The sequence below is a fragment of the Petromyzon marinus genome, chromosome 71, assembly GCF_048934315.1.
Source record: "Petromyzon marinus isolate PM22_M1 ecotype Great Lakes invasive population chromosome 71, UKy_Petmar_22M1.pri1.0, whole genome shotgun sequence".
In the NCBI taxonomy this organism is placed as follows: domain Eukaryota; kingdom Metazoa; phylum Chordata; class Hyperoartia; order Petromyzontiformes; family Petromyzontidae; genus Petromyzon; species Petromyzon marinus.
In genome coordinates this window covers 4,799,429-4,907,604 of record NC_133737.1, presented here as the reverse complement: position 1 = coordinate 4,907,604, position 108,176 = coordinate 4,799,429, and the positions used below count along the sequence as shown (strand labels likewise).

The window sequence follows — 108,176 nt, the reverse complement described above, 5'->3', positions numbered from 1 at the left end:
ACTCTCCCCCACTCTCTCCCCCACTCTCCCCCACTCTCCCCCCCCCCTCCCCCCCCCCCCCCCCCACTCTCTCCCCACTCTCCCCCCCTCTCCCCCCCCCTCTCTCCCCCCCCCTCTCCCCCCCTCCCCCCCCCCACTCTCCCCCTCCCCCCCCCCACTCTTCCCCCACACTCTCCCCCCCCCACTCTCTCCCCCCACTCTCCCCTCCCTCACTCCCCCCTCTCTCTGCACTCTCCCCCCACTCTCCCCCCCCACTCTCCCCCCACACTCTCCCCACTCTCTCCCCCCACTCTCCCCTCTCTCTGCACTCTCCCCCCACTCTCTCCCACTCTCCCCCCTCTCTCCCCCCTCCTCCCCACTCTCCACTCCCCCCGACTCCCCCACTCTCCACTCCCTCACTCCCCCCTCTCTCTGCACTCTCCCCCCACTCTCCCCCCACACTCTCCCCCCACACTCTCCCCTCCCTCACTCCCCCCTCTCTCCCCCCACTCTCCCCACTCTCCACTCCCCCCACTCTCCACTCCCTCACTCCCCCCTCTCTCTGCACTCTCCCCCCACTCTCCCCCCACACTCTCTCCCCCCACTCTCCCCTCCCTCACTCCCCCCTCTCTCCCCACTCTCCCCCCACTCTCCCCACTCTCCACTCCCCCCCACTCTCCACTCCCTCACTCCCCCCTCTCTCTGCACTCTCCCCCCACTCTCCCCCCCACACTCTCCCCCCACTCTCCCCCCACACTCTCCCCCACTCTCTCCCCCCACACTCTCCCCCCACTCTCTCCCCCCACTCTCTCCCCCCACTCTCCCCCCACTCTCCCCCCACACTCTCCCCCCACTCTCCCCCCCCACACTCTCCCCCCACTCCCCCCTCCCTCTCTCCCCCCATCTCTCTGCACTCTCCCCCCACTCTCTCTCCCCACTCTCTCCCCCCACTCCCCCCACTCTCCACTCCCCCCACACTCTCCCCCCACACTCTCCCCCCACTCTCCACTCCCCCCACACTCTCCCCCCACTCTCCCCACTCTCCCCCCACTCTCTCCCCCCACTCCCCCCTCCCTCTCTCCCCCCATCTCACTGCACTCTCCCTTCACCTCACACGACCCCAGCCTCTACAAACCACGCCCACCAACAACCCTGCCACGCCTCCCTTACCCTCAAGCCACGCCTCCCGCTACCGTGACAACGCCCCGCCCCCCACACACCACCAACCACGCCCACAATCTCAACCAAGCCCCCTTACCCTCAAGCCACGCCTCCCGCTACCGTGACAACGCCCCGCCCCCCCCACACCACCAACCACGCCCACAATCTCAACCAAGCCCCCCTTACCCTCAAGCCACGCCTCCCGCTACCGTGACAACGCCCCGCCCCCCCCACACCACCAACCACGCCCACAATCTCAACCAAGCCCCCCTTACCCTCAAGCCACGCCTCCCGCTACCGTGACAACGCCCCGCCCCCCCACACCCCCAACCACGCCCACAATCTCAACCAAGCCCCCTTACCCCTCAAGCCACGCCCCCCCCCACTACCAACCACGCCACCAATCTCAACCAAGCCCCCTAACCCTCAAGCCACGCCCCCCCACTACCAACCACGCCCACAAACTTAACCACGCCCACAAACTTAACCACGCCCCCCCCTCACACGCTCAATAAACCACCACCACCAGTTTTATTTAGTTATTTTCCTCATTGTTTCTTTTCGGTAAAGTCATGTAGAATGTAAATAAAAAAATAAAATTCCCCACCGGTGAGAATTCATTACGTTTTAATTCACCCCAAGAGAAACGAGACGATGAATCCCTGCAGTCACGAAAGCTCTAAATCGAAATTTATTTTAGATGATTTTTTTTTCCATCTTTATTTATTTTTGTGCCATTCGGCCCTTGAATGTGGGCGCGACCTCAACCTCGAAAACAAAAGCACGATCTTCTTTGGTTCTTTCGGTAAAGTCACCACCACCACCACCACGTAGAGTGAGAAAAAAATAATGAATTGATCAAATAAAATAACACGACAATAATATTCTCACCGTGACTTTACCGAAAGAACCAAAGAAGATGAATCATTGCATGGAATAGGTTTTTCACCCCCTTTTTAACTGGCAACGCAAAATGCTGACACCTTTATTCAAGGCTTCGTGTTTTGCAATAACCACCACACCAGCAGTCAAAATGCAAACAAAAAAGACACAACTCTGATAATAATATTAATAATATTACTCTGATAATAATATTACTCTGATAATAATATTACTCTGATGATAATATTAATAATATTACTCTGATAATAATATTACTCTGATAATAATATTACTCTGATGATAATATTAATAATATTACTCTGATAATAATATTGGCACTGTCCTTGAATTTGATTGGTCCACACCCGAGACAGCTGGTGTGGACCAATCAAATTCAAGGACAGTGCCAATATTATTATCAGAGTAATATTATTAATATTATTATCAGAGTTGTCTCTTTTTTGTTTGCATTTTGACTGCTGGTGTTGTGGTTATTGCAAACACGATGCCTTGAATAAAGGTGTCAGTTTTGTGTTTGCCAGTTAAAAGGGTTAAAAACCTATTCCTATATCTTGTTACTGGCAAAGGAGGTCTCATAATGTAAATGCTCACCCCGAGCACCTCAATACTCTGATAGTGGCGCTGTTGTTTGAGTTGTGTGACGCCTTTTGGTGTCATCTGGTCCAACACCAGTGAAGAGACTAAAGGGGCTCTAAGAAAAGCCGTCTCTGGTGTGGATCAATCAAATTCAAGGACAGTGCCAATATTATTATCATCAGAGTAATATCATTAATATTATTATCATCAGAGTAATATTATTAATATTATTATCATCAGAGTAGTAATATTATTATCATCAGAGTAATATTATTAATATTATTATCATCAGAGTAATATTATTAATATTATTATCATCAGAGTAATATTATTAATAGTATTATCATCAGAGTAGTAATATTATTATTATCAGAGTAATATTATTAATATTATCATCAGAGTTGTCTTTTTTGTGTTTGCATTTTGACTGCTGGTGTTGTGGTCATTGCAAAACACGAAGCCTTGAATAAAGGTGTCAGTTTTTGTGTTGCCAGTTAAAAGGGTTAAAAACCTATTCCTATATCTTGTTACTGACAAAGGAGGTCTCATAATGTTAATGTTCACCCCAAGCACCTCAATAACTCTGATAGTGGCGCTGTTGTTTGAGTTGTGTGACGCCTTTTGGTGTCATCTGGTCCAACACCAGTGGAGAGACTTGAAGGGGCTCTAAGAAAAGCCGTCTCTGGTGTGGACCAATCAAATTCAAGGACAGTGCCAATATTATTATCATCAGAGTAATATTATTAATATTATTATCATCAGAGTAATATTATTAATATTATTATCATCAGAGTAATATTATTAATAGTATTATCATCAGAGTAGTAATATTATTATCATCAGAGTAATATTATTAATATTATCATCAGAGTAATATTATTAATAGTATTATCATCAGAGTAGTAATATTATTATCATCAGAGTAATATTATTAATATTATCATCAGAGTAATATTATTAATATTATCATCAGAGTTGTCTTTTTTTGTTTGCATTTTGACTGCTGGTGTTGTGGTTATTGCAAACACGATGCCTTGAATAAAGGTGTCAGTTTTTGTGTTGCCAGTTAAAAGGGTTAAAAACCTATTTCTATATCTTGTTACTGGCAAAGGTCTCATAATGTTAATGCTCACCCCGAGCCCTCAATAACTCTGACGGTGCGCTGTTTTTGAGTTGTGTGACGCCTTTTGGCGTCTTCTGGTCCAACACCAGTGGAGAGACTAAAGGGCCTCTAAGAAAAGCCGTCTCTGGTGTGGACCAATCAAATTCAAGGACAGTGCCGATATTATTATCATCAGAGCTGTCTGTTTATGTTTGCATTTGGACTGCTTGTGTTGTGGTTATTGCAAAACACGATGCCTTGAATAAAGGTGTCAGTTTTTTATAGCCAGTTAAAAGGGTTAAAAACCTATTCCTATATCTTGTTACTGGCAAAGGAGGTCTCATAATGTTAATGCTCACCCCGAGCACCTCAATACTCTGATAGTGGCGCTGTTGTTTGAGTTGTGTGACGCCTTTTGGTGTCATCTGGTCCAACACCAGTGGAGACTAAAGGGCTCTAAGAAAAGCCGTCTCTGGTGTGGACCAATCAAATTCAAGGACAGTGCCAATATTATTATCATCAGAGTAATATTATTAATATTATTATCATCAGAGTAATATTATTAATAGTATTATCATCAGAGTAGTAATATTATTATCATCAGAGTAATATTATTAATATTATCATCAGAGTAATATTATTAATATTATCATCAGAGTTGTCTTTTTTTGTTTGCATTTTGACTGCTGGTGTTGTGGTCATTGCAAAACACGAAGCCTTGAATAAAGGTGTCAGTTTTTGTGTTGCCAGTTAAGGGTTAAAACCTATTCCTATATCTTGTTACTGACAAAGGAAGTCTCATGATGTTAATGCTCACCCCGAGCACCTCAATAACTCTGATGGTGGCGCTGTTTTTGAGTTGTGTGACGCCTTTTGGCGTCTTCTGGTCCAACACCAGTGGAGAGACTAAAGGGCCTCTAAGAAAAGCTGTCTCGGGTGTGGACCAATCAAATTCAAGGACAGTGCCAATATTATTATCATCAGAGTAATATTATTAATATTATTATCATCAGAGTAATATTATTAATATTATTATCATCAGAGTAATATTATTAATAGTATTATCATCAGAGTAGTAATATTATTATCATCAGAGTAATATTATTAATATTATCATCAGAGTAATATTATTAATATTATCATCAGAGTTGTCTTTTTTGTGTGCATTTTGACTGCCTGTGTTGTGGTTATTGCAAACACGAAGCCTTGTATAAAGGTGTCAGTTTTTGTGTTGCCAGTTAAAAAAGGGTTAAAAACCTCTTCCTATATCTTGTTTCTGGCAAAGGAGGTCTCATAATGAATCATTGCAGTCACCGAAAGCTTTAAATCGAAAAACCCATCTTAAAGCGACGACGTGTTGACCGTGCCAGGGAAAAACCCCAGAGAATCCGTGACGGGGAAAAATAAATAAACACGGCAAAATATTTCGTGGGGGGAAAAAATAAAAGCAGATATCGGGATGCAAAGTCAAACAACAACAACTTTGATTTAAAGCTTTGGTGACTTGCATAAAGTCACCGCCACGTAGAAGGGAAACAATAATATTATAAATATTATTATTTTATTGTTTCCCCTATCGTAGAAGGGAAACAATACAATTATAAATAATATTATTTTATTGTTTCCCCTATCGTAGAAGGTAAACAATATTATTATAAATAATATTATTATTTTATTGTTATAAATAATATTATTTTATTGTTTCCCCTATCGTAGAAGGGAAACAATAAAATTATAAATAATAATATTATTTTATTGTTTCCCTATCGTAGAAGGGAAACAATAAAATTATAAATAATAATATTATTTTATTGTTTCCCCTATCGTAGAAGGGAAACAATACATTTATAAATAATATTATTTTATTGTTTCCCTATCGTAGAAGGGAAACAATACAATTATAAATAATATTATTTTATTGTTTCCCCTATCGTAGAAGGGAAACAATAATATTATAAATAATATTATTATTTTATTGTTTCCCCTATCGTAGAAGGGAAACAATAAAATTATAAATAATAATATTATTTTATTGTTTCCCCTATCGTAGAAGGGAAACAATAAAATTATAAATAATATTATTATTTTATTGTTTCCCCTACCGTAGAAGGGAAACAATAAAATTATAAATAATATCATAATTTTATTGTTTCCCCTATCGTAGAAGGGAAACAATAATATTATAAATAATATTATTATTGTATTGCTTCCCCTATCGTAGAAGGGAAACAATAAAATTATAAATAATATTATTATTTTATTGTTTCCCCTATCGTAGAAGGGAAACAATAAAATTATAAATAATATTATTATTTTATTGTTTCCCCTATCGTGGAAGGGAAACAATAAAATTATAAATAATAATATTATTTTATTGTTTCCCCTATCGTAGAAGGGAAACAATACAATTATAAATAATATTATTATTTTATTGTTTCCCCTATCGTAGAAGGGAAACAATAATATTATAAATAATAATATTATTATTTTATTGTTTCCCCTATCGTAGAAGGGAAACAATAAAATTATAAATAATAATATTATTTTATTGTTTCCCCTATCGTAGAAGGGAAACAATAAAATTATAAATAATATTATTATTTTATTGTTTCCCCTATCGTAGAAGGGAAACAATAATATTATAAATAATATTATTATTTTATTGTTTCCCCTATCGTAGAAGCTAAACAATAAAATTATAAATAATATTATTATTTTATTGTTTCCCCTATCGTAGAAGGGAAACAATAAAATTATAAATAATATTATTATTTTATTGTTTCCCTATCGTAGAAGCTAAACAATAAAATTATAAATAATAATATTATTTTATTGTTTCCCCTATCGTAGAAGGGAAACAATAATATAAATAATATTATTATTTTATTGCTTCCCCTATCGTAGAAGGGAAACAATAAAATTATAAATAATATTATTATTTTATTGTTTCCCCTATCGTAGAAGGGAAACAATAAAATTATAAATAATATTATTATTTTATTGTTTCCCCTATCGTAGAAGGGAAACAATAATATTATAAATAATAATATTATTTTATTGTTTCCCCTATCGTAGTAGGGAAACAATAACATTATAAATAATATTATTATTTTATTGTTTCCCCTATCGTAGAAGGGAAACAATAAAATTATAAATAATATTATTATTTTATTGTTTCCCCTATCGTAGAAGGGAAACAATATTATAAATAATAATATTATTTTATTGTTTCCCCTATCGTAGAAGGGAAACAATAAAAATATAAATAATAATATTATTTTATTGTTTCCCCTATCGTAGAAGGGAAACAATAATATTATAAATAATAATATTATTTTATTGTTTCCCCTATCGTAGAAGGGAAACAATAATATTATAAATAATATTATTATTTTATTGTTTCCCTATCGTAGAAGGGAAACAATAATATTATAAATAATATTATTATTTTATTGTTTCCCTATCGTAGAAGGGAAACAATAATATTATAAATAATATTATTATTTTATTGTTTCCCTATCGTAGAAGGGAAACAATAAAATTATAAATAATAATATTATTTTATTGTTTCCCCTATCGTAGAAGCTAAACAATAAAATTATAAATAATATTATTATTTTATTGTTTCCCCTATCGTAGAAGGGAAACAATAATATTATAAATAATAATATTATTTTATTGTTTCCCCTATCGTAGAAGGGAAACAATAAAATTATAAATAATAATATTATTTTATTGTTTCCCTATCTACGTGGTGGTGACTTTACCCAAAGAACCAAGAATAATAATTTTATTGTTTTATATTTTTATTATTTTATTGTTTCCCTATCTACGTGGTGGAGACTTTGCCCAAAGAACCAAGAATAATAATTTTATTGTTTTATATTTTTATTATTTTATTGTTTCCCTATCTACGTGGTGGTGACTTTACCCAAAGAACCAAGAATAATAATTTTATTGTTTTATATTTTTATTATTTTATTGTTTCCCTATCTACATGGTGGTGACTTTACCCAAAGAACCAAGAATAATAATTTTATTGTTTTATATTTTTATTATTTTATTGTTTCCCTTCCACGTGGTGGTGACTTTACCCAAAGAACCAAGAATAATAATTTTATTGTTTTATATTTTTATTATTTTATTGTTTCCCTTCTACGTGGTGGTGACTTTACCCAAAGAACCAAGAATAATATTTTTATTGTTTTACAATAATTTTATTGTTTTATATTTTTATTATTTTATTGTTTCCCTATCTACGTGGTGGTGACTTTACCCCAAAGAACCAAGAATATTTTCAGTTTATTTTCAGTAAAAAAATTTATTGAAACAATAAAATAATATTTTTATTATATTAAACAATAAAATAATATTTTTATTATATTAAACAATAAAATAATATTTTTATTATATTAAACAATAAAATAATATTTTTATTATATTAAACAATAAAATAATATTTTTATTATATTAAACAATAAAATAATATTTTTTATTATATTAAACAATAAAATAATATTTTTATTATATTAAACAATAAAATAATATTTTTAATCACCAAAACAATAAAGCCGCAATTGTAACGTAACAGTGATCATTGCGACAACCTTGACAACCACTACAACAACCACAACAACAACCACCATCACAACCACTACAACAACAACCACCACCATCACAACCACCACTACAACCATCACAACCACAACAACCACCACTACAACCACTACAACCACCATCACAACCACCACTACAACCACAACAACCACCATCACAACCACCACTACAATCACAACAACCACTACCATCACAACCATCACTACCACTACAACAACAACCACCACCATCACAACCACCACTACAACCATCACAACCACTATCACAACCACTACAACAACCACAACAACAACCATCACCATCACAACCACTACAACAACAACCATCACAACCACTACAACCACTACAACAACAACAACCATCACAACCACCATCACTACCACTACAACAACCACAACAACCACCATCACAACCACTACAACCACTACAACCACTACAACAACAACCATCACTACCACCATCACTACCACCACTACCACTACAACCATCACAACCTTGACAACCACTACAACAACCACAACAACCACCACCATCACAACCACCACTACAACCATCACAACCATCACAACCACTACAACAACAACAACAACCATCACAACCACTACAACAACAACCACCACCATCACAACCACCACTACAACCATCACAACCACAACAACCACCATCACAACCACAACAACCACCATCACAACCACCACTACCACTACAACAACAACCACTACCATCACAACCACCATCACAACAACAACCACCATCACAACCACCACAACAACCACCACAACAACCACTACCATCACTACAACCACCACTACCATCACAACCACTACCATCACAAGAACCAACACTACAAACACCACCACTACCATCACAACCACCACCACTACCATCACGACCACCACCACTACAACCACAACAACCAATACTACAACAACCACCATCACAACCACCACTACCAGCACTACCATCACAACCACCATCACTACAACCACAACAACCACCATCACTACAACCACCACTACCAGCACTACCATCACAACCACCATCACTACAACAACCACAACAACCACCACCACTACAACCACCACCACTACAGCCACCACTACCACCACCACTACCATCACAACCACCACTACCATCACAACAACCACCACTACCATCACAACCACCACCACTACAACCACCACCATTACAACAACCAACACTACAAACACCACCACTACCATCACAACCACTACAGCCACCACTACCACAACAACCACCACTACCATCACCACCCCCACCACCACTACTACCATCACTACCACCACCACTACAGCCACCACTACAACCACCACTACCACAACAACCACCACTACCACAACCACTACCATCACAACCACTACAGCCACCACTACCACAACAACTACCACCACCACTACCACAACAACCACCACTACCATCACAACCACCACTACCACAACAACCACCACTACCATCACAACCACCATCACAACCACTACCACAACAACCACCACTACCATCACAACCACCACAACAACCACCACTACCATCACAACAACCACTACCATCACAACCACCACCACTACCATCACAACCACCACCACTACCATCACAACCACCACCACTACCACCACCACTACCACAACAACCACCACTACCATCACAGCCACCACCACTACAACCACCACTACCACAACAACCACCACTACCACCACCACTACCATCACAACCACCACCACTACCATCACAACCACCACCACTACCACCACCACTACCACAACAACCACCACTACCATCACAGCCACCACCACTACAGCCACCACTACCACAACAACTACCACCACCACTACCACAACAACCACCACTACCATCACAACCACCACTACCACAACAACCACCACTACCATCACAACCACCATCACAACCACTACCACAACAACCACCACTACCATCACAACCACCACAACAACCACCACTACCATCACAACAACCACTACCATCACAACCACCACCACTACCATCACAACCACCACTACTACAACCACCACTACCATCACAACTACCACCACCACTACCACAACAACCACCACTACCATCACAACCACCACCACTACCATCACAACCACCACTACCATCACAACCACCACCACTACCACAACAACCACCACTACTACCACAACAACCACCACTACCATCACAACCACCACCACTACCATCACAACCACCACTACCATCACAACCACCACCACTACCACAACAACCACCACTACTACCACAACAACCACCACTACCACAACAACCACCACTACCATCACAACCACCACCACTACCACCACAACCACCACCACTACCATCACAACCACCACCACTACCACAACAACCACCACCACTACCATCACAACCACCACCACTACCATCACAGCCACCACCACTACCACCACAACCACCACCACTACCACCACCACTACCATCACAGCCACCACCACTACCACCACTACCGCAACCACTACAACCACCACCAATTTTTGATTTAAAGCGTTCGTGACTGCAGTAATTCATAATCTTAGCTCTTTGGGTAAAGTCACCACGTTGAAGGGAAACAATAAAATAATAAAATATAAAACAATTTTATTTACCTCACGCAACTTATAATCTTAGCTCTTTCGGTAAAGTCACCACGTTGAAGGGAAACAATAAAATAATAAAATATAAAACAATTTTATTTACCTCACGCAACTTATAATCTTAGCTCTTTCGGTAAAGTCACCACGTTGAAGGGAAACAATAAAATAATAAAATATAAAACAATTTTATTTACCTCACGCAACTTATAATCTTAGTTCTTTCGGTAAAGTCACCACGTTGAAGGGAAACAATAAAATAATAAAATATAAAACAATTTTATTTACCTCACGCAACTTATAATCTTAGCTCTTTCGGTAAAGTCACCACGTTGAAGGGAAACAATAAAATAATAAAATATAAAACAATTTTATTTACCTCACGCAACTTATATTCTTAGCTCTTTCGGTAAAGTCACCACGTTGAAGGGAAACAATAAAATAATAAAATATAAAACAATTTTATTTACCTCACGCAACTTATAATCTTAGCTCTTTCGGTACAGTCACCACGTTGAAGGGAAACAATAAAATAATAAAATATAAAACAATTTTATTTACCTCACGCAACTTATATTCTTAGCTCTTTCGGTAAAGTCACCACGTTGAAGGGAAACAATAAAATAATAAAATATAAAACAATTTTATTTACCTCACGCAACTTATAATCTTAGCTCTTTCGGTAAAGTCACGTTGAAGGGAAACAATAAAATAATAAAATATAAAACAATTTTATTTACCTCACACAACTTATATTCTTAGTTTTTTCGGTAAAGTCACCACGTTGAAGGGAAACAATAAAATAATAAAATATAAAACAATTTTATTTACCTCACGCAACTTATAATCTTAGCTCTTTGGGTAAAGTCACCACGTTGAAGGGAAACAATAAAATATAAAACAATTTTATTTACCTCACGCAACTTATAATCTTAGCTCTTTCGGTAAAGTCACCACGTTGAAGGGAAACAATAAAATAATAAAATATAAAACAATTTTATTTACCTCACGCAACTTATATTCTTAGCTCTTTCGGTAAAGTCACCACGTTGAAGGGAAACAATAAAATAATCAAATATAAAACAATTTTATTTACCTCACGCAACTTATAATCTTAGCTCTTTCGGTAAAGTCACCACGTTGAAGGGAAACAATAAAATAATAAAATATAAAACAATTTTATTTACCTCACGCAACTTATAATCTTAGCTCTTTCGGTAAAGTCACCACGTTGAAGGGAAACAATAAAATAATAAAATATAAAACAATTTTATTTACCTCACGCAACTTATATTCTTTAGCTCTTTCGGTAAAGTCACCACGTTGAAGGGAAACAATAAAATAATAAAATATAAAACAATTTTATTTACCTCACGCAACTTATAATCTTAGCACTTTCGGTAAAGTCACGTTGAAGGGAAACAATAAAATAATAAAATATAAAACAATTTTATTTACCTCACACAACTTATATTCTTAGTTTTTTCGGTAAAGTCACCACGTTGAAGGGAAACAATAAAATAATAAAATATAAAACAATTTTATTTACCTCACGCAACTTATAATCTTAGCTCTTTGGGTAAAGTCACCACGTTGAAGGGAAACAATAAAATAATAAAATATTAAACAATTTTATTTACCTCACGCAACTTATATTCTTAGCTCTTTCGGTAAAGTCACCACGTTGAAGGGAAACAATAAAATAATAAAATATAAAACAATTTTATTTACCTCACGCAACTTATAATCTTAGCTCTTTCGGTAAAGTCACGTTGAAGGGAAACAATAAAATAATAAAGTAAACATATAAAACAATAAAAATTATCACGACGTTTCGACCATAACACAAACGGTCGTCATCCACCACCAATTTTCCCGCCAAAATCAAGGAATCCCCTCACAAACTCGTGCGACGTCATCCATTCACTTCACCTCCACTTCATCACAAGGCGGGTTTGACGTCATGTCTCCCTTCAATCATACGACGTTAACGCGAAAGGTATGACGTCACACTACCCTCGCGTGTCCCAATTCAAATCACGACGGAATGACGTCATCGCGTAAAGTTCCCGGGCTGCGTTCCAATCTCACGGGGTGACGTCATCGCACCCTCCCGCGTTTCTCCAAACGGGGGTGATGTCATCACGCACACATTTCTCTCCTGCCTCGGGGTGACGTCATCGCACCCCGCCCGCGTTCTCCAAGCGGGGTGACGTCGTCACGCACACGTTTCTTCCAGACTCCGGGTGACGTCATCGCACCCGCCCGCGTCCTCCAAGCGGGGTGACGTCATCACGCACACGCTTCTTCCAGCCTCGGGGCGACGTCATCGCGTCGCCCGCTTTCTCCGAGCGGGGGTGACGTCATCACGCAACTCTTTTCTCAAGGCGCGCGGTGACGTCATCACGCAACACGCTCTCTAGCATTGGGTCGACGTCATCACGCAACACCTCTCCGGGCGAGGTGACGTCACCACGCAAAAAGAAAATCTCTCGTGACGTCTTCGCGCGCGCGCGCATGGGTCCAACCTCACCCCTCCCCTAGGTTGACTCGGCCAGAAAAAATGCATACTAAGTAAATACAGAATAAATAATCACAGAATAAATATATAATAAATAAATGCATTACTAATACATAAATAAATACATAAATAAATACAGAATAAATAAATACAGAATAAATAAAAAAATGAATACGTAATAAATAAATACAGAATAAGTAAGTTATTAAAAAAGACCAGATAAATAAATACAGAATAAATAAGTTATTAAAAAAAGTCCTGATAAATAAATACAGAATAAATAAACACGTAATAAATACATACTTTATAAATAAATGCGTAATAAATACATAACAAATATACGGGTAATAAATACATAATACATAAATACATACAAAATAATACATAAATACATATAATAAATAACTATGCATTGATTGAATTTTTTTTAAATGAATGTCTTTTAAAATACACATAAAGAACAGAAACACATTGATAATACGTAAATTGCTTGTTGATAAATAGAAATAAATAAAAATAAATAAAATGTAATACATTGAAAAAATAAATAACCCTGACGCCTCGCTCGCCCGACGTTTAAATCGACGATCCAAACACAGAGGAGATAGGAGATCATCGTTAACTCTCGGTGATCTGGTGATGGTGGTGGTGATGGTGGTGGTGATGGTGGTGATGATAGTGGTGATGGTGATGGTGGTCATGGTGGTGATGGTGGTGGTGGTGATGGTGGTGGTGATGATGGTGGTGATGGTGATGGTGGTGATGGTGGTGATGGTCGTGGTGGTGATGATGGTGATGGTGGTGATGGTGGTTATGGTGGTGGTGGTGATGATGGTGGTGGTGGTGATGGTGGTGATGGTGGTGATGATGGTGGTTATGGTGATGGTGGTGATGATAGTGGTGATGGTGATGATAGTGGTGATGGTGATGATGGTGGTGATGGTGGTGGTGATGGTGGTGAGTGTGAGTGTGTGTCACTGTCAGTCAGTCGACCCGTGGCACCTGGGTCTGCCCCGTGACCTCCTGCCAGCGGGCGTTCGACACTTCACGTGGCCTCACGGTGCACATAGCCTGGCACAAGCGTCGTGGTGACGTCACCGCCACTTGGTGGCGAATGCCGGTTGTTGTTGTTGTTGTCACTCTGTGTGTGTGTCACTGTGTGTGTGTGTCACTGTGTGTGTCACTGTGTGTGTGTCACTGTGTGTGTCACTGTGTGTGTGTCACTGTGTGTGTGTCACTGTGTGTGTCACTGTGTGTGTGTCACTGTGTGTGTCACTGTGTGTGTGTCACTGTGTGTGTGTCACTGTGTGTGTGTGTCACTGTGTGTGTGTGTCACTGTGTGTGTGTCACTGTGTGTGTCACTGTGTGTGTGTCACTGTGTGTGTGTGTCACTGTGTGTGTCACTGTGTGTGTGTCACTGTGTGTGTGTGTCACTGTGTGTCACACTGTGTGTGTCACACTGTGTGTGTGTGTGTCACTGTGTGTGTCACTGTGTGTGTGTCACTGTGTGTGTCTCTGTGTCTGTGTGTGTCACTGTGTGTGTGTCACTGTGTGTGTCTCTGTGTCTGTGTGTGTCACTGTGTGTGTGTCACTGTGTGTGTCTCTGTGTGTGTCACTGTGTGTGTGTAACTGTGTCTCACTGTGTGTGTCACTGTGTGTGTGTAACTGTGTCTCACTGTGTGTGTGTGTGTCACTGTCTCACTGTGTGTGTGTAACTGAAAGGGGAGCGATGGTGTAGTAGCGGTTAGCGCTACGCTGCGCTATGAACCTGGCGTCACACCACGTGACGTTAATCTGAACCGGTACCCGGGCCTCCCCTAGGTCGACTCAGCCTCAAATGAGTACCTGGTGCGGTGTGTAAACATTGCCACTGGGGAGACAAAGGCGGTCGGGCGTGGTGCTGGCCACCCACCCCCTCGTGTACCGTTCCGGCCTTCATAGGTGCTCGCTAACAGCACTTGCCCCTACAGTCTGTTAAGGCTATATGGGGGATCTTTATCTTTGTGGGTCAGAGTCGTGAGAATCGCTTGTGACGATTACTTAACCGATTCCAGTGCGTTCGCTTACAAGACAAAATCGATTCATAGCCATTTGGATCGATTCCCCTTAGCCCAGCAAATTGAAATGGGAAGGAATTCGTCGATTCCAGCGTTGATTCTTACCTTTCCGATTCCTCCGCTGACGCGCGCGATTATTCACGGAATCGATTCCGTGAGTGATGTCATCTCATAAATTAGTATACACTTAACATCTCATTACCATATACTTAACATGTCATTAACATCTCATTCGGCGCGCACGCGTGCGATCAACAGACTCCACGCGTGATCATCATTAGCATTTAATTGGCATGTACTTAGCATGTAATTAGCATGTTACCGTCAAACGTGATACACATTAAAATGTCGAGTTGGTGAGCGATTTGGTGAGTGGCTGAGCGAGTTGATGAGTGAGTTGGTGAGCTGGTGAGTGGGTGTGCGAGTGGGTGAGCGAGTTGGTGAGTGAATGGGTGAGTGGCTGAGCGAGTTGGTGAGTGAGTTGGTGAGCTGGTGAGTGGGTGTGCGAGTGGGTTAGTTGGTTGGTGAGCGAGTGGGTGAGCGAGTTGGTGAGAAAGTTTAGTTGGTTGGTAAGCGAGTGGGTGAGTTGGTGAGCGAGTGGGTGAGCGATTTGGTGAGTGGCTGAGCGAGTTGATGAGTTGGTGAGCAAGTTGGTGCGTGGGTGAGTGAATGGCTGAGTTGGTTGGTGAGCCAGTGGGTGAGTGGGTGAGCGAATTGGTGAGCGAGTTGGTGAGAAAGTTGTTGAGTTGGTTGGTGAGCGAGTGGGCGAGTTGGTTGGCGAGCGAGTGGGTGAGCGAGTGGGCGAGTGGATGAGTTGGTGAGTGGGTGGGTGAGCGATTTGGTGAGTGGCTGAGCGAGTTGTTGAGTTGGTGAGCTGGTGAGTGGGTTAGTTGGTTGGTGAGCCAGTGGGTGAGTGGGTGAGCGAGTGGGTGAGCGAGTGGGTGAGCAGGTTGGTGAGCGAGTGGATGAGTTGGTTGGTGAGCAAGTGGGTGGGTTGGTGAGCGAGTGGGTGAGTTGGTGAGCGAGTTGGCGAGTTGGTGAATGGCTGAGCGAGTTGGTGAGCGAGTTGGTGAATGGCTGAGCGAGTTGGTGAGCAAGTTGGTGAGTGGCTGAGCGAGTTGGTGAGCGAGTTGGTGAGTGGCTGAGCGAGTGAGTGGATGAGCGAGTTGGTGAGCGAGTTGGTGAGTGGCTGAGCGAGTTGGTGAGTGGCTAAGCGAGTTGGCGAGTGGCTGAGCGAGTTGGCGAGTGGCTGAGCGAGTTGGCGAATGGCTGAGCGAGTTGGTGAGCGAGTTGGTGAGCGAGTTGGTGAGTGGCTGAGCGAGTTGGTGAGCGGGTTGGTGAACGAGTTGGTGAGCGAGTTGGTGAGTGGCTGAGCGAGTTGGTGAGCGAGTTGGTGAGTGGCTGAGCGAGTTGGTGAGCGAGTTGGTGAGTGGCTGAGCGAGTGAGTGGATGAGCGAGTTGGTGAGCGAGTTGGTGAGTGGCTGAGCGAGTTGGTGAGTGGCTGAGCGAGTTGGTGAATGGCTAAGCGAGTTGGCGAGTGGCTGAGCGAGTTGGTGAGCGAGTTGGTGAGCGAGTTGGTGAGCGAGTTGGTGAGTGGCTGAGCGAGTTGGTGAGCGAGTTGGTGAACGAGTTGGTGAGCGAGTTGGTGAGTGGCTGAGCGAGTTGGTGAGCGAGTTGGTGAGTGGCTGAGCGAGTTGGTGAGTGGCTGAGCGAGTTGGTGAATGGCTAAGCGAGTTGGCGAGTGGCGGAGCGAGTTGGTGAGCGAGTTGGTGAGCGAGTTGGTGAGTGGCTGAGCGAGTTGGTGAGCGAGTTGGTGAACGAGTTGGTGAGCGGCTGAGCGAGTTGGTGAGCGAGTTGGTGAACGAGTTGGTGAGCGAGTTGGTGAGTGGCTGAGCGAGTTGGTGAGCGAGTTGGTGAGTGGCTGAGCGAGTGAGTGGATGAGCGAGTTGGTGAGCGAGTTGGTGAGCGGCTGAGCGAGTTGGTGAGCGAGTTGGTGAGTGGTGGTACTGTAAACGGACCAGCTTCTCTGTACAACACTGGCCTAAAATGCACCACACTCACCACTCACTCACCACACTCGCTCACCGCTCACCACTCGCTCACCCTGCTTGTCTGTATGACACAGTGAGTAGGCAGGTGAGTGAGTGAGTAGGTGAGTGGGTGAGTGAGTGAGTAGGTGAGTGAGTGGGTGAGTGAGTGGGTGAGTAGGTGAGTGAGTAGGTGAGTAAGTAGGTGAGTAAGTAGGTGAGTGAGGTGTTTGTGATCGCGAAGGAATAGCCGGTTTTTCTGTATCACACCGGTGTAGTGAGTGAGTAGGTGAGTGAGTGATTGAGTAGGTGAGTGAGTAGGCGAGTGAGTGAGTGAGTAGGTGAGTGAGTGAGTAGGTGAGTGGGTGAGGTGTTTGCGATCGCGAGGGTAAAGCCGGCTTTTCTGTATCACACCGGTGTAGTGAGTGAGGGGGTGAGCGAGTGAGTGAGTGTGTGTGAGTGGGTGTCAGTGAGTGTGAGTGAGTGACACAGTGAGTGTGAGTGTGTAAAGTGCTTTAAGAGTGTTTCAGATGGCATTTGACCGGCTTTTCTGTATCACACCGGAGTAGTGGGTGGGTGGGTGAGTGGGTGAGTGAGTGGGTGGGTGAGTGGGTGAGTGGGTGAGTGAGTGAGTGGGTGAGTGAGTGGGTGGGTGAGTGAGTGGGTGGGTTGGTGAGTGAGTGGGTGAGTGAGTAGGTGAATGAGTGGGTGAGTGGGTGGGTGGGTGAGTGAGTGGGTGGGTTGGTGAGTGAGTGGGTGAGTGAGTAGGTGAATGAGTGGGTGAGTGGGTGGGTGGGTGAGTGAGTGGGTGAGGTGTTTGCAATCGCGAAGGAATAGCCGGTTTTTCTGTATCACACCGGAGTAGTGAGTGAGTGAGTGAGTTGGTGAGTGAGTGGGTGAGTGGGTGAGTGAGTTGGTGAGTGAGTGGGTGAGTGGGTGGGTGGGTGAGTGGGTGGGTGAGATCTAAACTTTCTATACCGTACATCTCTCCGTGTCTCCGAGAATCTCCCCGTGTCTCCCCCCCATGTCCCCGTGTCTCCCCCCGTGTCTCCCCCCGTGTCTCCCCCCGTGTCTCTCCGTGTCTCTCCGTGTCTCTCCCCGTGTCTCCGAGAATCTCTCCGTGTCTCTCCGTGTGTCTCCGTGTCTCTCCGTGTCTCTCCCCGTGTCTCCGAGAATCTCTCCGTGTCTCCCCCCGTGTCTCTCCGTGTCTCTCCGTGTCTCTCCGTGTCTCTCCGTGTCTCTCCGTGTCTCTCCGTGTCTCTCCCTGTGTCTCCGAGAATCTCTCCGTGTCTCTCCGTGTGTCTCCGTGTCTCCCCCCGTGTCTCTCCGTGTCTCTCCGTGTCTCTCCGTGTCTCTCCCCGTGTCTCCGAGAATCTCTCCGTGTCTCCCCCCGTGTCTCTCCGTGTCTCTCCGTGTCTCTCCGTGTCTCTCCGTGTCTCTCCGTGTCTCTCCCTGTGTCTCCGAGAATCTCTCCGTGTCTCTCCGTGTGTCTCCGTGTCTCCCCCCGTGTCTCTCCGTGTCTCTCCGTGTCTCTCCGTGTCTCCCCCCGTGTCTCTCCCCGTGTCTCTCCCCGTGTCTCCGAGAATCTCTCCGTGTCTCCCTGCGTGTCGTCTTCCAGCGTCTCCCCCGTGTCTCCCACTGTCCCCGTGTCTCTCTCTGTGTGTCTCTCCCCGTGTCTCTCCCGTGTCTCCCACTGTCCCCGTGTCTCCCCATGTCCCCGTGTCTCACCCCGTGTCTCTCTCTCCCCGTGTGTCTCCCCCGTGTCTCTCTCCCCATGTCCCCGTGTCTCCCCGTGGTGTCTCTCCCCTGTGTCTCTCTCTCCCCCCGTGTCTCTCCCCGTGTCTCTCCCCATGTCCCCGTGTCTCTCTCCCCGTGTCTCTCTCCCCGTGTCTCTCTCTCCCCGTGTGTCTCTCTCTCCCCGTGTGTCTCTCTCCCCGTGTCTCTCTCCCCATGTCTCTCTCCCCGTGTCTCTCTCCCCGTGTCTCTCTATCCCCGTGTGTCTCTCACCCCGTGTGTCTCTCTCTCCCCGTGTCTCTCTCCCCGTGTGTCTCTCTCTCCCCATGTCTCTCTCCCCGTGTCTCTCCCCATGTCCCCGTGTCTCTCTCCCCGTGTCTCTCTCTCCCCGTGTCTCTCTATCCCCGTGTCTCTCTCTCCCCGTGTCTCTCTCCCCGTGTCTCTCTCTCTCCCCGTGTGTCTCTCTCCCCGTGTGTCTCTCTCTCCCCGTGTCTCTCTCCCCGTGTGTCTCTCTCTCCCCGTGTCTCTCTCTCTCCCCATGTCTCTCTCCCCGTGTCTCTCTCTCCCCGTGTCTCTCTCTCCCCATGTCTCTCCCCATGTCCCCATGTGTCTCTCCCCGTGTGTCTCTCTCCCCGTGTGTCTCTCTCCCCGTGTCTCTCTCCCCGTGTCTCTCTCCCCGTGTCTCTCTCCCCGTGTCTCTCTCCCCGTGTCTCTCTCTCCCCGTGTGTCTCTCTCTCCCCGTGTGTCTCTCTCCCCGTGTCTCTCTCCCCGTGTCTCTCTCTCCCCGTGTCTCTCTCTCCCCGTGTCTCTCTCCCCGTGTCTCTCTCCGTGTGTCTCTCTCCCCGTGTCTCTCCCCATGTCCCCGTGTCTCTCTCCCCGTGTCTCTCTCCCCGTGTCTCTCTCTCCCCGTGTCTCTCTCCCCGTGTCTCTCTCCCCGTGTCTCTCTCCCCGTGTCTCTCTCCCCGTGTCTCTCTCTCCCCGTGTCTCTCTCTCCCCGTGTCTCTCTCTCCCCGTGTCTCTCTCCGTGTGTCTCTCTCCGTGTGTCTCAGAATTTCAGCTTCTTGGGTTGCTCCCAGGGGAATTCCGGGCGTCCGAAATGTCCATAGCAGGCAGTGCTCTGATAGATAGGTCGCTTCAGATCCAAATCCCTGAACCACCACACACACAGTGACACAGTGACACACACAGTGACACACTGACACACTGACACAGTGACACACTGACACACTGACACAGTGACACACTGACACAGTGACACACTGACACACACACACAGTGACACACTGACACACTGACACAGTGACACACACACACACTGACACAGTGACACACACACACACTGACACAGTGACACACACACACACTGACACAGTGACACACACACACACTGACACAGTGACACACACACACACTGACACAGTGACACACTGACACACACTGACACAGTGACACACTGACACACACTGACACAGTGACACACTGACACACACACACAGTGACACACTGACACACACACACAGTGACACACTGACACACACACACAGTGACACACACACACACACACAGTGACACACACACACACAGTGACACACACACACACACAGTGACACACACACACACACAGTGACACACACACACACAGTGACACACACACACACACAGTGACACACACACAGTGACACACACACAGTGACACACACACAGTGACACACACAGTGACACACACACAGCGACACACACACACACACAGCGACACACACACACACACAGCGACACACACACACACACAGCGACACACACACACACACAGCGACACACACACACAGCGACACACACACACAGCGACACACACACACACACAGTGACACACACACACACACACAGTGACACACACAGTGACACACACACACACACAGTGACACACACACACACAGTGACACACACACAGTGACACACACACAGTGACACACACACAGTGACACACACACAGTGACACACACAGTGACACACACACACAGTGACACACACACACACACAGTGACACACACACAGTGACACACACACACAGTGACACACACAGTGACACACACACACAGTGACACACACAGTGACACACACACACACACACAGTGACACACACACACACACAGTGACACACACACACACACAGTGACACACACACACACACACACCGACACACACACACACACCGACACACACACACACACCGACACACACACACAGTGACACACACACACACAGTGACACACACACACACAGTGACACACACACACACAGTGACACACACAGTGACACACACAGTGACACACACACAGTGACACACACAGTGACACACACAGTGACACACACACAGTGACACACACAGTGACACACACAGTGACACACACACACAGTGACACACACACACAGTGACACACACACACAGTGACACACACACAGTGACACACACACACAGTGACACACACACACAGTGACACACACACACACAGTGACACACACACACACAGTGACACACACAGTGACACACACAGTGACACACACAGTGACACACACAGTGACACACACACAGTGACACACACACAGTGACACACACACAGTGACACACACACACACAGTGACACACACACAGTGACACACACACAGTGACACACACAGTGACACACACACAGTGACACACACACACAGTGACACACACAGTGACACACACACACAGTGACACACACAGTGACACACACACACAGTGACACACACAGTGACACACACACAGTGACACACACAGTGACACACACACAGTGACACACACACACAGTGACACACACACACAGTGACACACACAGTGACACACACACAGTGACACACACAGTGACACACACACACACAGTGACACACACACACACAGTGACACACACAGTGACACACACACAGTGACACACACACAGTGACACACACAGTGACACACACACAGTGACACACACACAGTGACACACACACACAGTGACACACACACAGTGACACACACACACAGTGACACACACAGTGACACACACACACAGTGACACACACAGTGACACACACACAGTGACACACACACAGTGACACACACAGTGACACACACACACACAGTGACACACACACACAGTGACACACACACACAGTGACACACACAGTGACACACACACAGTGACACACACAGTGACACACACACACACAGTGACACACACACACACAGTGACACACACAGTGACACACACACAGTGACACACACACAGTGACACACACAGTGACACACACACAGTGACACACACACAGTGACACACACACAGTGACACACACACAGTGACACACACAATGACACACACAGTGACACACACAGTGACACACACACACAGTGACACACACAGCGACACACACACAGTGACACACACACAGTGACACACACACAGTGACACACACACAGTGACACACACACACAGTGACACACACAGTGACACACACAGTGACACACACACAGTGACACACACAGTGACACACACACAGTGACACACACAGTGACACACACACACAGTGACACACACAGTGACACACACACACACACAGTGACACACACACACACACAGTGACACACACACAGTGACACACACACACAGTGACACACACACACAGTGACACACACACAGTGACACACACACAGTGACACACACACAGACACACACACACAGTGACACACACACAGTGACACACACACACAGTGACACACACACACAGTGACACACACAGTGACACACACAGTGACACACACACAGTGACACACACAGTGACACACACAGTGACACACACACACAGTGACACACACACACAGTGACACACACAGTGACACACACACACACACAGTGACACACACACACACAGTGACACACACACAGTGACACACACACAGTGACACACACACACAGTGACACACACACACAGTGACACACACACACAGTGACACACACACAGTGACACACAGTGACACACACACAGTGACACACACACACAGTGACACACACACAGTGACACACAGTGACACACACAGTGACACACACACACAGTGACACACACAGTGACACACACAGTGACACACACACACAGTGACACACAGTGACACACACAGTGACACACACACACAGTGACACACACAGTGACACACACAGTGACACACACAGTGACACACACACACAGTGACACACACAGTGACACACACACACAGTGACACACACACAGTGACACACACAGTGACACACACAGTGACACACACACAGTGACACACACACAGTGACACACACACACAGTGACACACACAGTGACACACACACTGACACACACACACAGTGACACACACACACAGTGACACACACACACAGTGACACACACAGTGACACACACACACAGTGACACACACAGTGACACACACACACAGTGACACACAGTGACACACACAGTGACACACACACACACAGTGACACACACACAGTGACACACACAGTGACACACACACAGTGACACACACAGTGACACACACACAGTGACACACACACAGTGACACACACACAGTGACACACACACAGTGACACACACACAGTGACACACACACAGTGATACACACACAGTGACACACACACAGTGATACACACAGTGACACACACACACAGTGACACACAGTGACACACACACACAGTGACACACAGTGACACACACAGTGACACACACAGTGACACACACAGTGACACACACACAGTGACACACACACAGTGACACACACAGTGACACACACACAGTGACACACACACAGTGACACACACACAGTGATACACACAGTGACACACACAGTGACACACACAGTGACACACACAGTGACACACACACAGTGACACACACACAGTGACACACACACAGTGACACACACAGTGACACACACACAGTGACACACACAGTGACACACACACAGTGACACACACACAGTGACACACACAGTGACACACACAGTGACACACACACAGTGACACACACACAGTGACACACACAGTGACACACACAGTGACACACACAGTGACACACAGTGACACACACAGTGACACACACACAGTGACACACACACAGTGACACACAGTGACACACACAGTGACACACACACAGTGACACACACACAGTGACACACACACACAGTGACACACACACACAGTGACACACACAGTGACACACACACACACAGTGACACACACAGTGACACACACAGTGACACACACAGTGACACACAGTGACACACAGTGACACACACACAGTGACACACACAGTGACACACACAGTGACACACACAGTGACACACACAGTGACACACAGTGACACACAGTGACACACACAGTGACACACAGTGACACACACAGTGACACACACAGTGACACACACACAGTGACACACACACAGTGACACACACACACACACACAGTGACACACACACACAGTGACACACACAGTGACACACACACACAGTGACACACACAGTGACACACACACACAGTGACACACACAGTGACACACACACAGTGACACACACACAGTGACACACACACACAGTGACACACACAGTGACACACACACACAGTGACACACACACAGTGACACACACAGTGACACACACAGTGACACACACACAGTGACACACACAGTGACACACACACAGTGACACACACACACAGTGACACACACACACACAGTGACACACACACACAGTGACACACACAGTGACACACACACAGTGACACACACACACACAGTGACACACACAGTGACACACACACAGTGACACACACAGTGACACACACACAGTGACACACACAGTGACACACACAGTGACACACACAGTGACACACACACAGTGACACACACAGTGACACACACAGTGACACACACACAGTGACACACACACACACACAGTGACACACACAGTGACACACACACACAGTGACACACACAGTGACACACACACACACAGTGACACACACAGTGACACACACACAGTGACACACAGTGACACACACAGTGACACACACAGTGACACACAGTGACACACACAGTGACACACACAGTGACACACACACAGTGACACACACACACAGTGACACACACACACAGTGACACACACACACAGTGACACACACACACTGACACACACAGTGACACACACAGTGACACACACACACAGTGACACACACAGTGACACACACACACTGACACACACACACTGACACACACAGTGACACACACAGTGACACACACACAGTGACACACACACACAGTGACACACACACAGTGACACACACACAGTGACACACACACAGTGACACACACACACAGTGACACACACACACAGTGACACACAGTGACACACACACACAGTGACACACACACACAGTGACACACACACACACACAGTGACACACACACACACAGTGACACAGACACACACACAGTGACACACACAGTGACACACACACACAGTGACACACACACACAGTGACACACACAGTGACACACACACAGTGACACACACACTGTGACACACACACTGACACACACAGTGACACACACAGTGACACAGTGACACACACAGTGACACACACAGTGACACACACAGTGACACACACAGTGACACACACACACACACAGTGACACACACAGTGACACACACAGTGACACACACACACAGTGACACACACAGTGACACACACACACACACAGTGACACACACAGTGACACACACAGTGACACACACACAGTGACACACACACAGTGACACACACAGTGACACACACACAGTGACACACACACAGTGACACACACAGTGACACACACAGTGACACACACACAGTGACACACACACAGTGACACACACAGTGACACACACACAGTGACACACACACAGTGACACACACACAGTGACACACAGTGACACACACACACTGACACACACACAGTGACACACACAGTGACACACACACACAGTGACACACACAGTGACACACACAGTGACACACACACAGTGACACACACACAGTGACACACACAGTGACACACACAGTGACACACACACTGACACACACAGTGACACACACACACACTGACACACACACACTGACACACACACAGTGACACACACAGTGACACACACAGTGACACACACAGTGACACACACAGTGACACACACAGTGACACACACACAGTGACACACACACAGTGACACACACACAGTGACACACACAGTGACACACACAGTGACACACACAGTGACACACACACACAGTGACACACACAGTGACACACACACACACACAGTGACACACACAGTGACACACACACACAGTGACACACACAGTGACACACACAGTGACACACACACACAGTGACACACACACACAGTGACACACACAGTGACACACACACAGTGACACACACAGTGACACACACACAGTGACACACACAGTGACACACACACAGTGACACACAGTGACACACACACAGTGACACACACACAGTGACACACACAGTGACACACACACACAGTGACACACACAGTGACACACACACAGTGACACACACACACAGTGACACACACACAGTGACACACACACACAGTGACACACACAGTGACACACACAGTGACACACACAGTGACACACACAGTGACACACACACACAGTGACACACACACACAGTGACACATACACACACAGTGACACACACAGTGACACACACAGTGACACACACACACAGTGACACACACACAGTGACACACACAGTGACACACACAGTGTCCTCATCATCTGTGACACACACACAGTGACACACACACACAGTGACACACACACAGTGACACACACAGTGACACACACACAGTGACACACACACACAGTGACACACACAGTGACACACACAGTGACACACACAGTGACACACACACAGTGACACACACACACAGTGACACACACAGTGACACACAGTGACACACACACAGTGACACACACACAGTGACACACACACAGTGACACACACACACAGTGACACACACACAGTGACACACACACACAGTGACACACACACACACAGTGTCCTCATCATCTGTGACACACACACAGTGACACACACACAGTGACACACACACAGTGACACACACACAGTGACACACACACAGTGACACACACACACAGTGACACACACACACAGTGACACACACACAGTGACACACACACAGTGACACACACACAGTGACACACACAGTGACACACACAGTGACACACACACAGTGACACACACACAGTGACACACACACAGTGACACACACAGTGACACACACACAGTGACACACACAGTGACACACACACAGTGACACACACAGTGACACACACACAGTGACACACACACACAGTGACACACACAGTGACACACACAGTGACACACAGTGACACACACACAGTGACACACACACACAGTGACACACACAGTGACACACACACAGTGACACACACAGTGACACACACAGTGACACACACAGTGACACACACAGTGACACACACACAGTGACACACACAGTGACACACACACACAGTGACACACACACACACACTGACACACACAGTGACACACACACACAGTGACACACACACACACACTGACACACACAGTGACACACACAGTGACACACACAGTGACACACACACAGTGACACACACACAGTGACACACACAGTGACACACACACACAGTGACACACACACACACACTGACACACACAGTGACACACACACAGTGACACACACAGTGACACACACACAGAGACACACAGTGACACACACACAGTGACACACACAGTGACACACACACAGTGACACACACAGTGACACACACAGTGACACACACACAGACACACACACAGTGACACACACAGTGACACACACAGTGACACACACACAGTGACACACCTGACAATAACACAGTGACACACACAGTGACACACACAGTGACACACACACACAGTGACACACACAGTGACACACACAGTGACACACACAGTGACACACACAGTGACACACACACAGTGACACACCTGACAATAACACCAGGTCGGAGGTCAAAGTTAGCGTTGACGATTTGGAGCAGTTCCCGCTCAGAGCGCTGAGACGTCCCGTAGTGGAAGATTGAGATGGAGAGCGGATGGCTCACTCCGATAGCATACGCCACCTGTGAACCACAGGTAACCACACTAACTAGTTAACTAACTAGTTAACTAACTAGTAAACTAGCTAACTAGTAAACTAGCTAACTAGTAAACTAGCTAGTAAACTAGTAAACTAGCTATCACACCAGCTAGTAAACTAGTTAGTAAGCGGGTGGCTCACTCCGATAGCATACGCCACCTGTGAACCACAGGTAACCACACTAACTAGTTAACTAACTAGTTAACTAGTTAACTAACTAGTAAACTAGTAAACTAGCTAGCTAGTAAACTAGTTAGTAAGCGGGTGGCTCACTCCGATAGCATACGCCACCTGTGAACCAGAGGTAACCACACTAACTAGTTAACTAACTAGTTAACTAACTAGTTAACTAGTAAACTAGCTAGTAAACTAGTAAACTAGCTAGTAAACTAGTAAACTAGCTAGCTAGTAAACTAGTTAGTAAGCGGGTGGCTCACTCCGATAGCATACGCCACCTGTGAACCAGAGGTAACCACACTAACTAGTAAACTAACTAGTTAACTAGCTAGTTAACTAGTAAACTAGCTAGTAAACTAGTAAACTAGTTAGTAAGCGGGTGGCTCACTCCGATAGCATACGCCACCTGTGAACCAGAGGTAACCACACTAACTAGTTAACTAACTAGTTAACTAGCTAGTAAACTAGTAAACTAGCTAGTAAACTAGCTAGTAAACTAGCTAGTAAACTAGCTAGCTAGTAAACTAGTAAACTAGCTAGCTAGTAAACTAGCTAGCTAGTAAACTAGTTAGTAAGCGGGTGGCTCACTCCGATAGCATACGCCACCTGTGAACCAGAGGTAACCACACCAACTAGTAAACTAACTAGTTAACTAGTTAACTAACTAGTAAACTAGTAAACTAACTAGTAAACTAGTAAACTAGCTAGCTAGTAAACTAGCTAGTAAACTAGTTAGTAAGCGGGTGGCTCACTCCGATAGCATACGCCACCTGTGAACCAGAGGTAACCACACTAACTAGTAAACTAACTAGTTAACTAGCTAGTTAACTAGTAAACTAGCTAGTAAACTAGTAAACTAGCTAGCTAGTAAACTAGTTAGTAAGCGGGTGGCTCACTCCGATAGCATACGCCACCTGTGAACCACAGGTAACCACACTAACTAGTTAACTAACTAGTAAACTAGCTAGTAAACTAGTAAACTAGCTATCACACCAGCTAGTAAACTAGCTAGTAAGCGGGTGGCTCACTCCGATCGCATACGCCACCTGTGAACCAGAGGTAACCACACTAACTAGTTAACTAACTAGTAAACTAGCTAGTTAACTAACTAGTTAACTAGTAAACTAGCTAGCTAGTAAACTAGTTAGTAAGCGGGTGGCTCACTCCGATAGCATACGCCACCTGTGAACCAGAGGTAACCACACCAACTAGTTAACTAACTAGTTAACTAGCTAGTAAACTAGTAAACTAGCTAGCTAGTAAACTAGTAAACTAGCTAGCTAGTAAACTAGTTAACTAACTAGTAAACTAGTAAACTAGCTATCACACCAGCTAGTAAACTAGTTAGTAAGCGGGTGGCTCACTCCGATAGCATACGCCACCTGTGAACCAGAGGTAACCACACTAACTAGTTAACTAACTAGTTAACTAGTTAACTAACTAGTAAACTAGTAAACTAGCTAGCTAGTAAACTAGTTAGTAAACTAGCTAGCTAGTAAACTAGTTAGTAAGCGGGTGGCTCACTCCGATCGCATACGCCACCTGTGAACCAGAGGTAACCACACTAACTAGTTAACTAACTAGTTAACTAGCTAGTTAACTAGTAAACTAGCTAGTAAACTAGTAAACTAGCTATCACACCAGCTAGTAAACTAGTTAGTAAGCGGGTGGCTCACTCCGATCGCATACGCCACCTGTGAACCAGAGGTAACCACACTAACTAGTAAACTAACTAGTAAACTAACTAGTAAACTAGCTAGTAAACTAACTAGCTAGTTTACTAGCTAGCTAGTAAACTAGCTAGCTAGTAAACTAGTTAGTAAGCGGGTGGCTCACTCCGATAGCATACGCCACCTGTGAACCAGAGGTAACCACACCAACTAGTAAACTAACTAGTAAACTAGCTAGTAAACTAGTAAACTAGCTAGTAAACTAGTAAACTAGCTAGTAAACTAGTAAACTAGCTAGTAAACTAGCTAGCTAGTAAACTAGTTAGTAAGCGGGTGGCTCACTCCGATCGCATACGCCACCTGTGAACCAGAGGTAACCACACCAACTAGTAAACTAACTAGTTAACTAGTTAACTAACTAGTAAACTAGTAAACTAACTAGTAAACTAGTAAACTAGCTAGCTAGTAAACTAGTTAGTAAGCGGGTGGCTCACTCCGATCGCATACGCCACCTGTGAACCAGAGGTAACCACACTAACTAGTTAACTAGTAAACTAACTAGTAAACTAACTAGTTAACTAACTAGTTAACTAACTAGTTAACTAGCTAGTAAACTAGTAAACTAGTTAGTAAGCGGGTGGCTCACTCCAATCGCATACGCCACCTGTGAACCAGAGGTAACCACATCAACTAGTAAACTAACTAGTTAACTAACTAGTTAACTAACTAGTTAACTAGCTAGTAAACTAGTAAACTAGTTAGTAAGCGGGTGGCTCACTCCGATAGCATACGCCACCTGTGAACCAGAGGTAACCACACTAGCTAGTAAACTAACTAGTTAACTAGTAAACTAACTAGTAAACTAACTAGTAAACTAGCTACCACACCAGCTAGTAAACTAGCTAGTAAACTAGTAAACTAGTTAGTAAGCGGGTGGCTCACTCCGATCGCATACGCCACCTGTGAGCCAGAGGTAACCACACTAACTAGTTAACTAACTACCACACTAACTAGTTAACTAGCTAGTAAACTAGCTAGTAAACTAGCTACCAGACTAGCTAGTAAACTAGCTACCAGACTAGCTAGTAAACTAGTAAACTAGCTAGTTTACTAGCCAGCTAGTAAATTAGCTAGCTAGTAAACTAGCTAGAAAACTAGCTAGTAAACTAGCTAGAAAACTAGCTAGCTAGCTAGTTTACTAGCTAGTAAACTAGCTACCACACTAGTAAACTAGCTAGTAAACTAGCTACCACACTAGTAAACTAGCTAGTAAACTAGCTAGTAAACTAGTAAACTAGCTACCACACCAGCTAGTAAACTAGCTAGCTAGTAAACTAGTTAGTAAGCGGGTGGCTCACTCCAATCGCATACGCCACCTGTGAGCCAGAGGTAACCACACTAACTAGTAAACTAACTAGTTAACTAACTAGTTAACTAACTAGTTAACTAGTAAACTAACTAGTAAACTAACTAGTAAACTAACTACCACACTAACTAGTAAACTAGCTAGTAAACTAGCTAGTAAACTAACTACCACACTAGCTACCACACCAACTACCACACTAACCACCACACTAACCACCACACTAACCACCACACTAACCACCACACTAACCACCACACTAACCACCACACTAACCACCACACTAACCACCACACTAGCTACCACACTAGCTACCACACTAGCTACCACACTAACCACCACACTAACCACCACACTAACCACCACACTAACCACCACACTAACCACCACACTAACCACCATACTAACCACCACACTAACCACCACACTAACCACCACACTAACCACCACACTAGCTACCACACTAGCTACCACACTAGCTACCACACTAACCACCACACTAACCACCACACTAACCACCACACTAACCACCACACTAACCACCACACTAGCTACCACACTAGCTACCACACTAACTACCACACTAACTACCACACTAGCTAGTACACTAACTACCACACTAACCACCACACTAACCACCACACTAGCTACCACACTAACTACCACACTAACTACCACACTAACTACCACACTAGCTACCACACTAGCTACCACACTAGCTACCACACTAACCACCACACTAACCACCACACTAGCTACCACACTAGCTATCACACTAGCTACCACACTAACTAGTACACTAGCTAGTACACTAGCTAGTACACTAACTACCACACTAGCTAGTACACTAGCTAGTACACTAACTACCACACTAACTACCACACTAACTACCACACTAGCTAGTACACTAACTACCACACTAACTACCACACTAACTACCACACTAACTACCACACAAACTACCACACAAACTACCACACAAACTACCACACAAACTACCACACTAACTACCACACTAGCCACCACACTAGCTACCACACTAACTACCACACTAACTACCACACTAGCTACCACACTAGCTACCACACTAACTACCACACTAGCTACCACACTAGCTACCACACTAACTACCACACTAACTACCACACTAACTACCACACTAACTACCACACTAACTACCACACTAGCCACCACACTAGCCACCACACTAGCCACCACACTAACTACCACACTAACTACCACACTAGCTAGTACACTAACTACCACACTAACTACCACACTAACTACCACACTAGCTAGTACACTAACTACCACACTAACTACCACACTAGCTACCACACTAACTACCACACTAACTACCACACTAACTACCACACTAGCTAGTACACTAGCTAGTACACTAACTACCACACTAACTACCACACTAACTACCACACTAGCTAGTACACTAGCTACCACACTAACTACCACACTAGCCACCACACTAGCCAGTACACTAACTACCACACTAGCTACCACACTAACTACCACACTAACTACCACACTAACTACCACACTAGCCACCACACTAGCTAGTACACTAACTACCACACTAGCTACCACACTAACTACCACACTAACTACCACACTAACTACCACACTAACTACCACACTAACTACCACACTAGCTAGTACACTAGCTAGTACACTAACTACCACACTAACTACCACACTAACCACCACACTAACCACCACACTAACCACCACACTAACCACCACACTAACCACCACACTAACCACCACACTAACCACCACACTAACCACCACACTAACCACCACACTAACCACCACACTAACCACCACACTAACCACCACACTAACCACCACACTAACCACCACACTAACCACCACACTAACTACCACACTAACTACCACACTAGCTAGTACACTAGCTAGTACACTAGCTAGTACACTAGCTAGTACACTAGCTAGTACACTAACTACCACACTAACCACCACACTAACCACCACACTAGCCACCACACTAACCACCACACTAACTACCACACTAACTACCACACTAACTACCACACTAGCTAGTACACTAGCTAGTACACTAGCTAGTACACTAGCTAGTACACTAACTACCACACTAACTACCACACTAACCACCACACTAACCACCACACTAACCACCACACTAACTACCACACTAACTACCACACTAACCACCACACTAACTACCACACTAACCACCACACTAACCACCACACTAACCACCACACTAACCACCACACTAACCACCACACTAACTAGAACATTAACTACCACACTAACTACCACACTAACTAGTACACTAGCTAGTACACTAACTACCACACTAACTACCACACTAACTACCACACTAGCTAGTACACTAGCTACCACACTAGCTACCACACTAGCCACCACACTAGCTAGTACACTAACTACCACACTAGCTACCACACTAACTACCACACTAGCCACCACACTAACTACCACACTAGCTACCACACTAACTACCACACTAACTACCACACTAACTACCACACTAACTACCACACTAACTACCACACTAGCTAGTACACTAGCTAGTACACTAACTACCACACTAACCACCACACTAACCACCACACTAACCACCACACTAACCACCACACTAACCACCACACTAACCACCACACTAACCACCACACTAACTACCACACTAACTACCACACTAGCTAGTACACTAGCTAGTACACTAACCACCACACTAACCACCACACTAACCACCACACTAGCTACCACACTAACTACCACACTAGCTAGTACACTAACTACCACACTAACCACCACACTAACCACCACACTAACTACCACACTAGCTACCACACTAGCTACCACACTAGCTACCACACTAACTACCACACTAACCACCACACTAACCACCACACTAGCTACCACACTAGCTACCACACTAGCTACCACACTAACTAGTACACTAGCTAGTACACTAGCTAGTACACTAACTAGTACACTAGCTAGTACACTAACTACCACACTAACTACCACACTAGCTACCACACTAGCTACCACACTAACTACCACACAAACTACCACACAAACTACCACACAAACTACCACACTAACTACCACACTAGCCACCACACTAGCCACCACACTAACTACCACACTAACTACCACACTAGCCACCACACTAGCTAGTACACTAACTACCACACTAACTACCACACTAACTACCACACTAACTACCACACTAACTACCACACTAACTACCACACTAACTACCACACTAACTACCACACTAACTACCACACTAACTACCACACTAACTACCACACTAACTACCACACTAACTACCACACTAACTACCACACTAACTACCACACTAGCCACCACACTAGCCACCACACTAGCCACCACACTAACTACCACACTAACTACCACACTAGCTAGTACACTAACTACCACACTAACTACCACACTAACTACCACACTAGCTAGTACACTAACTACCACACTAACTACCACACTAGCTACCACACTAACTACCACACTAACTACCACACTAACTACCACACTAGCTAGTACACTAGCTAGTACACTAACTACCACACTAACTACCACACTAACTACCACACTAGCTAGTACACTAGCTACCACACTAACTACCACACTAACTACCACACTAACTACCACACTAACTACCACACTAGCTAGTACACTAGCTAGTACACTAACTACCACACTAACTACCACACTAACCACCACACTAACCACCACACTAACCACCACACTAACCACCACACTAACCACCACACTAACCACCACACTAACCACCACACTAACCACCACACTAACCACCACACTAACCACCACACTAACCACCACACTAACCACCACACTAACCACCACACTAACCACCACACTAACCACCACACTAACCACCACACTAGCTAGTACACTAGCTAGTACACTAGCTAGTACACTAACTACCACACTAACTACCACACTAACCACCACACTAACCACCACACTAACCACCACACTAACCACCACACTAACTACCACACTAACTACCACACTAACTAGAACATTAACTACCACACTAACTACCACACTAACTAGTACACTAGCTAGTACACTAACTACCACACTAACTACCACACTAGCTAGTACACTAGCTACCACACTAACTACCACACTAGCCACCACACTAGCCAGTACACTAACTACCACACTAGCTACCACACTAACTACCACACTAGCCACCACACTAGCTAGTACACTAACTACCACACTAGCTACCACACTAACTACCACACTAACTACCACACTAACTACCACACTAACTACCACACTAACTACCACACTAACTACCACACTAGCTAGTACACTAACTACCACACTAACTACCACACTAACCACCACACTAACCACCACACTAACCACCACACTAACCACCACACTAGCCACCACACTAGCCACCACACTAACTACCACACTAACTACCACACTAACTACCACACTAGCTAGTACACTAGCTAGTACACTAACCACCACACTAACCACCACACTAACCACCACACTAACCACCACACTAACCACCACACTAACCACCACACTAACCACCACACTAACCACCACACTAACCACCACACTAACCACCACACTAACCACCACACTAACCACCACACTAACCACCACACTAACCACCACACTAACCACCACACTAACCACCACACTAACCACCACACTAACCACCACACTAACCACCACACTAACCACCACACTAACCACCACACTAACCACCACACTAACCACCACACTAACCACCACACTAACCACCACACTAACCACCACACTAACTACCACACTAACCACCACACTAACCACCACACTAACCACCACACTAGCCACCACACTAACTACCACACTAACCACCACACTAACCACCACACTAGCTACCACACTAACTACCACACTAACTAGAACATTAACTACCACACTAACTACCACACTAACTACCACACTAACTACCACACTAACTACCACACTAGCCACCACACTAGCCACCACACTAACCACCACACTAACCACCACACTAGCTACCACACTAACTACCACACTAACTACCACACTAACTAGAACATTAACTACCACACTAGCTAGTACACTAGCTAGTACACTAACCACCACACTAACTACCACACTAACTACCACACTAACCACCACACTAACCACCACACTAGCCACCACACTAGCTACCACACTAACCACCACACTAACTACCACACCAACTACCACACCAACTACCACACCAACTACCACACTAACTACCACACCAACTACCACACTAACTACCACACTAACTACCACACCAACTACCACACCAGCTACCACACTAACTACCACACTAACTACCACACTAACTACCACACCAACTACCACACCAACTACCACACTAACTACCACACTAACTACCACACCAACTACCACACTAACTACCACACTAACTACCACACTAACTACCACACTAACTACCACACCAACTACCACACTAGCTACCACACTAACTACCACACTAACTACCACACTAACTACCACACCAACTACCACACTAACTACCACACTAACTACCACACTAACTACCACACTAGCCACCACACTAGCTGGTCATGCACACCAACTACCACACACAACTCAACCACCAGCTCACATCACCGACACACTATCTATCGCCTCACCCACCACCACCACCTCCTCACCACCACCACCACCACCACCATCACCATCACCACCACCACCACCACCACCATCACCACCACCATCACCACCACCATCACCACCATCACCACCACCACCACCATCACCACCATCACCACCACCACCACCATCACCACCACCATCACCACCACCATCACCACCACCATCACCACCATCACCATCACCACCACCACCACCACCACCATCACCACCACCACCATCACCACCACCATCACCACCACCACCACCATCACCACCACCATCACCACCATCACCACCACCACCACCATCACCACCACCACCACCACCACCATCACCACCACCATCACCACCACCATCACCACCATCACCACCATCACCATCACCACCATCACCATCACCACCATCACCACCATCACCACCACCACCACCACCACCATCACCACCACCACCACCACCATCACCACCACCACCATCACCACCATCACCACCACCACCACCACCACCATCACCACCACCATCACCACCATCACCACCACCATCACCATCACCACCATCACCACCATCATCATCACCATCATCACCATCACCACCACCACCATCACCACCATCACCACCACCATCACCACCATCATCACCACCACCACCACCACCATCACCACCATCACCATCACCACCATCACCACCTCCTCACCACCTCCTCACCTGCACCAGGACCCTCCGACAGAGCCCTGCTGTGACGAGCGACTTAGCCACCCAACGAGCTGCATAGACACCACCACACCTCACCATCACCTCACCATCACCATCACCATCACCCTCACCCTCACCTCCTCACCCTCACCCTCACCTCCTCACCCTCACCACCTCCTCACCACCTCCTCACCTGCACCAGGACCCTCCGACAGAGCCCTGCTGTGACGAGCGACTTGGCCACCCAACGAGCTGCATAGACACCACCATCATCACCACCACCACCACCATCACCACACCTCACCCTCACCCTCACCACCACACCCTCACCATCACCTCCTCACCCTCACCTCCTCACCCTCACCTCCTCACCCTCACCACCACACCCTCACCCTCACCTCCTCACCCTCACCTCCTCACCCTCACCACCTCCTCACTCTCACCACCACCATCACCACCACCATCACCAACATCACAACCATCATCACCACCACCACCACCATCACCACCAACATCACAACCACCATCATCACCATCACCACCCTCACCTCCTCACCCTCACCCTCACCTCCTCACCCTCACCTCCTCACCCTCACCTCCTCACCACCACCTCCTCACCTGCACCAGGACCCTCCGACAGAGCCCTGCTGTGACGAGCGACTTGGCCACCCAACGAGCTGCATAGACACCACCACACCTCACCATCACCTCACCATCACCATCACCATCACCCTCACCCTCACCTCCTCACCACCTCCTCACCTGCACCAGGACCCTCCGACAGAGCCCTGCTGTGACGAGCGACTTAGCCACCCAACGAGCTGCATAGACACCACCATCATCACCACCATCACCACCACCTCACCCTCACCCTCACCACCACCTCACCCTCACCCTCACCTCCTCACCCTCACCACCTCACCCTCACCACCTCCTCACCTGCACCAGGACCCTCCGACAGAGCCCTGCTGTGACGAGCGACTTAGCCACCCAACGAGCTGCATAGACACCACCAACATCACAACCATCACCACCCTCACCACCATCATCACCATCACCACCCTCACCTCCTCACCCTCACCCTCACCTCCTCACCCTCACCACCTCCTCACCCTCACCACCTCCTCCTCACCTGCACCAGGACCCTCCGACAGAGCCCTGCTGTGACGAGCGACTTGGCCACCCAACGAGCTGCATAGACACCACCATCATCACCACCACCATCACCACCACCCTCACCACCTCACCCTCACCTCACCCTCACCTCCTCACCCTCACCCTCACCTCCTCACCCTCACCACCTCCTCACCTGCACCAGGACCCTCCGACAGAGCCCTGCTGTGACGAGCGACTTGGCCACCCAACGAGCTGCATAGACACCACCATCATCACCACCACCACCACCCTCACCACCTCACCCTCACCCTCACCTCCTCACCCTCACCCTCACCTCCTCACCACCCTCACCACCTCCTCACCTGCACCAGGACCCTCCGACAGAGCCCTGCTGTGACGAGCGACTTGGCCACCCAACGAGCTGCATAGACACCACCATCATCACCACCACCACCACCATCACCACACCTCACCCTCACCCTCACCTCCTCACCCTCACCCTCACCCTCACCTCCTCACCCTCACCACCTCCTCACCTGCACCAGGACCCTCCGACAGAGCCCTGCTGTGACGAGCGACTTGGCCACCCAACGAGCTGCATAGACACCACCATCATCACCACCACCACCACCTCACCCTCACCCTCACCACCACCCTCACCTCCTCACCCTCACCCTCACCTCCTCACCCTCACCACCTCCTCACCACCACCTCCTCACCTGCACCAGGACCCTCCGACAGAGCCCTGCTGTGACGAGCGACTTGGCCACCCAACGAGCTGCATAGACACCACCACACCTCACCATCACCTCACCATCACCATCACCATCACCCTCACCCTCACCTCCTCACCACCTCCTCACCTGCACCAGGACCCTCCGACAGAGCCCTGCTGTGACGAGCGACTTGGCCACCCAACGAGCTGCATAGACACCACCATCATCACCACCATCACCACCCTCACCACCATCATCACCACCATCATCACCACCCTCACCTCCTCACCCTCACCTCCTCACCACCTCCTCACCACCACCTCCTCACCTGCACCAGGACCCTCCGACAGAGCCCTGCTGTGACGAGCGACTTGGCCACCCAACGAGCTGCATAGACACCACCATCATCACCACCATCACCCTCACCACCACACCTCACCCTCACCTCACCCTCACCTCCTCACCACCTCCTCACCACCTCCTCACCTGCACCAGGACCCTCCGACAGAGCCCTGCTGTGACGAGCGACTTGGCCACCCAACGAGCTGCATAGGCTGCCGAGCGGTCGACTTTGGAGAAGTCCTTGCCGGAGAAAGCCCCTCCACCATGGGCCCCCCAGCCACCGTACGTGTCCACGATCACCTTGCGGCCCGTCAACCCCGCGTCTCCCTGGTGGGTGGGGTGGGTGGGTTGGTGGGTGGAGGGGTTAGTGGGGGGGGGAGAGAAGGCCCCCTCCACCATGGGCCCCCCAGCCACCGTACGTGTCCACGATCACCTTGCGGCCCGTCAACCCCGCGTCTCCCTGGTGGGTGGGGGGGTTGGTGGGTGGAGGGGTTAGTGGGGGGGGGGAGAGAAGGCCCCCTCCACCATGGGCCCCCCAGCCACCGTACGTGTCCACGATCACCTTGCGGCCCGTCAACCCCGCGTCTCCCTGGTCACGTGGGGGGGTTGGTGGGTGAGTGAGTGAGTGAGTGGGTGGGTGAGTGAGTGAGTGGGTGAGTGAGTGAGTGGGTGAGTGAGTGGGTGGGTGAGTGAGTGGGTGAGTGGGTGGGTGAGTGGGTGAGTGGTGAGTGGTGAGTGGTGAGCGAGGTGGTGAGTGAGTTGCTGAGTTGGTGAGTGAGTGGTGAGTGGTGAGTGGGTTAGTGGGTGAGTGGGCGAGTGGGTGGGTGGGTGAGTGGTGAGTGAGCGAGTTGGTGAGTGAGTGAGTGGTGAGTGAGCGAGATGGCGGGCTAGTTGGTGAGTGAGTTGGTGAGCGAGTTGGTGAGTGAGTTGGTGAGCGACTTAGTGAGCGAGTGAGTTGGTGAGTTGGTGAGCGACTTGGTGAGTGAGTGGTGAGTGAGTGGTGAGTGGTGAGCGAGTTGGTGAGTGAGTGGTGAGTGAGTTGGTGAGTTGGTGAGTTGGTGAGTTGGTGAGTGAGTGGTGAGTTGGTGAGCGACTTGGTGAGTGAGTTGGTGAGCGAGTTGGTGAGCGAGTGAGTTGGTGAGTTGGTGAGCGACTTGGTGAGTGAGTGGTGAGTGGTGAGCGAGTTGGTGAGTGAGTGGTGAGTGAGTGGTGAGTGGTGAGCGAGTTGGTGAGTGAGTGGTGAGTGAGTTGGTGAGTGGTGAGTGAGTGGTGAGTTGGTGATTGAGTTGGTGAGTGAGTTGGTGAGTGTGTGGTGAGTGAGTTGGTGAGTGAGTTGGTGAGTGAGTTGGTGAGTTGGTGAGTGAGTTGGTGAGTGAGTTGGTGAGTGAGTGGTGAGTTGGTGAGTGAGTTGGTGAGTGGGTGAGTGAGTTGGTGAGTGAGTGGTGAGTGAGTTGGTGAGTGAGTGGTGAGTGAGTTGGTGAGTGAGTTGGTGAGTGAGTTGGTGAGTTGGTGAGTGAGTTGGTGAGTGAGTTGGTGAGTGAGTGGTGAGTGAGTTGGTGAGTGAGTTGGTGAGTGAGTTGGTGAGTGAGTTGGTGAGTGAGTTGGTGAGTGAGTTGGTGAGTGAGTTGGTGAGTGAGTGGTGAGTGGTGAGTGGGTTAGTGGGTGAGTGGGCGAGTGGGTGGGTGGGTGAGTGGTGAGTGAGCGAGTTGGTGAGTGAGTGAGTGGTGAGTGAGCGAGATGGCGGGCTAGTTGGTGAGTGAGTTGGTGAGCGAGTTGGTGAGTGAGTTGGTGAGCGACTTAGTGAGCGAGTGAGTTGGTGAGTTGGTGAGCGACTTGGTGAGTGAGTGGTGAGTGAGTGGTGAGTGGTGAGCGAGTTGGTGAGTGAGTGGTGAGTGAGTTGGTGAGTTGGTGAGTTGGTGAGTTGGTGAGTGAGTGGTGAGTTGGTGAGCGACTTGGTGAGTGAGTTGGTGAGCGAGTTGGTGAGCGAGTGAGTTGGTGAGTTGGTGAGCGACTTGGTGAGTGAGTGGTGAGTGGTGAGCGAGTTGGTGAGTGAGTGGTGAGTGAGTGGTGAGTGGTGAGCGAGTTGGTGAGTGAGTGGTGAGTGAGTTGGTGAGTGGTGAGTGAGTGGTGAGTTGGTGATTGAGTTGGTGAGTGAGTTGGTGAGTGTGTGGTGAGTGAGTTGGTGAGTGAGTTGGTGAGTGAGTTGGTGAGTTGGTGAGTGAGTTGGTGAGTGAGTTGGTGAGTGAGTGGTGAGTTGGTGAGTGAGTTGGTGAGTGGGTGAGTGAGTTGGTGAGTGAGTGGTGAGTGAGTTGGTGAGTGAGTGGTGAGTGAGTTGGTGAGTGAGTTGGTGAGTGAGTTGGTGAGTTGGTGAGTGAGTTGGTGAGTGAGTTGGTGAGTGAGTGGTGAGTGAGTTGGTGAGTGAGTTGGTGAGTGAGTTGGTGAGTGAGTTGGTGAGTGAGTTGGTGAGTGAGTTGGTGAGTGAGTTGGTGAGTGAGTGGTGAGTGAGTTGGTGAGTGAGTTGGTGAGTGAGTTGGTGAGTGAGTGGTGAGTGAGTTGGTGAGTGAGTTGGTGAGTGAGTTGGTGAGTGAGTTGGTGAGTGAGTTGGTGAGTGAGTTGGTGAGTGAGTGGTGAGTGAGTTGGTGAGTGGGTGAGTGAGTTGGTGAGTGAGTTGGTGAGTGAGTTGGTGAGTTGGTGAGTGAGTTGGTGAGTGAGTTGGTGAGTGAGTTGGTGAGTGAGTTGGTGAGTGAGTTGGTGAGTGAGTTGGTGAGTGAGTTGGTGAGTTGGTGAGTGAGTTGGTGAGTGAGTTGGTGAGTTGGTGAGTGAGTTGGTGAGTGAGTTGGTGAGTTGGTGAGTGAGTTGGTGAGTGAGTTGGTGAGTTGGTGAGTGAGTTGGTGAGTGAGTTGGTGAGTGAGTGGTGAGTGAGTTGGTGAGTGAGTTGGTGAGTGAGTGGTGAGTGAGTTGGTGAGTGAGTTTGGTGAGTGAGTTGGTGAGCGAGTTGGTGAGTTGGTGAGTGAGTTGGTGAGTGAGTTGGTGAGTTGGTGAGTGAGTTGGTGAGTGAGTTGGTGAGTGAGTTGGTGAGTGGTGAGTGAGTTGGTGAGTGAGTTGGTGAGTGGTGAGTGAGTTGGTGAGTGAGTTGGTGAGTGGTGAGTGAGTTGGTGAGTGAGTTGGTGAGTGGTGAGTGAGTTGGTGAGTGAGTTGGTGAGTGAGTTGGTGAGTTGGTGAGTGAGTTGGTGAGTGAGTTGGTGAGTTGGTGAGTGAGTTGGTGAGTGAGTTGGTGAGTTGGTGAGTGAGTTGGTGAGTGAGTTGGTGAGTTGGTGAGTGAGTTGGTGAGTTGGTGAGTGAGTTGGTGAGTGAGTGAGTTGGTGAGTGAGTTGGTGAGTGAGTTGGTGAGTGGTGAGTGAGTTGGTGAGTGAGTTGGTGAGTGAGTTGGTGAGTGAGTGGTGAGTGAGTGGTGAGTGAGTTGGTGAGTGAGTTGGTGAGTGAGTTGGTGAGTGAGTTGGTGAGTGAGTGGTGAGTGAGTTGGTGAGTTGGTGAGTGAGTTGGTGAGATGGTGAGTGAGTTGGTGAGTGAGTGTGAGTGAGTGGTGAGTGAGTTGGTGAGTGAGTTGGTGAGTGAGTTGGTGAGTGAGTGGTGAGTGAGTTGGTGAGTTGGTGAGTGAGTTGGTGAGTTGGTGAGTGAGTTGGTGAGTGAGTGGTGAGTGAGTTGGTGAGTGAGTGGTGAGTGAGTTGGTGAGTGAGTTGGTGAGTGAGTGGTGAGTGAGTTGGTGAGTGAGTGGTGAGTGAGTTGGTGAGTGAGTTGGTGAGTGAGTTGGTGAGTTGGTGGGTGAGTGAGTTGGTGAGTGAGTTGGTGAGTGAGTTGGTGAGTGAGTTGGTGAGTGAGTGGGTGAGTGAGTGGTGAGTGAGTTGGTGAGTGAGTGGGTGAGTGAGTGGTGAGTGAGTTGGTGAGTGAGTTGGTGAGTGAGTTGGTGAGTGAGTTGGTGAGTGAGTTGGTGAGTGAGTTGGTGAGTGGTGAGTGAGTTGGTGAGTGAGTTGGTGAGTGAGTTGGTGAGTGAGTTGGTGAGTGAGTTGGTGAGTGAGTTGGTGAGTGAGTGGTGAGTTGGTGAGTGAGTTGGTGAGTGAGTTGGTGAGTGAGTTGGTGAGTGAGTTGGTGAGTGGTGAGTGAGTTGGTGAGTGAGTTGGTGAGTGAGTTGGTGAGTGAGTTGGTGAGTGAGTTGGTGAGTGAGTGGTGAGTTGGTGAGTGAGTTGGTGAGTGAGTTGGTGAGTGAGTGGTGAGTTGGTGAGTGAGTTGGTGAGTGAGTTGGTGAGTGGTGAGTGAGTTGGTGAGTGAGTTGGTGAGTGAGTTGGTGAGTGAGTTGGTGAGTGAGTTGGTGAGTGAGTTGATGAGTGAGTGGTGAGTTGGTGAGTGAGTTGGTGAGTGAGTGGTGAGTTGGTGAGTGAGTTGGTGAGTGAGTTGGTGAGTGGTGAGTGAGTTGGTGAGTGAGTTGGTGAGTGAGTTGGTGAGTGAGTTGGTGAGTGAGTTGGTGAGTGAGTTGGTGAGTGAGTTGGTGAGTGAGTTGGTGAGTTGGTGAGTTGGTGAGTGAGTTGGTGAGTGAGTGGGTGAGTGGGTTGGTGAGTGAGTTGGTGAGTGAGTGGGTGAGTGAGTGGGTGAGTTGGTGAGTGAGTTGGTGAGTGAGTTGGTGAGTGAGTTGGTGAGCGAGTTGGTGAGTGAGTTGGTGAGTGAGTTGGTGAGTGAGTGGGTGAGTGAGTGGTGAGTTGGTGAGTGAGTTGGTGAGTGAGTTGGTGAGTGAGTTGGTGAGTGAGTTGGTGAGTGAGTTGGTGAGCGAGTTGGTGAGTGAGTTGGTGAGTGAGTTGGTGAGTGAGTGGTGAGTGGGTGAGTGAGTTGGTGAGTGAGTTGGTGAGTTGGTGAGTGAGTTGGTGAGTGAGTTGGTGAGTGAGTGGTGAGTGAGTTGGTGAGTTGGTGAGTGAGTGGTGAGTTGGTGAGTGAGTGGTGAGTGAGTTGGTGAGTTGGTGAGTGAGTGGTGAGTGAGTTGGTGAGTGAGTTGGCTCCTCACCTGAGGACCACCGATGACGAAGCGACCGCTGGGCTGGAGGTGGCACACAGTGTTGGCGTCGAGGTAGCGCTCCGGAACAACGGACTTCACCACTCGCTCCATCAGAGCCACACGCATCTCATCCAGAGACACCTGGGACAAGGCAGCAGTGGATAGAACATGGTGATGGTGGTGGTGATGGTGGTGGTGATGGTGGTGATGGTGGTGGTGATGGTGGTGGTAGTGGTGGTGATGGTGGTGGTGGTGATGGTGGTGGTGATGGTGGTGATGGTGATGGTGGTGATGATGGTGATGGTGGTGGTGGTGGTGATGGTGGTGATGGTGGTGATGGTGGTGGTGATGGTGGTGGTGGTGGTGATGGTGGTGATGGTGGTGATGGTGGTGGTGATGGTGGTGATGGTGATGGTGGTGATGGTGGTGGTGGTGGTGGTGGTGATGGTGGTGGTGGTGATGGTGGTGGTGGTGATGGTGGTGGGTGATGGTGGTGGTGGTGATGGTGGTGATGGTGATGGTGATGATGGTGGTGGTGATGGTGGTGGTGGTGATGGTGATGATGGTGGTGGTGATGGTGGTGGTGGTGATGGTGGTGATGGTGGTGGTGGTGATGGTGGTGATTGTGGTGATGGTGGTGATTGTGGTGATTGTGGTGATTGTTGTGATTGTGGTGATTGTTGTTGTGATTGTGGTGATTGTTGTGGTGATTGTTGTGATTGTTGTGGTGATTGTTGTGATTGTGGTGATTGTGGTGATTGTGGTGATGATTGTGGTGATTGTTGTTGTGATTGTGGTGATTGTGGTGATTGTGGTGATTGTGGTAATTGTTGTGATTGTGGTGATTGTGGTGATTGTTGTTGTGATTGTGGTGATTGTGGTGATTGTTGTGGTTGTTGTGGTTGTTGTGGTGATTGTGGTGATTGTGGTGATTGTGGTTGTTGTGGTGATTGTGGTGATTGTGGTGATTGTGGTGATTGTTGTTGTGATTGTGGTGATTGTGGTGATTGTGGTGATTGTTGTGATTGTTGTGATTGTGGTGATTGTGGTGATTGTGGTGATTGTGGTGATTGTTGTTGTGATTGTGGTGATTGTGGTGATTGTGGTGATTGTGGTGATTGTTGTGATTGTGGTGATTGTGGCGATTGTGGCGATTGTGGCGATTGTGGCGATTGTGGCGATTGTGGCGATTGTGGCGATTGTGGTGATTGTGGTGATTGTTGTTGTGATTGTGGTGATTGTGGTGATTGTTGTGGTGATTGTGGTGATTGTGGTGATTGTTGTTGTGATTGTGGTGATTGTGGTGATTGTGGTGATTGTTGTTGTGATTGTGGTGATTGTGGTGATTGTGGTGATTGTTGTGGTGATTGTGGTGATTGTGGTGATTGTTGTGGTGATTGTGGTGATTGTGGTGATTGTTGTTGTGATTGTGGTGATTGTGGTGGTTGTGGTGATTGTGGTGATTGTGGTGATTGTTGTGGTGATTGTGGTGATTGTTGTGGTGATTGTGGTGATTGTTGTTGTGATTGTGGTGATTGTGGTGATTGTTGTTGTGATTGTGGTGATTGTTGTTGTGATTGTGGTGATTGTGGTGATTGTGGTGATTGTTGTTGTGATTGTTGTGGTGATTGTGGTGATTGTGGTGATTGTTGTGGTGATTGTGGTGATTGTGGTGATTGTGGTCACCTTCTCGTCGTGCTGCACTGAGATGACCACGGTGTGGACTCTGACTGGCACCACCGCTCCACATTCCTGGCGATACTGTACAGTCACCTGTACGTACAGTATCTCAGTTAGTCACTCAGTCAGTCACTCAGTCACTTAGTTAGTCACTCAGTCACTCAGTCAGTCACCTGTAGGTACAGTCACCTGTAGGTACAGTATCTCAGTTAGTTAGTCACTTAGTTAGTCAGTCACTCAGTCAGTCACTCAGTCAGTCACTCAGTCACTCAGTCACTCAGTCACCTGTAGGTACAGTATCTCAGTTAGTTAGTCACTTAGTTAGTCAGTCACTCAGTCAGTCACTCAGTCAGTCACCTGTTCTCAGTCACTTAGTTAGTCAGTCACTCAGTCAGTCACTCAGTCACCTGTAGGTACAGTCACCTGTAGGTACAGTATCTCAGTCACTTAGTTAGTCACTCAGTCAGTCACACAGTCACCTGTAGGTACAGTCACCTGTAGGTACAGTATCTCAGTCACTTAGTTAGTCACTCAGTCAGTCAAACAGTCACCTGTAGGTACAGTATCTCAGTCACTTAGTTAGTCACTCAGTCAGTCACACAGTCACCTGTAGGTACAGTATCTCAGTCACTTAGTCAGTCAGTCACTCAGTCACCTGTAGGTACAGTCACCTGTAGGTACAGTATCTCAGTCACTTAGTCAGTCAGTCACTCAGTCAGTCACTCAGTCACCTGTAGGTACAGTATCTCAATCACTTAGTCAGTCAGTCGGTCACTCAGTCACCTGTAGGTACAGTATCTCAGTCACTTAGTCAGTCACTCAGTCACTTAGTTAGTCAGTCAGTCAGTCACTCAGTCAGTCACTCAGTCAGTCACTCACTCACACAGTCACCTGTAGGTACAGTATCTCAGTCACTTAGTTAGTCACTCAGTCAGTCACTCAGTCAGTCACTCAGTCACTCAGTCACCTGTAGGTACAGTTACTCAGTCAATTAGTTAGTCAGTCACTCAGTCAGTCACTCAGTCACCTGTAGGTACAGTATCTGTCACTTAGTCAGTCACTCAGTCACACAGTCACCTGTAGGTACAGTATCTCAGTCACTTAGTTAGTCAGTCACTCAGTCACTCAGTCAGTCAGTCACTCAGTCAGTCACTTAGTTACTCAGTCAGTCAATTAGTCACTCAGTCAGTCAGTCAGTCACCCACTCAGTGAGTCAGTCAGTGAGTCACCTGGGTCTTGGAGTCTGGGCGTAGCCAGGGCAGTGATCCATCGCGACGTAGCTGAGCCATTCGAGCGTTGAGCGAGTGAGCCAGTCAGTCACTCAGTCACTCAGTCACTCAATTAGTCACTCAGTCAGTCAGACAATTAGTCACTCAGTCAGTCAGTCACTCAGTCAGTCACTCAGTCAGTCACTCACTCAGTCACTCAGTCAGCCACTCAGTCACTCAGTCAGCCACTCAGTCAGTCAATTAGTCACTCAGTCAGTCAGTCACACAGTCACTCAGTCAGTCACACAGTCACTCACACAGTCACTCAGTCAGTCACTCAGTCAGTGACTCAGTCAGTCAGTCATTCACTCAGTTACTCACACAGTCAGTCAGTCACTCAGTCAGTCACTCACACAGTCACTCAGTCAGCCACTCAGTCAGCCACTCAGTCAGCCACTCAGTCAGTCACTCAGTCAGTCACTCACTCAGTCACCTGGGTCTTGGAGTCTGGGCGTAGCCAGGGCAGTGATCCATCGCGACGTAGCTGCGCCATTCGAGCGTTGAGCGAGTGAGCCAGTCAGTCACTCAGTCACTCAATTAGTCACTCAGTCACTCACTCAGTCAGTCAGTCAGTCACACAGTCACTCAGTCAGCCACTCAGTCAGTCACTCACTCAGTCACTCACTCAGTCACTCACTCAGTCACTCAGTCAGCCACTCAGTCAGCCACTCAGTCAGCCACTCAGTCAGTCACTCAGTCAGTCACTCACTCAGTCAGCCACTCAGTCACTCAGTCAGTCACTCAGTGAGTCAGTCAGTGAGTCACCTGGGTCTTGGAGTCTGGGCGTAGCCAGGGCAGTGATCCATCGCGACGTAGCTGCGCCATTCGAGCGTTGAGCGAGTGAGCCAGTCAGTCAGTCAGTCACTCAATTAGTCACTCAGTCAGTCAGTCAATTAGTCACTCAGTCAGTCAGTCAGTCACACAGTCACTCAGTCAGCCACTCAGTCAGTCACTCACTCAGTCACTCACTCAGTCACTCAGTCAGCCACTCAGTCAGCCACTCAGTCAGTCACTCAGTCAGTCACTCACTCAGTCACTCAGTCAGCCACTCAGTCAGCCACTCAGTCAGTCACTCACCCAGTCAGTGAGTCAGTCAGTGAGTCACCTGGGTCTTGGAGTCTGGGCGTAGCCAGGGCAGTGATCCATCGCGACGTAGCTGCGCCATTCGAGCGTTGAGCGAGTGAGCCAGTCAGTCAATTAGTCAGTCAGTCAGTCACTCAGTCAGTCAGTCAATTAGTCACTCAGTCAGTCAGTCACTCACTCAGTCACTCAGTCAGTCACTCACTCACTCAGTCACTCAGTCAGTCACTCACTCAGTCACTCAGTCAGCCACTCAGTCAGTCAATTAGTCACTCAGTCAGTCAGTCACTCAGTCAGTCAGTCACACAGTCACTCAGTCAGTCACACAGTCACTCAGTCAGTCACTCAGTCAGTGACTCAGTCATTCACTCAGTTACTCACACAGTCAGTCAGTCACTCACACAGTCACTCAGTCAGTCAGTCAGTCACTCAGTCAGTCACCCACTCAGTCACTCACTCAGTCACTCACACAGTGACCCACTCAGTCACCTGGGTCTTGGAGTCTGGGCGTAGCCAGGGCAGTGATCCATCGCGACGTAGCTGCGCCATTCGAGCGTTGAGCGAGTGAGCCAGTCAGTCAATTAGTCAGTCAGTCAGTCACTCAGTCAGTCAGTCAATTAGTCACTCAGTCAGTCAGTCACTCACTCAGTCACTCAGTCAGTCACTCACTCACTCAGTCACTCAGTCAGTCACTCACTCAGTCACTCAGTCAGCCACTCAGTCAGTCAATTAGTCACTCAGTCAGTCAGTCACTCAGTCAGTCAGTCACACAGTCACTCAGTCAGTCACACAGTCACTCAGTCAGTCACTCAGTCAGTGACTCAGTCATTCACTCAGTTACTCACACAGTCAGTCAGTCACTCACACAGTCACTCAGTCAGTCAGTCAGTCACTCAGTCAGTCACCCACTCAGTCACTCACTCAGTCACTCACACAGTGACCCACTCAGTCACCTGGGTCTTGGAGTCTGGGCGTAGCCAGGGCAGTGATCCATCGCGACGTAGCTGCGCCATTCGAGCGTTGAGCGAGTGAGCCAGTCAGTCACTCAGTCACTCAGTCAGTCACTCAGTCACTCAGTGAGTCACTCAGTCACCCACTCAGTCACCTGGGTCTTGGAGTCTGGGCGGAGCCAGGGCAGTGATCCATCGCGACGTAGCTGCGCCATTCGAGCGTTGAGCGAGTGAGCCAGTCAGTCAGTCAATTAGTCACTCAGTCACTCACTCAGTCACTCAGTCAGTCACTCAGTCAGTCACTCAGTCAGTCACTCACTCAGTCACTCACTCAGTCACTCAGTCAGCCACTCAGTCAGCCACTCAGTCAGTCAATTAGTCACTCAGTCAGTCACTCACTCAGTCACCCACTCAGTGAGTCACCTGGGTCTTGGAGTCTGGGCGGAGCCAGGGCAGTGATCCATCGCGACGTAGCTGCGCCATTCGAGCGTTGAGCGAGTGAGCCAGTCAGTCACTCAGTCACTCAATTAGTCACTCAGTCACTCACACAGTCACTCAGTCAGTCACTCAGTCAGTCACTCAGTCAGTCAGTCAGTCACCCAGTCAGTGAGTCAGTCAGTGAGTCACCTGGGTCTTGGAGTCTGGGCGTAGCCAGGGCAGTGATCCATCGCGACGTAGCTGCGCCATTCGAGCGTTGAGCGAGTGAGCCAGTCAGTCACTCAGTCACTCACTCAGTCACTCACACAGTCACTCACACAGTCACTCACTCAGTCACTCAGTCAGTCACTCAGTTACTCACTCAGTTACTCACTCAGTTACTCACTCAGTTACTCAGTCACTCACTCAGTCACTCAGTGAGTCACTCACCCAGTCACTCAGTCAGTCAGTGAGTCACCTGGGTCTTGGAGTCTGGGCGTAGCCAGGGCAGTGATCCATCGCGACGTAGCTGCGCCATCCGAGCGTTGAGCGAGTGAGCCAGTGACACCGTCAGCGGCATCAGCTCCTCAGTCTCGTCCGTGGCGTAGCCAAACATCAAACCCTGGGGGGCAGGGGGGGCAGGGGGGGGGAGCCGCTCACCAGCTCGCTCACCAGCTCGCTCACCAGCTTGCTCAACCACTCACTCACCCACCCACTCACTCACTCACCCACCCACCCATTCACCCACCCACCCACCCACTCACTCACCCACTCACCCCCCCACCAACGCACCCACCCACTCACCTACCCACTCACCCACCCACCCACTCACTAACCCACTGACTCACCCACTCACTCACCCACCCACTCACTCACCCACCCACTAACCCACCCACCCACTAACCCACCCACCCACTAACTCACCCACCCACCAACGCACCCAGCCACTCACCCACCCACCCACTCACTCACTAACCCACTCACCCACACACCCACCCACCCCCCCACCCACTCACTCACTCACCAATCACTCACCCACACACCCACTAACCCACTCACTCACTCACCCCCCCACTCACCCACCCACCCACTCACCCACTCACCCACTCACCCACCCCCCCCACTAACCCACCCACCCACCAACCCCCCCACTAACCCCCCACCTGATCTCCAGCCCCAATGTCGAGCTCCGAGCGATGTTGGTGAACCCCGAGGGCAATGTCCGGTGACTGCTGCTCCAAGGCCACCAGAACATTACAGGTCTTGTAGTCAAAGCCTGCAGTCAACAACAACAACAACAACTATTACAACAACTACTACTACAACAACAATTACAACTACTACAACAATTACTACAACAACTACAACAACAACTACAACAACTACTACAACCACTACAACTACTACAACAACCAGAACATTACAGGTCTTGTAGTCAAAGCCTGCAGTCAACAACAACAACAACAACTACAACAACTACTACAACAACTACAACAACAACTACTACAACAACAACTACAACAACAACTACAACTATTACAACAACTACAACAACTATTACAACAACAACTACTACAACAACAACAACTACAACAACCAGAACATTACAGGTCTTGTAGTCAAAGCCTGCAGTCAACAACAACAATAACAACTACAACAACAACTACTACAACTACAATAACAACAACAACTACAACAACAACTACAACAACAACAACTACAACTATTACAACAACTACTACAACAACCAGAACATTACAGGTCTTGTAGTCAAAGCCTGCAGTCAACAACAACAACAACAACTACTACAACAACTACAACAACAATTACAACAACTACTACAACAACAACAACAACTACTACAACAACTACTCCAACAACAACTACTACAACAACCAGAACATTACAGGTCTTGTAGTCAAAGCCTGCAGTCAACAACAACAACAACAACTACAACAACAACTACAACAACAACTACAACAACAATTACAACAACTACTACAACTACAACAACTACTACAACAACAACAACTACAACAACAACAACTACAACAACTACAACAACAACAACTACAACAACAACTATTACAACAACTACAACAACTACTACAACTACAACAACTACAACTACAACAACAACAACTACAACAACTACTACAACAACAACTACTACAACAACTATTACAACAACTACTACTACAACAACAACTACAACAACAACTACTACAACAACAACTACAACAACAACTACAACAACAACAACAACAACTACAACAACAACTATTACAACAACTACTACTACTACAACTACAACAACTACAACTACAACAACAACTACAACAACAACAACAACTACAACTACTACAACAACTACTACAACAACAACAACTACAACAACAACAACAACTACAACTACTACAACAACTACTACAACAACAACAACAACAACTACTACTACTACAACAACTACTGTCACAACAACAACTATTACAACAACAACAACAACTACAACAACCAGAACATTACAGGTCTTGTAGTCAAAGCCTGCAGTCAACAACAACAACTATTACAACAACAACAACAACAATTACAACAACAACTACAACAACAACAACTACTGTCAACTACTACAACAACAACAACTACTGTCAACTACTACAACAACAACAACTACAACAACTACTACAACAACTACAACAACAACAACTATTACAACAACTACTACTACAACAACAACTACTACAACAACAACTACAACAACAACAACTACAACAACAACTACAACAACAACAACTACTACAACAACAACTACTACAACAACAACTACAACAACAACAACTACAACAACAACTACAACAACTACTACTACAACAACAACTACTACAACAACAACTACAACAACAACTACTACAACAACAACTACAACAACAACAACTACTACTACTACTACAACAACAACAACTACTACAACAACAACTACTACAACAACCAGAACATTACAGGTCTTGTAGTCAAAGCCTGCAGTCAACAACAACAACAACTACTACAACAACTACAACAACTACTACAACAACAACAACTACAACAACTACAACAACAACAACTATTACAACAACAACAACAATTACAACTACAACAACAACAACAACTACAACAACAACTACAACAACTATTACAACAACTACAACAACTATTACAACAACAACTACTACAACAACAACTACTACAACAACAACAACAACTATTACAACAACTACAACAACTACAACTACTACAACAACTACAACAACAACAACTACAACAACTACAACTACTACAACAACTACAACAACAACTACTACAACAACTACTACAACTATTACAACAACAACAACTACAACAACTACTACAACAACCAGAACATTACAGGTCTTGTAGTCAAAGCCTGCAGTCAACAACAACAACAACTATTACAACAACTACAACAACAACAACAACTATTACAACAACTACAACAACAACAACTACAACAACTACTACAACAACTACAACAACAACTACAACAACAACTACTACTACAACAACTACAACAACAACTACTACAACAACAACTACTACAACAACAACAATTACTACAACAACAACTACAACTACTACAACTACAACAACTACTACAACAACTACAACAACAACAACAACTACAACTACTACAACAACCAGAACATTACAGGTCTTGTAGTCAAAGCCTGCAGTCAACAACAACAACAACAATTACAACAACAACTACAACAACAACAATTACAACAACTACTACAACTACAACAACAACAATTACAACAACTACAACTACTACAACTACTACTACAACAACAACTACAACAACAATAACAACAACAATTACAACAACAACAACAACTACAACTACTACAACAACAACTACAACTACAACAACTACTACAACAACCAGAACATTACAGGTCTTGTAGTCAAAGCCTGCAGTCAACAACAACAACAACAATAACAACAACAATTACAACAACTACAACAACAATTACAACAACAACAATTACAACAACAACAACAATTACAACAACAACAACTACAACAACAACAACAATTACAACAACTACTACAACTACAACAACAACTACAACAACTACAACAACAACAACTACTACAACAACAACAATTACAACAACAACTACAACTACAACAACAACTACAACAACTACAACAACAACAACTACTACAACAACAACTACAACAACAACTACAACAACAACAACTACAACAACTACTACAACAACAACTACAACTACAACTACAACAACTACTACAACAACTACAACTACTACAACTACTACAACAACAACTACTACAACAACTACAACAACTACTACAACAACAACTACTACAACAACAACAACTACAACAACAACAACAACAACTACTGTCACAACAACAACTACAACAACAACAACAATTACAACAACTACTACAACTACAACAACAACTACTACAACTACAACAACAACTACTACAACTACAACAACAACTACTACTACAACAACAACAACTACTACAACAACAACTACAACAACAACTACAACAACTACAACAACAACAACTACTACAACAACAACAACAACTACAACAACAACAACTACAACTACAACAACTACTACAACAACAACTACAACTACAACTACTACTACAACAACTACAACAACTACTACAACAACAACTACTACAACAACAACAACTACAACAACAACAACAACAACTACTGTCACAACAACAACTACAACAACAACAACAATTACAACAACTACTACAACTACAACAACAACTACTACAACTACAACAACAACTACTACAACTACAACAACTACTACTACAACAACTACAACAACTACTACAACAACAACTACTACAACAACAACTACAACAACTACAACAACAACAACTACTACAACAACAACAACAACTACAACAACAACAACTACAACTACAACAACTACTACAACAACAACTACAACTACAACTACTACTACAACAACTACAACAACTACTACAACAACAACTACTACAACAACAACAACTACAACAACAACAACAACTACTGTCACAACAACAACAACAACTACAACAACAACTACTACAACTACTACAACAACTACTACAACAACAACTACAACAACTACTACAACAACAACTACAACAACTACTACAACAACAACTACTACAACAACCAGAACATTACAGGTCTTGTAGTCAAAGCCTGCAGTCAACAACAACAACAACAACAACTACAACAACTACAACAACTATTACAACAACTACAACAACTATTACAACAACAACTACTACAACAACAACAACAACAACTATTACAACAACTACAACAACTACAACTACTACAACAACTACAACAACAACTACTACAACAACTACTACAACAACAACTACAACAACCAGAACATTACAGGTCTTGTAGTCAAAGCCTGCAGTCAACAACAACAATAACAACTATTACAACAACAACTACTACAACAACAACTACAACAACTACTACAACAACAACTACTACAACAACAACTATTACAACAACAACTACAACAACAACTACTACAACAACTACTACAACAACAACTACTACAACAACAACTACAACAACAACTACAACAACAACTACAACAACAACTACAACAACAACAACAACAACAACTACTACAACAACTACAACAACAACTACTACAACAACCAGAACATTACAGGTCTTGTAGTCAAAGCCTGCAGTCAACAACAACAACAACTACAACAACTACAACAACTACAACAACTACAACAACTACTACAACAACTACAACAACAACAACTACAACAACAACAACTACAACAACTACAACTACAACAACAACAACAACTATTACAACAACTACAACTACAACTACTACAACTACTACAACAACCAGAACATTACAGGTCTTGTAGTCAAAGCCTGCAGTCAACAACAACAACAACAATTACAACAACAACTACAACTATTACAACAACAACTACAACAACAACAACTACAACTACTACAACAACTATTACAACAACAACTACTACAACAACTACTACAACAACTACTACAACAACTATTACAACAACTATTACAACAACAACTACAACAACTACTACAACAACTACTACAACAACTATTACAACAACAACTACTACAACAACTACTGTCACAACAACAACTACTACTACAACAACTACTACAACAACAACAACTACTGTCACAACAACAACAACAACAACTACTACAACAACTACTACAACAACAACTACAACAACAACTACTACCACAACAACAACTACAACAACAACTACTACAACTACAACAACTACTACAACAACTACAAAACAACAATTACAACAACTACTGTCACAACAACAATTACAACAACAACAACTACTGTCAACAACAACTACAACAACAACAACAGTCACAACAACAACTACAACAACAACTACAACAACTACTACTACAACAACTACTGTCACAACAACTACAACTACAACAACTACTACTACCAGCAGCCATTACGTTGCAAGTCTTGTAGTGATTGTAGTGGTGGTGAGCGTGGTGGTGGTGAGCGTGGTGGTGGTGAGCGTGGTGATGGTGGTGGTGGTGAGCGTGGTGATGGTGGTGGTGGTGGTGATGGTGGTGATGGTGGTGGTGGTGGTGATGGTGGTGGTGGTGAGCGTGGTGGTGGTGGTGGTAGTGGTGAGCGTGGTGGTGGTGAGCGTGGTGGTGGTGATGATGGTGATGGTGGTGGTGGTGATGGTGGTGATGGTGGTGATGGTGGTGATGGTGATGGTGGTGATGGTGGTGATGGTGGTGGTGGTGGTGAGCGTGGTGGTGGTGGTGATGGTGATGGTGGTGGTGGTGATGGTGGTGATGGTGAGCGTGGTGGTGGTGGTGGTGAGCGTGGTGGTGGTGGTGAGCGTGGTGGTGATGGTGGTGGTGGTGGTGAGCGTGGTGATGGTGGTGGTGAGTGTGGTGGTGGTGGTGAGCGTGGTGGTGGTGGTGGTGGTGAGCGTCTGCTCACCCTTTGAGGAGTCGTCATATCCGATGCTCCTCACCGTCTCCCTCACCACTCGCTGGTAGTCAACCACAGCACTGGAGGTGATCTCCCCACACAGCAGCACCATACCAGTCTTCGCTACGCATTCTAATAGCCACGCAGGGTAGAAAACGTACAGCACATTAGCATGGGGTGGTCACCATACCGGTCTTCGCTACGCATTCTAATAGCCACGTGGGGTAGAAAACGTACAGCACATTAGCATGGGTGGGAGTCACCCATACCGGTCTTCGCTACGCATTCTAATAGCCACGCGGGGTAGAAAACGTAGAGCACATTAGCATGGGGGGGGAGTCACCATACCAGTCTTTGCTACGCATTCTAATAGCCACGCAGGGTAGAAAACGTACAGCACATTAGCATGGGGGCGGTCACCATACCGGTCTTCGCTACGCATTCTAATAGCCACGCGGGGTAGAAATCGTAGAGCACATTAGCATGGGGTGGTCACCCATACCGGTCTTCGCTACGCATTCTAATAGCCACCCGGGGTAGAAAACGTAGAGCACATTAGCATGGGGGGGAATCACCATACCGGTCTTCGCTACGCATTCTAATAGCCACGCAGGGTAGAAATCACACAGCACATTAGCATGGGGGCAGTCACCCATACCAGTCTTGGTGAGTGTAGTGGTGAGTGTAGTGGTGAGTGTAGTGGTGAGTGTAGTGGTGAGTGTAGTGGTGAGTGTAGTGGTGAGTAGTAGTAGTGGTGAGTAGTGGTGAGTGTAGTGGTGAGTGTAGTGGTGAGTGTAGTGGTGAGTAGTGAGTGGTGAGTAGTAGTGGTGAGTGTAGTGGTGAGTGTAGTGGTGAGTGTAGTGGTGAGTGTAGTGGTGAGTAGTGAGTGGTGAGTCTAGTGGTGAGTGTAGTGGTGAGTAGTGAGTGTAGTGGTGAGTAGTAGTGAGTAGTGAGTGGTGAGTGTTATCAGTGAGTGTAGTAGTAGTAGTAGTGAGTGTAGTGGTGAGTGTAGTGGTGAGTAGTGGTGAGTGTAGTGGTGAGTAGTGGTGAGTAGTGGTGAGTGTAGTAGTGGTGTCATGGTGAGTGTTATCAGTGAGTGTTAGTGGTAAGTAGTAAGTGGTGAGTGTTATCAGTGAGTGTAGTAGTGTTAGTGGTGAGTGGTGAGTAGTGAGTGGTGAGTGTTATCAGTGAGTAGTAAGTAGTGAGTGGTGAGTGTTAGTGGTGAGTAGTAAGTGGTGAGTGTTATCAGTGAGTAGTGAGTAGTGAGTGGTGAGTGTAGTGAGTGGTAAGTAGTAAGTGGTGAGTGTAGTGATGGTGAGTAGTGGTGAGTGTAGTGGTGAGTGGTGAGTGTAGTAGTGGTGAGTGTTAGTGGCAAGTAGTAAGTGGTGAGTGTTAGTGGTGAGTGTAGTGAGTGGTAAGTAGTAAGTGGTGAGTGTTAGTGGTGAGTGTAGTAGTGAGTGGTGAGTAGTAGTGGTGAGTGTAGTGGTGAGTATAGTGATGGTGAGTGTAGTGAGTAGTGGTGAGTGTTATCAGTGAGTGCTAGTGGTAAGTAGTAAGTGGTGAGTGTTAGTGGTGAGTGTAGTGAGTGGTAAGTAGTAAGTGGTGAGTGTTAGTGGTGAGTAGTAGTAAGTGGTGAGTGTAGTGAGTGTAGTGGTGAGTGATGGTGAGTGGTGAGTGTTAGTGGTGAGTAGTGAGTGGTGAGTAGTGGTGAGTAGTAGTGAGTGTAGTGGTGAGTGTAGTGGTGAGTGTAGTGAGTAGTAAGTGGTGAGTGGTGAGTAGTAAGTGGTGAGTGTTAGTGGTGAGTGTAGTGAGTAGTGGTGAGTGTTATCAGTAAGTAGTAGTAAGTGGTGAGTGTAGTAGTGGTGAGTGTAGTAGTGGTAAGTAGTAAGTGGTGAGTAGTAAGTGGTGAGTGTAGTGGTGAGTAGTAAGTGGTGAGTGTTAGTGGTGAGTAGTGGTGAGTGTAGTGGTGAGTGATGGTGAGTGTAGTGGTGAGTAGTAAGTGGTGAGTGTTATCAGTGAGTGTAGTAGTGTAGTAGTGGTTAGTAGTAAGTGGTGAGTGTTAGTGGTGAGTAATGGTGAGTAGTGAGTGGTGAGTAGTAAGTGGTGAGTAGTGGTGAGTGTTAGTGGTTAGTAGTAAGTGGTGAGTGTTATCAGTGAGTGTAGTAGTGGTGAGTGTAGTGATGGTGAGTAGTAGTGAGTGGTGAGTGTAGTGGTGAGTAGTAAGTGGTGAGTAGTGGTGAGTGTTATCAGTAAGTAGTAAGTGGTGAGTGTAGTGATGGTGAGTAGTGGTGAGTGTTATCAGTAAGTAGTAAGTGGTGAGTGTAGTGATGGTGAGTAGTGGTGAGTAGTAAGTGGTGAGTGTAGTGAGTAGTGGTGAGTGTTATCAGTAAGTAGTAAGTGGTGAGTGTTAGTGGTGAGTGTTAGTGGTGAGTGTTAGTGGTGAGTGTAGTGAGTAGTGGTGAGTGTTAGTGGTGAGTAGTAAGTGGTGAGTGTTAGTGGTGAGTGTTAGTGGTGAGTGTTAGTGGTGAGTGTAGTGAGTAGTGGTGAGTGTTAGTGGTAAGTAGTAAGTGGTGAGTGTAGTGGTGAGTGTTATCAGTGAGTGGTGAGTTATCAGTGAGTGTAGTGGTGAGTGTAATGGTGAGTGTTAGTGGTAAGTAGTAAGTGGTGAGTGGTGAGTAGTAGTAAGTGGTGAGTGTAGTGAGTGTAGTGGTGAGTGTAGTGATGGTAAGTAATGGTGAGTGTTATCAGTAAGTAGTAAGTGGTGAGTGTAGTGAGTGTAGTGGTGAGTGATGGTGAGTAGTGGTGAGTGGTGAGTAGTAAGTGGTGAGTGGTGAGTAGTAGTAAGTGGTGAGTGTAGTGAGTGTAGTGGTGAGTGTAGTGATGGTAAGTAATGGTGAGTGTTATCAGTAAGTAGTAAGTGGTGAGTGGTGAGTAGTAGTAAGTGGTGAGTGTAGTGAGTGTAGTGGTGAGTGTAGTGATGGTAAGTAATGGTGAGTGTTATCAGTAAGTAGTAAGTGGTGAGTGTAGTGAGTGTAGTGGTGAGTGATGGTGAGTAGTGGTGAGTGTTAGTAGTGAGTAGTAAGTGGTGAGTGTAGTAGTGGTTAGTAGTAAGTGGTGAGTGTTAGTGGTGAGTAGTGGTGAGTGTAGTGGTAAGTGGTGAGTGGTGAGTGTTAGTGGTGAGTGATGGTGAGTGTAGTGAGTGGTAAGTGGTGAGTGTTAGTGGTGAGTGTAGTGGTGAGTGGTAAGTGGTGAGTGTTAGTGGTGAGTGTTATCAGTAAGTGGTGAGTGTAGTGGTGAGTGTAGTAGTGGTGAGTAGTAGTGAGTGGTAAGTAGTAAGTGGTGAGTAGTAGTGAGTGGTGAGTGTAGTGAGTGTAGTGGTGAGTGATGGTGAGTGTTATCAGTAAGTAGTAAGTGGTGAGTGTAGTAGTGGTGAGTGTTAGTGGTGAGTAGTGGTGAGTGTAGTAGTGGTGAGTAGTGAGTGGTGAGTAGTGGTGAGTGTTAGTGGTGAGTAGTGAGTGTAGTAGTGGTGAGTAGTGAGTGGTGAGTAGTGGTGAGTAGTAAGTGGTGAGTGTAGTGGTGAGTAGTAAGTGGTGAGTGTTAGTGGCGAGTGTTATCAGTAAGTAGTAAGTGGTGAGTGTAGTGATGGTGAGTAGTGGTGAGTGTTAGTGGTGAGTGTTAGTGGTGAGTGTAGTGGTGAGTGTTAGTGGTGAGTAGTGTAGTGGCGAGTAGTGGTGAGTGTAGTGAGTGGTGAGTGTTAGTGGTGAACTGACCACAGGCGACCTTTGCATTTGGGTCCTGCTTGAGGTGGGCGTCCAGAACGGCGTCGCTGATCTGGTCACAGATCTTGTCTGGTGCAGAGAGACACACACAGAGAGACACACAGAGAGACAGAGAGACACACAGAGAGACAGAGAGACACACAGAGAGACAGACACAGTGATACATAAAGAGACAGATAGAGATAGACAGATAGAGAGAGAGAGACACACAGAGAGACACACACAGAGAGACAGAGAGACACACACAGAGAGACACACAGAGAGAGAGACAGATAGAGAGACAGAGAGACACACACAGAGAGACAGATAGAGAGACAGAGAGACACACAGAGAGACAGAGAGACACACAGAGAGACAGACACAGTGATACATAAAGAGACAGATAGAGATAGACAGATAGAGAGAGAGAGACACACAGAGAGACACACACAGAGAGACAGAGAGACACACACAGAGAGACACACAGAGAGAGAGACAGATAGAGAGACAGAGAGACACACACAGAGAGACAGATAGAGAGACAGAGAGACACACACAGAGAGACACACAGAGAGACAGAGAGACACACAGAGAGACACACACAGAGAGACAGATAGAGACACAGTGAGAGACACACACACAGAGAGACAGATAGAGAGACAGAGAGACACACACAGAGAGACAGATAGAGAGACAGAGAGACACACACAGAGAGACAGAGACACACAGAGAGACAGACACAGTGATACATAAAGAGACAGATAGAGATAGACAGATAGAGAGAGAGACACACAGAGAGACACACACAGAGAGACAGAGAGACACACACAGAGAGACACACAGAGAGAGAGACAGATAGAGAGACAGAGAGACACACACAGAGAGACAGATAGAGAGACAGAGAGACACACACAGAGAGACAGAGACACACAGAGAGATAGACACAGTGATACATAAAGAGACAGATAGAGATAGACAGATAGAGAGAGAGACACACAGAGAGACACACACAGAGAGACAGAGAGACACACACAGAGAGACACACAGAGAGAGAGACAGATAGAGAGACAGAGAGACACACACAGAGAGACAGAGAGAGACACAGTGAGAGACACACACAGAGACACAGAGAGAGACACGGAGAGAGAGAGAGAGACAGGGAGACAGATAGAGAGACAGATAGAGACAGATAGAGAGATAGAGAGATACATAGAGAGACAGATAGAGATAGACAGATAGAGAGATAGACAGAGAGAGAGACAGAGAGAGAGACAGAGAGAGAGACAGATAGAGAGACAGATAGAGAGACAGATAGAGAGAGAGACAGAGAGAGACATAAAGAGACAGATAGAGATAGACAGATAGAGAGACAGATAGAGAGACAGATAGAGAGACAGATAGAGAGACAGAGAGATACATAGAGAGACAGATAGAGATAGACAGATAGAGAGAGAGACAGAGAGAGACAGAGAGAGACATAAAGAGACAGATAGAGAGAGAGACAGAGAGATACATAAAGAGACAGATAGAGAGACAGAGACAGAGAGAGAGACAGAGACAGATAGAGAGACAGATAGAGAGACAGATAGAGAGACAGATAGAGAGACAGATAGAGAGACAGATAGAGAGACAGATAGAGAGACAGATAGAGAGACAGAGATACACGGAGAGAGAGAGAGACAGAGAGAGAGACAGATAGAGAGACAGAGAGACAGAGACAGATAGAGAGACAGATAGAGAGACAGATAGAGAGACAGATAGAGAGATAGAGAGACAGATAGAGAGACAGATAGAGAGACAGATAGAGAGACAGATAGAGAGACAGATAGAGAGACAGATAGAGAGACAGATAGAGAGACAGATAGAGAGACAGAGACAGAGAGAGAGACAGAGACAGATAGAGAGACAGATAGAGAGACAGATAGAGAGACAGATAGAGAGATAGAGAGACAGATAGAGAGACAGATAGAGAGACAGATAGAGAGACAGATAGAGAGACAGATAGAGAGACAGATAGAGAGACAGATAGAGAGATAGAGAGACAGATAGAGAGACAGATAGAGAGACAGATAGAGAGACAGATAGAGAGACAGATAGAGAGACAGATAGAGAGACAGATAGATAGATAGAGACAGATAGAGAGACAGATAGAGACAGAGAGACAGAGACAGAGAGACAGAGAGAGATACAGAGAGAGAGACAGATAGAGATAGATAGAGAGGGAGAGAGACAGAGAGATAGATAGAGACAGATAGAGAGACAGATAGAGAGACAGATAGAGACAGAGAGAGACAGAGAGAGAGACAGATAGAGAGACAGATAGAGAGACAGAGAGATAGATAGAGACAGATAGAGAGACAGATAGAGAGACAGATAGAGACAGAGAGAGACAGAGAGAGAGACAGATAGAGAGACAGATAGAGAGACAGATAGAGAGACAGATAGAGAGACAGATAGAGACAGAGAGAGACAGAGAGAGAGACAGATAGAGAGACAGATAGAGAGACAGATAGAGAGACAGATAGAGAGACAGAGACAGATAGAGAGAGAGACAGAGACAGATAGAGAGAGAGAGACAGATAGAGAGAGACAGATAGAGAGACAGATAGAGAGACAGATAGAGAGACAGATAGAGAGACAGATAGAGAGACAGAGAGAGAGACAGATAGAGAGACAGATAGAGACAGATAGAGAGACAGATAGAGACAGATAGAGAGACAGATAGAGAGACAGATAGAGAGACAGATAGAGACAGATAGAGACAGATAGAGATAGACAAATAGAGAGAGAGACAGAGAGATACATAGAGACAGATAGAGAGAGACAGATAGAGAGAGACAGATAGAGAGAGACAGATAGAGATAGACAGATAGAGAGACAGAGAGAGACAGAGATAGACACAGTGATACATAGAGATACACGGAGAGAGAGATAGGGAGATAGACAGATAGATAGATAGAGACAGATAGAGAGACAGATAGAGATAGAGAGATAGACAGACAGATAGAGAGACAGATAGAGAGACAGATAGAGAGAGATACATAGAGAGATAGAGAGACAGAGAGAGATAGAGAGATAGACAGACAGATAGAGACAGATAGAGAGAGATACAGAGAGATACACAGAGATACACAGAGAGATAGAGAGACAGATAGAGATACACAGAGAGATAGAGAGACAGATAGAGAGAGATACATAGAGAGATAGAGAGACAGAGAGAGATAGAGAGATAGACAGACAGATAGAGACAGATAGAGAGAGATAGAGACAGACAGAGATAGACACAGAGAGAGACAGAGAGAGACACAGATAGAGACAGATAGACAGAGAGAGACAGAGAGAGACAGAGAGATAGACAGAGAGACAGATAGACAGAGACAGATAGAGAGAGATAGAGAGACATAGATAGACAGATAGAGACATAGATAGACAGATAGAGACAGACACAGACAGACAGAGACAGACAGAGACAGACACAGACAGACAGACAGAGACAGATAGACAGACAGAGACAGACAGAGACAGATAGACAGACAGAGACAGACAGACAGATATAGAGACAGAGAGAGACAGATATAGAGACAGAGACACAGAGAGAGACAGACAGAGACAGATAGAGAGACAGATATAGAGACAGAGACACAGAGAGAGACAGACAGAGACAGATAGAGAGAGACAGATATAGAGACAGAGACACAGAGAGAGACAGACAGATAGACAGATAGACAGAGAGAGAGAGACAGACAGAGACAGACAGATATAGAGACAGAGAGACAGACAGAGACAGAGTGAGAGACAGAGATAGAGAGACAGATAGAGAGAGACAGAGTGAGAGACAGATAGAGAGAGACAGATAGACAGAGACAGAGTGAGAGACAGAGATAGAGAGACAGATAGAGAGAGACAGATAGACAGAGACAGAGTGAGAGACAGACAGACAGAGACAGACAGAGAGACAGACAGAGACAGATAGACAGACAGATAGAGACAGACAGACAGAGAGACAGAGAGAGACAGAGAGACACAGAGAGAGAGAGAGAGACAGACAGAGAGAGAGAGAGACAGACAGATAGAGACAGAGACACAGATAGAGATAGACAGAGACAGACAGACAGAGAGAGACAGAGAGACAGACAGAGACAGATAGACAGACAGATAGAGACAGAGACACAGATAGAGACAGACAGAGACAGATAGACAGACAGATAGAGACAGAGAGACAGACAGAGAGACAGAGACAGACACAGATAGACAGACAGAGACAGATAGACAGACAGAGACTTTGACTTATTAACAACTTTTACTGCTACCAGCAGTAAAAGCACAGGAGGTGATTTCGATATGAATTTATAAACAAATTAAAATAATCGCGCTAGAGGGAGTGAGTGAAGTTCATTGTGATGCAAACTGCTACCGCGATGCAACCAATGCTGGTTACATCAACACAGCTACAGACAAAGCTACCCCCAGGTAGCCTCTAGCAGGGCTGTAGGGGCAAGTGCTGTTACATCAACACAGCTACAGACAAAGCTACCCCCAGGTAGCCTCTAGCCGGGCTGTAGGGGCAAGTGCTGTTACATCAACACAGCTACAGACAAAGCTACCCCCAGGTAGCCTCTAGCAGGGCTGAGGGGCAAGTGCTGTTACATCAACACAGCTACAGACAAAGCTACCCCCAGGTAGCCTCTAGCTGGTTGTAGGGGCAAGTGCTGGTTACATCAACACAGCTACAGACAAAGCTACCCACAGGTAGCCTCTAGCAGGGCTGTAGGGGCAAGTGCTGTTACACAGCTAGAGACAAAGCCACCCCCAGGTAGCCTCTAGCAGGGCTGTAGGGGCAAGTGCTGGTTACATCAACACAGCTACAGACAAAGCCACCCCCAGGTAGCCTCTAGCTGGTTGTAGGGACAAGTGCAGTTACACAGACACAGACAAAGCTACCCCCAGGTAGCCTCTAACTGGTTGTAGGGGCAAGTGCTGTTACATCAACACAGCTACAGACAAAGCTACCCCCAGGTAGCCTCTAGCAGGGCTGCAGGGGCAAGTGCTGGTTACATCAACACAGCTACAGACAAAGCTACCCCCAGGTAGCCTCTAGCCGGGCTGTAGGGGCAAGTGCTGTTACACAGCTAGAGACAAAGCCACCCCCAGGTAGCCTCTAGCAGGGCTGTAGGGGCAAGTGCTGGTTACATCAACACAGCTACAGACAAAGCCACCCCCAGGTAGCCTCTAGCTGGTTGTAGGGGCAAGTGCTGTTACACAGACACAGCTACAGACAAAGTTACCCCTGGTAGCCTCTAGCAGGGCTGTAGGGGCAAGTGCTGTTACATCAACACAGCTACAGACAAAGTTACCCCTGGTAGCCTCTAGCAGGGCTGTAGGGGCAAGTGCTGTTACATCAACACAGCTACAGACAAAGCTACCCCAGGTAGCCTCCAGCAGGGCTGTAGGGGCAAGTGCTGTTACAAAGACACAGACAAAGCCACCGCAGGTAGCCTCTAGCAGGGCTGTAGGGGCAAGTGCTGTTACACAGCTATAGACAAAGCTACCCCAAGGTAGCCTCTAGCAGGGCTGTAGGGGCAAGTGCTGGTTACATCAACACAGCTATAGACAAAGCTACCCCCAGGTAGCCTCTAGCAGGGCTGCAGGGGCAAGTGCTGTTACACAGCTACAGACAAAGCTACAGACAAAGCTACCCCCAGGTAGCCTCTAGCTGGTTGTAGGGGCAAGTGCTTTTACATCAACACAGCTACAGACAAAGCTACCCCCAGGTAGCCTCTAGCAGGGCTGTAGGGGCAAGTGCTGTTACAAAGACACAGACAAAGCTACCCCAGGTAGCCTCCAGCAGGGCTGCAGGGGCAAGTGCTGTTACACAGCTACAGACAAAGCCACCGCAGGTAGCCTCTAGCAGGGCTGTAGGGGCAAGTGCTGTTACATCAACACAGCTACAGACAAAGTTACCCCTGGTAGCCTCTAGCAGGGCTGTAGGGGCAAGTGCTGTTACATCAACACAGCTACAGACAAAGCTACCCCAGGTAGCCTCTAACAGGGCTGCAGGGGCAAGTGCTGTTACATCAACACAGCTACAGACAAAGCTACCCCAGGTAGCCTCTAGCAGGGCTGCAGGGGCAAGTGCTTTTACGTAACTACAGAACTAACCCCAGGTAGCCTCTAGCAGGCTGTAGGAATCCTGATATTTAAACCACTACCAGGAACTTATTTTAGGCTTAGCAGACCTATAAATATGACACGCTCAGAGACACGGGCACAGTGATACACAGTGACTATAATTACTGCCTCAAGATAGCTAGCGTACCAACACTACCATATATACACACACACTGCATACACACACACTATATATACACTAGTTACACATACATTACACACACACGTTACACACACACTAGTTACACATACATTACACACACTACACACCATATACACACGTTACACACACACACTAGTTACACATACACTACACACACTACACACACACACTACACACACTACACATACATTACACACACTACACACACACACTAGTTACACACACACTAGTTACACATACATTACACACTACACACACACTAGTTACACACACACTAGTTACACATACATTACACACTACACACACACTATATATACACGTTAAACACACACTACACTACACACACACTACACACACTGCCTACATGTTAAATACACACACACACTACACACACTCTATATACACGTTACACACACTACACTACACACACTATATACACGTTAAACACACACTACACACTACACCACACACACTACTACACACACACTACACACTATATATACGTTAAACACTACACACACTACACCACACACACACACCACTACACACTACACACACTACACTACACACTATATACACGTTAAATACACTACACCACACACACACTACACACACACACTATATATACACGTTAAACACACTACACACTACACCACACACACTACTACACACACACTACACATTATATATACACGTTAAACACTACACACACTACACACACACTACACCACACACTACACTACACACACTATATACACGTTAAACACTACACCACACACTACACACACTACACTACACACACTATATACACGTTAAACACACACTACACACACACTATATACACGTTAAACAAACACTACACTACACTATAAATACACGTTAAATACACACTACACACACACTACACTACACACACTCTATATACACGTTAAACACACACTACACTACACACTATATACACGTTAAACACTACACACTACACACACCACCACACACTACACACACTCTATATACACGTTAAACACACACTACACTACACACACTATATACACGTTAAACACTACACACTATATATACACGTTAAATACACTACACACTACACCACACACACTACACATACACGTTAAACACTACACACACACACACTAGTTACACACTACACTACAAAGGCAAAGATCCCCCATATAGCCTGTAACAGACTGTAGGGGCAAGTGCTGTTAGCGAGCACCTATGAAGGCCGGAACGGTACACGAGGGGGTGGGTGGCCAGCACCACGCCCGACCGCCTTTGTCTCCCCAGTGGCGATGTTTACACACCGCACCAGGTTACTCATTTGAGGCTGAGTCGACCTAGGGGAGGCCCGGGACCGGTTCAGATAATCGTCACTGGTGTTGGCCGTGAGCGGGAATCGAACCCGGGTCGCCAGGTTCATAGCGCAGCGTAGCGCTAACCACTACACTAGGCTGCCGCCTACTAATCGGCCCACCCGTCAAAACACTCCGGAAGGTTTGTCGTTGCTTGCTTGGGTCTAGCCGCCGCTACCACCACCACCACCATCACCACCACCATCACCACCACCATCACCACCATCACCACCATCACCACCACCTGCATCATCATCACCACCACCATCACCACCACCATTACCACCATCACCATCACCACCACCATCACCATCACCACCATCACCACCATTACCACCATCACCACCATCACCACCATCATCACCATCATCACCATCATCACCACCATTACCACCATCACCACCACCACCACCATCACCACCACCACCATCACCACCACCACCACCATCACCACCATCATCACCACCATCACCATCACCACCATCATCACCACCATCACCACCATCACCACCATCACCACCATCACCATCACCACCATCACCACCATTACCACCATTACCACCATCACTCACCATCACCACCATCACCATCACCACCATCACCACCATCACCGCCACCACCATCACCGCCACCACCATCACCACCACCACCATCACCACCACCACCATCACCACCATCACCACCACCACCATCACCACCATCACCACCATCACCATCACCACCATCACCACCACCATCACCACCATCACCACCATCACCACCATCACCATCACCACCATCACCACCATCACCGCCACCACCATCACCACCATCATCACCACCACCACCACCATCACCACCACCTCCACCACCATCACCATCACCACCATCACCACCATCACCATCACCACCACCACCATCATCACCACCATCACCACCATTACCACCACCACCATCACCACCACCATCACCACCACCACCATCACCACCGCCACCACCACCACCACTACCACCATCATCACCACCACCACCACCACCACGTAGAATGAGAATGAAATAATAAATTGATAAAATAAAATAACACGACAATATTAATATTCTCACGACGTTTCAGCCACAACACAAGCGGCCTTCATCAGGTGAAGGGGACGAGACTGGTCTGGAGGGACAGCGCTGGAGTGGAAGAGCCACGTTCAGACCACGACCTTTAAGCTGTGTGAGAGGAACAAAGCGCCTTGACAAAGGAATTAGCATAGAATTTAGCATTGAAATGGCTCATTGAAATAGCTAAGTTAAAGTGTGCACATCCGCAGAGGAATCCCTTGACAAAGGAATTAGCATAGAATTTAGCATTGAAATGGCTCATTGAAATAGCTAAGTTAAAGTGTGCACATCCGCAGAGGAATCCCTTGACAAAGGAATTAGCATAGAATTTAGCATTGAAATGGCTCATTGAAATAGCTAAGTTAAAGTGTGCACATCCGCAGAGGAATCCCTTGACAAAGGAATTAGCATAGAATTTAGCATTGAAATGGCTCATTGAAATAGCTAAGTTAAAGTATACACATCCGCAGAGGCACCCCTTGACAAAGGAATTAGCGTAGAATTTAGCATTGAAATAGCTCATTGATATAGCTAAGTTAAAGTATACACATCCGCAGAGGCACCCCTTGACAAAGGAATTAGCATAGAATTTAGCATTGAAATAGCTGAGTGATTAGCTTGTGAATGGTCACAGAAATGGCTATGTTAAAGTCAAAGCATACACATCCACAGAGGCACCTAGTACAAATCAAACAGGAGAATTTAGCATTGAAATGGCTGAGTGATTAGCTTGTGACTGGTCACAGAAATGGCTATGTTGAAGTCAAAGCCTACACATCCACAGAGGCACCTAGTACAAATCAAACAGGAGAATTTAGCATTGAAATGGCTGAGCGATTAGCTTGTGACTGGTCACAGAAATGGCTATGTTAAAAGTTAAAGCATACACATCCGCAGAGGCACCTAGTACAAATCAAACAGGAGAATTTAGCATTGAAATAGCTGAGTGATTAGATTGTGACTGGTCACAGAAATGGCTATGTTAAAGTCAAAGCCTACACATCCACAGAGGCACCTAATACAAATCAAACAGGAGAATTTAGCATTGAAATAGCTGAGCGATTAGCTTGTGACTGGTCACAGAAATAGTTATGTTAAAAGTTAAAGCCTACACATCCACAGAGGCACCTAGTAGAAATCAAACAGGAGATTTTAGCATTGAAATGGCTGAGTGATTAGCTTGTGACTGGTCACAGAAATGGCTATGTTAAAAGTTAAAGCATACACATCCGCAGAGGCACCTAGTACAAATCAAACAGGAGAATTTTAGCATTGAAATAGCTGAGTGATTAGCTTGTGACTGGTCACAGAAATAGCTATGTTAAAGTTAAAGCCTACACATCCACAGAGGCACCTAGTACAAATCAAACAGGAGAATTTAGCATTGAAATAGCTGAGTGATTAGCTTGTGACTGGTCACAGAAATGGCTATGTTAAAGTTAAAGCATACACATCCACAGAGGCACCTAGTACAAATCAAACAGGATAATTTAGCATTGAAATAGCTGAGTGATTAGCTTGTGACTGGTCACAGAAATAGCTATGTTGAAGTCAAAGCCTACACATCCACAGAGGCACCTAGTACAAATCAAACAGGAGAATTTTAGCATTGAAATAGCTGAGTGATTAGCTTGTGACTGGTCACAGAAATGGCTATGTTAAAGTTAAAGCATACACATCCACAGAGGCACCTAGTACAAATCAAACAGGAGAATTTAGCATTGAAATAGCTGAGTGATTAGCTTGTGACTGGTCACAGAAATGGCAATGTTAAAGTCAAAGCCTACACATCCACAGAGGCACCTAGTATAAATCAAACAGGAGAATTTAGCATTGAAATAGCTGAGCGATTAGCTTGTGACTAGTCACAGAAATGGCTATGTTAAAAGTCAAAGTATACACATCTGCAGAGGCACCCCTTGATAAAGGAATTAGCATAGAATTTAGCATTGAAATGGCTGAGTGATTAGCTTTTGACTGGTCACAGAAATAGCTATGTTAAAAGTTAAAGTATACACATCCGCAGAGGCACCCCTTGATAAAGGAATTAGCATAGAATTTAGCATTGAAATAGCTGAGTGATTAGCTTGTGACTGGTCACAGAAATGGCTATGTTAAAGTTAAAGCATACACATCCACAGAGGCACCTAGTACAAATCAAACAGGAGAATTTAGCATTGAAATAGCTGAGTGATTAGCTTGTGACTGGTCACAGAAATGGCAATGTTAAAGTCAAAGCCTACACATCCACAGAGGCACCTAGTATAAATCAAACAGGAGAATTTAGCATTGAAATAGCTGAGCGATTAGCTTGTGGCTGGTCACAGAAATGGCTATGTTAAAAGTCAAAGTATACACATCTGCAGAGGCACCCCTTGATAAAGGAATTAGCATAGAATTTAGCATTGAAATGGCTGAGTGATTAGCTTGTGACTGGTCACAGAAATGGCTATGTTAAAAGTTAAAGTATACACATCCGCAGAGGCACCCCTTGATAAAGGAATTAGCATAGAATTTAGCATTGAAATAGCTGAGTGATTAGCTTGTGACTGGTCACAGAAATGGCTATGTTAAAGTTAAAGCATACACATCCACAGAGGCACCTAGTACAAATCAAACAGGAGAATTTAGCATTGAAATAGCTGAGTGATTAGCTTGTGACTGGTCACAGAAATGGCAATGTTAAAGTCAAAGCCTACACATCCACAGAGGCACCTAGTATAAATCAAACAGGAGAATTTAGCATTGAAATAGCTGAGCGATTAGCTTGTGGCTGGTCACAGAAATGGCTATGTTAAAAGTCAAAGTATACACATCTGCAGAGGCACCCCTTGATAAAGGAATTAGCATAGAATTTAGCATTGAAATGGCTGAGTGATTAGCTTGTGACTGGTCACAGAAATGGCTATGTTAAAAGTCAAAGTATACACATCTGCAGAGGCACCCCTTGATAAAGGAATTAGCATAGAATTTAGCATTGAAATGGCTGAGTGATTAGCTTGTGACTGGTCACAGAAATGGCTATGTTAAAAGTTAAAGCATACACATCCGCAGAGGCACCTAGTACAAATCAAACAGGAGAATTTTAGCATTGAAATAGCTGAGTGATTAGCTTGTGACTGGTCACAGAAATGGCTATGTTAAAAGTTAAAGCATACACATCCGCAGAGGCACCCCTTGAAGTTTGCCGACGGCACCGCCCTCCTCATTGGGCTCCGGATCTCTGGTGGCGGATGGGCGGGAAGGTGACAATTGGTTCACCCGGTGTAGCCACGACAGCGTGGGAGCTGAATTGCTCTCAAGTTGAGATGAATTTTGATTTAAAGTTCCCCTCTGGTGGTGGTGGTTGATGAGTCTATGGGTAGAAAACTCACAAACTTGGTTGACCTGGTGTAGCCACAACAACTTGGGAGCTGAATTGCTCTCAAGTTGAGATGAATTTTGATTTAAAACTTTCCCCTGGTGGTGGTGGATGAGTCTGACTATGGGCGGGAAGCTCACAAACTTGGTGACCTGGTGTAGCCACAACAACTTGGGAGCTGAATTGCTCTCAAGTTGAGATGAATTTTGATTTAAAACTTTCCCCTGGTGGTGGTGGATGAGTCTGACTATGGGCGGGAAGCTCACAAACTTGGTGACCTGGTGTAGCCACAACAACTTGGGAGCTGAATTGCTCTCAAGTTGAGATGAATTTTGATTTAAAACTTTCCCCTGGTGGTGGTGGATGAGTCTGACTATGGGCGGGAAGCTCACAAACTTGGTTGACCTGGTGTAGCCACAACAACTTGGGAGCTGAATTGCTCTAAAGACAAGTTGAGATGAATTTTGATTTAAAACTTTCCTCTGGTGGTGGATGATGAGTCTATGGGTAGAAAGCTCACAAACTTGGTGACCTGGTATAGCGAGAACTTGGGAGCTAAATGCTCTAAAGACAAGTTGAGATGAATTTTGATTTAAAACTTTCCTCTGGTGGTGGTGGATGAGTCTGACTATGGGCAGGAAGCTCACAAACTTGGTGACATGGTGTAGCCATGACAGCTTGGGAGCTGAATTGCTCTCAAGTTGAGATGAATTTTGATTCAAAGCTTTCCCCTGGTGGTGAGGATGAGTCTGACTATGGGCGGGAAGCTCACAAACTTAGTGACCTGGTGTAGCGAGAACTTGGAGCTAAATGATCTCAAGTTGAGATGAATTTTGATTTAAAACTTTCCCCTGGTGGTGGATGAGTCTGACTATGGGCGGGAAAGCTCACAAACTTGGTGACCTGGTGTAGCGAGAACTTGGAAGCTAAATGATCTCAAGTTGAGATGAATTTTGATTTAAAACTTTCCTCTGGTGGTGGTGGTGGATGAGTCTGACTATGGGCGGGAAGCTCACAAACTTGGTTGACCTGGTGTAGCCACAACAACTTGGGAGCTAAATTGCTCTCAAGTTGAGATGAATGTTGATTCAAAACTTTCCCCTCTAGTGGTGGATGATGAGTCTGACTATGGGCGGGAAGCTCACAAACTTGGTGACCTGGTGCAGCAGGAACTTGGAGCTAAATGATCTCAAGTTGAGATGAATTTTGATTCAAAGCTTTCCCCTCTGGTGGTGGATGATGAGTCTATAGGTAGAAAGCTCACAAACTTGGTTGACCTGGTGTAGCCACAACAACTCGGAAGCTAAATCGCTCTAAAGACAAGTTGAGATGAATTTTGATTCAAAGCTTTCCCCTCTGGTGGTGGTGGATGAGTCTGACTATGGGCGGGAAGCTCACAAACTTGGTGACCTGGTGTAGCGAGAACTCCTTGGAGCTGAATTGCTCTCAAGTTGAGATGAATTTTGATTTAAAACTTTCCTCTGGTGGTGGTGGATGAGTCCGACTATGGGCAGGAAGCTCACAAACTTGGTGACCTGCTGTAGCCACAACAGCTTGGAGCTAAATGATCTCAAGTTGAGATGAATTTTGATTTAAAGTTCCCCTCTGGTGGTGGTGGTGGACGATGAGTCTGACTATGGGCGGGAAGCTCACAAACTTGGTTGACCTGGTGTAGCCACAACAGCTTGGAGCTAAATGCTCTCAAGTTGAGATGAATTTTGATTTAACGCTTTCCTCTGGTGGTGGATGATGAGTCTATGGGTAGAAAGCTCACAAACTTGGTTGACCTGGTATAGCGAGAACTTGGAGCTAAACGCTCTCAAGTTGAGATGAATTTTGATTCAAAGCTTTCCCCTCTGGTGGTGGTGGATGATGAGTCTGACTATGGGCGGGAAGCTCACAAACTTGGTGACCTGGTGTAGCGAGAACTCCTTGGAGCTGAATTGCTCTCAAGTTGAGATGAATTTTGATTTAAAACTTTCCTCTGGTGGTGGTGGTGGATGAGTCCGACTATGGGCAGGAAGCTCACAAACTTGGTGACCTGCTGTAGCCACAACAGCTTGGAGCTAAATGATCTCAAGTTGAGATGAATTTTGATTTAAAGTTCCCCTCTGGTGGTGGATGATGAGTCTGACTATGGGTAGAAAGCTCACAAACTTAGTGACCTGGTGTAGCCAGAACTACTTGGAGCTAAATGCTCTCAAGTTGAAATGAATTTTGATATAACTCTTTAACCTCTGGTGGTGGATGAGTCCGACTATGGGCAGGAAAGCTCACAAACTTGGTTGACCTGGTGTAGCCACAACAACTTGGGAGCTAAATTGCTCTCAAGTTGAGATGAATTTTGATTCAAAACTTTCCTCTGGTGGTGGATGAGTCTGACTATGGGTAGAAAGCTCATAAACTTGGTGACCTGGTATAGCGAGAACTTGGAGCTAAACGCTCTCAAGTTGAGATGAATTTTGATTCAAAGCTTTCCTCTGGTGGTGGTGGATGATGAGTCTGACTATGGGCGGGAAAGCTCACAAACTTGGTTGACCTGGTGTAGCCACAACAGCTCGGAAGCTAAATCGCTCTAAAGACAAGTCGAGATTGGTTGTGGACTTCAGGAAGAATACAGCGCCACTCACCCCCATCAATCACCCAGCATGACTCTCCCCAGTACAAACTGTGGAGTCCTTACGCTTTCCCGGGCACTATTTTCTCTCCAGTGTGTGGTTGCATTATGAGACCTCCTTTGCCAGTAACAAGATATAGGAAGAGGTTTTTAACCCCTTTTAACTGGCTATAAAAAACTGACACCTTTATTCAAGGCATCGTGTTTTGCAATAACCACAACACAAGCAGTCCAAATGCAAACAAAAACAGACAGCTCTGATGATAATAATATCGGCACTGTCCTTGAATTTGATTGGTCCACACCAGAGACGGCTTTTCTTAGAGCCCTTTAGTCTCTCCACTGGTGTTGGACCAGAAGACGCCAAAAGGCGTCACACAACTCAAACAACAGCGCCACTATCAGAGTTATTGAGGGCTCGGGGTGAGCATTAACATTATGAGACCTTTGCCAGTAACAAGATATAGAAATAGGTTTTACCCTTTTAACTGGCAACACAAAAACTGACACCTTTATTCAAGGCATCGTGTTTTGCAATAACCACAACACAAGCAGTCCAAATGCAAACAAAAACAGACAGCTCTGATGATAATATCGGCACCGTCCTTGAATTTGATTGGTCCACACCAGAGACGGCTTTTCTTAGAGCCCCTTAGTCTCTCCACTGGTGTTGGACCAGAAGATTATACACACACACACACACTACTCACGATATACACAGAACATGTACATACACACTACACTGCATTACACCATACCCCATTATTATACCAATAAACCCATTGATATACCATTATAATACCATTAAACCCATCAATATACCATTATAATTCATTATTATATAATTATAACCCATCATTACACTAGTATAACCCATTAATATACTATTATAATTCATTATTATACCATCATTCATTGTTATACCATTACAATTCATTGTTATTTCATTATAAGTCATTGAAATGCCATTATAATTCATTTGTATTCCATTACAATTCATTAGTATATCATTAAAACCCATTATTATACCATTAAACCCATTATTATACCATTAATATACCATTAAACCCATTATTATACCATTAAACCCATTATTATACCATTAAACCCTTATCATACCATTAAACCCATTATTATACCATTAAACCCATTATACCACTAATATACCATTAAACCCATTATTATACCATTAACATACCATTAAACCCATCAATATACCATTAAACCCATTATTATACCATTAATATGCCATTAAACCCATTAATATACCATTAAACCCATTATTACACCATTAATATACCATTAAACCCATTATTATACCATTAAACCCATTAATATACCATTAAACCCATTTTTATACCATTAACATACCACTAAACCCATTATTATACCATTAACATACCATTAAACCCATCAATACACCATTAAATCCATTATTATACCATTAATATACCATTAAACCCATAAATATACCATTAAACCCATCAATATGCCATTAAACCCATTATTATACCATTAAAATACTATTAAACCCATTATTATACCATTACTATACCATTAAAACCATTCATATACTATTAAACCCATTAATATACCATTATACCCATTACTATACCATTAAACCCATTATCATACCATCAATATGCCATTACACCCATTATTATACCATTTTACCCATTATTATACCATTAAACCCATTATTATACCATTAAAATACCATGAAACCCATCAATATGCCATTAAACCCATCAATATACCATTAAACCCATTATTATACCATTAATATACCATGAAACCCATCAATATGCCATTAAACCCATTATTATACCATTATACCCATCAATATACCATTAAACCCATCAATATACCATTAATATACCATTAAACCCATAAATATACAATTAAACACATTATTATACCAATAAACCCATTAATATACCATTAATATACCATTAAACCCATTAATATACCATTGAACCCATTAATATACCATTAAACCCATTATTACACCATTATAACCCATTATTATTCCATTAATATACCATTAAACCCATTATTATACCATTAAACCCATTATTATACCATTAAATCCATTATTATACCATTATTATACCACTAAACCCATTATACCATTAAACCCATTAATATACCAATAAACCCATTATTACACCATTAAACCCATTAATATACCATTAAACCCATTATTATACCATTAACATACCATTAAACCCATTATTATACCATTAACATACCATTAAACCCATCAATACACCATTAAATCCATTATTATACCATTAATATACCATTAAACCCATTAATATACCATTAAACCCATCAATATACCATTAAACCCATCAATATACCATTAAACCCATTAATATACAATTAAACCCATTAATATACCATTATACCCATTACTATACCATTAAACCCATTATCATACCATCAAAATTCCATTTCACCCATTATTATACCATTTTACCCATTATTATACCATTAAACCCATTATTATACCATTAAAATACCATGAAACCCATCAATATGCCATTAAACCCATCAATATACCATTAAACCCATTATTATACCATTAATATGCCATTAAACCCATTAATATACCATTAAACCCATTATTATACCATTAATATACCATTAAACCCATTATTATACCATTAAACCCATTAATATACCATTAAACCCATTATTATACCATTAACATACCATTAAACCCATTATTATACCATTAACATACCATTAAACCCATCAATACACCATTAAATCCATTATTATACCATTAACATACCATTAAACCCATCAATACACCATTAAATCCATTATTATACCATTAATATACCATTAAACCCATTAATATACCATTAAACCCATCAATATGCCATTAAACCCATTATTATACCATTAATATACTATTAAACCCATTATTATACCATTTTACCCATTATACCATTAAACCCATCAATATGTCATTATAATCTATTATTATACCATTATAATCCATTATTATACCATTATTATACCATTAAAATACCATTATACCCATTAATATACCATTATTATACCATTAAAACCATTCATATACTATTAAACCCATTACTATACCATTATACCCATTATTATACCATTATAACCCATTATTATACCATTAAACCCATCAATATACCATTAAACCCATCAATATACCATTAAACCCATTAATATACAATTAAACCCATTAATATACCATTATACCCATTACTATACCATTAAACCCATTATCATACCATCAATATGCCATTACACCCATTATTATACCATTTTACCCATTATTATACCATTAAACCCATTATTATACCATTAAAATACCATGAAACCCATCAATATGCCATTAAACCCATCAATATACCATTAAACCCATTATTATACCATTAATATACCATGAAACCCATCAATATGCCATTAACCCCATTATTATACCATTATACCCATCAATATACCATTAAACCCATCAATATACCATTAAGATACCATTAAACCCATAAATATACAATTAAACCCATTATTATACCAATAAACCCATTAATATACCATTAAACCCATTAATATACCATTGAACCCATTAATATACCATTAAACCCATTATTACACCATTATAACCCATTATTATTCCATTAATATACCATTAAACCCATTATTATACCATTAAACCCATTATTATACCATTATCATACCACTAAACCCATTATACCATTAAACCCATTAATATACCAATAAACCCATTATTATACCATTAAACCCATTAATATACCATTAAACCCATTATTATACCATTAACATACCATTAAACCCATTATTATACCATTAACATACCATTAAACCCATCAATACACCATTAAATCCATTATTATACCATTAATATACCATTAAACCCATTAATATACCATTAAACCAATCAATATGCCATTAAACCCATTATTATACCATTAATATACTATTAAACCCATTATTATACCATTTTACCCATTATACCATTAAACCCATCAATATACCATTATAATCCATTATTATACCATTATTCTACCATTAAAATACCATTATACCCATTAATATACCATTATAATACCATTAAAACCATTCATATACTATTAAACCCATTACTATACCATTATACCCATTATTATACCATTATAACCCATTATTATACCATTAAACCCATCAATATACCATTAAACCCATCAATATACCATTAAACCCATCAATATACCATTAAACCCATTAATATACAATTAAACCCATTAATATACCATTATACCCATTACTATACCATTAAACCCATTATCATACCATCAAAATTCCATTTCACCCATTATTATACCATTTTACCCATTATTATACCATTAAACCCATTATTATACCATTAAAATACCATGAAACCCATCAATATGCCATTAAACCCATCAATATACCATTAAACCCATTATTATACCATTAATATACCATGAAACCCATCAATATGCCATTAAACCCATTATTATACCATCATACCCATCAATATACCATTAAACCCATCAATATACCATTAATATACCATTAAACCCATCAATATACAATTAAACCCATTATTATACCAATAAACCCATTAATATACCATTAAACCCATTAATATACCATTGAACCCATTAATATACCATTAAACCCATTATTACACCATTATAACCCATTATTATTCCATTAATATACCATTAAACCCATTATTATACCATTAAACCCATTATTATACCATTAAACCCGTTATTATACCATTAAATCCATTATTATACCATTATTATACCACTAAACCCATTATTATACCATTAAACCCATTAATATACCAATAAACCCATTATTATACCATTAAACCCATTAATATACCAATAAACCCATTATTATACCATTAAACCCATTATTACACCATTATAATCCATTATACCATTAAACCCATTATACCATAATTTAGCATACCATTATAATTAATTATAAACCATTATAACCCATTATTACACCATTATAATTGATTATAACCCATTATTACACCATTATAATTCATTATAACCCATTATTACACCGTTATAATTTATAACCCATTATTACACCATTATAATTCATTATAACGAATTATTACACTATTATAATTCATTACACCCATTATTACACGCTTATAATTCATTACACCCATTATTACACGCTTATAATTCATTATAACCCATTATTACACGCTTATAATTCATTATAACCCATTATTACACCATTATAATTCATAACCCATTATTACACTATTATAATTCATTACACCCATTATTACACTATTATAATTAATTATAACCCATTATTACACTATTATAATTCATTATAACCCATTATTACACCATTATAATTCATTATAACCCATTATTACACCATTATAATTCATTATAACCCAGCTGCCTTTGTCTCCCCAGCAAATCCTATTATCAGCAAATCCTATAACTCGACCCCATACACAACCCTATACAATAACAATCCAAATTATCGATCATATTAACCGGATATCCTATAATCAGACCCTATACACAGCTCTATACAATGCCCCGATTCTAATATCCGCAAATCCTATTATCCGACCCTAACACATTACTCAAATCCTATCATCCACATCCTATTATCAGCAAATCCAATTATACGACCATAATACATTAATAAAATCCTATTATTCGCATATCCTAATATCTGCCCCCACATTTTTTTTCGTTTAATAATCATAATACTATTACAATTAAAATACTATGATATAATTATATTACTAATATTACAATTACTACAATTATTATACTATATTTATTAGAATTATAGTAGTATTATACTACTTTAATCATAATACTATTAGTTAAATTAGAAAACCACTAACAATAATACTATATTATAATGCCACTACTATAATGATAAAAGTAATATAATACTATAACGATAATAGTAATATACTATGTTAGTAATATAATACTATATTAGTAATATAATACTATGACATTAGTAATATAATACTAATGATATTAGGATTATAATACTATAATGGATATTAGGATTATAATACTATGATAAAATTATACTATAATAAAAATATTTGTATACTACTATAATTATAAAATTAGTATTATACTACTATAATAAAAATATTAGTATTATACTACAATAATAAAAATATAAGTATTATACTATAATTATGATATTAGTATTATACTACTTAAATTAAAATATTAGTAGTATAACACTATAATTCTAATATTAGTATTATACTACTATAATTTAAAAAAATATTATAACACTATAATTCTAATATTAGTATTATACTACTATAATTAAAATAAAAGTATTACACTACTTTATATTAGTATTATATTATCAATATAATATTAGCATTATACCACTATAATAAAAATATTAGTATAACACTATAATTATAATATTAGCAGTACACTACTACAATTATAATAAAAGTATTATACTATAATTGTAATAGTATTATAATACTAGTATAATTAGAATACACTATAAGCATTATACAATATAATGCAACTACTATAATACAACTACTATAATACAACTACTATAATACAACTCCACTATAAGTATAACACCACTATAAGTATAACACCACTATAAGTATAACACCACTATAAGTATAACACCACTATAACACCACTATAACTATAACACTACTATAAGTATAACACCACTATAAGTATAACACCACTATAAGTATAACACTACTATAAGTATAACACTACTATAAGTATAACACTACTATAAGTATAACACCACTATAAGTATAACACCACTATAAGTATAACACTACTATAAGTATAACACTACTATAAGTATAATACTACTATAATTATAATACTACTATAAGTATAATACTACTATAACACTACTATAAGTATAATACTACTATAAGTATAATACTACTATAAGTATGTTATTGATTTTAGACTATAGTCATGATGATGCAATGTTACCTCATCCTACCACCACCATCACCACCACCATCACCACCATCACCACTATCATCACCACCATCACCACTATCATCACCACCTGCTCACCACCCCCACCACCCTCACCACCCTCACCACCCTCACCACCACCACCACCTGCTCACCACCCTCACCACCTGCTCACCCTCACCACCTGCTCACCAGGATGTCCTTCTCCGACAGACTCCAAGGTGAAGAGAAAGTTGCCCTCAATCACCACCACCATCACCACCACCATCACCATCACCACCACCATCACCACCCTCATCACCACCACCATCACCACCACCACCATTACCACCACCACCACCCTCACCACCACCATCACCACCATCATCACCCTCACCACCACTACCACGACCACCACCATCACCACCACCATCACCACCATCATCACCACCACCATCACCATCACCACCACCATCATCACCACCATCATCAAAACCATGACTACCACCATCATCACCATCACCACAACCATCACCACCACCATCACCACCATCACCACCACCATCACCACCATCATCACCACCACCATCACCATCACCACCACCATCATCACCACCATCATCAAAACCATGACTACCACCATCATCACCATCACCACAACCATCACCACCACCATCACCACCATCATCACCACCATCATCAAAACCATCACTACCACCATCTCCACCATCACCATCACCACCATCACCACCATCAACACAATCACCATAACCACCACCATCACCATCATCACCATCACCACCATCAACACCATCACCATCAACACCACCACCATCACCACCATCACCATCACCACCATCACCATCACCACCATCATCACCATCACCACCACCATCACCACCATCATCACCACCATCATCAAAACCATCACTACCACCATCACCATCACCACCATCACCACCATCAACACAATCACCATCACCACCACCACCATCACCACCACCACCATCACCACCACCACCATCACCACCACCACCACCATCACCACCATCACCATCACCACCATCACCACCATCACCATCATCACCATCACCACCACCACCATCACCACCATCAACACCATTACCATCAACACCACCACCATCACCACCATCACCACCATCACCATCACCACCATCATCACCACCATCACCACCATCACCACCATCACCATCACCACCACCACCATCATCATCACCACCATCATCACCATCACAACCACCATCACCACCATCATCACCACCATCACCATCACCACCACCACCATCACCACCACCATCACCACCACCATCACCACCATCATCACCACCATCATCACCATCACAACCACCATCACCACCATCACCACCACCACCATCACCACCATCACCACCACCATCACCACCATCACCACCACCACCACCACCACCATCACCACCATCACCATCACCACCATCACCACCATCACCATCATCACCATCACCACCACCACCATCACCACCATCAACACCATTACCATCAACACCACCACCATCACCACCATCACCACCATCACCATCACCACCATCATCACCACCATCACCACCATCACCACCATCACCACCATCACCACCATCACCATCACCACCACCACCATCACCACCACCATCACCACCACCATCACCACCACCATCACCACCATCACCACCATCACCATCACCACCATCACCACCACCACCATCACCACCACCACCATCACCATCACCACCACCATCACCATCACCACCATCACCACCACCACCATCACCACCACCACCATCACCACCACCATCACCACCACCATCACCACCATCACCACCACCATCACCACCACCATCACCATCACCACCACCACCATCATCATCACCACCATCATCACCATCACCACCATCATCACCACCATCACCATCACCACCACCACCATCACCACCACCATCACCACCACCATCACCACCATCATCACCACCATCATCACCATCACAACCACCATCACCACCATCACCATCATCACTACCATCACCATCACTACCATCACCATCACCACCACCATCACCACCACCCTCACCACCACCATCACCACCACCATCACCACCATCACCACCACCACCACCATCACCACCATCACCACCACCACCACCATCTCCACCATCACCACCACCACCCTCACCATCATCACCATCATCACCACCACCATCACCCTCACCACCACCACCACCACCCTCACCACCACCCTCACCACCTGCTCACCACCTGCTCACCAGGATGTCCTTCTCCCAGACTCCGAGGTGAAGAGAAAGTTCCCCTCAGGCAGCGGATGGGAGAGAACTCCACCCCGAGTCGCGTCCACCACCACCATCACCACCACCACCATCACCACCACCATCACCACCACCCTCACCACCATCATCACCACCCTCACCACCCTCACCACCCTCACCACCTGCTCACCACCTGCTCACCAGGATGTCCTTCTCCCACAGACTCCGAGGTGAAGAGAAAGTTCCCCTCAGGCAGCGGATGGGAGAGAACTCCACCCCGAGTCGCGTCCACCACCACCACCATCACCACCATCACCACCACCACCATCACCACCCTCACCACCCACCACCCTCACCACCCTCACCACCTGCTCACCACCACCCTCACCACCTGCTCACCAGGATGTCCTTCTCCCACAGACTCCGAGGTGAAGAGAAAGTTGCCCTCAATCACCACCACCACCATCACCACCATCATCACCATCACCACCATCACCACCATCACCACCACCACCACCATCACCATCACCACACTCACCACCACCATCACCACCACCATCACCCTCACCACCACCCTCACCACCCTCACCACCTGCTCACCCTCACCACCTGCTCACCAGGATGTCCTTCTCCCACCGACTCCGAGGTGAAGAGAAAGTTCCCCTCAGGCAGCGGATGGGAGAGAACTCCACCCCGAGTCGCGTCCACCACCACCGCCGCCTCCTCCTCACTACCAACCATCACCACCTCCACCTCACCACCGTCCTCACCACCGTCCTCACCACCGCCGCGGTGAGGCAACTCCCCGTTAACTTTCCCGTTCATTTTCATCACTCGGATCGACAACAACAAACAAACAAACCAAAAAAATTTGCCCCAACTTAACAAAAACCCCGCACGATTTTTTTTTTTTTGGTAAATTAATTTGTATTTATTTTTATTTTTTTAACGTAACCGTTCGCGAGCGGCCCTCTGCTCACGTCGCTAATGATCGCTTACTGTCGCCGATGGTTAATTTAGTTTTGTTTTATTGATTAAAAGAAAGCTGAGGCGATTTTTTTATTATTATTATTTTTTTTTTGCCGCCACCGCCGCCGCCTCTGAGGGGAGCTCCTACTGGGACTGCTGCTGACTGAGAGAAGGCGGAGGCGCTGCAGGGACCGAGCTTTTATAGTCACCGGGTGAGAGAGGGCGGGGCTTAGAGCAGAGGTGGGGAGGGAGGGTCGCGGAGTTTGAGTTAGCCACACCCCCCCCCCCCTTGCCCACGCCCACGCTCGCACTTGGCCACGCCCAGATACGCACGCTAGACCACGCCCACTAAAGCGCCCCAGCCCACAAGATCCTTTAACCCACTCAGCCCCCCACCCACTAAGCCCCCCCCCACCCACACCCCCCCCACTAGCCCCCACCCACTAAGCCCCCCCCCCACCCCCACACTAGCCCCCACCCACCACCCACGCCCATGTCACCACCAATGGGGTGGACGGGGGGCTTGGAGGAGAGAGGCTGGGGGAGGGGCCGGAAATGGACGAGGGGGACAGGGTGGGTGGGTGGGGGGGCTGTGACGTCACGGGTGGCGAGAGCGGCGGGGGTGGGGGCGTTAGGGGGAGGGGCGATGGGGGGTGGGGGGGGTGGAATTACAAGAGGGGGATGACGTCACGGAGAAAACTGCTGGGGGTTGGCTGTAAGCGGACGTGACGTCATGGAAGCGCGCGGTGGTGGGGGGGTGGGGTTAGGGCCGGAAGTGACGTCTCGGGCGCGCGAGTGGAGGTGATTGGGGGGGAGCAGAGGAGACGGGGGTGGGGGTTAGGGCCGGACGTGACGTCAATCAGCTGAACCCTATCCCCTCCACCCCTTGCCGAGGATTCTGATTGGGCGAGGGAGGGGGCGGGTCCAACAGCGCCCACTCCTCTAAGTTTCTTGGGTTTTCGGGATAACATTCGCTTTATTTTGGTAGATAGAAGAATAACAATTTAAAAAAAGACAAGCGAATGAAAATACAAAAATAATGAAGACGAAATAATGCTGACTGAGATCATTAAAACATAAAGTGAATAAAAAATAATTAAAGCAATTTAAAAAATGAAAATTAAAACAAAAATCACGACGTATTATTGGTTCTTTGGGATAAAGTCTCCACCACGTGGATAGGGAAACAATAAAATAATAAAAATATAAAACAATAAAATTATTATTCTTGGTTCTTTGGGGTAAAGTCTCCACCACGTAGATAGGGAAACAATAAAATAATAAAAATATAAAACAATAAAATTATTATTCTTGGTTCTTTGGGTAAAGTCTCCACCACGTGGATAGGGAAACAATAAAATAATAAAAATATAAAACAATAAAATTATTATTCTTGGTTCTTTGGGGTAAAGTCACCACCACGTAGATAGGGAAACAATAAAATAATAAAAACATAAAACAATAAAATTATTATTCTTGGTTCTTTGGGGTAAAGTCACCACCACGTAGATAGGGAAACAATAAAATAATAAAAATATAAAACAATAAAATTATTATTCTTGGTTCTTTGAGGTAAAGTCACCACCACGTAGATAGGGAAACAATAAAATAATAAAAATATAAAGCAATACAATTATTATTCTTGGTTCTTTGGGTAAAGTCACCACCACCACGTAGATAGGTAAACAATAAAATAATAAAAATATAAAACAATAAAATAATTATTCTTGGTTCTTTGGGTAAAGTCACCATCACTCACTCACCCACCCACCAACCCACCCACCCACTCACCCACTCACTCACCCACTCACTCACCCACTCACTCACCCACTCACTCACCCACTCACCCACTCACTCACCCACTCACTCACTCATTCACCCACTCACTCAATCACCCACTCACCCACTCACTCATCCACTCACTCACCAACTCACTCACTCATTGTTGGAAGACAAAGGCTGCCGGCGAGGCTCTGATTCCATGGAATATTATCTGGCCTTGTGCGTTTCACCTATCTTCATATTGTATCCCTTATGAGTTACCCCAGCTCCAAAATCTTACGATTATTATTCGGTTCATGTGTACTCCGACATTTGTACCGTATCGTTCATTACGTGTTCTCTCCGGTAATTTCACGGGTATCATTGACGTTTGCTCCCCCCGTCCGTATCCAGGTGATCCGCGATTTCCATTCCCTCGGTCGGATGATGAGGGAGGCAGCTGAGTAGTAATTGTTGCGTATGTCCGTGGATGTCTGTCCACGTGGGAGGGGTGGGACTGGGTGGGGTCGGGGCTGGGTGGGTGGTGGTGGTGGGGGTGGTGGTGGTGGTGGTAGTGGTGGGGGTGGTGGTGGTGGTGTTGGTGGTGGGGGTGGTGGTGGTGGTGGGGGTGGTGGTGGTGTTGGTGGTGGGGGTGGTGGTGTTGGTGGTGGGGGTGTTGGTGGTGGGGGTGGTGGTGGTGGTGGTGTTGGTGGTGGTGTTGGTGGTGGTGTTGGTGGTGGTGGGAGTGGTGGTGGTGGGGGTGGTGGTGGTGATGATGGGTTTGGCCTCAGACTTTCATGCCCCATGCTCGCCCAGATCAATTATTTTAAGAATATATTGGCAGATTTATTCTTAATATAATGTCTTGGGAAAAGGCCTATATATACAACACCACTCACCCATCCACTCACCCACCCACTCACGCACTCACTCACCCACCCACCCACTCACTCACCCACCCACTCACCCACCCACTCACTCACCAACTCACTCACCCACTCACCCACCCACCCACTCACTCACTCACCCACTCACCCACCCACTCACCCACCCACTCACCTACACACTCACCCACTCACTCACTCACCAACTCACTCACTCAGTCACTCACCCACTCACTCACCCACCCACTCACTCACCCACTCACTCACTGACCCACTCACTCACCAACTCACTCACTCAGTCACTCACCAACTCACTCACCCACCCACTCACTCACCCACCCACTCACCCACTCACTCACCACCCACTCACCTACACACTCACCAACTCACTCACTCAGTCACTCACTCACCCACTCACTCACTCACCAACTCACTCACCCACCCACTCACGCACCCACCCACTCACCTATACACTCACCAACTCACTCACTCAGTCACTCACCCACTCACTCACTCACCCACTCACCAACTCACTCACCCACCCACTCACCCACTCACTCACCCACCAACTCACCTACACACTCACCAACTCACTCACTCAGTCACTCACCCACTCACTCACCCACCCACCCACTCACTCACTCACCCACCCACTCACCTACACACTCACCCACTCACTCACTCAGTCACTCACCCACTCACTCACTCACCCACTCACCAACTCACTCACCCACCCACTCACCCACTCACTCACCCACCAACTCACCTACACACTCACCAACTCACTCACTCAGTCACTCACCCACTCACTCACCCACCCACTCACTCACTCACCCACCCACTCACCTACACACTCACCCACTCACTCACTCAGTCACTCACCCACTCACTCACTCACTCACCCACTCACCAACTCACTCACCCACCCACTCACCCACTCACTCACCCACCAACTCACCTACACACTCACCAACTCACTCACTCACCCACTCACTCGTCCACTCACTCGTCCACTCACTCACCCACTCAGTGGGTGATGCTGTTGATGCTGCTGCCACTGATGCTGTTGATGATGCTGATTATGACGCTACTTCTGTTGATGATGCTAATGCTGCTGGTGATACTGCTGATGATGATGCTACTGCTGATGATGATGATACTACTACTGATGATGATACTACTGATGATGATACTACTGATGATGATACTACTGCTGCTGATGATGCTACTGCTGATGATGATGATACTGCTGATGATGATACTACTGATGATGATACTACTGATGATGATACTACTGATGATACTACTGATGATGATACTGATGATGATGCTGATACGACTGATGATGATGATACTACAACTGATGATGATGTTACTGATGATGATATTACTACGACTGCTGATACTGCTGATGATGATGCTACTGATGATGATGGCATTACTACCACTGCTGTTACTGCTGATGATGATGCTACTGATGACGATGCTACTACTAGTTATGATGCTACTGCTGCTGCTGATGATGATGATGCTGATGCTAATGATAATTGAGCAGCATCAGCATCATCAGCAGCAGCTGGGATCAAAAGTCGCTTCCAGCTCAGCTTGGAGGTTACAGAATCCTGGGTCAGTCATCAGTCCAATGGTCACTTTAACACGTGGACAGAGATTAACACTGAACCCTGTGGGAGCCTTAGTCTGGCTCTGTGAGTCTCAGAGATTAACACTGAACCCTGTGGGAGCCTTAGTCTGGCTCTGTGAGTCTCAGTGATTAACACTGAACCCTGTGGGAGCCTCAGTCTGGCTCTGTGAGTCTCAGTGATTAACACTGAACCCTGTGGGAGCCTTAGTCTGGCTCTGTGAGCCTCAGTGATTAACACTGAACCCTGTGGGAGCCTTAGTCTGGCTCTGTGAGTCTCAGTGATTAACACTGAACCCTGTGGGAGAGAGCCTTAGTCTGGCTCTATGAGTCTCACTGATTAACACTGAACCCTGTGGGAGCCTTAGTCTGGCTCTGTGAGCCTCAGTGATTAACACTGAACCCTGTGGGAGCCTCAGTCTGGCTCTGTGAGTCTCACTGATTAACACTGAACCCTGTGGGTGCCTTAGTCTGGCTCTGTGAGTCTCAGTGATTAACACTGAACCCTGTGGGAGCCTTAGTCTGGCTCTGTGAGCCTCAGTGATTAACACTGAACCCTGTGGGAGCCTTAGTCTGGCTCTGTGAGTCTCAGTGATTAACACTGAACCCTGTGGGAGCCTTAGTCTGGCTCTGTGAGTCTCAGTGATTAACACTGAACCCTGTGGGAGCCTTAGTCTGGCTCTGTGAGTCCCAGTGATTAACACTGAACCCTATGGGAGCCTTAGTCTGGCTCTGTGAGTCTCAGTGATTAACACTGAACCCTGTGGGAGCCTTAGTCTGGCTCTATGAGTCTCAGTGATTAACACTGAACCCTGTGGGAGCCTTAGTCTGACTCTGTGAGTCTCAGTGATTAACACTGAACCCTGTGGGAGGGAGCCTTAGTCTGGCTCTGTGAGTCTCAGTGATTAACACTGAACCCTGTGGGAGCCTTAGTCTGGCTCTGTGAGTCTCAGTGATTAACACTGAACCCTGTGGGAGCCTTAGTCTGGCTCTATGAGTCTCAGAGATTAACACTGAACCCTGTGGGAGCCTTAGTCTGGCTCTGTGAGTCTCAGTGATTAACACTGAACCCTGTGGGAGGGAGCCTTAGTCTGGCTCTGTGAGTCTCACTGATTAACACTGAACCCTGTGGGAGGCTTGATCTGGCTCTGTGAGTCTCACTGATTAACACTGAACCCTGTGGGAGCCTTAGTCTGGCTCTGTGAGTCTCAGTGATTAACACTGAACCCTGTGGGAGCCTTAGTCTGGCTCTGTGAGTCTGAGTGATTAATATTGAACCCTGTGGGAGCCTTAGTCTGTCTGTGTGAGTCTCAGTGATTAACACTGAACCCTGTGGGAGCCTTAGTCTGGCTCTGTGAGCCTCAGTGATTAACACTGAACCCTGTGGGAGGGAGCCTTAGTCTGGCTCTGTGAGTCTCAGTGATTAACACTGAACCCTGTGGGAGCCTTAGTCTGGCTCTGTGAGTCTCAGTGATTAACACTCAACCTTGTGGGAGCCTTAGTCTGGCTCTGTGAGTCTCAGAGATTAACACTGAACCCTGTGGGAGCCTTAGTCTGGCTCTGTGAGTCTCAGTGATTAACACTGAACCCTGTGGGAGGCTTGATCTGGCTCTGTGAGTCTCAGTGATTAACACTGAACCCTGTGGGAGCCTCAGTCTGGCTCTGTGAGTCTCAGTGATTAACACTGAACCCTGTGGGAGCCTCAGTCTGGCTCTGTGAGTCTCAGTGATTAACACTGAACCCTGTGGGAGCCTTAGTCTGGCTCTGTGAGCCTCAGAGATTAACACTGAACCCTGTGGGAGCCTCAGTCTGGCTCTGTGAGTCTCAGTGATTAACACTGAACCCTGTGGGATCCTTAGTCTGGCTCTGTGAGTCTCAGTGATTAACACTGAACCCTGTGGGAGCCTTAGTCTGGCTCTTTGAGCCTCAGTGATTAACACTGAACCCTGTGGGAGCCTTAGTCTGGCTCTGTGAGCCTCAGTGATTAACACTGAACCCTGTGGGAGCCTTAGTCTGGCTCTGTGAGCCTCAGTGATTAACACTGAATCCTGTGGAGGGAGCCTTAGTCTGGCTCTGTGAGTCTCAGTGATTAACACTGAACCCTGTGGGAGCCTCAGTCTGGCTCTGTGAGCCCTTGTGAAATGACTATCCGGTGTTACATCATGTTATCGATTTCAAAGGTCGGATCGATGGATGATGTCCAATGCGGTACACCAATTACAAACCAGCCACCTCACCGGATTGTCGCGGTGCTCTTACGCGCTCTATGAATTTCAAACGCCGCGGTCAATCGATTTCATACGGTCTAAGATTTACAAACATGGTCAACGTGACGCTCTAATGCGGTGTACGAATTTCAATAGCCTGAGTCAATGGGAGGAATTCTTACGCAGTCTACGAATTACAAAGCCGGGTCAAAGCGACGCTCTTAAGCGGTGTACGGATTTCAATGGCCTGAATCAACGTGTTTCTTATTCGGTCTACGATTTACAAAGCCGGGTCAACGGGACGCTCTTACACGGTCTACGAATTACAAAGCGATACAACAGAGACCCATAGAGACCCACAGAGACCCACAGAGACCCATAGAGACCCACAGAGACCCATAGAGACCCATAGAGACCCATAGAGACCCACAGAGACCCACAGAGACCCATAGAGACCCATAGAGACCCATAGAGACCCACAGAGACCCATAGAGACCCACAGAGACCCATAGAGACCCACAGAGACCCATAGAGACCCATAGAGACCCACAGAGACCCACAGAGACCCACAGAGACCCATAGAGACCCACAGAGACCCACAGAGACCCATAGAGACCCACAGAGACCCATAGAGACCCACAGAGACCCATAGAGACCCACAGAGACCCATAGAGACCCATAGAGACCCATAGAGACCCACAGAGACCCATAGAGACCCACAGAGACCCATAGAGATACATAGAGACCCATAGAGATACATAGAGACCCATAGAGACCCATAGAGACCCACAGAGACCCATAGAGATACATAGAGACCCACAGAGACCCATAGAGACCCATAGAGACCCACAGAGACCCATAGAGACCCATAGAGACCCACAGAGACCCATAGAGACCCATAGAGACCCACAGAGACCCATAGAGACCCATAGAGACCCATATAGACCCATAGAGACACACAGAGACCCATAGAGACCCACAGAGACCCACAGAGACCCATAGAGACCCATAGAGACCCATAGAGACCCACAGAGACCCATAGAGACCCACAGAGACCCATAGAGACCCACAGAGACCCATAGAGACCCATAGAGACCCACAGAGACCCACAGAGACCCACAGAGACCCATAGAGACCCACAGAGACCCACAGAGACCCATAGAGACCCATAGAGACCCATAGAGACCCATAGAGACCCATAGAGACCCACAGAGACCCATAGAGACCCACAGAGACCCATAGAGACCCATAGAGACCCACAGAGACCCATAGAGACCCACAGAGACTCATAGAGATACATAGAGACCCATAGAGACCCACAGAGACCCACAGAGACCCATAGAGACCCACAGAGACCCACAGAGACCCATAGAGACCCATAGAGACCCATAGAGACCCATAGAGACCCACAGAGACCCATAGAGACCCATAGAGACCCATAGAGACCCACAGAGACCCATAGAGACCCACAGAGACCCATAGAGACCCATAGAGACCCATAGAGACCCACAGAGACCCACAGAGACCCATAGAGACCCACAGAGACCCATAGAGACCCACAGAAACCCATAGAGACCCATAGAGACCCACAGAGACCCATAGAGACCCACAGAGACCCACAGAGACCCACAGAGACCCATAGAGACCCACAGAGACACACAGAGACCCATAGAGACCCATAGAGACTCACAGAGACCCATAGAGACCCATAGAGACCCATAGAGACCCACAGAGACCCATAGAGACCCACAGAGACCCCACAGAGACCCATAGAGACCCACAGAGACCCATAGAGACCCACAGTCACCCACAGTCACCCACAGTCACCCACAGTCATCCACAGACAGTCACAGACACCCACAGTCACCCACAGTCACCCACAGTCAGTCACAGTCACCCACAGTCACCCACAGTCACCCACAGTCACAGTCACCCACAGTCACCCACAGTCACCCACAGACACCCACAGTCATCAACAGTCACCCACAGTCACCCACAGACACCCACAGTCACCCACAGTCACCCACAGTCACCCACAGTCACCCACAGACAGTCACAGACACCCACAGTCACCCACAGTCACCCACAGTCACCCACAGACACCCACAGTCATCAACAGTCACCCACAGTCACCCACAGTCACCCACAGTCACCCACAGACAGTCACAGACACCCACAGTCACCCACAGTCACCCACAGAGACTCACAGACACCCACAGTCACCCACAGACAGCCACAGTCACCCACAGTCACCCACAGTCACCCACAGAGACTCACAGACACCCACAGTCACCCACAGACACCCACAGTCATCAACAGTCACCCACAGTCACCCACGGTCATCCACAGTCACCCACAGTCACCCACAGTCACCCACAGAGACTCACAGTCACCCACAGTCACCCACAGTCATTCACAGTCGCCCACAGTCACCCACAGTCACCCAGTCATCCACAGTCACCCACAGTCATCCACAGACACCCACAGTCACCCAGTCACCCACAGACAGCCACAGACACCCACAGTCATCAACAGTCACCCACAGACAGTCACCCACAGTCACCCACAGTCACCCACAGACACCCACAGACAGTCACAGTCACCCACAGTCACACACAGACAGTCACAGTCACCCACAGTCACCCACAGTCATCAACAGTCACCCACAGACAGTCACCCACAGACACCCACAGTCACACAGTCACCCACAGTCACACACAGTCACCCACAGTCACAGTCACCCACAGTCATCAACAGTCACCCACAGACAGTCACCCACAGTCACCCACAGACACCCACAGTCACCCACAGTCACACACAGTCACCCACAGTCACAGTCACCCACAGTCACCCACAGTCACCCACAGTCACCCACAGACACCCACAGTCACCCACAGACACCCACAGTCACCCACAGTCACCCACAGTCACAGTCACCCACAGTCACCCACAGTCACCCACAGACACCCAGTCACCCACAGTCACCCACAGTCACCCACAGTCACCCACAGTCACACACAGACAGTCACAGTCACCCACAGTCACCCACAGTCACCCACAGTCACCCACAGACACCCACAGACAGTCACAGTCACCCACAGTCACCTACAGACACCCACAGTCACCCACAGTCACCCACAGTCACCCACAGTCACAGTCACCCACAGTCACCCACAGTCACCCACAGTCACCCACAGACACCCAGTCACCCACAGTCACCCACAGTCACCCACAGACACCCACAGTCACCCACAGTCACCCAGTCACCCACAGACAGTCACCCACAGTCACCCACAGTCACCCACAGACACCCACAGTCACCCACAGTCACCCACAGACACCCACAGTCAGTCACAGTCACCCACAGACACCCACAGTCACCCACAGTCACCCACAGTCACCCACAGTCAGTCACAGACACCCACAGTCACCCACAGACAGTCACCCACAGACACCCACAGTCACCCACAGTCACCCACAGACAGTCACCCACAGACACCCACAGTCACCCACAGTCACCCACAGTCACCCACAGTCACCCACAGTCACCCACAGTCACAGTCACCCACAGTCACAGTCACCCACAGACACCCACAGACAGTCACCCAGTCACCCACAGTCACCCACAGTCACCCACAGTCACCCACAGTCACCCACAGTCACAGTCACCCACAGTCACCCACAGTCACCCACAGACAGTCACAGTCAGTCACAGTCACCCACAGACACCCACAGTCAGTCACAGACACCCACAGTCACCCACAGACACCCACAGACAGTCACCCACAGACAGTCACCCACAGACAGTCACCCACAGTCACCCACAGACACCCACAGTCACCCACAGACACCCACGGTCAGTCACCCACAGTCACCCACAGTCAGTCACCCACAGTCACCCACAGTCACAGTCACCCACAGACAGTCACCCACAGTCACCCACAGACACCCACAGACACCCACAGTCACCCACAGACAGTCACCCACAGTCACCCACAGTCACAGTCACCCACAGACAGTCACCCACAGTCACCCACAGACACCCACAGACACCCACAGTCACCCACAGTCACCCACAGACACACACAGACACCCACAGACACCCACAGACAGTCACAGACACCCACAGTCACAGTCACCCACAGTCACCCACAGACACCCACAGTCACCCACAGTCACCCACAGACACACACAGACACCCACAGACACCCACAGACAGTCACAGACACCCACAGTCACAGTCACCCACAGTCACCCACAGACACACACAGACACCCACAGTCACCCACAGACACACACAGACACACACAGTCACCCACAGTCACCCACAGACACACACAGTCACCCACAGTCAGTCACAGACAGACACCCACAGACACACACAGTCACCCACAGACACCCACAGTCAGTCACAGTCACCCACAGTCACCCACAGACACCCACAGACACCCACAGAGACCTACAGTCACCCACAGTCACCCACAGTCACCCACAGTCACCCACAGTCACCCACAGACACACACAGACACCCACAGTCACCCACAGTCACCCACAGTCACCCACAGTCACCCACAGTCACCCACAGTCACCCACAGTCACACACAGACACACACAGTCGCCCACAGTCACCCACAGTCACCCACAGACACCCACAGTCACCCACAGACACCCACAGTCACCCACAGTCAGTCACAGTCACCCACAGTCACCCACAGTCACCCACAGTCACCAACAGACAGTCACCCACAGTCAGTCACAGTCACCCACAGTCACACACAGTCACCCACAGTCACCCACAGTCACCAACAGTCACCCACAGACAGTCACCCACAGTCACCCACAGTCACCCACAGTCACACCCAGACACCCACAGTCACCCACAGACACCCACAGACAGTCACCCACAGTCACCCACAGTCACCCACAGTCAGTCACCCACAGTCACCCACAGACACACACAGTCACCCACAGTCACCCACAGTCACCCACAGACACCCACAGTCACCCACAGTCACCCACAGACACCCACAGTCACCCACAGTCACCCACAGTCACCCACAGTCACCCACAGACACCCACAGTCAGTCACCCACAGTCACCCACAGACACACACAGTCACCCACAGTCACCCACAGTCACCCACAGACACCCACAGTCACCCACAGTCACCCACAGTCACCCACAGACAGTCACACACAGTCACCCACAGTCACCCACAGTCACCCACAGACAGTCACCCACAGTCACCCACAGACACCCACAGTCAGTCACCCACAGTCACCCACAGACACACACAGTCACCCACAGTCACCCACAGTCACCCACAGACACCCACAGTCACCCACAGTCACCCACAGTCACCCACAGACAGTCACACACAGTCACCCACAGTCACCCACAGTCACCCACAGACACCCACAGTCACCCACAGTCACCCACAGTCAGTCACAGTCACCCACAGTCACCCACAGTCACCCACAGACACCCACAGTCACCCACAGTCACCCACAGTCACCCACAGTCACCAACAGTCACCCACAGACAGTCACCCACAGACACCCACAGTCACCCACAGTCACCCACAGACACCCACAGTCACCCACAGTCACCCACAGTCACCCAGAGACATCCACAGTCACCCACAGTCAGTCACAGACACCCACAGTCACCCACAGTCACCCACAGTCACCCACAGACACCCACAGTCACCCACAGTCACCCACAGTCACCCACAGTCACTCACAGTCACCCACAGTCACCCACAGACAGTCACAGTCATCCACAGTCACTCACAGTCACCCACAGTCACCCACAGACACCCACAGACACCCACAGTCACCCAAAGTCACCCACAGTCACCCACAGTCACCCACAGACACCCACAGTCAGTCACAGTCACCCACAGTCACCCACAGTCACCCACAGTCACCCAGACACCCACAGTCACCCACAGACACCCACAGTCACCCACAGTCACCCACAGTCACCCACAGACAGTCACCCACAGTCACCCACAGTCACCCACAGTCACCCACAGTCACCCACAGACACCCACAGACACCCACAGTCAGTCACAGACACCCACAGTCACACAGTCACCCACAGTCACCCACAGTCACCCAGTCACCCACAGTCACCCACAATCACCCACAGTCACCCACAGTCACACACAGACATCCACAGACACCCACAGTCACCCACAGTCACCCACAGTCACCCACAGTCACCCACAGTCACCCACAGACACACACAGTCACCCACAGTCACCCACAGTCACTCACAGACACCCACAGACAGTCACCCACAGTCACCCACAGACAGACACCCACAGTCACCCACAGACACCCACAGTCACCCACAGTCACCCACAGTCACCCACAGTCACCCACAGACACCCACAGTCAGTCACAGACACCCACAGTCACCCACAGTCACCCACAGTCACCCACAGTCACCCACAGTCACCCACAGTCACCCACAGTCAGTCACAGACACCCACAGTCACACACAGACATCCACAGACACCCACAGTCACCCACAGTCACCCACAGTCAGTCACAGACACCCACAGTCACCCACAGACACCCACAGACACCCACAGACAGTCACCCACAGTCACCCACAGTCACCCACAGTCACAGACAGTCACCCACAGTCACCCACAGTCACCCACAGTCAGTCGCAGTCACCCACAGTCACCCACAGTCACCCACAGTCACCCACAGACACCCACAGTCACCCACAGTCACCCACAGTCATCAACAGTCACCCACAGTCGCCCCACAGACACCCACAGTCACCCACAGACACCCACAGTCACTCACAGACACCCACAGACAGTCACCCACAGTCACCCACAGACAGACACCCACAGTCACCCACAGACACCCACAGTCACCCACAGTCACCCACAGTCACCCACAGTCACCCACAGACACCCACAGTCACCCACAGTCACCCACAGTCACCCACAGTCACCCACAGTCACGCACAGACAGCCACAGTCACCCACAGACACCCACAGACACCCACAGTCACCCCACAGTCACCCACAGTCACCCACAGACAGTCACACACAGACAGTCACCCACAGACAGTCACAGTCACCCACAGTCACCCACAGTCACCCACAGACACCCACAGACACCCACAGCCACCCACAGTCACCCACAGTCACCCACAGTCACCCACAGTCACCCACAGTCACCCACAGTCAGTCACAGTCACCCACAGTCACAGTCACCCACAGAGACCCACAGACACCCACAGTCACCCACAGTCACCCACAGTCACCCACAGTCACCCACAGACACCCACAGTCATCAACAGTCACCCACAGTCACCCACAGACAGTCACAGTCACCCACAGTCACCCACAGTCACCCACAGACACCCACAGTCACCCACAGTCACCCACAGTCACCCACAGACAGTCACCCACAGTCACCCACAGTCACCCACAGACAGACACCCACAGTCACCCACAGTCACCCACAGTCACCCACAGACAGACACCCACAGTCACCCACAGACACCCACAGACAGTCACAGACACCCACAGTCACCCACAGTCACCCACAGACAGTCACCCACAGTCACCCACAGTCACAGTCACCCACAGTCAGTCACAGACACCCACAGACACCCACAGTCACCCACAGACACCCACAGTCACCCACAGTCACCCACAGACAGACACCCACAGTCACCCACAGTCACCCACAGTCACCCACAGACACCCACAGACAGTCACAGACACCCACAGTCACCCACAGTCACCCACAGCCACCCACAGTCACCCACAGTCACCCACAGACACCCACAGACACCCACAGCCACCCACAGTCACCCACAGTCACCCACAGTCAGTCACAGACAGTCACCCACAGTCACCCACAGTCACCCACAGACAGTCACCCACAGACACCCACAGTCACCCACAGTCACCCACAGACACCCACAGTCATCCACAGACAGTCACCCACAGACAGTCACCCACAGTCACCCACAGACACCCACAGACACCCACAGACACCCACAGTCACCCACAGTCAGTCACAGTCAGTCACAGTCACCCACAGTCACCCACAGTCACCCACAGTCACCCACAGACACCCACAGTCACCCACAGTCAGTCACAGACACCCACAGTCACCCACAGTCACCCACAGTCACCCACAGACACCCACAGTCACCCACAGTCAGTCACAGTCACCCACAGACACCCAGTCACCCACAGTCACCCACAGTCACCCACAGACACCCACAGTCACCCACAGTCACCCACAGTCACCCACAGTCACCCACAGTCACCCACAGTCACCCACAGACACCCCCCAGCTAAGCTGGCTGCCGCCCTGTTGACTTCCCTCACTAATATGGCGGCACTTCCGGTCACCCGGAAGCGGCTGACCGGCGAACGTCACTTCCGTTGACAGCTTGCGGGTGACGTCACCGCGCAGGCCCGGAGGAAAATGGGGGGGGGCCGCCTCAACAAAAAAATAAAACACCGATGACGTCGCCGCGTTACCAAGCTGGGGTGACGTCATCGCGGAAAACGTGGCTCTGTGGGGAAAAGTCACCACCACGTAGATAGGGAAACAATAAAATAATAAAAATATAAAACAATAAAATTATTGTAAAACAATAAAAATATTATTCTTGGTTCTTTGGGTAAAGTCACCACCACGTAGAAGGGAAACAATAAAATAATAAAAATATAAAACAATAAAATTATTATTCTTGGTTCTTTGGGTAAAGTCTCCACCACGTAGATAGGGAAACAATAAAATAATAAAAATATAAAACAATAACATTATTATTCTTGGTTCTTTGGGGTAAAGTCTCCACCACGTAGATAGGGAAACAATAAAATAATAAAAATATAAAACAATAAAATTATTATTCTTGGTTCTTTGGGTAAAGTCACCACCACGTAGAAGGGAAACAATAAAATAATAAAAATATAAAACAATAAAATTATTATTCTTGGTTCTTTGGGGTAAAGTCACCACCACGTAGATAGGGAAACAATAAAATAATAAAAATATAAAACAATAAAATTATTATTCTTGGTTCTTTGGGTAAAGTCTCCACCACGTGGATAGGGAAACAATAAAATAATAAAAATATAAAACAATAAAATTATTATTCTTGGTTCTTTGGGTAAAGTCACCACCACGTAGAAGGGAAACAATAAAATAATAAAAATATAAAACAATAAAATTATTATTCTTGGTTCTTTGGGTAAAGTCTCCACCACGTAGATAGGGAAACAATAAAATAATAAAAATATAAAACAATAAAATTATTATTCTTGGTTCTTTGGGTAAAGTCACCACCACCACGTAGATAGGGAAACAATAAAATAATAAAAATATAAAACAATAAAATTATTATTCTTGGTTCTTTGGGTAAAGTCACCACCACGTAGATAGGGAAACAATAAAATAATAAAAATATAAAACAATAAAATTATTATTCTTGGTTCTTTGGGTAAAGTCTCCACCACGTGGATAGGGAAACAATAAAATAATAAAAATATAAAACAATAAAATTATTATTCTTGGTTCTTTGGGTAAAGTCACCACCACGTAGAAGGGAAACAATAAAATAATAAAAATATAAAACAATAAAATTATTATTCTTGGTTCTTTGGGTAAAGTCTCCACCACGTAGATAGGGAAACAATAAAATAATAAAAATATAAAACAATAAAATTATTATTCTTGGTTCTTTGGGTAAAGTCACCACCACGTAGAAGGGAAACAATAAAATAATAAAAATATAAAACAATAAAATTATTATTCGTGGTTCTTTGGGGTAAAGTCACCACCACGTAGATAGGGAAACAATAAAATAATAAAAATATAAAACAATAAAATTATTATTCTTGGTTCTTTGGGTAAAGTCTCCACCACGTAGATAGGGAAACAATAAAATAATAAAAAAATATTTGTTATTATTTTGTTGCTTATTATTTTATTGTTTAAAATAATAAATAATGTTATTTTATTGTTTCAATAAAAATGTAAACTGAAAATAAATTGAAAATGTTCTTGGTTCTTTCGGTAAAGCCACGTAGAAGGGGAAACAATAAAGTAATATTTTTATTATTTTTATTATTATTTTATTGTTTCTCTTCTCCGTGGTGACTTTCTGCAGTCACCAAAGTTTTAGCTAAAAAATTTAACTGAAAATAAATAAACTGAATAAGACGTTTGAATGGAGGTCTCTGACGTCATCACGTTACGTATCATGGGAGGGTCTCCGACGTCATCACGTTACATTGCATGGAGGGGGGTCTCCGACGTCATCACGTTACGTTTCATGGAGAGTGAGAGGGTGGGTCTCTGACGTCATCACGTTACGTAGCATGGAGGTGTCTGACGTTATGAACGTTACGTGGAATGGTGGGGGAGAGGGTCTCTGACGTCATCACGGTACGTAGGCCGGAGGGGGAGAGGGTCTCTGACGTCATCACGTTACGGAGGGGGGAGAGGGTCTCTGACGTCATCACGTTACGTCGAATGGAGGGGGAGTCTCCGACGTCATCACGCTACCAAAGCATGGAGGAAAAGAGGGTCTCCGACGTCATCACGTTAAGTAGCATGAAGGGGGAGAGGGTCTCTGACGTCATCACGCTCAGGGAGATGTGGAGGATGGCGTCATCGCGTCCACCGTGCGCTCACGTGGTGACGTCACCATGTTACGCAAGGGCGTCTGTGACGTCATCACGTACACCTGACAACCTGGGTGACGTCAAGCGCGTCACAGGTGCGGAAGATCTCCAGGTAGACTCGGAGTGATGGTGGTGGTGATGGTGATCTTGGTGATTGTGATGATGATGATGGTGGTGATTGTGGTGATGGTGATTGTGATGATGGTGATGATGGTGATCTTGGTGATTGTGATGATGGTGGTGATGGTGATGGTGGTGATGGTGATTGTGATGATGGTGATGATGGTGATTGTGATGATGGTGGTGATGGTGGTGATGGTGATGGTGGTGGTGGTGGTGGTGATGGTGATCTTGGTGATTGTGATGATGGTGGTGATGGTGATGGTGGTGATGGTGGTGGTGATGGTGATGGTGGTGGTGGTGGTGATGGTGGTGATGGTGATGATGGTGGTGATGGTGATGGTGGTGATGGTGATGATGGTGATGGTGGTGATGATGGTGGTGATGGTGATCTTGGTGATTGTGATGATGGTGGTGATGGTGGTGATGATGGTGGTGATGGTGGTGATGGTGATGGTGGTGATTGTGATGGTGATGGTGATCTTGGTGATTGTGATGATGGTGATGATGGTGGTGATGGTGATCTTGGTGATTGTGATGATGGTGGTGATGGTGATGGTGGTGATGGTGATTGTGATGATGGTGATGATGGTGATTGTGATGATGGTGGTGATGGTGGTGGTGGTGATGGTGGTGGTGATGATGGTGATGGTGGTGGTGGTGATGGTGATGGTGGTGGTGATGATGGTGGTGGTGGTGGTGATGGTGGTGATGGTGATGATGGTGGTGATGGTGATGGTGGTGATGGTGATGATGGTGATGGTGGTGATGATGGTGGTGATGGTGATCTTGGTGATTGTGATGATGGTGGTGATGGTGGTGATGATGGTGGTGATGGTGGTGATGGTGATGGTGGTGATTGTGATGGTGATGGTGATCTTGGTGATTGTGATGATGGTGATGATGGTGGTGATGGTGATCTTGGTGATTGTGATGATGGTGATGATGGTGGTGATTGTGATCTTGGTGATTGTGATGATGGTGGTGATGGTGATGATGGTGGTGGTGATGGTGATTGTGATGATGGTGGTGGTGGTGATTGTGATGATGGTGGTGGTGGTGATGATGCTGGTGGCGGTGATGGTGGTGATGGTGATGGTGGTGATGGTGGTGATGGTGGTGGTGGTGATGGTGGTGGTGATGGTGGTGATGGTGATGGTGGTGATGGTGGTGGTGGTGGTGATGGTGATCTTGGTGATTGTGATGATGGTGGTGATGGTGGTGATGGTGATCTTGGTGATTGTGATGATGGTGGTGATGGTGGTGATGATGGTGATGGTGATGATGGTGGTGATGGTGGTGGTGATGGTGATGATGATGGTGGTGGTGGTGATGGTGATGATGGTGGTGATGGTGGTGGTGATGGTGATGATGATGGTGGTGGTGGTGATGGTGATGATGGTGGTGATGGTGGTGGTGATGGTGGTGGTGATGGTGGTGGTGATGGTGGTGGTGATGGTGGTGATGGTGATGGTGGTGGTGATGGTGGTGGTGATGGTGATGGTGGTGATGATGGTGGTGATGATGGTGGTGGTGGTGGTGATGGTGGTGGTGATGGTGATGGTGGTGGTGGTGGTGATGGTGATGATGGTGGTGGTGATGGTGGTGATGGTGACGGTGGTGATGGTGATGATGGTGGTGAAGGTGGTGATGGTGGTGATGGTGGTGGTGGTGGTGGTGATGGTGGTGGTGATGGTGGTGGTGGTGGTGATGATGGTGGTGGTGGTGGTGATGATGATGGTGGTGGTGATGGTGATGATGGTGATGATGGTGGTGGTGATGGTGGTGATGATTTTGGTGATGGTGGTGATGGTGGTGGTGATGATGGTGGTGGTGATGGTGGTGATTATGGTGGTGGTGATGGTGGTGATGGTGGTGGTGGTGATGGTGGTGATGGTGATGGTGGTGATGGTGGTGGTGATGGTGGTGATGGTGATGGTAATGGTGGTGATGGTGGTGGTGATGATGGTGGTGGTGGTGATGATGGTGATGATGGTGGTGATGGTGGTGATGGTGGTGATGGTGATGATGGTGGTGATGGTGGTGGTGATGGTGGGGGTGATGGTGGTGGTGATGGTGGTGGTGATGGTGATGATGGTGGTGGTGGTGATGGTGGTGGTGGTGGTGATGGTGGTGGTGGTGATGGTGGTGGTGGTGATGGTGGTGGTGGTGATCTTGGTGGTAGTGATGGTGGTGGTGATGGTGATGGTGGTCGTGATGGTGGTGATGGTGGTGATGGTGGTGGTGATGGTGGTGGTGATGGTGATGATGGTGGTGGTGGTGGTGATGGTGGTGGTGGTGATGGTGGTGGTGGTGGTGATGATGGTGATGTTGGTGATGCTGGTGGTGATGTTGGTGGTGACGTTGGTGATGATAGTGAGGATGGTAGTGGTGGTGGTGATGGTAGTGGTGATGGTAGTGATGGTGGTGGTGATGATGGTGGTGGTGGTGATGGTGGTGATGGTGGTGATGTTGGTGATGGTGGTGGTGATGGTGGTGGTGATGGTGGTGATGGTAGTGGTGATGATGGTGATGGTGATGTTGGTGGTGATGTTGGTGATGATGGTGACGATTGTGGTGATGGTGGTGGTTGTGGTGTTGGTGGTGGTGATGGTGGTGATGGTGGTGGTGATGATGGTGGTGGTAATGATGGTGATGATGGTGGTGATGGTGGTGGTGATGATGGTGGTGATGGTGATGATGGTGGTGGTGATGGTGGTGTGGTGGTGGTGTGGTGGTGGTGTGGTGATGGTGATGTTGGTGATGATGGTGGTTGTGGTTTTGGTGGTGGTGGTGATGGTGGTGGTGATGGTGATGATGGTGGTGGTGATGGTGGTGATGGTGGTGGTGGTGATGGTGGTGGTGATGGTGATGATGATGGTGGTGGTGGTGATGGTGGTGATGGTGGTGATGGTGATGGTGGTGGTGGTGATGGTGGTGGTGATGGTGGTGATGATGGTGGTGGTGGTGGTGGTGATGGTGATGGTGGTGATGATGGTGGTGATGATGGTGGTGGTGGTGGTGATGGTGGTGGTGGTGGTGATGGTGGTGATGGTGGTGGTGATGGTGGTGGTGATGGTGATGATGGTGGTGGTGGTGATGATGATGGTGGTGGTGGTGATGGTGATGATGGTGGTGGTGATGGTGGTGATGGTGACGGTGGTGATGGTGATGATGGTGGTGAAGGTGGTGATGGTGGTGATGGTGGTGGTGATGTTGGTGATGATGGTGAGGATTGTGGTGATGGTGGTGGTTGTGGTGTTGGTGGTGGTGGTGATGGTGGTGGTGATGGTGATGATGATGGTGGAGATGGTGGTGATGGTGGTGATGATGGTGGTGGTGGTGGTGGTGATGGTGGTGTGGTGGTGGTGATGGTGGTGGTGATGGTGGTGGTGATGGTGATGGTGGTGATGGTGGTGGTGGTGATGATGGTGGTGGTGGTGATGATGATGGTGGTGGTGGTGATGGTGGTGTTGGTGATGGTGGTGATGGTGGTGGTGGTGATGGTGGTGATGGTGGTGGTGATGGTGGTGGTGATGGTGATGATGGTGGTGGTGGTGATGATGATGGTGGTGGTGGTGGTGGTGAGGGTGATGATGGTGGTGGTGATGGTGGTGATGGTGACGGTGGTGATGGTGATGATGGTGGTGAAGGTGGTGATGGTGGTGATGGTGGTGGTGGTGGTGATGGTGGTGGTGATGGTGGTGGTGGTGGTGATGATGGTGATGATGGTGGTGGTGGTGATGATGATGGTGGTGGTGATGGTGATGATGGTGATGATGGTGGTGGTGATGGTGGTGATGATTTTGGTGATGGTGGTGATGGTGGTGGTGATGATGGTGGTGGTGATGGTGGTGATTATGGTGGTGGTGATGGTGGTGATGGTGGTGGTGGTGATGGTGGTGATGGTGATGGTGGTGATGGTGGTGGTGATGGTGGTGATGGTGATGGTAATGGTGGTGATGGTGGTGGTGATGATGGTGGTGGTGGTGATGATGGTGATGATGGTGGTGATGGTGGTGATGGTGGTGATGGTGATGATGGTGGTGATGGTGGTGGTGATGGTGGGGGTGATGGTGGTGGTGATGGTGGTGGTGATGGTGATGATGGTGGTGGTGGTGATGGTGGTGGTGGTGGTGATGGTGGTGGTGGTGATGGTGGTGGTGGTGATGGTGG

General features: G+C 46.4%; 3 protein-coding genes across 3 annotated transcripts in view; 1 reads left to right on the top strand and 2 right to left on the bottom strand.

The window, feature by feature from the left end:
• Positions 1-15,808: 15,808 nt before the first annotated feature.
• On the bottom strand, positions 15,809-86,895 carry LOC116937781 (S-adenosylmethionine synthase-like). The gene is made up of 10 exons (XM_076055276.1): positions 86,357-86,895; positions 61,713-61,790; positions 57,952-58,074; positions 52,033-52,145; positions 51,348-51,491; positions 47,161-47,247; positions 45,484-45,615; positions 40,578-40,760; positions 28,458-28,591; positions 15,809-20,446 (listed from the first exon to the last, which is right to left on the bottom strand). The coding sequence occupies exons 1-10, from the start codon at positions 86,568-86,570 to the stop codon at positions 20,344-20,346; spliced, it is 1,311 nt and encodes a 436-aa protein (XP_075911391.1). The 5' UTR covers positions 86,571-86,895; the 3' UTR covers positions 15,809-20,343.
• On the bottom strand, positions 45,639-47,156 carry LOC142906780 (uncharacterized; the record flags this gene model as incomplete). Its single annotated transcript, XM_076055256.1, has 1 exon — positions 45,639-47,156. A coding segment is annotated over one exon (1,518 nt), but the record flags the coding sequence as incomplete, so codon positions are not given.
• A 17,016-nt stretch (positions 86,896-103,911) lies between the features above and the next one.
• LOC116937107 (vesicle-associated membrane protein 8-like) overlaps positions 103,912-108,176 on the top strand; it is a 51,247-nt gene continuing 46,982 nt past the window's right edge. The window contains exon 1 of the mRNA XM_076055274.1: positions 103,912-103,992. The gene's annotated coding sequence lies outside the window, so the exon portion shown is untranslated. The remainder of the gene's footprint in view (positions 103,993-108,176) is intronic.

Bases quoted from the DNA above. Each gene is read 5' to 3' on its own strand.
- LOC116937781 (XM_076055276.1), bottom strand. From the start codon at position 86,570: ATGAAAATGAACGGGAAAGTTAACGGGGAGTTGCCTCACCGCGGCGGT. The intron at 52,146-57,951 runs GTGAGCAGACGC...TGTTGACTGCAG, and splicing joins ATATGACGACTCCTCAAAGG to GCTTTGACTACAAGACCTGT. The intron at 28,592-40,577 runs GTGAGGAGGTGG...TGTGGTTCACAG, and splicing joins GTCGGAGGGTCCTGGTGCAG to GTGGCGTATGCTATCGGAGT.